The sequence below is a fragment of the Amborella trichopoda genome, chromosome 2, assembly GCF_054954075.1.
Source record: "Amborella trichopoda isolate Santa Cruz 75 chromosome 2, AtrichopodaSantaCruz75HAP2 v2.0, whole genome shotgun sequence".
Taxonomy (NCBI): domain Eukaryota; kingdom Viridiplantae; phylum Streptophyta; class Magnoliopsida; order Amborellales; family Amborellaceae; genus Amborella; species Amborella trichopoda.
This window is the reverse complement of record NC_142337.1, coordinates 55,833,602-55,977,780: the sequence shown is the minus strand read 5'-3', so window position 1 is coordinate 55,977,780 and position 144,179 is coordinate 55,833,602. Positions and strand designations below refer to the sequence as shown.

Sequence of the window (144,179 nt, the reverse complement as noted above, 5' to 3'; positions counted from 1 at the left end):
TGAGAGTATGCTTAACTTGATTTTTTTATGTTTCAATGTTTCCATCTTGATTGTTTGTATTATCTGTAAGAACGGGGTCTTAATTTAATGACTTGATTTTGGGGTCAGGGGTTTATTCCCATTTAGTAGTTGATATTATTTCTTCTGTCATTTATTTGATTCAAAATGATACATAATTTAATTCGTCTAATTATATATTTATATTATAGTCCTATAGTTGTTTTTTTTTGTTAGGTTTTAAATTCTAAGGAGATTCGTTACTATGGTTTTCCAGGTATTAGTTTACCTTTTTTGGTTATGTGTATTGTCTTGGACAACATGTGAATTTGGGGGCAAGGGTGAAACCTATAGATCCCCATCTTGAAATTTCCATAGTTTGCATTATTATTTAGTTAGTATTCCTTTGTAAATTTTAGGGTAAAAAATTCTTTGCGGCCGAGTTTTTTAAAATTCTATTTTATTTGATGTGGTACTTTGTATTATCTGGCACAAATATATTCGTGGTCGTGTTTTAAAGTTTCCGCTTATGCGTCTTGGTTCTTTGCATTATTAGACAATATTTATGTTTTTAACTCTATGATTAGTCTTTGGGGCAAAGGGTGAAATCTGTCGTTCCCTAATGCTCTGTTCATTTTAAAATCCTCGTAATTTGGTGTACTTTAGGGATTGGTGTTTTTTAAAGATTTTTAAACATGACAGTATGCATAACTTGGTTTTTTTATGTATCAATGTTTCCATCTTGAGTGTTAATATTTTATGTTGTAATGGGGTTTTGATTCAATGACTGGATTTTAGGGTCAAGAGTGAAATCCTTATATCCCCATTTAGTAGTTGATATTATTTCTTCTGTCAGTTGTTTGATTCAAAATGATACATAATTTAAATGGTCTAATTGTATATTTATATTATAGTCCGAAAAAATTGATGAAGTTTAGTTGGCCCAATTGGCATTTCTTTTTTTCTATAGTTAATATGTTATGTTAGTTTTTTAATCCAAAGGAGATTCGTTACTATGGTTTCTCCTGGTATTAGTTTATCTTTTTTGGTTATGTGTATTTTCTTGGACAACTTGTGATTAAACTTATTGATTAGAATTTGAGGGCAAGGGTGAAATCTGTCGATCCCCATCTTGAAATTTCCATCGTTTGTTTTGTTTTTTAGTTAGCATTCCTTTTTAAATTTTAAGGTGAAAAAGATCTTCAACGACGAGTTTTTTAACATTCTAATTTATTTGTCGTGGTACGGTGTATTAACTGGCAAAAGTATATTCACGGTCGTGTTTTAAGATTTCCGTTTATGTTTTTTTTTTCTTTGCATTATTTGACAATATTTCGGTTTTAAAATCTATGATTAGACTTTGCGGCAAAGGGCGAAATATGTCGATCCCTAATGATTCGTACATTTTAAAATCCTCATAATTTTGTTGACTTTAAGGATTGGTGTTTCTTTAAGATTTTTAAGTATTAGAGTATGATTAACCTAGTATTTTTATGTATCAATGTTTCCATCTTGATTGTTTGTATTATCTGTTATAACGGGGACTTAATTTAATGACTAGATTTTAGGGTCAGGGGTGAAATCCGTATATCCCCATTTAGTAGTTGGTATTATTTTTTCTGTCAGTTGTTCGATTCAAAATGATACGAAATTTAATTGGTCTAATTGTATATTTATATTATAGTCCTAAAAAACTGGTGCATTTATTTTGGCCCACTTGGTACTTTCTTATTTCTATAATTGATATTTTTTGTCATGTTTTTAATCGTTAAGAGATTCGGTACTAAGGTTCTTCTTGGTATTAGTTTATGTTTTTTGGTTATGTGTATTGTCTTGGACAACTTGTGGTTAAACTTTTTTATTAGAATTTGGGGGCAAAGGTGAAATCTTTAGATCCCCATCTTGAAATTTATATAGTTTCTTTTATTTTTAAGTAAGTATTCATTTTTAAATTTTAAGATGAAAAAGATATTCACGTCCAAGTTTTTTAACATTCTAATTATTTGACGTGGTACTTTGTATTATCTGACACAAGTATATTCGTGCTCGTGTTTTAAGATTTCATTTTAGGCGTTTTGGTTCTCTGCATTATTTGACAGTATTTCGGTTTTTAACTCTATGGGTGAAATCAGTCGATCCCTAATGATCTGTTCATTTTAAAATCCTCTTAATTTTTTTTACTTTAGGGATTGGTATTTCTTAAAGATTTTTATGCTTGAGAGTATGCTTAACTTGGTTTTTTTACGTATCGATGTTTCCATCTTGATTGATTGTATTATTTGTCGTAACCTGGTCTTAATTTAATGACTAGATTTTGGGGTCCGGGGTGAAATCATTATATCCCCAATTAATCGTTGTTATTATTTCTTCTGTTAGTTGATTGATTCAAAATTATACATAATTTAATTGGTCTAATTGTATATTTATATTGAACCCCTAAAAATATGGTGCATTTTTGTTGGCCGAATTGGTACTTTTTTATTTCTATAGTGGATATTTTTTGTTAGGTTTTTAATCCTAAGAAGATTCGTTACTATGGTTTTTCTAGGTATTAATTTATCTTTTTTGGTTATGTGTATTGTCTTTGACAACTTGTGGTTAAACTTATTGATTAGAATTTGGGGGCAAAGGTGAAATCTATAGATCACCGTCTTGAAATTTCCATAGTTTATTTTATTTTTTATTAAGTAACCATTTTTAAATTTTAAGGTGAATAAGATATTCATGGCCGAGTTTTTAACATTCTAATTTATTTGTCCTGGTACATTGTATTATCCGGCACAAGTTTATTCATGGTCGTGGTTTAAGATTTATGTTTATGCGTTTTGGTTCTTTGCATTATTTTACAATATTTCAGTTTTTAACTCTATGATTAGACTTTGGGGCAAAGGGTGAAATCTGTCGATCCCTAATGATCAGCTCATTTTAAAATCCTCATAAATTAATTGACTTTAGGGATTGGTGTTTCTTTAAGATTTTTAGGCATGAGAGTATGCATAACTTGGTTTTTTTATGTATCAATGTATCCATCTGGATTGTTTGTATTATCTTTTATAACAGGGTCTTAATTCAATGATTGGATTTTAGGGTCAGGTATGAAATCCTTATTTCCCCATTTGGTAGTTGATTTTATTTCTTCTGTCAGTTGTTTTATTCAAAATGATACATAATTTAATTGGTCTAATTGTATATTTATATTGTAGTCCTAAAAAGCTGGTGCATTTTTGTTGGCCCAAATTGGTACTTTTTTATTTCTATAGTTTATATTTTTTGTTATGTTTTTAATCCTAAGGAGATTCGTTACTATGTTTTTTCTAGGTATTAGTTTATCGTTTTTGGTTATGTATATTGTCTTAGACAACTTGTGGTTAAACTTATTGATTAGAATTTGGGGACTAAGGTGAAATCTATTGATCCCCATCTTGAAATTTTCATAGTTTGTTTTATTTTTTAGTTAGTATTCCTTTTTAAAATTTAAGGTAAAAAAGATATTCATGACCGAGTTTTATAACATTCTTATTTCTTTCTCGTGGTACTTTGTATTATCTGGCAAAAGTATATTCGAGGTCGTGTTTTAAGATTTTCGTTTATGCGTTTTAGTTCTCTGTATTATTTGACAATATTTCGGTTTTTAACTCTATGATTAGCCTTAGCGACAAATGGCGAAATATGTCGATCTCTAATGATCTATTCATTTTAAAATTTTCATAATTTTTTTGACTTTAGGGATTGGTGTTTCTTTAAGATTTTTAAGTATGAGAGTCAGCTTAACTTTGTCTTCTTATGTATCAATGTTTTCATCTTGCTTGTTTGTATTATCTGTTATAACGGGGTCTAAATTCATTGACCAGATTTTGGAGTTAGTGGTGAAATCCTTATATCCCAATTTAGTAGTTGATATTATTTCTTATGTCAGTTGTTTGATTCAAAATGATACATAATTTAATTGATCTAATTGTATATTTCTATTATAGTCTAATTGTATATTTATATTAGAATTTAAGCGCAAGGGTGAAATCTATAGATTCCCATCTTGAAATTTTCATAGGTTTTTTAGTTAACATTCCTTTTTAAATTGTAAGGTAAAAAATATATTCATGATCAAGTTTTTTAATATTTTAATTTATTTGTCGTGTTACTTTGTATTACCTGGCACAAGTATATTCGTCGTCGTGTTTTAAGATTTCCGTTTATGCGTTTTGGTTCTTTGCACTATTTGACAATATTTCGATTTTTAACTCTCTGATTAGACATTGGGGCAAAGGGTAAATCTGTCGATCCCTAATGATCTGTTCATTTTAAAATCTTCATAATTTTGTTGACCTCAAGGATTGGTGTTCTTCAAGAATTTTAAACATGAGAGTATGCTTAACTTGGCTTATTTATGTATCAATGTTTCCATCTTGATTGTTTGTATTATCTGTTATGACGGGATCTTAACTCAATGACTTGATTTTGGGGTCAAGGGTGAAATCCTTAGATCCCCATTTAGTAGTTGATATTATTTCTTCTGTTAGTTGATTGATTCAAAATGATACACAATTTAATCGGTCTAATTGTATATTTATATTATAGTCTTAAAAATTTGGTGCATTTTTGTTGGCCTAATTGGTCCTTTTTTATTTCTGTAGTTGATATTTTTTGTTAGGTTTTTAATCCTAAGGAGATTCATTACTATGATTTTTCAGGTATTAGTTTATCTTTTTTTGTTATTTGTATTGTCTTGGATAACTTGTGGTAAAATTTATTGATTAGAATTTTGGGGCAAGGGTGAAATCTATAGATCCCCATCTTTTAATTTCCATAGTTTGTTTTATTTTTTAGTTGGTATTCCTTTTTAAGTTTTGAGGTGAAAAAGATATTCGTTGCCGTGTTTTTTAACATTCAAATTTATTTGTCGTGGTATTTTGTATTATCTTGCACAAGTACATTCGTAGTCGTGTTTTAAGATTTTCATTTATGCGTTTTGGGTCTCTTTATTATTTGACAATATTTCGGTTTTTAACTCTATGAATAGGGTTTGGGGCAAAGGCTGAAATCTGTCGATTCCTAAGGATCTATTCATTTTAAAATCAACATAATTTTGTCGACTTTAGGGATTGGTGTTTCTTTATGATTTTTAAGCATGAGAGTATGCTTAACTTGATTTTTTTATGTATCAATGTTTCCATCTTGATTGTTTGTATTATATGTAATAACGGGATCTTAATTCTATGACTTTATTTTGGGGTCAGGGGTTTATCCCCATTTAGTAGTTGATATTATTTCTTCGGTCATTTGTTTGATTCAAAATGATACATAATTTAATTGGTGTAATTATATATTTATATTGTAGTCCTTAAAAACTGATGCAAGGGTGTATTAGTTTTTTCTTTTTTGGTTGTGTATTATCTTGGACAGCTTGTGGTTAAACTTATTGATTAGAATTTGGGGCAAGGTTGAAATCTATAGATGCCCATCTTAAAATTTCCATAGTTTGTTTTATTTTTTAGCTAGTATTCCTTTTTAAATTTTAAGGTAAAAAAGATATTCATGCTCGAGTTTTTAAACGTTTTAATTTTTTTGTCGTGGTACTTTGTATTATCTTGCACAAGTATATTCGTGGTCGTGTTTTAGGATTTTCGTTTATGCATTTTGGTTCTCTACATTATTTGACAATATTTCGTTTTTTAACTCTATGATTAGACTTTGGGGCAAAGGGTGAAATCTGTCGATCACTAATGATCTGTTCATTTTAAAATCCTCATAATTTTGTTGACTTTAGGGATTGGTGTTTCTTTAAGATTTTTAAACATGAGATTATGCTTAACTTGTTTTTTTTATGTATCAATGTTTCCATCTTGATGTTTGTATTATATGTTATAATGGGTCTTAATTCAATGACTAGATTTTGAGATAGGGATTGTTGTTTCTTTAAGTTTTTTAAGCATGAGATTATGCTTAACGTGTTTTTTTTTATGTATCGATGTTTCCGTCTTGATGTTTGTATTATCTGTTATAACGGGGTCTTAATTCAATGACTGGATTTTGGGATCAGGGGTGAAATCTTTATATCTTCAATTAGTAGTTGATATTATTTCTTCTGTCATTTGTTTGATTCAAAATGATACATAATTTAATTAGTCTAATTTTATATTTATATTCTAGTCCCAAAAAACTGGTGCATTTTTGTTGGCCTAATTGGTACTTTTTGATTCTATACTTGATATTTCTTGTAAGAATTTTAATCCAAATAAGATTCATTACTATGGTTTTTCTAGGTATCAGTTTATCTTTTTTGGTTATGTGTATTGTCTTAGACAACTTGTGGTAGAAAAGATAGTCATGGCCGAGTTTTCTAACATTCTAATTTATTTGTCGAGGTACTTTGTATTATCTGGCACAAGTATATTCGTAGACGAGTTTTAAGATTTTCGTTCAGGCTTTCTGGTTCTCTGCATTATTTGACAATATTTCGGTTTTTAAATCTATGATTACACTTTGGGACAAAGGATGAAATCTGTCGATCTCTAATGATCTGTTCATTTTAAAATCCTCATAGTTTTGTAGACTTTAGGAATGGTGTTTCTTTAAGATTTTTAAGCATGAGCGTATGCTTAACTTGGTTTTTTTATGTATCAATATTTCCATCTTGATTGTTTGTATTATCTGTTTCAACGGGGTCTTAATTCAATGAATGAATTTTGGGGTCAGGGGTGAAATCCTTATATCCCCATTTAGTAGTTGATATTATTTCTTCTGTCAGTTGTTTGATTCAAAATGATACATAATTTAATTGGTCTAATTGTATATTTACATTATAGTAAAAAAAAACTGGTGCTGTTTTGTTGGCCCAATTGGTTCTTTTTTATTTCTATAGTTGATATTTTCTGTAAGGCTTTTAATCTAAAGGAGATTCATTAATATTGGTTTTCAAGATATTAGTTTATCTTTTTTGGTTATGTGTATTGTCTTGGACAACTTGTGGTTAAATTTATTGATTAGAATTTGGGGGCAAGGGTGAAATCTGTAGATCCCCATCTTGAAATTTTCATAGTTTGTTTTATTTTTTAGTTTGTATTCCTTTTTAAATTTTAAGGTAAAAAAGCAATTCATGGCCGAGTTTTTAACATTCTAATTTATTTGTCGTGGTACTTTGTACTATGTAGCACAAGTATATTCGTCATTTAAGATTTCCATTTATGCGTTTTGGTTCTCTGCATTATTAGACAATATTTCGGTTTTTAACTCTATGATTAGACTCTAGGGAAAGGGGTGAAATCTGTCGATCCCTAATGATCTGTTCATTTTAAAATCATCATAATTTTGTTGACTTTAGGGATTTGTGTTTCTTTAAGATTTGTAAGCATGAGAGTATGCTTAACTTGGTTTTTTTATGTATTAATGTTTCCATCTTGATTGTTTTGTATTATCTGTTATAACGGAGTCTCAATTCAATGACTGGATTTTGGGGGCAGGGGTGAAATCCTTATATCCTCATTTAGTAGGTGATATTATTTCTCTGTCAGTTGTTTTATTCAAAATGATACACAATTTAATTGGTCTAAAGTGATTCATTACTATGGTTTTTCCAGGTATTAGTTTATCTTTTTTGCTAATGTGTATTGTCTTGAACAACTTGTGGTTGAGTTTGTTGATTAAAATTTGGGGGAAAGGGTGAAATCTATAAATCCCCATCTTGAAATTTCTATATTTTTATTTTTTAATTAGTTTTCCTTTTTAAATTTTAAGGTAAAAAAGATATTCATGGTTATGCGTTTTGGTTCTCTGCATTATTTGACAATATTTCGGTTTTTAACTCTATGATTTGACTTTGGGGCAAAGGGTGAAATCTGTCAATCTCTAACGATATGTTCCTTTTAAAATCCTCATAATTTTGTTGACTTTAGGGATTGGTGTTTCTTTAAGATTTTTAAGCATGAGAGTATATGCTTAACTTGGTTTTTTTATGTTTCAATGTTTCCATCTTGATTGTTTGTATTATCTGTTATAACGAGGTCTTAATTCAATGACTGGATTTTGGGGTCGGGGGTAAAATTCTTATATCCCCATTTAGTAGTTGATATTATTTCTTCTGTCAGTTGTCTGATTCAAAATGTAACATAATTTAATTGGCCTATTTGTAAATTTATAATATAGTCCTAAAAAACTTGTGTATTTTTTTTGGCATATTTGGTACTTTTTTTCTTTGTATAATTCATATTTTTTGTTATGTTTTTAATCCTAAGGAGATTCATTACTATCGTTTTTCCAAGTATTAGTTTATCTTTTTTTGTTATGTATATTGTCTTGGACAACTTGTGGTTAAATTTATTGGTTAGAATTTGGGGGCAAAGGTGAAATCTATAGATCCCCTTCTTGAAATTTCCGTTGTTTGTTTTATTTTTTAGTTATTATTCCTTTTTAAATTTTAAGGTAAAAAAGATATTCATGGCTGAGTTTTTTAACATTCTAATTTATTTCTCTTGGTACTTTGTATTATATAGCACTAGTATATTCGTGGTCGTGTTTTAAGATATCCGTTTATATGCGTTTTGGTTCTTTGCAGTATTTGACAATATTTCGATTTTTAACTTTATGATTAGACTTTGGGACAAAGCGTGAAATCTGTCGATCCCTAAGGATCTGTTCATTTTAAAATCCTCACACTTTTGTTGATTTTAAGGATGGGTGTTTCTTTAAGATTTTTAAGCATGAGAGTATGCTTAATTTTGTTTTTTCATGTATCAATGTTTCCATCTTGATTGTTCGTATTATCTGTTATACTGGGGTCTTAATTCAATGACTGGATTTTGGGGTCAGTGGTGAAATCCTTATATCCCCATTTAGTAGTTGATATTATTTCTCTGTCAGGTATTTGATTCAAAAAGATACACAATTCAATTGGTCTAATTGTATATTTATATTATTGTCCTAAAAAACTGGTGCATTTTTGTTGGCTTAATTGGTTTTTTTTTATTTCTATAGTAGATATTTTTTGTTAGGTTTTTAATCCTAAGGAGATTCATTACTATGGTTTTCCAAGTATTAGTTTGTCTTTTTTGGTTAAGTGTATTGTCTTGGACAACTTGTTAAATTTATTGATTAGTATTTGTGGGCAAGGGTGACATTTATAGATCCCCATCTTGAAATTTCCATAGTTTTTTTTTATTTTTTAGGTCGTATTCCTTTTAAATTTTAAGGTAAAAACGATATTTAAGGCCGAGTTTTTTAGCATTCTAATTTATTTGTCGCGGTGCTTTGTATTATCTGGCGCAAGTATATTCGTGGTTGTGTTTTTAGATTTCCGTTTATGCTTTTTGGTTCTATGCATTATTAGACTGTATTTCAGTTTTTAACTCTGTGATTAGACTTTGTAGGAAAGGGTGAAATTTGTCGATTCCAAATGATCTGTTCATTTTAAAATCCTCATAATTTTATAGACTTTAGGGATTGGTGTTTCTTTAAGATTCTTAAGCATGAGAGTATGCTTAAGTTTGTTTTTTTATGTATTAATGTTTCCATCTTAATTATTTGTATTATCTGTTATAACGGGGTCTTAATTCAAAGGCTTGATTTTGTTGTCAGGAGTGAACTCCTTATATCCCCATTTAGTAGTTTATATTATTTCTTCTGTCAGTTTTTTTATTCAAAATGATGCACAATTTAATTGGTCTAATTGTATATTTATATTATAGTCATATAAAACTGGTGCATTTTCGTTGGCCTAATTGGTACTTTTTTTATTTCTATTGATTTTTTTTTTTAGCTTTTTAATCCCAAGGAGATTCATTACTTTTGTTTTTTTGGGTATTAGTTTATCTTTTTTTGTTATGTGTATTGTCTTGGACAACTTGTGGTTAAATTTTGATTAGAATTTGGGGGCAAGGGTGAAATCTGTAGATCCCCATCTTGAAACTTTCATAGTTTGTTTTATTTTTTAGTTTGTATTCCTTTTTAAATTTTAAGGTAAAAAAGCAATTCATGGCCGAGTTTTTAACATTCTAATTTATTTGTCGTGGTACTTTGTACTATGTAGCACAAGTATATTCGTCATTTAAGATTTCCATTTATGCGTTTTGGTTCTCTGCATTATTAGACAATATTTCGGTTTTTAACTCTATGATTAGACTTTTGGTCAAAGGGTGAAATCTGTCGAGCCCTAATGATCTGTTCATTTTAAAATCCTCATAATTTTGTTGACTTTACAGATTGGTGTTTCTTTAAGATTTTTAAGCATGAGAGTATGCTTAACTTGGTTTTTTTATGTATCACTGTTTCCATCTTGATTGTTTGTATGTGTTTAAAAATTTCTATTTATACATTTTGGTTCTTTTCAATATTTAGCAATATATCGATTTTAATAGTATGACCAGACTTTGGGGCAAGGGGTGAAATATGTCGATCTCCAATGATCTGTTAATTTTTCTTCAGCCTTTTTATGTCTCATTTTAAATTCCTCATAATTTTGCTAACTTAATGGATTTTTGTTTCTTTTCAATTTGTAAGCCTAAAGGTTTGTATAACTTCGTTTTTTAGGTATAATTTTTTATTCTTTGTAATATATGCTATAACGATATCTAAATTCAATATGAGTAAATTTTGGAGTAGGGGTTAAATCCTTATGTCTCCATTTAGTAGTGTATTTTGTTTCTTGTTTTAGCTGTTAGATTCGAAACGATACATAATTTATTGACCTAATTGTGATCTTTTTATTTGTATAGTTCTAAAAATCTTGCACATTTTTGTTGGTCTAATTGATATATTTTTTTGTTCTATTGTTGATATTATTTGGTTAGTTTTATGGCTTAAAGATATTCATTTATCATTCTTGGTTGCGTGTTTTATCCACAATAACTTATATTTTTATTTATTGATTAGTATTTGGGGAGAGGGGTGAAAGCTGTAGAAACTCATTAACTGGTAATTTTTCCTACCAATCTATTTTATAGAAATTGTCTGCAGTTTGTTTAATCTTTTAGTTAGTAATTCTTTTTAAATTATTAATCGAAAAAGATTTTCATCGCCTCGTTTTTTAACATGCTATTTTATTTGTCGTGGTTCTTGCATTATCTGGCCATTCGTGGTTATGTGTTTCAAATTTTCCGTTTATACATCTTGGTTCTTTTCAATATTTAACAATATTTCGATTTTAACACGATGACAAAACTTTGGGGCAAGCGGTGAAATCTGTCGATCCCCAATGATCTGTCAATTTTTTTTCAGGATTTCTTTGTTTCATTTTAAATTCCTCATAATTTTGCTAACTTAATAGATATGCGTTTCTTTTCAATTTTTAAGCCTAAGGGTTTGCATAACTATGGTTTTTAGGTATCATTTTTACCTTCTTGATTCTTTATAATATATGTTATAACGAGATATTAATTCTATATGACTAGATTTTGGAGTATGGGTTAAATCCATATATCTCCATTTAGTAGTGTATTGTGTTTCCTCTTTTAGCTGTTAGATTCGAAACGATACATCATTTTATTAACCTAATTGGGATATTTTCATTTTTATGGGTCTAAAAATCTGGTACATTTTTTGCGGCCTATTAGGTATATATTTTTTTTAGTGTTGATATTCTTTGTTTAGTTTTAAGGCCTAAAGGTATTTATTACTCTGGTTTTTTAAGGTATTCATTAATCATTCTTGATTACGTGTTTTGTCCACAATAACTTATATTTTTATTTTTTGATTAGTATTTGGGGGCAGGGGTAAAATCTGTAAAATTTTTTTCAAACTTTTTTTGTTTCATTTTAAATTCCCTCACAATTTTACTGACCTAATGGATTGGTATTTCTTTTCAATTTTTAAGCGTAAGTGATTGCATAACTAGGTTTTTTATGTATCATTTTTTCCTTCTTGATTCCTTTTATTTTATGCTATAATGAGGTCCTAATTCGATAAATAGATTTTAGGGTCAGAGTTGAGATTCATATATCCTCATTTAGTAGTTGATTTTATTTCTTCTTTTGGTTGTTTGATTTGAAATGATAAATAATTTTATTAGCTTAATTGCTACATTTTTATTTTCAATTTTTTACAAAATTAGTACATTCCTTTTGGCCTAATTGGTACATTTTTATTTTCTTTTTAATACTTTTTGTTAAATTTTTAAGCATGTGAATATTTATCACTGTTGTTTTTTATGGTATTCGTTTATCTTTCATGGTTACATGTTTTGTCTAGAATAACTTATGTTTTAATTTATTGACTAAAATTTGGAGGCTGTGGTGAAATCCGTAGATCCCATTAGCTGGTCATTTTTCCAATCGATTTTCTTTTTTTGATTTGAATTTGACCCTAGTTCGTTAAAACTTTTAGTTCATGATCCTTTTTATTTTTTTAAGCCAAATAAATATTCACGATCGAGTTTTTTAGCATACCATTTTATTTGTCGTGGTTCTTTATATTTTCTGGTCGTGGTTATGTGTTTCAAATTTTCCGTTTATGCATCTTGGTTCTCTGCATTATTTGGCAGCATTTAAATTTTAACTCCATGACTAGATTTTGGGGAAAGGGGTCAAATATGTTGATCCTCTGCGATCTGTCAATTTACTTTCATACTTTTTTGTTTCATTTTAAATTCCTCACAATTTTGCGAACTTAATGGATTGTTGTTTTTTTCCAATTTTTAAACGTAAGCGTTTGCATAATTAGGTTTTTTATATATCATTTTTTTTGTCTCGATTCTTTGTATTTTTTGTTATAACGAGGTCCTAATTCAATGACTAGATATTGGGGTCAATGGTGAGATCCGTATATCCTTATTTAGTACCTCTTTTGGTTATTTGATTCGAAATGGTACATAATTTTATTGGCCTAACTGGTACAATTTTATTTTTATAGTCCTAAAAAATTGGTACATTTATGTTGGTTTACTTGGTACATTTTAATGTTAGTTATTGTTGATATTATTTTTTTTAGTGTTTAAGACTAAGAATATTTATTACTTTGGGTTTTTAAGGTATTCGTTTGTCTTTCTTGGTTACATGTTTTGTCTAGAATAACTTATGTTTTAATTTAATGAATAGAATTTGGAAGCAGGGGTGAAATCTGTACATCCCCATTAACTAGTAATTTTTTCCTATCGATTTTCTTTTTTTGATTTGAATCTATACAAAGTTTGTTAATACTTTTAATTCGTAATCATTTTTAAATTTTTAAGCCAAATAGATATTCACGTACGAGTTTTTTAGCATATCATTTTCTTTGTCGTGATTCTTTGCATTATCTAGCACTAGGATATTTGTGGCTATGTGTTTTAAATTTTTGTGTGTGCATCTTGGTTCTCTGCATTGTTTGGTAATATTTTGATTTTAACTCAATGACTAAGCTTTAGGGCATAGGGTGAAATATGTCGATCATCAAGGATTTGTCAAATTTCCTTCAAACTTTCTTTGTTTTATTTTAAAATCCTCATAATTTTGTTGACTTTAGGGATTGGTGTTTCTTCAAGACTTTAAGCATGAGAGTTTGCTTAATTAGTTTTTTTATATATCAATGTTTCCATCTTGATTGTTTGTATTATCTTTTATAACGAGATCTGAATTCAATGACTAGATTTTAGGGTTAGGGGCGAAATCCGTATATCCCCATTTAGTAGTTGATATTATTTCCTCTGTCAGTGGTTTGATTCAAAACGATACATAATTTTATTGGCCTAATTGTGTATTTATATTTTTATAGTTTAAAAACATTAGTACATTTTCGTTGGCCTAATTGGTACTTTTTTATTTCTACAGTTTATAATTTTTTTTTACGTTTTTAATCATAAGGAGATTTATTACTATGGTTTTTTCCAGGTATTCGTTTATCTTTCTTGGTTATATGTATTGTCTTAGACAACTTGTGGTTAAATTTATTGATTAGAATTTGGGGCAAGGGTGAAATCTATTGATCCCTATCTTGAAATTATCTGTAGTTATTTTTATTTTTTTGTTAGTATTCGTTTTTTAAATTTTAAAGCTAAAAAGATATTCATGGTCGCGTTTTTTTAACATTCCAATTTATTTGTCGTGGTGCTTTGCATTATCTGGCACAAGTATATTCGTGATCGTGTTTTAAGATTTTCGATTATGCATTTTGGTTCTCTGCATTATTTGGCAATATTTCGGTTTTAATTCTATTATTAGAATTTGGGCAAGGGGTGAAATCTGTTGATCTCCAATGATCTGTCAATTTTTCTTCAAACTGTTTTTGTTTCATTTTAAATTCCTCATATTTTTGCTAAATCGATTTTTGTTTCTTTTCAATTTGTATACCTAAAGGTTAGCATAACTTACGTTTTTTAGGTATCAATTTTCCGTCTCGATTCTTTGTAATATATGCTATAACGAGATCTAAAGTCAATATGACTAGATTTTAGGGTAGGGGTGAAATCTGTATATCTCCATTTAGTAGTGTATTGTGTTTCCTCTTTTGGCTATTAGATTCGAAACGATACATAATTTTATTAACCTAATTGGGATATTTTTAGTTGTATAGTTCTAAAATCTGGTAGATATTTGTTGGCCTAGTTGGTACATTTTTTTTTCTTTTGTTGATATTCTTTGTTTAGTTTTAAAGCCTATAGATATTCATTACTCTGGTTTTTTAAGGTATTCATTTATCATTCTTAGTTATGTGTTTTGTCCACAATAACTTATATTTTTATTTATTGATTAGTATTTGGGAGCAGGGGTGAAATATGTAGATCCCCATTAACTGGTCAATTTTCCTACCAATCTTTTTTATTAGAAATTATCTGCAATTTGTTTAATCTTTTAGTTGGTAATTCTTTTTAAATTCTTAATCCAAAAAGAGTTTCATTGCCGAGTTTTTTAACGTGCTATTTTATTTGTCATAGTTCTTTGCATTATCTAGCCATTTGTGGTTATGTGTTTAAAAATTTTCGTTTATACATCTTGGTTCTTTGCAATATTGAGCAATATTTCGATTTTAACTCGATGACAGGCAAATGGTGAAATCTGTTGATCCCCAGAGATCTGTCAATTTTCTTTCAGACTTCCTTTGTTTCATTTTTTAAAATTTCACAATTTTGTTGACCTAATGGATTGGTGTTTCTTTTCAATTTTTAGGTGTAAGTGTTTGCATAACTAGGTTTTAAGTGTTTGCATAACTAGGTTTTTTATGCATTATTTTTTCCATCTTGATTCTTTATATTTTATGCTATAACGAGGTCCTAATTCAATGACTAGATTTTTGGGTCAGGGGTGAGATTCGTATATTCCTCATTTAGTTGTCGATTTTATTTCCTCTTTTGGTTGTTTGATTTGAAACGATAAATAATTTTATTGGCTTAATTAGTACATTTTTATTTTCAATCCTCTAAAAATTTGGTAATTTCCTGTTGGGCTAATTTGTACATTTTTATTTTATTTGTAATACTCTTTGTTTAGTTTTTAAGCCTATGAATAATCAATACTGTTGTTTTTTATGGTATTCGTTCATCTTTCTAGGTTATATGTTTTGTCTAGAGAATTTGGAGGCAGGGGTGAAATCCTTAGATCCCATTAACTGGTCTTTTTTCTAACCGATTTTCTTTTTTTAATTTGAATTTGTTTACTTTAGGGATTGGTGTTTCTTTAAGAATTTTATGTATGAGAGTTTGCTTAACTAGGTTTTTTATGTATCAATGTTTCCATCTTGATTGTTTGTATTATCTGTTATAACGAGGTCTTAATTCAATGACTAGATTTTGGGGTTAGGGGTGAAATTTGTATATCCCCATTTAGTAGCTGATATTATTTCCTCTGTCAGTGGTTTGATTCAAAACGATACATAATTTTATTGGCCTAATTGTGTATTTATATTTTTATAGTTATAAAAAATTAATACATTTTGATTGGCTTAATTGGTACTTTTTTATTTCTATAGTTGATATTTTTTGTTAGGTTTTTAATCATAAGGTGATTCATTACTATGGCTTTTCCAAGTATTTGTTTATCTTTTTTGGTTATGTGTATTGTTTTGGACAACTTGTGGTTAAATTCATTGATTAGAATTTGAGAGCAAGGTTGAAACTATATATCCTCATTTTGAAATTTTCAGTAGTTTATTTTATTTTTTAGTTAGTTTTTCTTTTTAAATTTTAAGGCTAAAAAGATATTCAAGGCCGAGTTTTTTAACATTCCAATTTATTTGTCGCGGTACTTTGCATTATTTGGCACAAGTATATTGGTGGTCGTGTTTTAAGATTTCTGTTTATGCGTTTTGGTTTTCTGCATTATTTTGTAATATTTCCATTTTAACTCTATGATTAAACTTTGGGGCAAGGGGTAAAATCTATCTATCCCAATGATCTGTCAATTTTTCTTCAGACTTTCTTTGGTTCATTTTAAATTCCTCATAATTTTCCTAATATAATGGATTTGTGTTTCTTTTCAATTTTTAAGCATAACCACATTTTTTAGGTGTCATTTTTTCCGTCTTGATTCTTTGTAATATACGTTATAACAAGATCTTAATTGAATATGATTAGATTTTGGGGTAGGTGTGAAATTTGTATATCTCCACTTAATAGTGTATTGTATTTCCTCTTTTGGTTGTTGGATTCGAAATAATACATAATTTTATTGACCTAATTGGGTGAAATTTGTTGATCCCCAAAGATCTATCAATTTCGTTACAGACTTTCTTTATTTCATTTTTAATTCCTTATAAAATTTTGCTGACCTAATAGATTGATATTTCTTTTCGATTTTTAAGCCTAATAGTTTTTCACAACTAGTTTTTTATGTATCATTGTTTCCATCTTCATTCTTCGTATTATCTTTTGCAACAAGGCCTTAATTCAATGACTAGATTTTGGAGTCAATAGTGAGATCCGTATATCCCCATTTAGTAGTTGATTTTAGTTCTTTTTTTGGTTGTTTGATTAGAAACGATACATTATTTAATTGGCCTAATTTGTTTTTTTTTTATTTTTATAGTCCTAAAAATTGGTATTTTTTTGTTGGCATAATTGGGACATTTTTGTTTTTATGGTTGATGCTTTTTGTTTAGTTTTTAAGCCTAAGGATATTCATTGCTGTGGTTTTTTAAGGTATTTGTTTATCTTTTCTGATTACATGTTTTTTCTAAAATAAATTATATTTTAATTTATTGGCTAGAATTCTGGGGCAGTGGTGAATTTTGTAGATCCTCGTTAATTGGTTATTTTTCCTACCTATTTTATTTTATTTATTTGATGTTTTACATAATTTTTTTAATCTTTTAGCTAATAATCATTTTTAAAATTTTACCCCAAACTAGATATTCATGATCGAGTTTTTTAACGTATCATTTTATTTGTCGTGGTTCTTTATATTATTTGACATTATCATATTCTTAGTTATGTGTTTTAAGATTTCCGTTTATGCATATTGGTTCTTTGAAAAAATTTGTCAATTTTCCATCGAACTTTCTTTGTTTCATTCTAAATTCCTCGTAAATTTTCTGACGTAATGGATTGGTGTTTCTTTTCTATTTTTAAACCTAAGAGGTTGTATAACTAGGTTTTTTATATATCGGTGTTTCTTATGTATCATTTTTTCCGTCTTTGTTCTTTGTATTATATGTTATGACGAGGTTTTAATTCAATAAATAGATTTTGGGGTTGGGGGTGAAATCTATATATCCCTATTTAGATGAATAGATTTTGGAGTTGGGGGTGAAATCTATATATCCCCATTTAGTAGTTGATTTTATTTCCACTTTTGGTGGTTTGATTTGAAACGATACTTAGTTTTATTGGCCTAATTGATTCATTTTTATTTTTATAGATCTTAAAAATTGTACATTTTTAGTGGCCTAAGTTATATATTTTTATTTTTATTGTTGATATTCTTTGTTTAGTTTTTTGGCCTAAAGATATTCATTACTGTGGTTTTATATAGTAATCGTCTATGTTTTTTGGTTACTTTGTTTGTCGAGAACAACTTCTGTTTTAATTTAATTGACTAGAATTTGAGGGCAATGGTTAAATCTGTAGATCCCCATTAACTGGTTATTTTTCCTTTAGATTTTATTTTTTCATTTGAAATTTTTGATTGTTTGTTTAATCTTTTAGCTAGTAATCCTTTTAAAATTTTAAAGCATAAAAGATAGTCATTGCCGAGTTTTTTAACATACCATTTCATTTGTGTGGTTCTTTGCATTATTTGGCATAAGGATGATTATGGTTATGTGTTTTAAGATTTTTGTTTATGCGTCATGGTTCTCTACATTATTTGACAATATTTCGGTTTAGACATGGAAGTGAAGGGTAAAATCTGTTGATCCCCAATGATTTGGCAATTTTCTTTCAGACTTTTTTGTTCGCATAATTTTGCTGACTTAATGGATTGGTGTTTTTTTTCTTTTTGGATTTAAAATTATCCATAGTTTGTATAATCTTTTAGTTGGTATTCCTTTTTAAATTTTAAGCCATAAAGATATTCATGACTGAGCTTTTTAATATACCATTTTTTTTGTCATGGTTCTTGTCATTATCTAGTACTAGGATGTTAGTAGTTATGTATTTTAAGATTTCTGTTTATGTATCTTGGTTCTCTACGGGTGAAATCCGTATATCCTTATTTAGTAGTTGATTTTATTTCCTCTTTTGGTTGTTTGATTTGATATGTTACATAATTTTACTGACCTATTTGGCACATTTTTATTTTTGCGGCCTTAAAAAATTAGTACATTTTTGTTGGCCTAATTTTTTCTTTTTATAGTAGTTATTCTTTGTTTAGTTTTTAAGCCTAAGGATATTCATTATTTTGGTTAATTTATATATTCGTTTATCTTTCTTGGTTATGTGTTTTGTTTAGAATAATTATGTTTTAATTTATTAACTAGAATTTGAGGGCATGGGTGAAATCTGTAGATCACCATTAATATTTTAATTGGTAATCGTTTTGAAAATTTTAAGCCAAAAAGATCTTCATGGTCGAGTTTCTTAACATACATTTATTTGTCGTGGTTGCTTCTATTATCTTGCACTATGATATTTGTGATTCTGTGTTTCAAGATTTTCATTTATGCATCGTGGTTTTCTGTATTATTTGGCAATATTTCGGTTTTAACTCTATGACTAGACTCTAGGGCAAGTGGTAAAATCTGTCGATCCCCAAAGATCTCGTAATTTTCCTTCAAACTTTGTTTCATTTTAAATTTCTCATAATTTTGCAGACATAGTTTTTAAGCCTAACAGTTCGTATAACTAGGTATTTTATGTATATTTGTTTTCGTCTTAATTCTTTGTATTATCTGTAATAATGATGTTTTAATTCGATGACTAGATTTTGGGGTCAGGGGTAAAATCCGTATTTCCCCCTTTTGAAATGATACACAATTTTATTAGCGTAACTGGTACATTTTTATAGTTGATATTTTTTGTTTAGATTTTAAGACTAATGATATTCATTACTATTATTTTTTAAGGTATTCGTTTATCTTTCTTGTTTGCGTGTTTTGTCTAGAATAACTTATATTTTATTTTATTGACTAGAAATTAGGGGCTAGGGTGAAATTTGTAAATCCCCATAAACATGTCATTTTTCATACTAATTTTCTTGTTTTGATTTGAAATTATCCATAGTCTGTTTAATATTTTAGTTGGTATTCCTTTTTAAAAGTTTAAGCTAGAAAGATGTCTATGACTGCGTTTTTTTACTTACCATTTATTATTCATGGTTCTTGCATTATCTGGCACGAGGATCTTTGTTGTTTTATGTTTTAATATTCCGTTTATGCATCTTGGTTCTCTGCATTATTTGGTAATATTTCAGTTTTGACTCAATGACTAGATTTTGGGGCAAGTGGTGAAATATGTCTATCCCTAAGGATCTGTCAATTTTCCTTCAGACTTACTTTGTTTCATTTTATATTCCTCATAATTTTACTAACTTAACTGCTTGGTGTTTCTTTTTAATTTTTAAACCTAAGAGTTTGTCTAATTTTATATTCCTCATAATTTTACTAACTTGACTACTTGGTGTTTCTTTTTAATTTTTAAACCTAAGAATTTGTCTAACTAAGTTTTTTATGTATTCATTATTTCCGTCATGATAGTTTGTATTTTCTGTTATAACAAGGTCGTAATTCAATGACTAGATTTTGGGGTCAGGGGTGAAATCCATATATCCTCATTTCGTAATTGATTTTATTTTCTCCTTTTGTTGTTTGATTCGAAACGTTACATAATTTTATTTGTCTAATTGGTACATTTTTAGTGTTATAGTCCTAAAAATCGGTGCATTATCTAGCAAAAAAGATATTTATGGGCGATTTTTTTACTTACGATTTTATTTGTTGCGATTCTTTGCATTATCTGGCAATATTTCGGATTTAACTCATTGACTAGACTTTGGGACAAGGGGTGAAATATATCGATTCCCATAGAGGGATCAATTTTCCTTCGGACTTTATGGTTTGGTTTCTTTTCAATTTTTTAACCTAAGAGTTTTCATAACTAGTTTTTTTATGTATCATTGTTTTCGTCTTGATTATTGGTATTATCTGTTATAATGAAGTCTTAATTCAATGACTAGATTTTGTGGACAGGAACGAAATCCGCACATCCTCATTTATTTGTTGATTTGATTTCGTCTTTTGATTGTTTGATTCGAAACGATACCTAATTTTATTGGTTTAATAGGCACATTTTTGTTTTTATAGTCCTCAACGCTAATAACTAACTGAGTTGTTTCAAGTGTCATTTGTTTCGCCCCGGTTCTTTGCATTGTTTAGCTTAAAATATGTCTTAACTCAGTAACTAGACTTTATGGTCAACTGTGAAATACGTAGATTATTATTAATTTGTCATTTTTCCTTTCAGTTTTTGTTGTTTGATTTGGTTTTATCAATGCTTTCTAAACACTATGGGTTATTATTTCCGTTTATTGTTGTAAGTCAAACGATATTCATAGCTTGGTTTTTAAATATACCATTTCATTTTGCTTGGTTCTTTTTATTGGTTGGCATTACATTTATGTTTCAATTTAATCGAAAACTTTGCGGTTAGGGGTGAAATCCATGGATCCTTAGTTATACTTCATCTACCTTTCGATCTTTGCATTTTAGTTAACTTTATTTACAGCTTTGTGTAACTATTTGTATTTCAATTTAATTAGAATACTTTGTGGTCGGGGGTGAAATCGTGGATCCTTATTTATAAGTCGATTTGCCTTTTGACCTTTGTGTAACCTTTTGTATTTCAATTTAATTATAATACTTTGTGGTCGGGGGTGAAATTGTGGATCTTTATTTATGAGTCGATTTGCCTTTTAAACCTTTTTTGTTTAAGTGGAAGGTACTCATAATTTTGTCTGACTTTTTATGTTCATCTTTCTTGGTTACATGAATTATCTAGAATAACTGGTCATTTTTACTACTGATTTTTTTTTTCGGATGTGAAATTATTCATAATTATTGTAATTTTTTACTGGTAATTTTGTTTCATTTTAAATTCCTCATAATTTTGCTGACTTTATGAATTGGTGTTTCTTTTTAATTTTTAAGCCAAAGAGTTTTCATTCAATGACTAGATTTTTTAATCAAGGGTGAAATTTCTATATCCCCATTTAGAAGTTGATTTTATTTCCTCTTTTGGTTGTTTGATTCGAAACGATATATAATTTTATTGGCCAAATTGATACATTTTAATTTTTATAGTTCTAAACGATAATTAGTTACTGAGTTGATTCATATGTCATTTTATTCGCCTCAGTTCTTTGCATTGTTTAGCCTACTATATGTCTTAGTTAAATAACTAGACTTTGTGGTTGAGGGTGAAATCCGTAGATTCTTATTAATTTGTCAATTTTCCATTCAGTTTTTAGAATTATCAATGCTTTCTTTACATTATGGGTTATTGCTTCTTCTTTTGTTGTTGTAAGTCAAAGGATATTCACAGCGTAGTTTTTTAATGTCCCATTACTCGGTTCTTTTTATTAGTTGGCATTACTTATGTTTCAATTTAACGAAAAAACTTTGGGCTTAGGGGTGAAGTCCATGGATCCTTATTTATAAGTTCATTTGCCTTTTGATCTTTTGCATTTCAATGGACAGTATTCACAACTTTGTCTTACTTTTTGTATTTCAATTTAATTCCAAGAATTTATGGTCGAGGGTGAAATCTGTGGATTCATATTTATAAGTCGATTTTCCTTTTGATCTTTTGTGTTTAAGTTGAAGTTATTCATAATTTTGTCTGACATTTTTTGTTAATATTCTTTGTTTAATTTTTAAGCCTAAGGATATTCATTACTGAGGTTTTCTAAGAAATTCGTTTGTCTTTCTTGGTTACGTGTATTGTCTAGAATAACTTATTTTTTATTTATTGATTAGAATTTTGGGGGTTGGGGTGAAATCTATAGATCTTCATTATCTGGTCAATTTTCCTACCGATTTTTTTTTTGTGGTTTGAAATTTTCCATCGTTTTTTTAATCTTTTAGTTGGTATTCATTTTTAAATTTTTTAAGCAAAAATGATATTCATGGCCGAGTTTTTTTACTTACCATTTTATTTATCGTAGTTCTTTGCATTATCTGGCACTAGATTACTCGTGGCTATGTGTTTTAATATTTATGTTTTTGCATCTTACTTCTCTATATTATTTTAGAATATTTCAGTTTTTACTCTATGATTAGACTTTGGGGCAAGGGGTGAAATCTACCGATCCCCAAAGATCTGTCAATTTTCCTTCAGACTTTCTTTGTTTCATTTTAAATTCTTCATAATTTTGATGACTTTCAGGATTGTTATTTCTTTAAATTTTTAAGCCTAATAGTTTTCAAAATAAGGTTTTTTTTATGTATTATTGTTTCCATCTTGATTCTTTGCATTATCTATTATAACGAGATCCCCCATTATAACGAGATCCCCCATTAAATTATCTTTATGTTTTAGTTAATCATTTTGTAGATATTCCTTTTCAATTTTTAAGCCAAAAAAGATATTCATTGTCGAGATTTTTGAGGCGCCCTTTTATTTTTTTGGTTCTTTGCATTGTCTAGCACTAGGATATTCGTGGCTTAATTATTTTAAGTTTTCTTTTTATTTATCTTGGTTCTTTGCATTATGTGGCACTATTTAGGATTTATTTCAATGACTTGAATTGGTGAACTGGGTGAAATCTCTATAGATTTGTCGATTTTTGTTTCATTTGAAATTCTCTATAATATTGCGGACTTTTGGTATTGACGTTTCTTTGTAATTTTCTAAGCCTAAGGATTTTTATTATTGGGTTTTTGATATATCATTTTATCGGTCTTGGTTCCTTTCATTGTGCGTTAAAACTAGGTCTTAATACAATGACAAGACTTTGGGTTTAGCGGTGAAATCCATATATCCCAATTTGTTAGTGTTTCAAAAAGTGCTAGGCGGCACCCAGGCGGCCAAGGGGGTCCAGGCCGCCTAGCACCTAGGCGAGCGCCTTGAACCTAAGCGGCCCAATTGATTAAAAAAAATTTATGAAAAAATTAATGAGTGATGATTGATAATGATTAATCCATAAGATATTTGATAACGACCATAATCCATAAGACCATAATCCCAGTTAAAAAAATAGATAGAAGTCAAGAAGAGAATTTTGATAATCCATATTTTCATGCAATGTTAAAACATTAAAACCATACAAGCATACACTAATAGTCTGATACACTGTAGGCTGTACACACAAAAGTTAGATAGTAGAACTAGAAACTAGAAAGTAAAACAAGAAACTAAAAATAAGAAAAAAATATACAGTCTAGGATACAGTAGTCAACACTCAACACAACAATCAACACTCAATACCAAGAGTCTTCACTCTTCAGTCATCATCAGACTTTTTTCTTCCTTTATTAGTCATCGTTGTTAGATTTGAAATGATACATAATTTTGTTGATTTAATTGTTTGATGTACCTCTTTATTTTTTTAATCCTAAAGGATAGTTCTTGAGGTTTTTCTGGTGTCCGTGATGTCCATTTATTTTCTCGTGTCTTTGCATTGTTTATTTTCTCGTGTCTTTGCATTGTTTAGCATAAGATTAGTCTTAACTCAAAAACTGAATTTTGGGGTCAGTAGTGAAAATGGAATGTGTAGATCCTTCATTAATTTGTCGTTTTTTCTCCCAATTTTTGTTGTTTGATATTAAATCATATATGCTTTGTTTACATTGCTTGCTATTATTTGTTTTTCTTGTTGTAAGTCAAAGGACATTCATAGATGAGTTTTTTAATATACCCTTTTATTTGTCTTGGTTCTTTTCATTAGTTGACATTCTTATATTTCAGTTTAATTACAAAACATTGGGGTCAGGGGTGAAATCCGTGGATCCTTATTTATAAATTGATTTGCCTTTCGATCTATTGCGTTTCAGTTGAAATTATTCTGAATAATTTTGTCTGACTTTTTTGTATTCTTTTTTAATTTTAAGCCTAAGGATATTCATTACTTAGTTTTTTAGGGCATCTTTTTATCTTTTTTGGTTACGTGCATTGTTTGACATAACCTAACTTTTACTTCAATGATTAGATTATGGGGCAGAGTTGTGATCCGTAGATCCCCATTAATTAGTCAATTTCCTTCCGATTTTCTTTGGTTGATTTGTAATTATCCATAGTTTTGTTTAATCTTTTTGTTGATATTTCTATGTATTTTTTTAGCCAAAAAAGATATTCATGGTGGAGATTTTTAAAGTACCCTTTTATTTGTCTTGGTTCATTACATTGTTTGGCATTGAGATATTCTTGGTTTAAGTGGCTCAAGATTATTTTTTTTCCATCTTGGTTTTAACTCAATGACTAGACTTGGTGACATGGGTGAAATCTGTAGATTCCCTATAGATTTGTAGATTTTTCCTTAGACTTTGTTTCATTTGACCTTGTCCATAATTTTGCTGATTGTTCCGTTTTAGTTTTTTAAGCCTAAGGATATTTATTGTTGGTTTTTTATGTATCATCTTAACTGCCTTGTTTTTTTGAATATTTTGCCTAATGATTAGACTTTGTGGTTAGGGTGCAACTTATATATTCCCATTTAGTAGTCCATTTTCCTTTTTCTTTATGTTGTTTAATTTGAAACGATACATAAAATTTTTGACTTGATTTTTTGATATACTTTTTATTTTTTAATCATAAAGAATAGTTCATGATTGAGGTTTTTCATTTGTCATTTTATTTGTTTAACATAAGATATGTATTAACTCAATAACTGGATTTTGACGTCATAGGTGTAATTTGTAGATCCCTCATTAATTTGTCGTTTTCCCTTCTAAATTTCATTGTTTGATTTAAAATTATCAATAGTTTGTTTACATTATGGGTTATTATTTCTTTTTATTTTTATAACTCAAAGTATTTTCATTGCTAAGCTTTTAAATATATACTTTTATTTTTCTTGGCTCTTTTCATGGCATTACTTATATTTCAATTTAATTACAATACTTTTTTGTTATGGGTGAAATATGTGGATCTTTATTTATAAGTCGATTTGCCTTTTGATATTTTGTGTTTCAATTGAAATTACTCATAATTTTTTCTGACGTTTTTGTTGATATTCTTTGTTTAAGTTTTAAGCCTAAGGATATTCTACACTGAGGGTCTTTAAGTCATCCTTTTATTGTTCTTGGTTACATATACTTTCTAGCGTAACTTATGTATCAGTTTAATGACTAGACTTTGGGGGGCAAGGGTGAAATCTGCAGATCCCCATTAACTGGTCAATTTTGGTACTGATTTTATTTGTTTCATTTGAAACTTGTCCATAGTTTGTTTAATCTTTTATTTAATATTCTTTTTTAAATATTCAAGCCAAAAAGATATTCATAGTCGAGATTTTTAAGGTACCTTTTTATTTGTCTTGGTTCCTTGCATTGTCTGGCACTACGATATTTGTGGCTTAATGTTTTAAGAGTTCTTTTATCCATATTCGTTCTTTGCATCATGTGGCAATATTTTGGTTTAAAGGGCTGGACTTTGGGAGTATGGGGGAAATCTATATATCCTCATAAATTTTTCAATTTTTCTTTTAGATTTTTTTGGTTTTATTTTGAATTCCTTATAGTTTTACTGAATTTATAGATTAGTGCGAATTTATAGATTGGTGCTCTTTTTTAATTTTTTAAGTATAAAAATAGTCATGAGTAGATTTTTTTTATGTATCATTTTATCCTTCTTGATTCTTTGCATTATCAGTTATAACTAAGTCTTATTTCAATAAATAGATTTTAGAGTCAAGAATAAAATCTGTATATCCCCATTTATCAGTCGATTTTATTTCCTCCTTTTGTTGTTTGAGTTGAAGCGATTCATAATTTTGTTGACTTAAATTAGTGCCTTTTAATTTTATAAGGGTGGTGGCGCAGTTGGTTAGCGCATGGGTTTCTCACCCCAACGTCATCAAAAGTTTTTTTTTTTTTGACACCGAAAAAACTTGTCAGTAAATTTTATAGGCGCGCCTTACTTGTGCAGTATAAGGAGGCAACCTTATACAGAACCTCACCCATCTATAAAAGCCATAATGGCCCATGCACTCATGTTGGGCGTGCAACAGTGGCTCTTGTGGGTCCCTTCATAATGAAGTAATTTTAGTATATAAAAATAATTTTTTTTATTTATTTTTAAATAAAGTATTTTTAGTATCTCAAAACAAGTTTTGTTATTCATTTTTAAATATGATGTTGCAAACCGGTCATGTAACGTGCAATTGGATTTGTGACGTCCCAAGTCCGGTTTGAGATATCATCACATCGATTTTACTATATCAATTCTCTCGGGGTTCTTTCGGATCCCTCGGATCTTTAAGAATGGGTTGGGGCTGGGGGTTGTTGTAGTAGTATTACTTGCGCCCCAGCTAATATCTCACTTCCATTCTCACCTATATCAACCTATAACATTAAAAAATCTCTTATGTTTCAACGTCATACCCACTAAATTATTCAAAAAAATAAAAAAATAAAAAAAAAACTCTCTCGTATGTCGTTTTTTATATCAAGGACGGTGGTCAATTCCCGATTTTGGATCGGATGACCTTTTTAAACACTATTTAGCGATGAGGGACGTATGGAGGAAGAAAGAACCAGGAATAGTTTACAAAGTGAGTATCATAAATTAGTCAAAGAGGGAGAGATGACCAAATTAAAAAACATCTAAGCATTAAATACTAATATAACACAGCCTACATAGCAAGCATCTTCTACAAATGGCCATGTTAGATGCCATCTGCAATTTTAAGAAATTTTAGGAAAATTTTCTTAGATACTTTCAGTACTTCATCACATACCTAGCTCAGCTGGTGCTAACACACCTCAACGGGGTTCAACAATGGGTTTTGCAGGAGTTCCGTAAATGGTATAAACTATAAAGTGTTTTATTCATGCCAAGCGAGAAAAAAATAGAATAAATCCCAAAGCGTTCATCTCTTGGTAATTTCCATACTGCCCTCTTAGAGATTTCACTTGGAAGAATAGAGGTGAAATAAAGACCATTTTACTTGTTTGATGGAGCGCTGTGATCAACGACTGTGAATCCACCATCAACGACCAGATTATGCCCACTAACAAAGGATGATTCATCGGAGGCAAGGAACAAAGCAGCCTCTGCAATTTGCTTGGGCTTCAGTGTCACTCCCTTTAGGGTTGAGCGATAATTACAATCAGCCTCTATTTCATCAGGGGTAGAATTATAAGCTTTGCAAACTGATGGGGTGGCCATACCATATGGGGAGATACAATTCACTCTGATCCCATGTCTGCCGAGATCACTTGAGGCCGAGCGCACGAGGCCGACCACCGCGTGCTTCGAGATCGTGTACGAGTGTGCGGCCACACCTCCTATGCAGGCGGACACGCTTGCCGTGCATATGATTGAACCACAAGTTCCCTTCTCGACCATTGCACAGGCGGCATGCTTCACAGCCAAAGTCATTCCCCTTAAGTTGATGCTCAATGTCTCATCAAACTCTTTGGCATCCATGTCTAAGATGCTGGTTTGGTGTCCTAGAACTCCTGCATTGCTGAACATGACATCCACTTTTCCATATTTCTCTAGGGCAAATCTCACAGTTTCTCTAATTTGGTTCTCATCTCTCACATCACAATGTTTGTAGCTACACTGCTCTAAGCCTATGGAAGTGGCAACTTGGATCCCGAGCTCGTCTTGGATATCGGCTATGACTACGCGTGCCCCGTTCTCCACGAACAGCCTTGCGGCGGCCTCACCTATGCCGCTGGCAGCCCCAGTGATTATGGCTACCTTTCCCTCCAACCTGAGGAGAAACCAAGTCTGTAAAAACGTTTCTAATAGCGGAATCAAGAGTTTTATACGACATAGAATAGGTTGTTTTAGGTGTGAGATCCGACTCCAGGAACCAGAATTAGTATATGCAAAATTCAACTTTTGTGAACCTGAAATCTAAGGGTGCAAATTCTTAATGGTTCAGAAAAATCATTAATGGATTTCGAGAAATAAAGCAACCTGGTAAATAACTATCTCCTTGAGAAGAAAAACTATGACCTATAAGAGAAATTTGTAAAATAACTCAAATCATAAAAGTTGGTTTATATTGTTCCAATGAAAACTCTGCCATGGCTGTTCCCATGCCAGTCTCAAGCCCAAGGGTTATGTTGGGTAGGACTGTCCACCTAAAATTTTGCCACATCTTTTCGTGAATCTAGAACGACCCCAAATAAACTCGGATGATGATGATAGTGTTCGAATGCAACCAAGAATTAGGACATGTATGTCATGGCTGAGGATCTATCTCTAGCCCTAAAAAGCTCATGCAATAGGGAAAGAAAATCAAATGTTACCTCATCTTAGACATGGGGTCCTCGTTGATGATCCCTGCTAACTCTTTAGTGGGTCAAGTTGAAGAGCCCTCTATTGATCCTTGAACAAGGCCCTCTCATCCTAGGATTATATATAGATGGTTAGAAAACTTAACTTTTGTACTCAGTGGGCATGGGAAAACCATGTTAGTTTTCCAAAGATCAGTGCTCTACCCAGTTTCAGTTACCTAACCAGAGTAACTACCAAAACTTTTTACAGCCTACTGGCTGAGATGGGTTTTACATTATGCACATAGATATAATCTAGGGTTTGTTCTCTCTCTGGTTTTGGGTTTTACATTAGGAAAATATATATGATTTAGGGTTTGTGTTCCCTCACTTGACATCTCCACCCAAAACAATTGCCACATTTAATAAGTTTGACTGCGTGTCGCTCACGGTTGGTGAGACTCATTAAAGACAACAGACTTTATGGTAATAGATAAGTGGCATAACATGTGGATGCGGATGATCCGGAGACTTACATAATAAAGAAAGAGGAATGGATTAGTCAAATTATTGTTATTTTTAGTACCACTACGGTATGGGACTGTGTACTCTAAAATTATTTATATTTGGTGTAAAAAGATGGCCATCATCTCTATCCCTCATGTAAAATTTGATGACTAAAACCCGAAAGAAAAACCTATAATTTCGGGGAATTATAATTTTTTTTTTTAAAAAAATAGTCACCTTTTATAATTTTGGCAATAAGATCACTCACAGATGGTCTTTTTACAAAGAATAGGAATTCCAAAAAAATAAATAACACATCAGTAAAATAAATCTCAACTACTTGATGTCATTCATACAATCTAATACTGTGCTTGAGAATATAAAATAAATAAAAAAATAATTAAAAGAAAAGATGTCGGAGATTACCTCAACCGGGCTTTTTACACCCCACACCGAGTCAACACATCCAATGGCGCGGGATCAGCGGTCTAGCTTTAATCTCAAATCGGGAAAGCTAATTTCCGCCAAACTAGGTAACCACCCTTAAATCTCAACAAAACTCTACCTCTACTTGATGTCATTCATACAATCTAATACTGTGCTTGAGAATATAAAATAAATAAAAAAACAATTAAAAGAAAAGATGTCGGAGATTACTTCAACCAGGCTTTTTACACCCCACAACGAGTCAACACATCCAATGGCGCGGGATCAACGGTCTAGCTTTAATCTCAAATTGGGAAAGCTAATTTCTGCCAAACTAGGTAACCACCCTTAAATCTCTACAAAACTCTACCTCTACTTGATGTCATTCATACAATCTAATACTGTGCTTGAGAATATAAAATAAAATAACAAACAATTAAAAGAAAAGATGCCGGAGATTACCTCAATCGGGCTTTTTACACCCCACACTGAGTCACCACATCCAATGGTGCGAGATCAGCGGTCTAGCTTTAATCTCAAACCGAAAAAGCTAATTTCTGTCAAACTAGGTAACCACCTTTAAATCTCTACAAACCTTAACTCCAAAATAATTAGGTTCAAACCCTAGTTTTACCATTAGATTAGTTCTTGAGAGAGAGAGAGTCTCCGTATTGAGGCATGTCCCTTAGGGTGTTTTTAAGAGAGAGTAGAGAGAGAAAATAAGAGAGTAGAGAGAGGGGGACGTGGCCCCTAGGGAAGAGAGAGAGTTTATGGGAGAGAGAGGTGCGTAGAGATGAGGGAGCACCCCTATTTATAGTGAATTTTAGGTCTAGGGTTTCTTTAAGGTTTCCCATAGTTTTTTTTTTTCTTGAAATTGAATATGGACCGTTGATCAAAGTGACTTATAGGGTGAGAGATTTGAGCCATCCATTCCATAAATGGGCCATCAATATTATGGAAGGTGCATGAACCATTATCCCCCTTTCCTTAAACCATTTCTCATCAATATATTTAAATAAATTAAATCCATCAAAGATATAGTGCATACCATAAATTGCATATTCCACATCATATATTCCATAAGAATATTTCAATAATATCAAGTCAAGATATTCATTCAATAATCAAGATATGATATGGTCAATATTTCCTAATCAATATTTGACCATATGCTACCAGATATAGGTACCATATTTAATAGACTTGAAGGCAAAGCAACAAGAGAAGGTATCCAAGGGTGGGGCGTGCCACCCATATATGGTATGTGGGGCCCACCTAAGACCCACATGGTGGGTCCATGTGCACTATGGGCTCCCATGTATTTTTTTAATAAATATTTTAAAATTAAATAAAATGAATTTTAAAACATTATAACTTTGTAAATTAATTATTTCATTTTTATAAGTCCAAAAATAAGAAATAAAAATATCAAATGACTTATAAAAATTCAAATAATAAATCTAAAATGATTTAATAATAAAATGAACACAATTAAATTAATATGATGGGAAGTAGATCCATATGGTTCAAGAATTCAATCAACGTTTACGGGGTACTCCACCTTCAATTGTGGACTGCAGACCACACTTGCTTTTTCAAACCGACCCAGTGTTTTTCATGACCCACAGTCCAAGAAGGAGCTCATTAGCGGGTCGCCAAAGTCTGATCGATGAGCTGAGGAGTTACAATCCCAGTCTGTGGATTACAGGTCCTTCCCTAGAGACAAGTCAATGTCACCACGACTTGATGTGACCACAACTATATGGCGCATAAGGGTATCTCTTGCACATGAATATGCTTTACCCAAAGGTGGATATCTAGCTTTCCCGAACGATCTATCTATATGTATGCCGTGTGATGGAATATGGATACCCAAAGGTGGATATCTAGCTTTCACCCGTCTCTATAGGTCTATCATCACACACAATGGTCACACAGTCCCTTGGCTCACTCATCTAGCGATAAGCTCCAACCTCATCAAGGGCTAACCCAAAAACCATCCTCGGTTTATTTTTATGCTCAGGTACCTTGGGTTTTCCAACTGACTGATTTAGATCGTCAAGAACAGTATGGTATCCGCAAATATCATTTGTTTAGTATGGTCTTTAATGGACCACACTCTCACTGAGTTTATGTTCCACTATAATAAATGTTTTTCATTACACACTCATAAGGCCTTTAAAGGTCACATAAACCCAACAAAAACACAACACAAGTTAAAAAAATACTTTATGAATTTGGGTACTACTAATGACACATCTAAGTCTCTTGAGTTCACATCTAACCATTTATGTTATCAAGTTTGGACCAGGAATCAAACCAATAATGTATTTGGTTAAGTCAAAATTAATCCAATTATTAGTCGAATTGATTCGATTGGATTTTGAAAAACGTGAAAGGAAATAGATAGAATCAACTTTGTAAATAGATGTAACTCATGCAAACGTAAATTTATTTGCTTTTTTATTTTTCATTAAAATATGATTACAAATTTATATTTCAAGCCATAATGCAAACTGGTTTGGGCATTTTGAAAAGTCATATTTTAAAATTAGGCTTTTGATGAATATAGTTTATTAATGCATTTGGTGTGTTATTCAATTTTTTTTTTTTTTTTTTTCATTTTTTAAATTTTCTCAAATTTTATTCATTATTTTTATTTTCTTAGTGAAAAATCATTTTTAAATTTTTTTTTTTTACTCTTATGATATAGAAATGTTTTCCAATATCCTTTTGAATTATGTTTGATGTAATATTGTAATATTACAATTGATCATTTTGTTTAATCATTTGATATGGAATATTTCTTTGAATTATGTTTGATGTAATATTATAATTAATAATAATACATTAATAACCAAATCCTATATTTTATTTATTAATATATTTATATTTAAATGACATAATAATTTTTGTTAAAGTTGTAAATAATATTTTTTAATTAGATTTTATTATAAGATAAAAGTTTAAATTTATTTTTATTTATATAGTAAAATAATTATAAATATAAATTAATAATTCTAATTTTAGTATATAATTATAGTTGAATATTTATATAGTAAAGTAATTATAAAGAAAATTATCAGACATACCCCTCCATAGTTGCCTCAATTTCAAACTTATTATTTTTCGTTGAATAGATCTATATCCGTTTCTTAACTGTTTTTTTTATTCCTGTTTTAAACCATCACGACCTAATAGATCCGTGGCGTCGTTTAAACCTGCTCTATGCCATTTTCTTTTTCTCTATCTCGTCTCATTTTCTCCTCTCCCGATCCCCTTCTCTCTCTCTACATCTCTCTTCCCCGTTTCCCGCCCTCACCCCTGTGCGTCCCTCTCCCAACACCCTTGAGGGTAAAGACGAGAGTATTTGGCATCTTTTGTTTTCTTACATGCCATGCTTCACTGTAATCCAGAAGAAGTAGATGCATGAGAAAATTTCCTAGCATCTTAACTATCTGAAGATAGTAGATACCTCAATTACTCAAGGTAAACAATTGTCTTTTAACCAGTAAATATCAAGTATTCGACCACATAAGAGATCTTATTTATGGTCTGAATTAGTCGCAAATGTTCAGTTCAAGGGCGTAAATATTTCACAGTACTAGATGAAATTAATACATCTTGCACAGTTGAGGTGTATATGATAATTCCAAATATAAGGTATTAATTTTAATTATAATATATAATATTATAGTTGTTAGATTGTGACAATTTTGGATGCGTAGAGAGAGTTTACAAAGGTTTGATGTGATACTAATTTCACTTTATAAGGGCTATCTCGATTATCCTTTGTTGCGGTGAAACTCCCTCATTACAACAAATCTAATACTTTGAAACCAACTTACCATTTATCGGCAAATTGATTCCAAGAAGTCCAACCCCTAATAATCAAATATATGGTGATAAATTGATTCCAAGAAATCCAACCCCTAATAATCGAATATATGGTGTAATAAATTTGGCAAAAATATAAATGAAATCAAGAGATAGTAAAATAAGAACTCTAATGGCATAACCACCCACTACAAACTATAATCAAAGCACCATAAGCACACAATATACATGATTAATCCAAAATCGGGCTACATCCATAGGCAACCGATAAGGAAATGATTCACTATCAATGGAAGAAACTTAGAAGTTTGTTGGTTTTGTGGAGAGATTACCTCATGTTTATTTTACAAAAACAATAACATCATCAATCGATTGCTAGTTTTATCTCCTTCGACTAACACCGTTGCCACAAAGAAATTCTGATAAAATCCAACCCAATACAAGAGTATAATCATGCTAAGGTTTATGCAAAAACACCCCAATCTCTACCCCTCCTGAACCTTCTCTACACTTTTTTTATATTTTCTCTCTCTAAAATTCATTTTTTTGGGCTTCCATTAAAAGCCCATTCTTCTGTGATAAAAATACCCTTTATGCAAGAGGGATTGTTATATGGGAGTAATTTTTACATCACTTCCCAGCAGTAAATACATTCCTCATGTAACATTACTGGGATTATACAAACCTGGACCGTTAGCCTTCATAATGAGGAATGCCAATTAGGAGAGCGATTTCATACAAGGAATGTATAGTAATATAATGAAAAAAATTGCAAAAACCATATAGGGTTATTTGTTTGATCCTAAATTTTAAATATACATTTTTTTATTTTAATGTACAATCACAAAGCAAGCAAAATTTTAAAATGCACTTTATAAAGTATTTTAACCCAGGTCGTCCATTTTTTAGTGAGACGGAGTGCTCATTTAACCTGCTCAAAATTTAGTAGATCTTAACCCCTACACAGAGAAGGCCAAACTAACTTAACTAGTGGGGCAAAGGGCTTGGAGCGTATGCTTTTAAGGAAGTTATAACTTGAAGGAACTGTTTAATGCACACAACTAGATTTGCTTAGTTCTCATGGTTTTATTTTCTTAATATTTTCTCTTTTTAATTTCTACATTATTTTTAAGTGAATAGTGAATCAGATCTAAATCAACTTGTTTACCAATCTTGATTGCTACGGCCGGTGACTGATAGCTAGTCTTCCTCCAAAAATATGGTATTTGAGCCTTTAATTATGCACGAGGGTTTCAAAAAACAGTGATCTAGATTAGGACTAGGGGATGGCCCGGTTCCTCCAAAATATCGGTAATCGGCCAATTCCTTCTATGAATCGGCCGGTATTAGCTGGTTTTTTGATAGAACTTGTCAGTTTTGTCAGATAACTGACCATATCTTTTATTTTTTAATTTTGTTATTTTTTTGTTTTTTTTTATTGGTTGGTTTACTCAGCCGGATCCCCGATCTGCTGAACCATACCCATTTTCTAGAGGAGCAATCCAAATCACCGATCTATGTTTTTAAACCTTGCTTTGTACAGTTGTTTCTTAGTTTTGGGCACATAGAATGCATATTTGTTACGGTTGCATGTAACTTGTGAAATTAGATGGAAATTAGTTAACATCACAATTATTCTTTTTCGTCATATTTTAAAATGGGTGGTTGTATGAATACATCTCAAGCCATTTTATTTGAAAGCTAATGTCTAACAGTGACTGTGACCCCTTTTAGGTTGCATGTGGTTGAGAAAGTAGATGGAAATTATTTAATATCATAATGATTCTTTTTCATCAGATTTTAAAATGGGCGGTTGTATAAGTATTATTAACTAGACTCAAAGTTAAAAATCTCAAACTTCATGATACATCTCAGGCCATTTAATTTGACAGTTAATGGCTATGGCTTTTTTGTAGCAAAGATAAATAATATACAATCCCTTTGTAAAATTTAGTACATATTTCCTTTATACTGGTACGGCTTTCTCCCAAATGCACCAAAAAAACAATTTCATGTGACTGTTAGGTATGGTACGCCGGACATCTATAAACAAGACCCAAATTTGGACAAGAACAGAGGAAATATTTAAACGCTATTGTCAAATAAACAAAATCGACCACCTTTATTGCAAGATGATAACACACATACAAAAAAATGTAGGGATCATATCATTGAAAGGGATAAAACCCCTTATAAAATTGCTAAAGGGGTTAAACTATATCTATTAACATTTGAGGGCTCACTTCTTTTTAATTTCAATTAGATACCTAGTCAAAAAACTTTTCAATATCGAAATTGCTTTGTTTGATATTTGGAGTATGGAACAATCATGGGCATTTCTATAATACGACCCTTAAGAGGCTTCAACTGAATGATAAAAATACCCATGTTCTATATTACAAGTAAGGAGCACAATGTTAGGTATTACTAATACAAAACAATTAGGGGTATTTGTATATAAAATTCCATAAATACCCCTAGCTGTTATACATCTATATTTAACAATGTGTTCCTCATTTATTTTGTGGAAGAACTTGGGGTATTTTGATCATTCGGATGAAACCTCGTAGAGGGTCAAATTATTGAAATGCCCCTCATTGTTTTTCATTTCAAATACTGTAGAAGGGTAATTTAGGCTTTTTTTAAAACATTGAGAAGATATCTAAGTGAAATGAAAAATATATATATATATATATATATGTGTGTGTGTGTACGCGCACGGACGCACGCATATGTGTATGTGTATCCTCAAAGTTTAATGGGATAATTTGCCCCCTTCATTGATTTTTTGAGGGCTTTCATCCCCTTTACTGGTACTTTTCCCAAAATTTTAATATTTGCCATGTCAATGTTGTTTTTCAACTTCGTTTTTCTATCCTTCAAGGAAATGTTTGGTTCGGGTACATGCATGAAACCAAACTTCGTAGTACAGTTATAAAAACTCTCTATAGCCATGATCCATTAAATGTACTTTTTTTCTATATGCACATTGAGTTCAATACTTTTCTATAGCTCACTTGAAAAGAGCTTGATATTGCAACTTGATGTTGAGGGTATAACCCTGATGGGCTGTAAAGCAAAATACAAATCACCCGAAGTGGAAAGAGGGAAAAAGCATTACTTTTGGCTGGATTTAAATTTTGGTTTATATATGAGGAATCCATACCATGACCCTCGAATTTGATGATAATAATGTCTTTCCAAACGAGTTGGTGCTTTCTAGGGGCTCGATATCCCCATTTTCTGCCACCAACCAGAGAAAATGGGAATTAGATCAGAAAATTAGCTTTATAGTGTGGGATCCGGACCGATCAAAAAATTAAAATATTTATGTATTGAACTATATTTAAAGAGATTTTATTTATTGGGATCCGAAAAATATTGTTGGGCCCAAATTCGAACTTAACCGTACCCAATCAGATTCAGACCAAAACAGTGTTTAGTTCCAAGATTTGAACCTTGACCCAACCTGTCGGGTCCAATATTTGGACCCATACCCGGACCCAGATCCAGTCTACCCCCTGGGTCCCGGGTTGGGTCTGGGTCCATTGCCTCCTATTAATACAATTTAGTTTAGATAAACTTAAACCTTACTTGATATGATTTTCACGTGCCTCTACAAGGCCCATTAATCTCTGCACTAAATTTCTCGGAATATTCGTTTGTTTGTGATCTTCATGCAATTATGGCATGTTGTTTAAATTGATTCAATCATAACCATTGAAAATAGAAGAGTATAACTAACATACTACATGGAGAGTTCGGATATAAATAGCTTAAATGCTATCTGAGAAACCAAATCACGATTGACATATGGAGATTATGGCTTGTAATCTCTTTATAGAGTCTTGAGAAATAAGGTTTCATACATGTATGGGGCAAAGATAAAATTGGACTTCTTAATTTCTGTTTTTCACTTCGCAAAAACCATGATATTTTTAATTCTTTTTTTTTTGGAAAGTATCACTAATATCCTTCTAATGTTTGCAAATTATAGAAGTAATTATTATTATTATTATTAATATTATTTTTATTTTTATTTTTATTTATTTTTTATTTATTTTTATTTTTTTGTAATTTATGCCATTTGTCTTTTTTGCCCTTTTTGTTTTGGGAGGGTGACCCGACCGACAAATATGATAAATGTGACCTTTGATCCTAACCATAAGACCTGAGTAGATAAATGAGATGGCTTGAGTCACAATATCACAAGCTTACTCTTAACAATCGATTGATCTTTATTAGACAATTCATAGTTTTTTATTTTTATTTTTTTATTTTACAAATAATTTTGAAGCGAAAATTGGGGCATGCATGGCTCTGACGAGGGCACACATGATAAAAATACTAAAAAATGTTTCCAGTGATGATAAATTACTACAATACCCCTAAAATTTTTGGAAGAATTTTGGTCATTTATTTTCACATAAAATGTTTTTTTTTTTTTTTTTTCAAGGCTTGCCCTAATTTTATGATGGGACACCCAAAATTTTATCAAAAAATTTTTTGTAGAAAAAATAAAAAATAAAATAGTGTTTGGCATGACATTGTAGTATGAGCGATCGTGACCATTCGATTGCTAAGAAGTAGGATCACATATAGCTTATATATTGTTGGAGTCACATAGAAACATTTCTGTTTTGTTTTACACCGATACATGTGGCTGGATATGTAGCGATTCAAACTTGACACCGCTACGGTCCGTAGCGGTGCAAGGAGCATATCGGTGCTCCTTGAATTCCAGGAAGCTCTAAAATGGCGTATGTGTCGTTGCACAAACAATACAGATTTGTTAGGTCCATAGCACTGTCCGCAGCTACTGACGTTACGCCCGTAGATCAGATCTGTAAAGGATTAGGAAAAATAATTGATCATTAGAAGTGGAGTCCTAATACATAAGGTTTGGTACTAATATTATCTCCAGTCTCTTAATTTTTCTATTTTTATGAAATTAAATAATATTTATGTGATAGTTAAATGAACTTTTATTATTTTGAAGAAATTTTTCATTAATTTAAAATTTATTTGTAACTCAATTAGTTGTGCAAGTAGACTAGTATATAAAGTATATTTCTTTATGAGAAATGCTATTTTATTCGACCATTAATCTTCCCAGAAACTGTCAAAAAAGTCATTGTATTATGGTTGTTTCAGAATTTTCATTTGTGGTATATGCTCCTCCTTTCGGAAGAGCATTGGTTTTGGTAATTGTTAATTTCCAATTTACTGTATCGCTCAATTTATATAATTTTTTTTTTTTGCCAGTTTATTAGAGATAGGTTTTTTATTAATAATAAAAATGAAACTTAAGATGTCATATTGTGGTTCCCAACACTCTAATCACCTAACCCCTGAGCCCATTCCTACGTATATTGGACATGCTAGACTTGTTGATCATAGGTTTCAATTATGATAAACTTGAGCCCATTCCTACATATGTTATGTTAGACTTGCTAGACTTGTTGATCATAAGTTTCAATTATAATAAACTTTTAACATGGAAAACAAAAGAACAACCCCCATCTTACCAATGCACCACCCACGATAATGACAAGAAATGCTTTATCATCAAGAGAGGTAAAAGAAGTATTATTTTGAAAATAAAAATATAAAAAAGTTATTTTCAAAATTTTTCATGACATAAAACCATATTTTTGCGTGTTTTTCTTCTTTTTACTCCCCTTTTATTCTTTTACTAGTTTTGGTTGCGTGTTGTAAGAGGCCTACAACTGGTTTTAGGGGCAATACCCTATTTAGAGCTCCTCAAACCCAAAAAAAAATTTAAAAAAAATTAATGGGATATTTTCTCGCTTTATTTTTTTTTGGTAGGAGTATTTTCTCGCTTTATTTACAAAGGTCTACAAGTAAGGCAACAAGAAAAATTTGGAAAAAGTGGAGGCGCACACAAAACAATTTTTCTATAGGGAAATTTATATCAAAATACACCTATTTCAATAGTTCAATTTATATTTTTTTCAACCATTCCAACTCATGGTCACGAGTATTTTGATACTTATCTTGAAATAAAAACAAAAGATACTATTAAATTATTAAATAATTGATCTTTAATGTATTTTTTTGATAAATTTTTGTTGAAAATTGTCTCATTTTCTTCTTCTTTTCGTTTTTTATGTACCTTTTCTTTATGGTCTCATTTTCCTTTCCTTTATTGTGCACTCCATACGCTTTTCTACACGTGCCACTGGCTACAAATGTGATGCATAGTATACTTTCCCTTTCAAAACGATTTCTGGCATTTCTTAAAGACATTGAACTTTTGAAATTTGAAATAAAATAAGCCTAAGATATTGAAAAAAAACATGGGAAAAAAAAAAAAAATGGTCATAGTTGTTACCTACTAGACCGTCACGAAGAGAAAATAAAGTTGTACAATTCATTAATTGAAATTATAAAGTGGTTCTCAATCCCTATAATACCATCCAACATTTGGTTGGGTAGTGTTCTAAAAAATGCAACCGCATCAGAATTGACCAATTTTTAAAGGGACTGGAAAATTTCATGGAATGCGTTGATTCCAATCGCCTGGTTCCCACAATTTTTATTTTTTATGATCTTTCTATTTTTTATTTTTAATTTATACTAATTATTGAACTACTCTCATCCTAGAGAATAGTGGTTGTTGATCCAAATAGGAAATTCACTAATCCAAACTGCTTTTCTAGATGTTGGGTTCACCCGACCAATTTGGGTTTTAAAACACTCGTAGGGGTAATAGTAACTTTTAGGCCATGGAATTATTATGATCATACGCCCATAAAATTTGGTCCAAGAGATTTGTAATTATTAAATCTAACGAGGTGGACTAGCGTAATCCCTCAGGAAAAAAACTAGGGCCCGAGTCACAAAACGTAGCCCGAGGCCATAACAGAGCATATGCCCTACCCAACTTTTTATTTCCTTATATCCTTTTTGTTTTTTTTTTCTTTTTCTTTTGTCTTTAGTACTCTTATGCTTGGCTGGCCCAACCTAACCTTGACAAGGCCAAGGCCTATTCCGCACGGTGCGGGCCGGCCAGGCAGGGCCTGCCTAGCCCATTGCCTGGCCCAAGAAATGTTAACATGGTTTGGCAGTCAGTCAACCGGGTGTGACCGTAAATGTTAACATGGTTTGGCAGTCAAACTGGGTGTGACCGTACAACCACCTTGGAGCGCAACAACTAATGGATGACGACTTAGAGTGTGAGGTTTAAGTGTTGCCCTCACCTGCCTTTGTGTTTAAATTTGAGGACCCCATGAAAAATAAACCATTTTTAGGTTTTCTCTTTTCAAACCCTAAGCTTGGATATCAATTTGGTATCAGCATCATCTTATTATCGATGGTTTTGACCAGCTGTTTTTTTTTCCCTAGATGGTTTTTTTCGTGGTGTTTTTTAAGTACGATTTATCATTAATTCAAATGTAAAATACACGAAGTTTAAGCAAAGACACAAAATTACAAAAATGAAGTAACCAACAAAGAGCGAGTATGGACTCTTCCTTTGGCAAGAACATCAACATCTTCATTTGCTTCTCTATAACAATGTTGGACCATTGCATAGAGGCTGACAAAATATTTTAAATTTGATGAAAAATAGTCTTTAATCTCCAATGAATATGGGCATTTCTCTTACTCCAGGCAATGACATTTGCCAAGTCTCCTTCAATAATTCTGCCTCATTCCAAAGTACAAAGCGATTTCAAACCTTCTAATAAACCTCGTGCTTCCGTCTCACTTGCTGTTGTGATACCAGAAACACCCGAGTAAAAAGCTATAATGTGCCTCAAATTATATTTTATGAGACCACCATGCCCAATTGGCCCTAGATTGCCAAGTGAACTATCATCAAAATTAAGTTTAAAAGAATTCACTAGTGGTGGTATCCAAACAACCTCACTACGAGTGTTGGTGGTAACACCCATAGTAATAACTGCAAAGCGATTGCTAATGATAAGACTTTTAGGAATAAAGCCATTATCATTATGTGCAAGGAACCAATCAGCTGCAACAACCAAAATATTCGATTTTAATGTAGACAGATATGTACTTATACTATCAAAGACTCTTCTATTTCCTTCCTTCCACACACTCCAAATAATGCTAACCCAAATAGATCTCCAAAGCATAATTTCTGTCATTGAAATATCGGGTGTAATCTATTGGTCAATAAATATTATGACATTTTGGGGCAAAGGTAATGACATATTGAGACGCTATCAAGCTCAAACCCAAAGATATGTAACTACAGGGCATGAGAGGAAAAGATACTGTGAAGTTTCATCACCGTCTTTGCATAGGATACATACATTAGTGATAATACACATCCTATTTCTTAAGTCGTCAATAATTGCTAATTTATCTTGGCACATGATCCATAAGAATAGCTGCACTTTAAGAGACACATGCAAATTTCTTAATCTTGAACAAACCAGCATCCAACTCTCTTCAACGATCAAAAAATAATAGATTGTAGGTTAACTTAACCAAAAAATCTTCTAAAGGGGTAAGATCCCAAATAAATATATCATCCATATTTAGAGTTAAATATACGCCATTCAATAATTCCAACAATGTTTGATACTCCTCAATGAATATGTCTGTACCTCTCCTATACTTGCAAGGAATGGACCAAACAATATTAGTATAAATACCCCCACTAGCCTTTTTGAGAGATGTTTGTGGGTTTAAAGCTTTTGAGAAAAGCTCAAGGGAAAATGTATCTCAACGGGTCATCTCCAATCCATTTGTCAAACCAAAAGAGAGTGAATTCTCCATTCTCCACTATTTTTTGGAATTGTATAGATACACAGATCTCTCATAGTCAATATATCTCCAAACATAGAACAAACTTGTCTTGTTTCTTGGATTTTTAATGAGGTCAAAGTTCAAATCCATTCCATATTTCTTTATCAGAACAAGCACCTAGAAGACTCAGGTTGTATATGGATCATCCACCACCATTTTACTAAAAGTGCTGAGTTCATATGTTTCAATACCCTAACACCCGATCCTCCCTCTTTTATTGGACTACAAACTTTTTCCCAACTCACCAAATGAAATCTTTTCATTCTTACGTCATCTCCTCATAAGAAACTTTTCATAATTCTCTCTAGTTGTGTTTCAACTTCTTTTGAAATCTTAAATAATGACATAAAATATACGAGGAGGTTGGACAAAGTGGATTTAATCAACATATATCTTCCCCTTATATATAGAGTTTTAGCTTTTCAAGTTCCAGTTTCTTGTCAAATCTTTCCACCACCGGATCCCAAATTGATCTTGAAGGCCTCGAATCCACTAAAGGAATTCTCAAATAAGTACAAGGTAAGGACTCGACCCCACATCTTAATAAATGTGTCATTCTTAATACTACCATTTGGGGGCAGCCAATACCAATGAGCTAGGTTTTACTCAAATTAACTTAAAGTCTAGTTGAGAGTTCCACACATTTCAAAAAAATCCATAGGCAAGTGATTTCCTTAACCGTGAGATCACAAAATATAATAGTATTATCGACATACTGTAAATATGATACTATATGACTATCATTACTAATATTAACTCCTGATAGGGTCCTTTGTACTGTCAGTCCATTAAGTATAACACTAAATCTCTCAGGTACCAAAGTATATAAAAAGGGTGAAAGAGGGTCTCCTTAGCTCCATCATATTGATTTTTTGAAAAAACCGATTGCTTTGCCATTAACAAGAACTGAAAAATGGGTAACCATCAATCCACAATCTCCACTTTGAACAAAAACCCATTTTAGTCATGATACTTTGCAGTATAGTATCACATGCATTCTTAAAGTCTAGCTTTAATCAACCTTATGTATTATTGTCATCCTTGAAGTCTAGCTTACAACCAAAAGCCCGGTTTTTCATCCTTAATCAACCTTATCATATGCATTCTTAAAGTCTAGCTTACAAATAAAGCCTGGTTTGTCATCCTTGATTATTGAGTAGATACATTCTTGTACAACCAAAATACTATCCATAATTTGCCTATCCTTCAAAAATGATGATTATGGTCCTTTAATAACTATGTGAATCACTTAGCGCGATCTATTAGCTAAAATCTTTGCTGTGATTTTTTATAGACTACCAATAAGGCTAATAGGCTAAATATCTTTGATCTCCGCAATGATATTTTTTTTTTGGAATTAAAGCAATAAAGGTAAATTTCATAGCAATATTAATTTTATCTCTCCAATAAAATTCTTCCAATAATTGAACAATATCATATTTCAAAATATCTCAAAAAGATTGAAAAAAAACCATTGGGTATCCATCTGGGCCAGGAGACTTATTTCAACCAGATCAATAATTGATCTGCTTGGCAAGAGCAAAGTGTTTTTGTTATTGTAATAAAAGAGAGAAACAAGAGCCTTAGCAATGACAAGGAACTATAAGAGCCAAACGAAATCATTAAAAAAATAGGACAATAAGAACCAAAGGAAATATGGGCCTCTATGGACAAAAACCAAAAAGTCGATTATATATATATATATATATATATATATATATATATATATATATAGTTGGACAACTATAATGAATAGTAATATAAGTGGAATCTCAGCTGTCAGATCTTCAGCATATGGTTCAAAATATATATTACTATATGAATTTTATTTTATTTTTTATAAACCTGATTAAGATGAATCTTTGAGTATATATACCTAACATTATTGTACACCATATAAAAATATAAAAAATTTATTTTCTATAATTTAAAATGACCAAACTACCTTCTTCATCTTTCAGAGGTATTTTGCTCATTTTATATTTTAAGAAATATTTTTTATATATATTTTAATTATGCGCCCTATTTTTTTGGTACACAAGTCTAAAATTTCATTATGATCTGATTTCTAAAAAAAATATTAAAATTCATAAAATGATATACATTCTGAACCACATGATGAAGATCAGACGGCTTTCATTCCACCTATATTATCATTCATTCTAATATGCATAGTCCAAGTTAGTTGGAAGATATGGTTTTGTGATTGTTTAAAAAAAATTAACACTATATGAGAGAGAGAGAAAGAGAGAGAGAGAGAGATACCATTAAAGAGCAGCCGGACTCCACTTGCTTTTCCATTTTCTGCGAAATGTTGTCTAAATATGCTTTGAAAAAGCTAGGATTCTCTTTGGACAGCTCTTTCCAAACTGCAAATGCCATATCATTTCCATTTGTCATCCACTCCTACTACATTGCATGCTTCTCTTTCATATTTTTGTTTGAGTGAGTCTGGCAGACAGAAGTTCGAAACGAATTTGTTTTTAACCATTTCAAAACAATTTCAACAATGGTTGAAAACCATTTCGTTCCCGATAATTCATATATTATGAACAATAAGATTATTGCTTGAAAATTGTTTATTTTGCTTTTCTTTCCCAAACCTAAATAATAGAAGAAAAAATGTGATGCACAGTTGCACACAATATTCCTTTTCTTTTCTTTTTCCTGAACCTCAACTTAGTAGTCTGTCACTCACCAATTGTTGAAGCAAGCCTAGTTTCTACTGAACTCAAACTCACCATCGTTGATCATGCATGATGAATGGTCAAGATATGTGCATACAAAAAAGGTCATGTGCACGGTTACATGAAATAATGTGTAGATATTATAGGGGAAAAGCAAAGAATAACCTGTAACGGTAATGGATGGTTGGATTCTAGCATGCTTTGCTAGTGCCTTCACACAATCATCGCGGTTCATTCGAAAAAGCAAGCATTTCTCTATCAAATGCTGTACCTGAAATGTGTAATCTGGAGTTATTTTCAAGAAATTCGGGAATAATTTCATAACATTTGGAGAAATAATAGCTTAAATTCAGAACTTCAATTGCTAGGTAAATCTTGTGCTCAAATCTAATGATGTGGAATTTGGAGCTGCCCGGCCCTCTATCCTTGAATCAATACTTCTCGATTGAAAAACAAGATAAATGAAAGCAAAAAAAAAAAATGAAAAACTCGGCAAGGTTTTCAATTGCATTACAGTTATTTGTTTAGGGTTCAACCACGAAGGAAAAAAGGATCTTGATGAAAAAACCAACCGGCTATTTTTTAAAAAATTTGGGATGTTATTTTGATTGGTTTCACTGACCAAATCGAAACTAAAAAGAAAAGACATTACTGAGAGAAATGAAGCAAGCATGCGTATACCAGGCGAACATAAGATCGAGGGTGGCACTTAGGGCAACGGTGGGGGCGGACCGTCGTCGTACCCAAAATTGTGCACAGTGCCATAGAGAGATAGAAGAGAAAAAGAGGGGGAGGGGGGTTGGTGAAAGAAAAAAAAAAGTTGGGAAGAGTGGAAGATATTTGACAAATTGAGGAGGTAAGGTTTGTGATCCAAAGGTAATCTAATCGAAAGAGAGTGAGGGGTCAAAACTAAAAGTGTTATAGATAAGGAAGGGAGAGGCCAACCATATGGCTTCTTCCTCAAAATATTCCTTAAAATGGTTGGTGAATGGCCATATCCATGAATTGTTGTCACTCTGGGATGTGTCGCTTTTCCGCATGCACGCTTCTCACCCGAAGGATGGGGGTGGGACCCACTTCATGTGACCTATAAATGCCCCGTATAATTAACCTTTCATTCCGAGGTTAATTATAAAAGGAAAAAAGTTTATATATGGATGCAATCTTGTAGAATTACGGATTAATGTTGAAAAAACCATTGATTGATCATTTCCCCATCGAGATGTATGACCATGAAAAATAAAAAGATTTTATAACATATTATTTATACAGTCTATTTTCAAGATTTTCATATAAAAAGATTTTATAACATATTATTTACACCGTCCATTTTCAAGATTTTCATATGTTTATAGATCTACTTGATTTTAACCATTTTTTAAATTTAAAATTTTATAATTAGATATAAAAATAGATTTTGAGATAATCGTAAGAATATTTTCCATCGAAATTATATACCATGATAAAATTTGAAGGTACACCTTACCTCTATAGCTACGGTTTGCCAACTGCACCCATTATAAAAATAATGATTTATTTTGAAATAATAATTTAAGAGGACATTCCATAATAGAGAGAAAGAGAGCTTCCATCTTAATGTAATTGTAGAGAGAGAAGACGGATCTACTTTGCACATCTCATTTGATAGAAATAATATAGTGAATAGGGAAATATGAATATCCTTCTCTTATTGTAATTTAAGATATTATGTCTGGAACTAAATCGCAAATACTTCCTTATTTGTTACTAAGTTTTTTTTTTTTTTTCTCTTTTCATTTATATCTTTCATTAAATTAGTTTAACTTATATTAGTACATACACTATTTACTTATAAGTGAGTATTATTTTGAAAAAAAACATTTAAAAAAATAAAGATGCATAAAAGAAAAATAATGAAGGAATTATCTTATTGTTTTTTGGATTTAGCAACATAACTATTAACTTTTTACCTTTTAATCATCAGTACATATATTATTTACTAAGTAAATATTATTCTAAAAATTTGAGAATATAAAAATACGAAAACACATTCCATCCTACATATAAGAAAATTATAATAATTAGATATCTATTGTAATCAAAGCTAATTATAATGTTGGTATTTTTTTTTCTTTCGTGGTAATGCATTCTTTTTTATTTTTTTCAATTTAGTTTTGGATTTTGAAAAATATGAAAAATTCAAACAAAAAATGAAAGGAGCAAAAAAAGAAAACATAATCAATAAAGAAAATTGGAGAATGAGGTTTTTTTTTTTTTAATATACTAATACTACACTTTTAATTATTTTATTATACTAATGTAACTTGCATTTTGAAGTAGTTATTTATTGAAAAATAATTTCAATTGTGTTATTACTTATATAATTTTCATTTACGGTTAATTATTATTATATATTTTTTATATTTACAATTACATCATCCACTAATTAAATAATTTTTAATTATACAGAAAATATATGTAATTAGCAAAAGAGAAATAGTGAAGGAATTCTCTTTTCGTTTTTTGCATTTACCATACTAACTTTTCCCTTTTCTTTTTTAGGGCAATAGTATATGATTAATCTATATAATTAGTATTTTTGGTAGATTATTTTCTTTTTTAATTTACATTTTTAACTGTATATGTTGTAACCAACTCCAAAATTCTTTTTAAATATATTAGCGAATATATTATGTACTTCCAAATATATATTATTCTAGAAAATTATAAAAATAAAAAATACAAAAATATGCCATATAAACTTCAAAATACAATAAGAATTCTATTTATAAAATATATTTATGGGTAATTATTAATTCTCTCTCTCTCTCTCTCGATCAAGAGAGAGATTGGGAACGATAACATAATTAAGAGAAATATCCAAAATGTAAAAAATACTTACATTTAATGCTACTAAAATAGGGTAGGAATGCAAACCGGGAAAAAGAATATGTAGGGAAGCAGTTAAGATAGTGAGAAAAAGTACATCGAAATTCTGATAACTTGAAAATTCAATGACTGAAATGCCCATACAAATTTTAGCGGAATTATGGTAATTTTATCATGAAAAGTATTTTTTATTATTTTTATCTTGTGCGCCCTTAGTAGATGTATTCATGCCCCAACTTTTGCTACAAATTATTTATACAATAAAACTTTAAAATAAAACACTTTGAACCATCGGATCAAGATCTAACACTCAAGAGCTTACTCTCTTAAATAGGACGGCTGAGAAGGCCATGTATATTTTATATGTGGGTGGGGTCATATGTAAAGTTTTCCCTTTAATAACATTAAAAAATAGTAAGAGTGCATGAAAATAGAGAGAAACATAATATAATTAGAGAGCTAGCATATTAAGATCTCGTGGAAATTGGGAGAAACATCTCGAGGGGAGAGAGAGAGAGTATTGAGAAAGAAATCCAAAATTAATCTAAAATAAAATGTTTAGGAATAAATCTAATTTTTTCTTAAAATAAATATATTTCAATAATTAATTTTTTTTTTTTTATAGTCATATAATATTTGTACGGTTCATACTTCATATTTTTGTAAAAAAGTAAACTTAATATTTTAATAATATAATAATTTATTAAAATCTAAAAAAATTCTCATAAACCAAGTTCGAGAATCAAAATGAATGAAATGACAATATTAATTTCATTCAAACATTTAAAGTCTTTTAAAAATATAAAAAGTCAAAAGACATTAATATACAATTCTACCTGGAGTCTTACACGTAATGTCAATACAAAGAAATACATATATTGTTAAACAATTATCATGATTTATCAATTTAATAATGGAAACACACAAAATAATAAGAAATACATATATTGTTAAACAATTATCATGATTTATCAATTTAATAATGGAAACACACAAAATAATAAGGAAACCATAAACATATCCAAATGAATAAATTTTCCTCATAATATAAATAATTTTAGGGAATATATAAAATATCCTATAAAGAATAAAAACCTATAAAACATATGTAATGTAAGTATCTATGTTAGTGCCCCAAATGACATTAGAAAAAGAATACAAAAAAAGATAACTTATTTTTTCATCTAAAATCTAATTATCCAACAAAAATATAATTAAGAAAAATTAAATAACCTACAATAAAATATAAAAAAGTTCTTTAAAAATAAAAAAACAAAGAACATTAACAATTTCAAATATATGAAAGAAATTTATATAAGATAGAAAATTACACTTTTGTTATACATTCAACTGCTCACTAAATCGAAAAAGATTTTAACTGAAATATGGAAAGAAGAATATCATATAATATGTGTAAGTGAAAATAGCAAAAAACTCATTTGGACCTCAGGAAAAAAATCTGTGCAATAAAATCTAAAAAATGGAAAAATTACAAAGAATTGAACGTCAAAATTATTCTAGATAGTAAATTGAGTGCAAGGCAAAATTTTAATTTTAAATTCAACAAAAATTAAAATGAAATGGTAACATATGCTACCATTGAAACTATAAGTACAGTTGTTAACCAATAACTTCATATTTTATTTAATTATGTAATTAACAACCAAAAAATGGTCTACACAACTAAAATCAACGACTTCAACACTACAAAATAATCAAAAAGAAAAAAATAAATTCATTCTAATACCAATAAATACACCATGAATAATGAAAGTTTAGGGTTGAGAGGAAAATGCTAACCTCTTGGTGGATATGAACATGCCTTGAATGAGTATGCTTATCATCAAAAAAGATATGAACTTGACTTGTATAAGTGTTGCATATCATCGAAAAAAACATGGACATGCCAATAATCACATGACGGCATAGGAAATTATCCGCTAAAAGTAATTACATATTAGAATTCGAAAGCCATGGGAATAGATGATTCGGTATTTGTTTCTTGCTAGTTTGCATAAACAACCATGAGAGGGAGAAGAGAATTATAGGATGTAAGAGAAGACAACGTTGAGAGACAGGAAATAGGAGAGAAGAATGACATTATGGAAGGAGAGGGTGAGAGAATATGGGGGGAGATATTTAAGGAAGGAAAGAATGGAGTGCGTCATAGAAAGAGAGAGACGAGGGAGGGTGAGATAATGGAAAGGGAAAATATTTTTGTATCTTCTATTTTTGGTTTTCATATCTCAATAGATTTAAAGATTCAAAATATGTATCCTAATCCACTGACTAATTTTATCCACTTTTAACTATTTTTTTAGCCCTTGCAAATATCTTTAAGATGGATGCTTTACACTTTTTGGACCGCATATATAGGAATGCGGTCCATCCCGCATGAAACAATTTTCCATGACTAAAGGACATGGTTTTGGTGAGTAAGCCGATTCACTTATTGTTGTGTGGTCCCTTATCTATCTATCATCTATCATTAGGATGGATGCCACAAAATATTACATCCACTAAAAGTTAAAATAGACGGTGAAGAAAAGAATTTAAAAATAATATTTATATTTTTTGAAAAAGAAAAATTCTAAATTTAGATTATTGAACTCTAAAATTTTGGATTGAAAATACATCTTTGAGATATATTTTGTAGGGAGACTGCACAATAATAGTGTGAGTTGGCCAACTCATTCTGTGACGTACTATTATTGTTTTTAACAGTGAGTGGGTGAGTCTGAGTATCCATAGTTGGGTGGTTTGATGCGGGGATCTTAAAAAAAAATTAAAAAATATAAAAATAAGACATTTATGTGTAATGTATTTTTTTATATATTTTCTATCATTTTGACAAAGATAGGAATTTTTTTTGGCCATGAGTACTTATTTTTACAATTTCTCATTTTTTTGGATTATTTCTAAAATATCACCATCACCATTTAAAATTTTCAAAATCCATTGTTTCACTACTTTTTTAACATTATTGAGATGATTTCTTTTTTTTGGGAATTTCTTTGTATTTTTTTAATACTTTTTGTCTTGGCCGGACTCTATCGGACCCGGGCCAAGTAACTTAGACCAAGTCCAAGTTACTCAGCTGGGTATGAGGCCGAGCCCCATGGCTGATTCGTAGTTTTTCATTGGGTTCAAAACACAATCAGACCAGTAGGCCAAATTGGTTATCTACCAGTTTCGAGCTGGCTATCCGGTTCTACAAGGATTTTAATAGAAAATGAAAACATGGTGGTCTATTAGTTCTAAGCCGATTGAAGTGATTGCAAGCCGGCTTGGGTGGTTCCGAGCTGGCTCGGATAGTTTCAGGGGAGCTTAACCATTTTTGAAACACTCAAGCAAATTGTCTTTGGGCTAGAAGAATAATATGGTTTCGAACTAAAATGTATCTAAACAAAGGTTGACATTTTGAGGTACCAAGCGAATATTTAAAAGAGAAAATGTTGGAAGAATTGAAGTAGGCAAATTAGTAATCAAAGAAGAATTGAACACTAAGTTTTTGGTTTTGAAATTGGCCCATTTCAATATAATTTGCATGGTCGAGTTCACATCGAGTGAATTGCATGAACGATGCCATTTGTGGCTCGCCGAACTTTGGGAGAGTTATCCTTTATGAGAAGTATACACAATAGTACCAGTCAATGTTTGCATCAGTGCTTTAAATTCACTAATCCATATGGGCACTGTTATATTTTAGCTTTAGAAAATACGTTGTGTTATTTCAAAATAATAACTTTTTTTGTTTCGCACTCTTTTGATCAGCGTAAGACCTTGGAAATTATATTTGTCTTATATGTAGAAAAAAAAGTGATATATTATTTATCTCACATTGAAGATATGGAAGAGTGAAGACTCATTTAAATATGTGAACATCATCTTCGCTTGTGTGTTAAGAATTAAAGATAAAAAAAGTATATATGGAGCACGTGTAGCATGAAGACACACTTGTAATGTGTCCTGTTGTGGAATTGGTGCGCTCGGGTGTTTGTGGGCACACCCGTGATTATTGTGGCAATTACTTTCACGGAACCTAAAGAGTTACTGCATGACTTATTTTCGTCTTAACATACAAAATCAGTAAGGGGCAAATAGTGATACATTACCCCTAGAATAAGAGAGAATGGAACATCATTTGTTTTTCTACCTCTTTATTTTGCCTCGTTTCGCCCTCCTATTTCCAATAGGGCCCTCCTATTTCCAATATTGAATTATGAGAAGATATCAGTACCGGCCCATTCCTCAACCCCCACTAAAACCCCCACATTTTCAAAAAAAAAATATTTATATCTAACGTTTTATTTATCTATACCCATTATGAGAAGATATCAGTACCGGCCCAATCCTCAACCGCCACTAAAACCCCCGCTTTTCAATTTTATTTTTTTTATATATGTAATGTTTTATTTATCTATATTGAATAAGGAATTCTATCAAAAAACTAATAATAGAATATTAACTATTTAACATTTCATCCATTTATCAAAACACACCTATTATCAACTATTCTAACTCATGATTAGCGATTCAATGCACTTTGATGGACTTTTAAAATTAAATATAAAGATGATGTTAAATCATTTATCTCTTGGGTGTTTTTTTTTATATATATATAAATTTCCCTTTTGAATATTCTTAGAATAAAATTCCTTTTTTTTTTTTTTTTTTTTTAATTTTCCCTTTGAATATTCTTAGAATAAAATCCCAGTCTGGCTGATTTGTCTGTTCCGCCAGGTCTAATTCGACAAGATTGGGGAAAAATAGTTGAATAAAATGGACAACCAAAATAAATGCATTTGATAAAAAGGGGATGAATTAGACACAATTACAACTGACCAAAATAAATCATTTTGCAATTTTCCATTCAAAATCAACATGTGCTAGCACATGTTGATTTTGAATGGAAAATTGCAAAATGATTTTGCCAGCAATATAATGTAAACCGTGAAGAACAATTGTTTCATGCGGGCTGGGCCGCATTTGTACAACATGCTGTCCAGAGGTATAAAGTATCCATCTTAAAAATGGATGCAAATAGGTGGTCCATCTAAAAACAATTATAGTAAAATTATATTTAAAAAATATTGCCAATCCTAACCATGTATCCATAGCTAACCTCGAAAAGAAAGAAAAAACACAAACAAAAAATAATTGTAGCTCTAAAATATTATACTTTACGAGAGTATACTTTATTTACTCCCTAGGGTAAAATTTCATCTAAGATTAATTTTGGGACCCTAAATTTTTGGGATGTAACCTCTTTGGTGCTAAATTAATTTTAATAAAAAAAATAAAAATAAATCTTAATTGCATCTTCTATGCACTTAAAAAAATAATGCCTCGATAAAGACCCCATATTATGAGATATAAGTGTTCGAAAACACAAATTTCAAATTGTCTTTTGAGAATAATCATGTAATGATTCCTAGGTGGTTACCAAAATTTCAAATAAAAAAAATCCTTCCAAGTAGGTTTTCTAACTAAGGGAGTAGATGTAAAATGTGCTCTCACAAACACATAGTATATTTGTTGAAGGGAGTAGATGTAAACTATGCTCCCACAAAAACATAGTATAAGTGTTCATGATTGTCCACCGTGATAGAATTCAAAATATTACAAAGAACTCTATGTATATTGATTGATCATAAAGAATATACAAGACCCGTATAAATTTAGAACTAGAAACAATTAAAGATAAAATATAAATACCAACATATTCTAACTAATCTTATATATATATATATATATATATATATATATATATATATATATATACTAACACGTATACTTATCCATATGCTAACACCCCCCTCAAACTCAAGATGCTTTGACACAAAGCAGCTGGAGTTTGAACAATACTAAGTTGCAATGAATACTTATCCATAAGCTGACACCCCTTCAAACTCAAAATGCTTTGACATATATATAAGATATATCAATACTAATTCAAACTCAAGATGCTCTGACATATATATAAGATATATCAATAATAACATGAATACTTATCCATATGCTAACATCCCCCTCAAACTTAAGATGCTTTGACATATATATAAGATATATCAATTCTAACATGAATACTTATCCATATGCTAATACCCCCCTCACCCTCAAACTCAAGATATTATCCATATGCTAATACCCCCCTCACCCTCAAACTCAAGATACTTTGACACAAAGCAGTCGGAGTTAGTTGTAATGTATACTTATCCATAATGAATACTTATCCATAAACAATACTAAGTTACAATGAATACTTATCCATAAGCTGATACCTCCCCCTCAAACTCAAGATGCTTTGACACAACATAGTTTGCCCTGTTCGACTCTGAAACACGCGTCCCCGTGCCGATTCAAACCGGAAACCGCCCTGTTCTAGAATGGAACCGCCGGTTCCCATCCGGTTCAGTTCGGTTCTAGAGTGGAACCGCCGGTTTCCATTCGATTCAGCCCAGTTCTAGAGTGGAACCGCCGGTTCCCATCCGGTTTAGCCCGGTTCACACACGTAACACATGACACGCATGTGCGAGCGTGCCCCACGCACACTCACACGCCCACACATATGTCTGAGCGCACGTGCGAGAGTGCCCCACACACGCGCACACATGTGTCCGAGCTCACGTGCGAGCGTGCCCCACGCACACTCACACGTACACACATGTGTCCGAGCGCAAGTGTGAGCGTGCCCCACGTACACTCACACACGCACAAGCGTGTCCAAGCGCACGTGCAAGCGTGCCCCACGCACACTCACACGCGCACACGTGTGTCCGAGCGCACGTGCAAGGTTGCCCTAATATTTTTATACACATTTTATAATTCATATTGCATAAGTATTTATATAACAAATTTGAATACCCATCTTTCGATGTGGGATAATTCCCAAACATCATTAAATGAAAACGAAATGTAAATATAGTTTATTAATCAGCAATTTATAGTCACATGTAGTTAGATGGCTTGATGGTTATGACTTTGAATTTTTTACTGGAGGTTCCAAGGTCAAATCCCCTTGGGCACCCCCTTGGGCATGTGTTGCATTTCAATCCCCTTGGGCACCCCCTTGGGCATGTGTTGCATTTCAATCCCCTTGGGCACCCCCTTGGGCATGTGTTGCATTTCAATCCCTTTGGGCATGTGTTGCATTTTTATTTTGTATATAGTGGTTGGTATAAATATTTTTGTTGTTTTCGAATCCCCTTGGGCATTTGTTGTATTTTTGTTGTATATATAGTGGTTAGTATAAATATAAATATTTTTGTTGTGTATATAGTGGTTGGTATAAATATAAATATTTTTATAAATAATATAAAAGACAAAAAAAAATGAAAAATAAAAAATTAATTTTTTATATAACCGTTAATTTTTGTTGTATATAGTGGTATAATTATTTTTGTAAATATGAAAGGTATAAAAAATATAAAAATAAAAAGTTTATTCTATTCGAAATCTCCATCTTTCTACTAACAATCTCTTTTACTAAATTATAGAAACCTAAAAAAATAAATTTTTAAAAAATTGAAGTGTTATTTCCAAAATTTGTACGCATTTTATTAATTTTTACATTGATAACCGAATCTTTTATTTTATTTATGAATTTTTACATTATAAATCATGTAATGTACTATTTTTCTTACAGTTGTCAATAATACATTTTAAATTAGATAATATTATAAAATATTTTTAATTTGTTATTATTTGTCCAATAAAATAATTATAAAATATAAACTAATAATTATAATTTAAGTATATAATATTATAATTAGTGAGGTTGTAATAATTTTGGATTATAGTTAGTTAGGCTGTAATAGTTTGGGTTTTTTTAGCGGGTTAGGGTTTTTCGCCAAAACGAGATTTTAATGGCCATTCTTTCATTGATTAGTCTACTCTTTATAATAGTCCATATATAATTATATATTTTATCCATGACAATTCTATGATTTTTCTTTTATGTGATGCAAATTTAATAGTTAAAATAAATTTATACAGGGAAAGAACATCTCAATATTCACAAATTGATAAAAAAAAATGAAAGTTAATAATGTGGTGCCCTCATTTTTTATTGGATTCCTAAAAAACAACATTTATAATGAATTTTAATAATTTTTTCGGATTTTTTTGAAGCTTTAATCCGACCGATTCAGCCGATTCTCGATCCGGATCGCCGATTTACCAATCCGGATCGATTTTTGAGGTGCCCGATCTGGGTCACCGATCCGTTTTTTAAACCATTGGTCTGAACAATACTAAGTTGCATTGAGTAGTGATATTCAGGTGCATAGCGTGACCACAGAAAGCGGCCAGTCTCAGGTGGCAAGCCTCAAGAATAAACGGCCACACCTTGCCATGTGAACAAATGGACACACCAAAGCAGGTTCGAGCAATCGGACAAAAATTTCAAATCTTCACCAGAGATATAAAAGAAGTTGAGAAAACAGAATGGCTCTTGGAAGAGCCAAAAAACTCGGTGTGGATCCAAGACAAATTCAGCATTCGTAGACCAGAACAGACATGATCGAGTAACATGATAACAAACTTGATCATATAGAGCACAGATGAGTCGAAACATGACTCAGTAGATGAGTTGAAACTTGATCATACAAAGAACAGATGTGTGGAAACATGACTCGGCAGATGAGTCGGAACCCAACTCGACAAAGAGGCTCAGATGAGAGAGTCATTTGTGGTTGTTTTGTAAAGAGTCGAAACACGCAGCTGTTTTGCAGATGAGGTACGACACTCGGTGACTGTTTTGTATAAGCCATTTTCAGAGGTCAATTTGGAGGCAGGTTTAGATCCTGCGGATGAGGACACTCGGTGACTGTTTTGTATAAGCCATATTCAAAGGTCAATTTGGAGGCAGGTTTAGATCCGGCTATATGGGTCACAGAGGTATGCAGATGTGGATGGCTAACAGCTGAGCTATGCAGATGGTGAGCTCACAAAGGTATGCACAAAGCCACCAATCAGCAGGAGAATCAGATCCCTATGAGGTGCTTCTTGGTCGAAACATTCAGATGTAGAGCGTGTTTCGAGATAGTATTGATCGAAACTTCATACGTAGATCATTCATCATATCCTATTACAAGAGTCTGATATGACTTTCTCTGTGCGAGCAATAACGACGACAGAAACGCCACCTCACCAACACTTACAACTTGTGTAACAACAATCACACCATAAAGCCACCCATCTTTATGATGCAAAGTTTGATACAAACTGCAATGCAAACTTCTGTGATGCAAACCGTTTTACAAACAGCAATGCAAAGTAGCAAGAGAGGATAATAGAGGGCAAGTTGAGGTCTCACTTACAAGGCTTACAAGAATTGCATTTCAGAGGATGTGAGACAAAATAGAAAAGATGGTGCTTGCAAGTTCAGATTACTGGTTTGGAACAGTTGGAGAGGGAATTTCATCCCAAAAGAATTTTAGAGAGAGTGGTAGGTGAGGTCAAGGAGGGTAAAAAATGGCTGAAAAATAGATGATCCGTGGCTAGGGCAAAGAGGTTGCTACGAGAGAAAGTACAGGGGATTCATGAATCCGAGCTTGAAATTTCTCGACCTCAGATTTGGGTCTAAGGAGCTAATACCATGTTAGAAATTGTATTTATGTATATTTGGGCCTTAAGCCCCCATGAAAGATATATTTCAATGCTTATCGAAGATGTGAACAAGAGCCCCCATTTATAGCAATTTATAGGGTTACAAAGTTATGTACTAGTAAAAAAAAAAAAAAAAATGTATACAATGAACCACCTTCCTAATAGAGGTAGGCACAAAAAGAATGAAACAACTGAAGACATGCCTTAGAAAGGAAAAAAAAAGCTTGAGCAGCTGAGCAAACAAAATGCAAGAGATATATATCCATATAGCATACATATACATATCAATACTAACTGGTATGTATCCATACTAATATATATCCATTCTAATGAAGGTAGAGATGAATAAGCATGGAGAGAGAAAAGTTGGGTTAGAAGCTCTTTGGTTTTACCTTCTTTTTTTTTTCTTTTCTTTTTGTAATAGAGAGAAGTACGGGTACAGAAAGTAGGATGGGACAGAGAAGGAAGCAGTGATGTGCTAAACCAGTTAGTACGAGAGGTCTGTTCACCCCAAGAGGAAGGCAGATCTTCTCGTGCTTTAGCACGAGAGGTCTATTCACCCCAAGAGGAAGGCAGATCTTCTCGTGCTTTTTCCTGGGGCTTGTAGAGAATAGACGGCTGGGATTCGGCTTTCGTGATAGACCTCTCGTGATTTCCACTAGAGATCGTAATTTTATCTCTATAGCGAACGTTTAAGGCTACCAATAAAAAAGTAATTTGCATTTGGGGCCTTCCACCAATTCGAAAGAGCTTGATGAGATCGTGAAACTGGCCATGGATATCTCCGCACACAGTTACAGGTCACTTAACGGGCTGAACATTCCACTTCTCCATTAAAATCGTCCTAGCCTGCTCACAAGGCGCTTTCACCTTTGGTTTGGCAAGAATTTGCACTCCATAAGAAATATTTTTCTTATTTAACTTATTTGATGGGAATAGCTTTAGGAATGGGAGGATAAGAATCTAGAACATTTCTTAACATCTTGATGGCGGACATAGGAAATAGATGACTAACATCTCTCACCCCACAAGTCTCTTTAGATCGACGGTTAAGATTTGCTCTTACGATTTTATGGTATACCCTAATGCATGAAAAATATATAAAAATTACCATTATCCTCTCTTGTCACAACACCTCTTACTTACTCTCTTTTCCCTCTTAAATAGAATATTCTCTCTAGCCTCTCTAAAGGGCACGTCCTACATATGTTACTCTCTCTCTCTCACCCCACCATGGCCTACATCTCTCTTTCTCTCACAAACTATCCTAAGGGGAGTATGCCCAAGCTAGGCTAGGTTAAGCTTGAATCTCTCTCATGGGTTCTAAATCAATCTAGGTTTTGGTTATGTGATTTTGTGGGCAACGAAGGGATCATCCCTAGCTAGTAATTTTCTTCCTCATGTATTGATTTTTATCTCTCATAAGGATCAAGCCAAGGGACTTGAATTAGGCTTAAGCATTGAGGCTTTAGGTAGGTAGTTCTATATCGAGATCTATATGCATTGATTGGGTTTTGCCATAAGAAAGAGAAATCTAGAGACCGATCAACGTGCCACTTGTTAGCAATCCCACATTTATGACTCTTCTCTACAATTCTCTACACTTCTAGAGAGTTCCCCATGTGTTTCACATGTTAGACTACTAGAGGAAGGGCTTCTAGACCATCTGCGGCCTCCAGAGCTCCTTATATACTCTTATTGTGTATAAAAGGCCTGGCCTTATCAAAGGCACACCCTCTTTTATTTTTTCTATATTGATTTATTATGTCTTTTATTCCCAAGCATATGTTGTGTATTTTTTTGTTATTGAAAAAAAGGTTTTGAATAGCTTCAAGTTCTTGAGATCCTCGTATACTATTTTCTTTTATTTTATTTGAAATTATTATATTGTAAAAAGACTACTTGTAAGTGATTTAGACCGTGAAGAAATAAAAAGAATGAAAAAAAAAAAAAAAAAAATACTATATACTCCTGCTACATCACATGAGTTCTTCTTTCATTAGTATTAGAGTTATTTATACGTATTGCTACTAGTGGTCTTTTCTCTTTATTTAAGCCTAGATCTTGCTTGAGAATGAAATATGGCTGCTTGCATTTTTTGTGGTCAAGTGATACACTTCCGGAAGAATTATAGGAACATTTGAACACCAAAAAGGCACTTTGCATAATCGACATTTTATGCTATTTTGGAGCAGTGATATGAAGAAGATAATGAGGTATTTTTCCATTATATACTTCAGTGATATTATGTGGTTTTTAGAGTGGGATCTATCTGCAAAATTTCAGTGGGTTGTCCTTAGGGAATTGAAAGTTATGCACTCATCATTGAAGGGTCTCAGTTCTGACCCTGCAAATTCTAATAACTGTCCATTGAGTTCTGTGAATCTTTCCTCCAAATATATGATTTTATTTTCGTTTAAATTTGATTGAAACTCATCAAATTGAGTCTAATTTCAAAACACAATAGTTTTATGAAGAAATACCTTGTGGTTTGAAAGATATGGTCAATTTTTAAAGATGCGCAAGTGCTATTTTTTACAACGAAAGTTATCTCAATGACTTGGAAGTCATGATTTTATTTTCATTTTTAACAAAAAATTTTAAGGCCTGCTCTAAGTTTTTAAACTTCCATTTTGAGTATAGTTTCTAATAAAATTTATTTGAGAGATAAATATCTACAGAAAAAGAGGAATATAATTTTTTATTAAAGAGAGGTCATTTTGAATGTTCAGCAGTTTGGTGTGTTCTTCATTAAGGCATGAATATCTATATTTATCAAACCTACTTAACATAGTGACATGAGGCTTATAGAAACATATGTGTTACCATTTTGTATTTACTTTCAAACAAAATTGGTTTGAAATAGAAACTGGGTAGACAGAGAAGACAATTTTACTATATATTGTTTATCCTAAAATTCTGAAGTATAATTTACTTTGTGATGTGAATGTCACTTCTTTATTTCTCAAAATAAAAGTATTATTTGGGATTCACACCATATTTATATGCTTTGGTTTTGAGTCTAATTTTCAACAGAAAATATTTCAGGAAGAAATCCTTTGTGAAATGAGAGAAACAAATATTTTATTGAGAGGTGCGCAACCTGATTTTCTATTGAGAAAATTGTATTGTAACGAGAATGTCACTAAATCATAAATCCACTAAATGGTGTGATTTAAGAATGAAACTAAACACTATTTTATATTTTTTAGTCTATTTCAATACAAAAAAGGATTCAGAGATAAACTATTTATGAGTTGAGAGATTTCATATTTTTATCATGAATTGCTCAAGTTCTATTCTACAGTAATTAAAAGATGTGGTATGTTAAGGCACATATTTGGATTCCTCATAATTGAGACCTCTTTAGAGTTTATTTAAAAGTTTTATAGCGTGCCATGAGTATGGTTTATAATAATTAAACTTCAAAGAGACGTTATACATGTTATACGAGTGGTGTCGCCCTTGCAGGGTGAACGACACGGCTGGTGTCACCCAACCTTGCAGGGTGAGCGACACGGCTAGTGTCGCCCAAAAAATTAATTTTTTTTTTATGTTTTTTATATTTTTATCTTGTTAATCTTGATGAAATAAGACTACTTTAAACTTGGAAGAAGCTTAGATTGAACTAAAAAAATATTTTTTTTTATTTTTTAAAAAAAATTATTTTGATCTGAATTTTTTTGCAGAGTCACAAAAGAGTCTCTAGAATAGATCCACAAAGTTCCAGAGGTTTTTGAGACCAGGGTTTTAGAGCACCGAAACCCTGGATTCTGGTCACAGTCGACTTTTGGGACCTTTTGTAACTGAAAACAGTGAAAAACAATAAATAAAAATCGTATTTTGAAGCTTGGATCAAGCTTGAAATAGCCCCACGGTGGGCGCCAAACTGTTTACGATGAAAATCTGACAGATCTTCCGATGAAGATCTTTCGAATTTTAGCACCTTAAACTAATTAAAAAGATGTAAATAAAGTGGTAGAGAAAGTAGGATATATCGAATTCAGATCTGAAGCCATTTTTGCCCGAAAACGAGCAGATCTACTCTCAGATCTGTAGCAAGGCCAACATGATCCAGAGCATTAAAATATGATTTTTAAGATAAGTTAACAGATTAAAAATAAATAAAAGAAGCAAAACGGTTAAAGAAGAAGAAAGAAAGATGGGGTTACAACATGCACTATAGTTTCGTCCCTGAATCACCCGTAATGTGGTATATGAGATACTTTGAAATGCCTATTTCTTGGCAAGAGGACAAGTTTCTCTTGGTAACATTGAGTAGGATCTTTTATGTGTAGTTGTGTTGGGTTGAACCAAAATTACAAACTCAAATATCTGTCAGGAACTTATGCAATACCATAAAATGCTGAGAAGTGGTTGAATCCGTCTTTGTTGTTTTTGATATTCTTGATACCATGCATGATTACAGGTTCAAATTTGGTAACCTTTGGGTTGGACATATTGTTTAGCGAAATTAAATGTCGGAATGTGTGGCTACATAAGAAGAAAAAGTTTATGAAGTGCCATAAACTAAGATATTGTGGGGATCTAGAAATAACACAAAAAAAAAAGAAGTGTGGCTCCAAAATGTTGTAGATATCATGTACATTGATTCAGCGTTAAATCTGCTAAGTAATTGAAACTTTAGATTGTTTAGACAAAATTCTACCTTGAGAGTATGCATCGACTACGCAGAATCCTCATAAAGTCAGGGCCACTTTCTTTTGAAATTAAAAAATTTGGAAGGCTAAAGTGATGCAATATATGGTTGCTAGGAGGGGAAATGGGTATAAATTCAACAAGCCACTTGTGAGTCCCAAGATATGGATACTCCATTTTAAAATACCAAGTCTTGGTATCCATAAGCTATTCACTAAATGATGGACAATATAATTAGTTTAAGTTTTACTCTCTTGAACCCTGTTGCTATGTTCAATTCTTCTATAAATAATCACCAATGACAATGTTTAAAAACTTCGCTCAGCGAGGTGAACCGGCCATCGGGGAAACCAGTCCGGATCGGAGATCCAGAGGAGAAAATCGCCCAATAAAAAGTAAAAATTTGAGAACAAAACAAAAAATTGAAAAAATAATAAAAAATAAAATGTGGGGCTCGATCCATCGGTTCCTTGGCAAAACCGGACCAGCCAGTTCCTAATAGGAACCTCTGGTTCCCTATTCATTTTGGGAACCAGGACAGCCCCACTAATTCTCGGGTCAGATTAGGTGATTCTGATCCGACCTGGCGATTTTTTAAAACATTGCTAAATAATGATACAGTATAATTGTGGACACTTTCAGATAGTTTGCATGAGTTGTGGGTTGCAGGATCGTTCAATGCGTTCTTTAAGGGGGCATGATGGCTCTGTTACCATTCTTTCAGATAAATTGATGGCCCTGTTACCGTTCTTTCCTCTAAGTGCAGGCATGGCCGAAATGCTTTAACAGCCACTCTTCATGGGCATGAGCCTTGGGTGAGATTGCTCTCAGTTACTGGGTATGTAAGTAATGGCCAAACTTTGGATGACTTATGAGCTCACATTCACATACTTACTTTTTCTTTTTTTTAGCAGATCTGAATGCAATGGCTAATTTTGGAGAATGCAAAACGGAACTCAAGAACGCTGCTAAGGCTAACGCATTAAAAAAAATAAAATAAAATAAAAGAACTCAAGAAGGCTGCTAAAAGGATTAATGAGTATGTATAGAATGCTCCCCAGGAGCATACTGTATATTAGATCCCTTGGGTAAAATTTATATTTTCGGATAAGTTTTTTTATTTGAGGTTTTGGGATTCAACTAAGAATTACTAGATGACTATTTTCAAATTTTTTTATTTAAAAAATGTAGATTTTGGGTTTATCAACGCCTTGATCTTGCCCTGAACTTATACCTTTGCACCTAGTATCTAACATTTTTTACTCATTCTGGAAAAAAAATGTACAACTACGTCAAGGAGTCTATTAACATCAATGTGGCCATCTACCTAATCAAAAGCCTCAATTATAGGAAAATATGTACTACAAAACAAACAGTAATCTTAAGCATGTGGTAGCTTTGTATTTGTGAATTTTCTTGATGAAGAGACTCAAAATTTGGCTGACTAATTAGTTTTCCAACAGTTGAGAGTTTGGGACTCGAGTGTTGCAACTGCATCTGGTTCGACAGCCTGTGTTGGCACTGCCCGTGTGTCTGGAGCATCTATCGGCATGAAATGCAATGAAGCTTTATGTTAATGCTGGAGCTGGGTCTTCTTTGAATGTGATTGATTTGAGAACCATGAAGGCAGTCGCTTCTGTTGCCAGTGATGCTCACAAACTGCAGGTGCTCGAGGTGCTTCCAACTAAACATCTCATTTGCACTGGAGGAAGTGACAAGTAAGCATAGTGATGCCATTGATTTTGTCAGTCTCTGTGAAGCTTTCTTTCAGGCAGTCTTCATGCAGAAAATATGGGAACTTCTAGTGAATTTTAGTGTTAGTGTGGTTTTGTTGCTATTTGTCGTGTTTCTTTTTTTAAGGGAAAATGTAGCGAACACATCCATTCAGAATTTAATTCCATATGTTTTGTGTTTTCTTTGGCTTCAGTACTAATGTTGGTGCTATAGCTGTAGTAGTCATTGTCCTAAGAGTGATCTTTCACTTTTTGTTAATTTGTAGAGGACCTATTTTTTTTTTGTTATTGTGCTTGTCTCGAAAACAGTTTCAAAATCAGAAGATTATTCCTATTCAATTTTAAGAATTAGAATTAGATAGTTACATTAATAAGCATCCCATTCAAATGAATGAAAATCTGGATCACACTATTAGCTTGAACTGCACATGCTAGCAGGCTTGATCTTGTTGCTTGAATCATGCAATGGGACATGGCTTGTATTTTGGATGGGTCGTTTTCCTCTTTTTTTTTTTATTCTTGGTTGGGGGGGGGGGGGGCCTCTTGTTGATGGGTATATGTAGTGGTCAAGTGGCTTCGCCACCCTGACCAACCAGGCCTCAGGCTCTCATTCCTTTTTGAGTCAATCTTTTTATCACAAAGTATACAAACAATTGGCACATGATGATTATTGATGCTGCAATCATTATTATTATTATTTCAACTGCAGCCATTAGTGCTACTATAAAATTGGAAAGCATATCTTTTCTTTTTTGCAGGGCTGCAAAACTGTGGGATTTTAGGAAGTTACACGATGAGGCAGAAGCCATGGCCGTGTTGGATGGGCATTTGGGACCTGTCACATGTGTGCACATTGACTCCTACAAGGTGGTCACCGGCGGGTCTGAAGACAGCTTCGTTAAGACATGGGAAACCGACACTCTCCCTTGTGGTATCGAGAAAGACGAGACTAAAACTAGGCCAGGTTTGGCTACAATGGCGGTGGACTGGCTGAGAGATTTTTCTGATTGTAAAGATTTGTCTTGAAAAGGTTTTTGAGAGTGTTGAGATTTCCAAGTATTGGGATTCTAGTTTCCAGTCGATGAGCTATTGTTTGGTTTTTGTGCTGATATACAGAAAATTTTGAGGTTGTTGAAGAGGGCATTTCCAAGTTTTGGGATTCTAGTTTCCAGTCGATGAGTGATTGTTTGGTTTTTGTGCTGATATACAGAAAATTTTGAGGTTGTTGAAGAGGGCATTTCCAAGTTTTGGGATTCTAGTTTCCAGTCGATAAGTGATTGTTTGGTTTTTGTGCTGATATACAGAAAATTTTGAGGTTGTTGAAGAAGGCATTTCCAAGTTTTGGGATTCTAGTTTCCAGTCGATGAGTGATTGTTTGGTTTTTGTGCGGATATACAGAAAATTTTGAGGTTGTTGAAGATGGCATTTCCAAGTTTTGGGATTCTAGTTTCCAGTCGATGAGTGATTGTTTGGTTTTTGTGCTGATATACAGAACATTTTGAGGTTGTTGAAGATGGCATTTCCAAGTTTTGGGATTCTAGTTTCCAGTCGATGAGTGATTGTTTGGCTTTGCCTCTTTTTTGTGCTGATATACAGAAAAATATTATGGAGAATATGGGGCAGAGTGCTTTTTCTTCCCCCCCCTCTGTTTTAAATTATCCTTCTTTTGGTTCGGATAATAACATGGTCCAAGTTTAAAATTAGGAAACCAATACAAGTTTTTCAATTGTTCGGCACCAGGTTGATAATTGATATCGCAAACCTGGGGGTGGTCCCGGCCCTTAAAAAATAGGGATAGGACAAAAAAGGAAGGTGGCCTGAGGGTGGGGTTAGGGCTGCGTAACTATGGCTCAAGGGTAGGGCCACAGCCTCGGCTAGCCCGGTTCGACCCAGCCTGACCCTTTTTTTCTTTATGTTTTTTGTTTTATTTTATTTGGTCCGGTCCAGTCCAGCCCAGCCCAGCCCAGCCCAGCCCCTATCAATCCAGGGCTTTGTTAGGGTCAGGCCGGGCCTCGGCCAGCCATATGGGGTCTAGGGCCATGGGTGGCCGTGTGCAAGTCCGGCCCGTTTGCAGCCCTACTCAACCCATACAACTAAATTGGGGAATAATATTACAGAACCAAAATTGATATTTTTATCCTAAAATACCACAAAACACTTATATGGTGGACAATGTTCTAAACCTTGTTGTCTATGACACATTAGGTATATAAAGATTGGAGTTTGCATTACAAGTCTCAAAGAGGGAGCTGTGAATTTGCCCAAGGTCTTGAAAATAAATAATTTTGGACAACAGTATGTCTCATTCTTCGAACACAACATTTTGAAAGATTAATCAAGTAGAAGGTAGAACTAAAGCGTTTTTATATCTCAGTGGAGGTGTTGATACTTTGGGTAGGGATGTCAACGAGCCGAACTAACCAGAGCGTAGCCATGTTCAAGTTGGGCTTGCATGGTTGAAGGACCGGCTTTAATGCCAAAAGATTTCTTTTTTCCATGGGAGTATGCAATCCAATCCATCTAACCCCTCATACAAAACCTACATTAGGCATATCTTTTAGATCTTTTTGAGATGTGATCTATTAAACCCAACAATTAACCTCAAAACAAAAAGAATTTAAATCTCACTCTCTATATACTTGGAAAAAAAACATCCTAAGATTGCACCAGAAACACCCAATGGAGTGAATGATCTAGATGTTCAAATAACTCAAAATATTTTTTAAAAAAATAAATATCTAATTATAATTGGATGGGTATCAAAATTTCAAATAAAAAATAATGTCCTTAAAAGTGTTTTTCCCAAAAGAGTAAATGTATAGTATGCTTCCGAGGGAGTATACTATACGCCCTCGTATGTAATACATCATCTGTCTTATATACCATATACCATATGCAAATTTCCTTCCCGAGAAGATCTCAGTATTGTGTGTTCTTTTTATATTATATAGCGAGATTGGGGTTGGGGTCGTATGTAATATATCATCTGGTTCCATTTTCTTCTTCTCTCTCACAAAAAATAAGTTCTCTAAGGGCCCGTATGGTTCACTGTAAATGTGACTCATGCGGAAATGTGTGTCTTGAAATTGGTATTTTTTCAAATTGACAATTCTTGGAAGATGGCTGTATGCTTTTGGATGGCATTTGGAAGAGCCATGGAGGTCGCAAATTCATTGTTTAGATTGCTTGGAAGATGGTTTAGGTTGTTTTTCTTTTGGGCGGGTCCCAAGCAACTTCATTCAATACAACTTACCATAAAATTTTGAATTCTACTATTTCCATGAAATATCAATTCCACCTATTTCAATGGAATTAATATTTCCAGGCTTAAAAGGCCGAAATGTGAATTCCCATGAAAATGTCTTATCTTTCTGTCAAAGAGCATCCAAACATGGTTTTTATATAGATATGGGACTCCCTGAAATCAAAATCCAAGGAATCAAACGGGTTCAAAAGGGCTTTATTAAGTGCTTGATATTCTTTCCTTTTTTTTTCTGTATCTCAAAACCACGTTCTCTATAACACACATAAAAAAAAAAAAAAAGGGCAAGCTTTCTATGCTTCTCCTACAGCATAGAAGTTCTATCATACCCCTTATCCAACCGTCTAATCTAAATGGAGGGCTAAGATTGCTCCAATCACAATGTCACATTTCTACACTATTTTATTTTTAATTTTTTGCTATAAACTATTTTGACATCAAATTTGGACGTCCAATCCTCTAATAAACTTGCACTAGCGAAAAATATCAAAAAAATATTTTCAATAAAATAAAATAACCAAAATACCCTTGAAAATTTCAAGGGATATTTTGATCATTATATTTTATCGAAAAAGTATTTTTAATATTTTTTATAGGTGTGCCCCAATGAGAAGATGACACGTACCAAATTTCATATTTATACAATTTGTATAAAAATAAAAAAATTAAAACTAAAATATTTTAAGACGTTGCTCTCTTGATCAAAATTGGACGGATGGATGGGAAGAGGAGAATAGAACTTTCTGCCATATAATAATATTATGTGGGACCTTGAGATCACAAATCATTGTACTGCACTAGATATGATAAGGAATCAATTCTCGTTATATGATTGTTTTTCTTCTTTTTCTCAAAATAATCAATTATTTCTTTTAACGTTGCTCAAAACTTTACATATTTACAAACCCATTCAACTCAAGCATATGACAAAGAAGATTCCTACAAAATTTGATGAAGCAAAAACTTTCTTAAACTTTCTTCCTGAAAACATCTTCATTATTTGCAGTTAGTAGTGGAAATGAACCAATGTGCAACCCTTACGTGGTTTAACACATTTAAGAGAAGACAGCAAAGACTATTTTTTTTAAGAGCATTTTCTCGAGGTTACCTACCAAAAAAGCAAAATCTATAGTATATGAATTTTTAAAAAATATAGAGTAACTCGGAGAACCATGATTTATGTAGCCGATCCCAAATAATTAAAAAAATACCTTGATGATGATCATGAGAATAACCCGGAGCTTATCTACTCCTAATTGGGGTAACATCAATCATTCTCGAAATACACATTATAGAAAGTGCTCTTTCTTATATGGATAATCTATCATTATGTCATAATTTTGATTCGGCTAATAATTTTCTTTCCCCTTATTTTCTTGTAAATAGGATATTAAGTGCAAGGTACTCTTTTAATATGGAATTATGGATAATATGATGCATACTTCATAATTAAAGCACTCACTTTGCAATACATACAAAAAATAACATTTTATATTTTTATTTCTTTGGGTCAACTATACGAGCCATTTTGATTCTTGCAGATAATTGCACATGAGATTAAGGATAGAGAAGGCCTTCTGACCTTCATCATTTTGATTGAGAGGAATGCCAAAGGGAATTAATTTTGTGTTTTTGCACTTTATTCCAAGGCCCTTAGGTGATCAAGGGATCAACCTATTTTTCACGTGGAAGCCATGATATCATCCAAGTGACAACCTAATCTCACTTGAAGATACCATGAAATCTAATTTTTCTCTCCTTTTTTATTTAAGAAGTCGTCTTGATTGCAAATTGTTCCCTACAACATGATCCAACTTTACAGATTTCAAACTTAATGTAGGATGCTTAATTAGTGTCAACCTCTTAGCATTCTTTGGATTGGCTTCTTTTAAAATTTTATATGTTCACATCTAATGAATATTTAATCAGGATGATTAAAGTCCTTGCTAATCAGGCCAACCAAGAACGAAAATCATGCTAATCCATCATACTAAACGCCATGGTATGTCCCTTACAATTGAAGATTTGGGTACAAATTTCATTTCTAATCATATATTACTTAAAGAAATATATATAAAGAGACCACTTACTTTTAGTAAAAAGATATTACAATTACTCTTGTCCGTCATATTTCAAATCAGATGGCTGTGAAGGATGTCTTTAGATTCGAAGTTATCGAAATTGTATGATCAAGAGTAACCATGTTTAGGCTTGTCGGAAATTTTGTCGATTACTAAGAAGATGAAAAAAATAAATAAAAAAAAATTATTGGATAAGAAACAATAATGATCTCCTTATCATCTCTAGTCTACTAAATGCTTGTGATTACATGGTCCCACATAATAATGTGCCATTGATGGCACGATAAGTAGTTGAGGTGTCCTCACCTCTTCTATCTATATAGATGGAAACAAAGGAAAGAGGGATTTCCATGGCACCTCACCTTCACTCTCATACAAGGGTTTCCAGTCCCTACCTTCATAGGAGGATTAGAAGGCCTTGGTGAGAGTGGATGCAAGTTGCTTTGCCTTAGCTCACTATAATGTGCCATTGATTGCACTATTAAGTTTTTTTTTTGTGTGATAAATTATTGATGCCACTGTAAGTAATTGAGGTGTCATCACCTTTTCTATCTATCCGGATAGGAACAAAGGAAAGAGAGATCTTCATGGCAACTCACCTTCACTCTCCCTCTAAGGGCTTCCAGTCCTTGCCTCCAAAGAAGGATTAGAAGCCCCTGGTGAAAGTGGATGCTAGTTGCTTTGCCTGAGCTCACTTTACCAGAGAAATTTACCCACCAATGGGAAGAAAGATGGTAGGAAAGGTCTTACATTTTTTTAGTTCATTGTTTCCCTTTTAACCATGTTTCAAAAGTCTGAACTATTTAAATAAGAGTTAAATATTTTGGTAGTTTAATAGTTCAACTTTTGAACTGAGAGTATGCATAAAATTGTTTGAAACTTCTGTGCTTAAGTCTAGCGGTGTGAACCACTGGACTTGCTTTGTATCAAGATTGAAAACAACAATGCCACCAGCAACATATTTCCCTATATTCATACCACCCAATTCTGCCAGATGATCCGGATTGTCGTAGTATTGGTCAACTTATCAGCCAGCGAGTAACCATGGCATGAGTTATGCCACAATCATGCCACTTAATAAAGTTAAAAAAAAAACAAAACACAACACAACGTAATGTCATTTTTTTGATAATCACAATCGACAAGTATATCAACATCATAATAAGCCTAAACCTACTTTATCAAGGAAAAAAGTGCACTGCAATAGCCAAAGACATCATAATCAACAAGGAAGCCAACAAATCTGATGGAATTGTATGCCGTGCAGAACAACAAGGTAGGTCACTACAGTTCTTTTGGGGACAAATAACACCAAGGCTTGAACCCTTTACACTGCTTATGCAACCAGTGACATAACACTGGACCAAGACCAGGGGACATATATCATACGCATATTTTCTTTAAACCAGGATGATGCAGGAAATCTATTTTTTTTGACATGATTGTTGGTTACAGTCACAGATGGACTTTGAAATGGAATGATGCATATTAAGGAAAGACTTGAACTGGTTTTAAAGAGGGGAGGGGAGGAGAGAGAGAGAGAGAGAGAGAGAGATGTATATTGATTAAAAATGGTAATTGAATTTATATTTGTGTTAAAAGAGAGAGAGAATCCTTACAATGACTTTATTTGCAATCCCTTATATAATTCTTAATTAGGGATGATTGAGACATGAAATCATACGATCCGTGTTTTGGGAGTTGATTTGGATCTTGTTGCACTATGAATCTTGTTGTACTAAAGAATTAAAGCAACTTGCACCTATGCAGAAGAAGCAATTTGTTAAATGGATGAATGGCCTCTAAGTCTATCGCCATTGAATTTATTTATTAGTCATTGTTAGTCATCTATCGCTTAAATTGTATTAGGTATTTCATAATTGTTTACCTAAAAATATTGAGCAGGTTTTTTACATATATTGACATTGAATTTACAGGTTTTTCATAATTTTTTTATTTTTTCTATGGCTTGAAATCATCAAACTGGCTTTCGGGTTGGGTCAAAGGAACCCGAACAGTAACGCAACAGGTACAGGTCGGATCCTGGGTCCTACTGCATGTTCTAGGTACGGGTACGGGTACAAGGCACTCTAGATCCGTTACGTCCGGGTCCAAGTATGGGTCCATCTAGTGTAATTTCGAGTTCGGCTCTACATACAACCGAACCCGACCTATTGCCACCCCTATCTTCATTAGATTAAAGACCGCAACTCCTCCCCCAACATAAACGAAACCACTTTGTTCTAGAAATTCATGTTGTGAGAAATAATAGTTCTTTACCTATATTCCAACTTCCTCCATCAATAAAACTCGCCTCTACCCCTCATTTTCATTTTTATCAACTTCTAATCTTACCATGCTTCCATAATAATCTTCTCTTAAACAAATCCCTCAACGTGCACAATAATGCCCTTCCTACTCCCACTTGTCACCGCAAACTTACCTACAAACCTACTTTTAATCATCTTGACATGTGAACTATTCTAGGTTAACCCCAACCACTTCCATTACTCGAGCCCCTTCTTAACATCTCTGCCAGCTCATCCTCTAGATCCACTTGCTTTGTTTCTTGCAAGTCCATTCACCTCCATATTGCTTTGTTCCTTGCAAGTCCATTCACCTCCATACAGCCACTGTTAGAAATCAATGACAAACAGCTTTTGTTGGCAACTTATTGAATATGTTCCTTGATAATGCCAAAAGAACAAACGAAGTGGACTGCCATATTTTTAGTAAAATTGCACAACGTAGAGCTGTAAAGATCATAGATATGCCTACCACATGATTAGTGGTATTTATAAATATGTCTTAAGCAGGGAGAGATGCATGTGTCAAAAATATCACAAAAAAATCAAAACAAGAAGACAGTTGAGAAAAGCTAGGCAATACAATGTGAAAATCAAAAATTTCAGTCGGGAATATAAGGCATCAACTTCAATGCGATTAGAAGCGTTGCCAATGCAGCAAGAACCTCTAGACTTAGTCATAATGCATCACTATTAAATCTGTCATGACAAGACCTGGTTCAAGTATTATCATCATATCATCAAGAATATTTTACACCATTATCATTTGCTTGACCTGCTGCTTCAGCAAGAAGCTTTCCCAACAAAGTAGAACAGAAATCAGGTTAACCAATGGGAATAGCATTTTATTTTTATTTTTTTAACATAATCCACTACCATACCATTGACAACCCATTATTTTCATTCCCACCTGTAGTAAACATTGCACGACCATATCCACTCCATTAATCTAAAGAACAAGCTCAACTACCATTCCTTTCGCAAATGGTAATCCACAAGCCATGAATTCTCCACAAGCAATATCATTCCCCCAATTCGTAGTATCAATAAATCACCAGCTTCAAGCCTAACAACTCAATGAAAAACAAAAATACTTCTTCCAATGAGTACAATTACAAAAAACCTCATCAAATGATAGATTGCTAAGGACATTAGTTTTCAACTCAAATCTCTTTATGCATAGAAATAAGTACAGAGGGTGCAAATTATCAAATCTGATGCAGAAACCAATGGCCATAAAATATTCATCTTCATTCAAATGTATCAACAACAAATGTGGTGGAGTTAATCAGCAATGAAACATTTCATATTCATAATTATAGTCATCTAAACAAGTAGTAAGGAAACATATTAGAGTGCCAATACTATGTCCAATCTCTTTTCCCCATTATCAACTTGGCATAAGGGAAAGGGAGAGAGACAACACAAAGAAACTCTAGGTTATTGCAAATAACAATAAACCAAGTCATCAGTCAACTAGAAATCCCAAATACAAAAAGTAAAATACTCAAAAAAGTACATTTAAGCACCATCTCATCTACAAGAGTGAGAGACTATAAAAAGAGCACTAGAATACCATCTCATCCAAGAAAAAGATAGAGCAGACTGAAGAGAAAAGTTGAGAAGGAGAAAACATCATACCATCTCAATTCTTGCAATCCTCAACTACAACAATCCAAAAACCAAAAGGAAAATTGCCACTTACAAACACAAATACCAGAAAGAAACCAACGTTTTCTACTAGTTCATCTCTCTCTTTATATATCTTGCTCACTATTACATAGTTGCAGCTACAATCATACCGGTCTTGCGAGCATATGCAAAGATCCCCCCAGCCTCAATCACCGGCCCCGCATCCCCGATCGGCTTCAGCTTATGCTCCTTCCCAGTGGTGTGGTTGGTAAGTCGTCCCCTCTCCTTCTCCATCTCCACAGTCACCAAATCCCCCGTTCTGCATTCTTTGCAAAGCCTCCCCTCTGCAGATTCAAGGGGGTAAATTTCCCCAGTCGCCACCGAATTCCTGAAGAAGATGCGTGCATAGGACTCAGCCACCACGGCCTTGACGCCTGACGCACCTAAGGCAACAGGGGCATGTTCCCTCGACGAACCGCACCCAAAATTGGCGCCCGCAATGATGATGGCATACCGGGACAAGGGCTGCCCGGGTGCCACGAAGCTAGGGTACCGAGAAGGAAGCCCTACGAGCGCCAAGCTCCCCAGCTTCGCATACTCCTCTGGGTTCGAAGGAACGAGGGTCAGGTACTCTGCCGGGATGATCTGGTCCGTATCGATGTTGTCATCCAAGACAAAGCACTCGCCATGAAATACTTTTTCTACTGCCTCGCCGCCTTCTAAGGTTGAGGAAGAAGAAGAAGAGGTAGCATGGAGAGTTAGAGTGGGGGAGTGGTTGCAGCGACGTGAGAGAGAGGAGGAAGGCCAAGAGTAGCGGAGGAGAGGAAGGCGAGCAGAAGGTGGAGCGAGGCGGTGGGTAGGGGCGAAGGAGAAGCTAAAAGCGCATGGTGGCGGCTGCAGGGCCTTTGATGCCATAGTTGTTGTCATGTGTCTGTTTGACTGCCGCTTTACTGGTGAGAAAAACCTATAAATGGACGGGCTGTTACTGTGTCAGTGGGGGGGAAAAATTTGTGAGTGTGAGGCTATAAACAATCAAATTAAGGCGCACTTCAAAAATTTTACTAGAAGAGGATGTTTTGATGCCCAAAAATTTCACAAACTAGTCATTTCAACAAGCTTTGGAAATTGTGCATTGTAATGCATTTTTGGAATGTTAATTTTCAATATTTTCAAGTTTTCATAGATTGCCTTGATCTACACTATTTTTAAACTTTAAATTTTATAATTAGAGATAAAAATAATATTTAAAGCTATCACAAAGATTTTCAGTATTAAAACCACATTTCTCGACACTATTTGAAAGTGTGTTTTATTTTGATTATTTAAAGCCTCCGCCTTGTGCAAACAATTAAGAGAGGTCACAGGTTCTAGCATCTCAGACATTAGTGGCGTCCACTAGCTTCACTAGAGAGAGAGGATCAGAAGGGGAACTTTTGAGAAACGTCAAAAGGGAGGGAAAAAAAAAGATATTATCCGTGATTGTCTAGAACCCACAAAAAGGGGACACAAAATGGTTATAATTGTCACCTGTGTAGTACAAGAAACCAGATGAAAAGAAGAATTGGAAAACTGTGAAATTTACCCGGAGTGCAGAGACGAAAGTTTGAAGGGAGGGATGAGGGGCAAGGTTTCTATAGAAAACTGTTTATCAAAAAAAACAACGAAATTACTTTTTCCTACTGTGAAAAGTTTACCACAAAACAAAAGTATAATCATTGATTAGCCAGTTTATAAGAATGAATAAGACAAAAAAGAAGACAAAAGAAACAATCAAAGTTGAGAAGTTTCAAGGACATTGTGGATAAAAATGCAAGCATAACACTTGTCACATCCTTAATATATTTCACTTAGGTCCCCTTTCATCTGATTCTGTAGGTCATTTGAACTTGACAGTGTTGATGAAAACCCCTACCTTTTAACAAGCAATTCCAATCATTGTTGTGGTGGCATCTCCTACTGCAGCAAAGGTTTTACTCATTACTTTGGTTATTGGGTTCATATTGAAAGAAGAGAAGAAAAACACAAGGTGAGCTTCTGTTTACTCATCAATCTTATCTAATAAAGGGCCTTATGACCAATTTTTCATGAGAAGTTGCATTCGTTTCCTGCTTTTTCAGTATTTTTATATCTTTATGTTGTTAACACTTTGCTGAAGTCATCGTTAGAATGACTCAAATAAGCAAATCCCAGAAGTTGAAAAGCAAAGAACCAATACGATAAACTCCAGCCACAAAGGATCAAATCAAATAACCATAGGTCAGTAACAGAATTATTAAATACGAAGGAATTGAAATAACCAAAACAGATCAAATAACCAAAAACCAAAATACACAAACATCTTATACAAGTAGAAACCAACTCAAAATATATCAGGCTGCCATCTTCCTGAAACCAATCTTATATTCAATGTATTTATTCAAAACAGGCGAACTAAAGTCACCGTAAGTAGAATCCTTATTTGGCCACTTCACAAAAATGAATAAGAAAAAAAAAAGGACGAAAATGAACAACAAGAACCTCTAATCACCCAGTACAATCCCCTTTCCCCTTTAACACATGACCCAACAAAGGAACCACCTATGCATAAATCCAACTGTAGGAAACCACCAACATTTCAGCCAAGCCCCAAGAAAACAAATTTTCCCTCTCCTAACTCCCCACATGTACCAAACAGAAACAGAAAACACAAAAGCATGCACCAAAAATACTAAATCCCTACTCATGTCAAAAAAACAAAAAAGGGAATTCCAAACCCTGCTAAACACAACACTAAAAACAAGTAGTCCAACTCAAGAGGCCAAAAACCACAATAAGCCCATTAATGGAGATGTAAATGCAAGGCATACGTCTCAATTCCTATAGCACATACATAAAACAAACCTCAAATGTCACTGGCCTTAAAAATCTCTTCACTCTAGAGAGGAACCTTAATTCACCATATCATGTCAGCAAGAAATCCACATCTACCACACTAATAAAAAGACAACAGGAAGGTAGGAAAAGGAAGGCCAAATCAGTCTGAATGGTCATGGCCAAAAATTCCTCCCTCTTCACAAGAAGCACGTGCTAAGTCCCCAAGAAAGCCTAGCAGGAATTGCCTCCTCAAACCCATTGGCAGCTAAAGGTGTCATGAAATAAAGGCAACTAGAATGCACAACCCTACCACTCTGAATGCCTAACATTCCCCACTCTGAATGCCTAACATTTTCCCCCTCACTGAGACCTCAATGACACAGTAAGAGCTTGTCCATATATAAGTTTTTCTCACCTGTAAAGCAGCAGTCAAACAGACACACGGCAGCAACCATGGCATCTAAGGCCACGTAGCCAACGCCATGCGCTTTTAGCTTCTCCTCCGCCCCAACCCGCCGCCTCGCTCCGCCTTCTACTTGACCTCCTCTCCTCCGCTACTCTTGGCCTTCCTCCTCTCTCACGTTGCTGCAACCACTCCCCCACTCTAACTCTCCGCACTGCCTCTTCTTCTTCTTCCTCGGCCTTAGAAGGCATCAAAAAAAGTATTTCACAGCGAGCACTTTGTCTTGGACGACAACATCGACATGGACCAGATCATCCCGGTGAAGTACCTAACCCTCGTTCCTTCGAACCCGAAGAAGTATACGAAGCTGGGGAGCCTGGCACTCGTAGGGGCTCCCTTCTTGGTACCCTAGCTTCGTGGCACCCAGGCAGCCCTTGTCTCGCTATGCCATCATCATTGCGGGGGCCAATTTTAGGTGCGGCTCTTCGAGGGAGCATGCCCCTGCTGCCCTAGGTGCGTTAGGCGTCAAGGCCGTGGTGGCCGAGTCCTATGCGCGCATCTTCTTCAGGAATTCAGTGGCGACTGGGGAAATTTACCCCCTTGAATCCGCAGAGGGGAGGCTTTGCAACGAGTGCAAGACGAGGGATTTGTTGACTGTGGAGATGGAGAAGGAGAGGGACCAACCACACCACTGGGAAGGAGTATAAGCTCAAGCCGATCAGGGATGCGGGGCAGGTGATTGAGGCTGGCGGGATCTTTGCATACGCTCGCAAGACCGGTATGATCGTAGCCACAGTAGTGTAATAGGGAACAAGACATATAAAGAGAATTGCAAGAATTGCAAGTGGCATCTTTCCTTTTGGTTTTTGGATTGTTGTAGTAGAGGATCGCAAGAATTGAGATGGTATGATGCTTTCCCCTTCTCAACCTTTCTCTTCAGCCTGCTCACTCTCTCTCTTCCTTGGATGAGATAGTATTCAAGTGCTCTTTGTTTAGTCTCTCTCTTGTAGATGAGATGGTACTCAAATGTACTTTTTTGAGTATTTTACTTTTTGTATATGGGATTTATGATTGACTGGTGACCTGGTTTCTTGTTATCTGCAATCCCTTAGAGTTTCTCTGTGTTGTCTCTCTCCCTCACCCTTATGCCAGGTTGATAATAGGGAAAAGAGATTGGATATAGTATTCACACTCTAATATGTTTCCCTAATGCTTGTTTAGACGACCATGATTATGAATATGAACTGTTTCATTGCTGATTCACTCCACCACATTTGTTGTTGATACATTTGAATGAAGATGAATATTTTATGGCCATTGGTTCCCACAGCAAATCTGACAATTTGCTCTATACTTATTTCTATGTATAAAGATAATGAGTTGAAAACCGATGACCATAGCAATCAACAATTTAGTGAGTTTTTTGTAAATATACTCATTGGAAGAAGTATTTTTGTTCTTCCATTGAAGTGTCAGGCTTGAAGCCGGTGATTTATTGATACTCTGGATTGGGAGAATGACATTGCTTGTGGAGAATTCATTGCTTGTGAATTACCATTTGCGGAAGGACCGGTAGTTGAGCTTGTTCTTTAGATTAATGGAGTGGATATGGTCGTACAATGTTTACTACGGGTGGGAATGAAGATAATGGGTTGTCAATGGTATTGTAGTAGTGGATTATGTTAAAAAAATAAAATAAAAATAAAATGTTATTCCAATTGGTTAAGCTGAGTTCTGTTCTACTTTGTTGGGAAAGCTTCTTGCAGAAGCAGCAGGTCAAGCAAATGATCATGGAGTCAAATATTCCTGATGATATGATGATAATACTTGAACCAGGTCTTACCGTGAAGGATTTAATAGTGATCCATTATGACTAGGTCGAGAGGTTCCTACTGCATTGGCAATGCTTCCAATGGCAATGAGGTTGATGCCCTACATTCCCAACTGAAACTTTTGATTTTCACATTGTATCGCCTAGCTTGTGTTAATTGTCTTCTTGTTTTGACTTTTTTATGATATTTTTGACACATGCATCCCTCCATGCTTCGGACATATTTATAAATATTACTAATCATGTGGTAGACATATCCATGATCTTCACAGCTCAACATTGTGCAACTTTACTAAAAATATAGCAGTCCACCTCGGTTGTTCTTTGGACACTATAAAGGAAACTCAACAAATAGCCAACAAAAGCAGTTTGTCCTTGATTTCCAAGAGTGGCTGTATGGAGGTGAAGGGACTTGCAAGAAACAAAGCAAGTGGATCTAGATGATGAACTAGTAGGATGTTAAGAAGGGGATCGAGTAATGGAGGTGGTTAACCTAGAATAGTTCACATTTCAAGATGATTAAAAGTAGGTTTTTAGGTAGGTTTGGGGTGACAAGTGGGAGCAGGAAGGGCATTATTCAGCACGTTGGGAGAAGAGTTGCAGTCTATTATCTAATGAAGATAGGGGTGGATACGGGTCAGGTCCGGCTGTTCCCATAGCCGAACCCGAAATAACACTAGATGGACCCATACTCGGACCCGGACATACCCGTACCCGTACCAAGAACATGCATTAGGACCCAAGACCCGATCTGTACCTGTTGCGTTACTATTCGGGTTGCCCTGACCCAACCCGAAACCCAGTTTGATGATTTCAAGCCACTGAAAAAGTGAAAAATTTATGAAAAACATGTAAATTCAATGCCAATATATGTAAAAAACCTGCCCAATATTTTTTAGGTAAAAAGTTATGAAATACCTAATACAATTTAAAAGATGGATGACTAGCTATGACTATTAAATAAATTCAATGGCAATAGACTTAGAGGCTATTCATCCATTTAACAAATTGCTTCTTCCACATAGGTGCAAGTTGCTTTAATTCTTTAGTGCAACAAGATCCAAATCAACTCCCAAAACACATAGCACATGATTTCATGTCTCAATCAACCCCAATTAACAATTACATATGGGATTGCAAATAAAAAGACATACTAAGGATTCTATCTCTCTCTCTCTTAACACAAACACAAATTCAATAACCATTTTTCATCAATATACATCTCTCTCTCTCTCACTCTCTCACTCTCTCTCTCTCTCTCCTCCCCTCTTAAAAACCAGTTCAAGTCTTTCCTCAATATACATCATTCCATTTCAAAGAAGTCCATCTGTGACTATAACAAACAATCATCTCAAAAATCAATTGCTAGATTTCCTTGCTTTTCCGAGGAGAGAAAATTACTCCAATTGCTACAGCCCCATAGAGAACTTCCAAAAAAAAAACATAATCTCAAAAAAAATTTACTAGATTTCTGGAACTATCCCTTCCCTGCCAGCAGCAAGTGCTTTTTCGGTGGGGAAAACTACTCCAATTGATACAGTCCCATTCTTCCTCTTCCAATCCAACAATAACAAAGAGAAAAAATAAACCACCATTAACATAAGTAAATAAATAACAAACCACCATAATACAGAAATGTAGGACATAATGCATTATCAAACACCCTACATGATATTTAATCCCAATAAGATCAGATTCACTAACATATTGCCAAATGAACATATAGATTGAACATGCTTGTCAAAGATGGCTCAATAAATTTCACGTTCCTCTGAGGGTTCTAAGGGTGAAAAGAGAACCTGGAGTATTACACTAAATTTATGGTGAGACTATTGTTGGCTGTCCTCATTTACCTCCATGTTAGTTACATAATCATAAATGAAGATGTTCAAACAAAATGCATCAAAACCTTTCCACTTGAAACAAAGGCAATTCTTAAATGTATGTTGCTGAGGAAGAACAGTTGTCTAAAGATGTTGATGCATACTAGGATTGCCCAACCTAATTTCATCTACTCCTCATTCATCTAATTCCACCAAACTACCTACGGAGTGCAGCTAATGCTAATAAGTTGAAGTGGACGAAGCCGGCCACGCATGCGTGCTCTCTTATCGAAGGAGGCTTTCGTGCTCTTTCTACTTTGTCCAATTGCTGCAGATATCCCAATGACAATACACATTTCAAAAATTTATCCAAAGCAGCAACTGCTAAGTCAATTAATAATGTGTTAACACAAACATAACATAGAAATCACACAGTTAATTGTGACATCAGTAAAACCAACAACTGTAAACTCAATTAATCGTTTGTTAATGCACACAGTTAATTGTGAAATCAGTAAAATCAGCAGTTGTTAACACAATCAACAGTGTGCTTACGCACACATAATGTGACAATGACATTTAACAGTAAACACAGTAACTTGGTAACATTGTTAACAAAGTAAACAGTGAACTCAGAAATGTCGTGAAATACATAAAAAGATATTACATAATTAAAACCTGAGACATAGGAAAAGATTCACTTGTCCAATATTCATTCACATTCCTCAACTCCATCATCAACAATAGACGCGGGAGTGTTAGAAGATGATGCCCATGCACCCCCTAAGACTGAAACACAAATAGAATGATAAAATTTAAGTTCTAGAAATCAACAAATATGGAAAACAATCAATCGACAACATTATGAAATTAAAATTGTTTTAGCTTCTAAAACATTCTGCAGCCAATTTTGGGTACACATAAATGCTTACATGGTTGATGGAAGCAAGGAACTGCGATACTGGCCTAAATCCCGTCCCCCAGTACTAAACACTGATTCGGATGCTGCTGTGGAAATAGGAATCACCAAAGTATCATTTTTGAGAGATTGGGGAGCCTTGGTGCATTGGCTCGCTACCAAATTAAGATATGGAACTCTTCATTCAACAGTGGTTTTGGAAAGATAGGTTCCTCCATATGTATGTCCAATTCTGATCTTATTAGCATACTAATAGAATGCTCATGAATGAATCTTTGATATTCCATCTCTCTCATATGACAAGTAGCAGAGCCACAGTGAGTAGAAGACTGGTTGCCAACTGAAGTACTTCCAATATTGGTTCTAGATGATTCATTTGACCCTCTATATAAGTTACAAATCCCTTGTCCAATCATCATAATTTCTTGTGTTGCTTCATCAACATATATTTTTTGATAATAGAAATCAACCAATGCAATTTTATACCGACTATCAACAACACATGCAATCATCAAACTGCATATCCTCCAATATTTGTCAAACTTCTTTTCCATAGAAGTTGGATACTTGGATCCTCAAAAAACATTTGTAGCATCATAAACAATTTCAAACTATTACAAGTATGTCATGCTTTCTCCCAATCAGCCTCAGATGGAACCAAATTAAACATTGATTCCCATTGAGAAAAGCAATAAATGCCACTTTTAACTCAAAGGTAGTCTCTAACATTTATTTTGAGTTCCATCGAGTTGGAATATGAAGACATTTTTTGTTTTGCTTTCAATCCTAAGGAACTTGATTCCCTTATTAAATATTTCTTGCATTCCTTAGGATCCTTTAGTGAACTTGATAATATATTGGATCTTGTTAATTATCTCATGTATTACCCCTATTCCATCTGCACAATAAGATTTAAAATATGGGCACAACAACACACATGGAACATCTTACCATCAAATACTAGTACGGTTTTTCAAGACAATCGAGTAACTAGAGATAATGCAGTTACATCATTGTATGATGCATTGTCCAAAGTTACACTAAACAACTTGTTTTCAATATTCCATTGCATAAATAAATCCATTAGAACAGTAACAACAACTTCTCCAGTATAAGGAGATGGCATATACAGTAGCAAAAAACTGCTATTTGAAACATTGGACAGAGGCAAACTTGACAAAAAATTTAAAAAAATAGTGGAGGCATCCTTCCTGGTAGAACGGACAATTTTTGGGTCATACAGTTATAACTGTAAAATAACCTGGTCCATATATAAATTTCCCTACTTATTTCCAGCATCTTTATAAAATTACAATCACTTGTATTTCTTGGAGAGGGAGAGCAATCCTTTTAGATTGAGAAAGTCACCCATGTAGATCCTTTAAGATAAAGAATGCCCCCATTATTTAGAAAATAAAAAGATTATTGCTTTGTTTAGGTGAGGAAGAAAAATTATACTCCTCTATTGTGTATGGTATGTCTTTTGTTGGTTAAGTGATAGAGAAATAATCTCCTTTGTATGAGTGTGGTTATCTCTTTCTTCTCATTCTTCAGAGCTACCATATTAATCAATATGCGATTTTCTTGCTATTCTCTATCTTAAGACTTTTCCACTTGATAACTCAGTAAACATTCCTTCCTTGACTTATTTTTTGTGTTTGTGATTGTGATTCTTAATATCATAATAGTGATTTATTATGTGTGTTACCTGATTGTTATTTATTGGTTTCGTTTAGTTCATGGAGTTGCTTTTCAATTGAATCTTTGTCATTTTATTCATGGATTTTGGATATTCCTATTTGAGTTGAACCTTTAATGTGCACTCTCTCTTTTCTCCCTCATTGTCATGTTTTTTTATTCTCAAATTGATGTTGCCTTGGTTTACTGCATTGAATGAGTTGTGATTCCTTATTCCTTATTCACTACAATTTCAGTGTTATTTCACATCGTCGAATAAAATTGTGGAGTCTTTTGTTCATACTTTTTCCAAGCTATGATTTTTTAGTTTTTGTTGGCTGTTTTTTTATGGATAATGTGCTTCTTCTACTCTGGATAAAGCTGTAAATGATACACAACCACCTTTAGACATAGCCCATATATATTCTTGAGAAAATGGAAAAGGGGGAAATTTGAGTGTTGAACTTAAGAAAGTTGCAAAATACAGTTATATGGAGACACCAGAAATGGTTGCAAAAGAAGAGATATCAATGGATGGAAATTCCCATCAGAGCTTTGACTTGAATGGAACACAACACTGGATGTTGAAGTCATTTCATACTTTTATTCACCAAGTTCTTTGATTTATTTTTCTCTATAAATTTGCTCGCTTTTGGAAGACAACTGTGAATTTTGTTGTAGCGATCATCTTGTTAAGCAATTTAAATTAAGAGGCAAATGCGAACTGAAGAACTGAATTATGTGATCATTTGGGTTTGAAATCGGTCAATGTATAATTGCAAGAACTTAGAGTTTTCCGGTTTTGTCTTAGTGCAAGTTTTGAAGAACTTGCCAAGCTCTTGTAAAATGCGAGTTCTTGGCTTGGCTTTAGTTTTCGTCTCTGTGACTTCTTCTTGGGTTAGGAGTTCATCTCTATTGATTGTTTTACGTATTATAAATTTTCTCTTTTTGATTTCAAGTATTGGTATTGTTAGTTTTGGGCTATAGGTTTCATATTTTCATCGATTGAGGTCTATATTCTATGAATATCTGGGTTTTTTTGGTGCATTTTGTAGCTCTAACAAGATCATGGGTAGGAGCATCCAAACATCATGTTGTATTAAGTCATTGGAAATCCAATTGGTTTTGACCACACTTCAATTAGTTTTGAGGACAATAGCATTTAGTCACAGTTAGATTGGTCATTTATCTCAAGGTTCGAAACCGTCTGAAACTTACCTACAAATACCCGCATTTTATCTCCAGGTTTGAAACTGTTGCCTCTAAAAAACCACTTTTTGTCGCTAAAAGTCTCTCGTGTCCCAAAAACCACTTCACTGTTTCAAACACCCAACCTAATTAAGGTTCAAAACCGTGACTAAATGCTATCATGCTCAAAACTAATTGAAGTGTGGTCAAAACCAATTGGATTTGCTAAATACAACATGATGATTGGATGCTCCTACCCATGATCTTGTAAGAACTACAAAATGCACCGAAAAAGATATTCATAGAATATTGACCTCAATCAAATGAAAATATAAAACCTGTAGCCTAAAACTTACAATCAACAAAACCTGAAACCAAAAAAAGAAAACTTAAAATACATAAAGCAATCAACAGAGACGAACTCCTAACCCAAGAAGAAGTCACAGAGAAAAAACTAAAGCCAAGCCAAAAACTTGCATTTTACAAGAGCTTGGCAAGTTCTTCAAAACCTGCACTAAGACTAAACCAGAAAACTCTAAGTTCTTGCAATTATACACTGACCAAGTTCTAACCCAAATGATCACAGAACTTAGTTCTTCAGTCCGCATTTGCCTCTAATTTAAATTGCTGAACAAGACGATCACTAACAAAATTCATAATTGTCTTCCAAAAGCGAGCAAATTTATAGAGAAAAATAAATCAAATAACTTGATGAATAAAAGTATGAAATAACTTCAACATCCAGTGTTGTGTTCCATTCAAGTCAAAAGCTCCGATGGGATTTCTATTTATTGATATCTCTTCATCTGCAACCATTTTCTGGTGTCTCCATATAACTGTATTTTGCAACTTTCTCAAGTTCAAAACTCAAATTTCCCTTTTTCCATTTTCTCAAGAATATATATGAGCTTCATCCAGAGTTGAAGAAGCACATTATCCATAAAAAAAAATGGTCAATAAAAACTAAAAAATCATAGCTTGGAAAAAGTATGAACAAAAGACTCCACAATTTTATCCAACGACGTGAAATAACTTTGAAATTGTAGTGAATAAGGAATCACAACTCATTCAATGCAGTAAACCAATGCAACATCAATTTGAGAATAAAAATGCATGACAATGAGGGAGAAAAGAGAGAGAGAGAGAGAGAGAGAGAGAGAGAGAGAGCACATTAAAGGTTCAACCCAAATAAGAATATCCAAAATCCAAGAATAAAATAACAAAGATTCAACTGAAAAGCAACTCCATGAACTAAACGAAACCAATAAATAACAATCCGGTAACACACATAATGAATCACCATTATGAAAGCAAGAATCACAATCACAAACACAAGAAAAAGTCGAGAAATGAATGCTTACTGAGTTATCAAATGGAAAAGTCTTAAGACAGAGAATAGCAAGAAAATTGCAAATAAATTAATATGGTAGCTCTAAAGAATGAGAAGAAAGATATCAATCACACTTATACAAAGGAGATTAATCTTCCCCCATCACTTAGCCAACAAAAGACATACCATACACAATAAAGGAGTACAATCTTTCTTCCCCACCTAAACAAAGCTATAATCTTTCATTCTTTATCTTAAAGATCTACATGGGTGGCTTTCTCAATCTAAAAGGATTGCTCTCCCAATCCAAGAAATACAAGTGATTGTAATTCTATAAAGATGCTAGAAATAAGTAGGGAAATTTACATATGGACCGGGTTATTTAACAGTTATAATGCTATGGCCCAAAAATAGCCCATTCTTACCAAGAAGGATGCCTCCACTATTTTTAAATTTTTTACCAAGTTTGCCCCTGTCCAATGTTTCAAATAGCAGTCTTTTGCTACTGTATATGCCATCTCCTTATACAGGAGATGTTATTGCTACTGTTATCATGGAATTATTTATGCAATGGAATATTGAAAACAAGTTGTTTAGTGTAACTTTGGACAATGCATCATACAATGACGTAACAGCATCATCTCTAGTCACTCAATTGTCTTGAAAAACAGTACTAGTATTTGATGGTAAGATGTTCCATGCGTGTTGTTGTGCCCATATTTTAAATCTTATTGTGTAAGATGTAATAGGATTAATACATGAGATAAATGACAAGATCCATGATATAATCAAGTTCGCTAAAGGATCGTAAGGAACGCAAGAAATATTTAATAAGGGAAACAAGTTCCTTAGAATTGTAAGCAAAAAAAAAAAAATGTCTTGATATTCCAACTCGATGGACTCGACATACAAAATGTTATATAATGTCTTTGAGCTAAAAGAGGCATTTATTGCTTTTCTCAATGGGACTCAATGTTTAATTTGGTTCCATCTGAGGCTGATTGGGAGAAAGCAAGACATACTTATAATTGTTTGAAAAATTTTATGATGCTACAAATGTTTTTTCGGGATCGAGTATCCAACTTCTATGAAAAAGAAGTTTGACAAATATTGGAGGATATGCAGTTTAACATTGAAGATTGCAGGTGTTGTTGATCCTCGGTATAAACTTGCATTGGTTGATTTTTATTATCCAAAAATATATGTTGACGAAGCAACACAAGAAATTATGATGATTGGACAAGGGATATATAACTTATATACAAGGTATAAATCAAATGAATCATCTAGTACCAATATTGGAAGTACTTCAATTGTCGACCAATCTTCTTCCCACAATGGCTTTGCTACTCGTCATATGAGAAAGATGGAATATCAAAGATTCATTCAAGAGCGTTCTATTAGTATACTAATAAGATCAGAATTGGACATACATATGGAGTAACCTATCTTTCCAAAACCACTGTTGAATGAAGAGTTCAATATCTTAATTTGGTAGCGAGCCAATGCACCAAGGTTCCCCAATCTCTCAAAAATGTTACTTTGGTGATTCCTATTTCCACAGCAGCATCTGAATCAGTATTTAGTACTGGGGGACAGGTTTTAGGCCCGTATCACAATTCCTTGCGTCCATCAACCATGCAAGCATTGATGTGTACCCAAAATTGGCTGCAAAATGATTTTGAAGGTAAAACAAGTTTAATTTCAAAATTGTTGTCGGTTGATTACTTTCCATATTGGTTGATTTCTATAACTTAAATTTTATCACTCTATTTGTGTTTCAAGCTTATAGGGTGCATGAGCATCATCTTCTAACACTCCCGCTTCTATTGTAGATGATGAAGTTAAGGGCTATGAATGAATATTGTACAAGTGAATCTTTTCCTATGTCTCAGGTTTTAATTATGTAATATTTTTTTATGTAATTCACAACACTTCTGAGTTCACTGTTTACTTTGTTAACAATGATACCATGTTACTGTGTTTACTGTCAATGTCAATGTCACATTATGTGTGCATTAGCACACTATTGATTGTGTTAACAACTACTAATTTACTGATTTCACAATTAACTGTGTGATTTCTATGCCGTGTGTGCATTAACAAACGATTAATTGAGTTAACAGTTGTTGGTTTACTGGTCTCACAGTTAACTGTGTGATTTTTATGTATGTATGTGTTAACACACTATAAATTGACTTACGACCTGCTGATTTGGACAAATATTTGAAATATGTGTATTGTCATCAGGATCTCTGCAGCAATCGGACAAAGGACAGAGTAGAAAGAGCACAAGAGCCTCCTTGGATAAGAGAGCACGCATGCATGGCCGGCTTCTTCCACTTCAACTTATTAGCATTAGCAATGCTCCGCAGGGTAGTATGATGGAATTACATGAATGAGGAGCTGATTAAAAAAGCTCAGGCAATCCAAGTATGCATCGACATATGTAGACAATTATTCTTTCTCAGCAACGTACATTCAAGAATTGTCTTTGCTGCAGGTGGAAAGGTTTTGATGCATTTTATTTGAATAGTTTCATTTATGATTATGTAACTAACATGTAGGTAAAAGAGGACAGTTAACAATAGTCTCACCATAAATTCAGTGTAATACACCAGGTTCTCTTTTCACCCATAGAACTTTTAGAGCAATGTGAAATTTATTGAGCCATCTTTGACAAGCATGTTCAATATATATGTTCATTTCACAATAAGTTAGTGAATATGATCTAATTGGGCCTAAATATCAGATAGGGTATAATGCATTATGTCCTACATTTCTGTATTACAGTGGTTTGTTATTTATTTACTTATGTTAATGGTGGTTTATTTTTTCTCTTTGATATTGATGGAGTGGAGGTGCAAGAATGGAGGAATCAAGAATGGGACTGTAGCAATTGGAGTAATTTTCCCTCACCGAAAAAGCACTTGCTGCAGGCAGGGAAGGGATGATGCCAGAAATCTAGCAAAAAAATTTTGAGATGATCATGTTTTTTATCGGGAAGTTCACCGTGGGGCTGAAGCAATTAGAGTAATTTTCTCTCACCGGGAAACCACTTGCTGCTGGCAGGGAAAGGATGATGCAGGAAATCTAGCAATTTTCTTTTGAGATGATTGTTTGTTATACTCACAGATGGACTTCTTTGAAATGGAATGATGTATATTGAGGAAAGACTTGGACAGGTTTAAAATAGGGGACAAGAGAGAGAGAGATGTATATTGATGAAAAAAGGTAATTGAATTTGTGTGTGTTAAGAGAGAGAGAGAGATAGAATCCTTAGTATGTCTTTTTATTTGCAATCCCTTATGTAATTGTTAATTGGGGAGGATTGAGACATGAAATCGCGTGCTATGTGTTTTGGGAGTTGATTTGGATCTTGTTGCACTAAAGAATTAAAGCAACTTGCACCTATGTGGAAGAAGCAATTTGTTAAATGCATGAATGGCCTCCAAGTCTATTGCCATTGAATTTATTTGTTAGACATCTCTCTTAACTGTATTTGGTATTTCATAACTTTTTACCTAAAAAATATTGGCGTTGAATTTACAGGTCTTTCATATTTTTTTTATTTTTTCTGTGGCTTGAAATCATCAAACTGGCTTTCGGGTTGGGTCAAGGGAACTCGAACAGTAACACAACAGGTACAGGTCCGGTCCTGGGTCCTAATGCATGTTCTGGGTACAGGTATAGGTACGAGGCACTCTAGATCCATTACGTCCGGATCCGAGTATGGGTCCATCTAGTGTAATTTCGAGTTCGGCTCCGCGTAAAGCCGGACCCGACCCATTGCCACCCCTATCTTCATTAGATAAAAGACCGCAACTCCTCCCCCAACATAAACGAAACCACTTTGTTCTAGAAATTCATGTTGTGAGAAATAATAGGTCTTTACTTATATTCCAGCTTCCTCCATCAATAAAACTCACCTCTACCCCTCATTTTCATTTTTATCAACTTCTAATCTTACCTATGCTTCCATAATAATCTTCTCCTAAACAAATCCCTCAACGTGCAGAATAATGCCCTTCCTGCTCCCACTTGTCACCCCAAACCTACCTAAAAACCTACGTTTAATCATCTTGAAATGTGAACTATTCTAGGTTAACCCCAACCACCTCCATTACTCGATCCCCTTCTTAACATCTACCAGTTCATCTTCTAGAACCACTTGCTTTGTTTCTTGCAAGTCCCTTCACCTCCATACAACCACTGTTAGAAATCAAGGGAAAACAGCTTTTGTTGGCAATTCATTGGGCATGTTCCTTGATAGTGTCAAAAGAACAAACGAGGTGGACTGCCATATTTTTAGTAAAATTGCACAGCGTAGAGCTGTAAAGATCATAGATATGCCTACCACATGATTGGTGGTATTAATAAATATGTCTAAAGCATGGAGGGATGCATTTGTCAAAAATATCATAAAAAAATCAAAAGAAGAAGACAGTTGAGACAAGTTAGGCGATACAATGTGAAAATCAAAAATTTCAGTTGGAAATGTAAGGCACCAACTTCATTGCCATTGGAAGCGTTGCCAGTGCAGCAGGAACCTCTCGACCTAACCATAATGCATCACTATTAAATCCTTCACGACAAGACCTGGTTCAAGTATTATAATCATATCATCAGGAATATTTTACACCATGATCATTTGCTGGACCTGCTGCTTCTGCAAGAAGCTTTCCCAACAAAGTAGAACAGAAATCAGCTTAACCAATTGGAATACCAATTTATTTTTATTTTTTTAACATAATCCACTACAATACCATTGACAACCCATTATCTTCATTCCCACCTGTAGTAAACATTGCACAACCATATCCACTCCTTTAATCTAAAGAACAAGCTAAACTACCGTTCCTTTCGCAAATGGTAATTCACAAGCCATGAATTCTCCAAAAGCCATATCATTCTCCATAATCCACAAGCCATGAATTCTCCACAAGCAATAGTATCGATAAATCACCTGCTTCAAACCTACCACCTCAATGGAAATACAAAAATACTTCTTCCAATGAGTACAATGACAAAAAACCTCACCAAATGATAGATTGCTATGGACATCAGTTTTCAACTCAATCTCTTTATGAATAGAAATAAGTATAGAGGGAGCACATTATCAGATCTGCTGCGGAAACCAATGGCCATAAAATATTCATCTTCATTCAAATGTATCAACAACAAATGTGGTGGAGTGAATCAGCAATGAAACATTTCATATTCATAATTATGGTCATCTAAACAAGCAGTAAGGAAACATATTAGAGTGTCAATACTATGTCCAATCTCTTTTCCATATTATCAACTTGGCATAAGGGAGAGGGAGAGAGACAACACAAAGAAACTCTAGAGGATTGCAGATAACAATAAACCAAGTCAACAGTCAACCAGAAATCCCAGATACAGAAAGTAAAATACTCAAATAAATAAATTTGAGTACCATCTCATCAACAAGAGAGAGAGACTATAAAAAGAGCACTAGAATACCATCTCATCCAAGAGATAGATAGAGCAGGCTGAAGAGAAAGGTTGAGAAGGGGAAAACATCATACCATCTCAATTCTTGCAATCCTCAACTACAACAATCCAAAAACCAAAAAAGGAAAATTGCCACTTACAAACACAAATACCAGAAAGAAACCAACATTTTCTACTAGTTCATCTCTCTCTATATATATCTTGCTCACTATTACACAGCTGCGGCTAGGATCATACCGGTCTTGCGAGCGTATGCAAAGATCCCCCAGCCTCAATCACCGGCCCCGCATCCCCGATCTGCTTGAGCTTATACTCCTTCCCAGTGGTGTGGTCCGTAAGTAGTCCCCTCTCCTTCTCCATCTCCACAGTCACCAAATCCTTCGTCTTGCACTCTTTGCAAAGCCACCCCTCTGCGGATTCAAGGGGGTAAATTTCTCCAGTCGCCACCAAATTCTTGAAGAAGATGCGCGCATAGGACTCAACCACCACGGCCTTGACGCCTGACGCACCTAGGGCAACAAAGGCATGCTCGCTCGACGAGCCACACCCAAAATTGGCGCCCGCAATGATGATGGCATAGCGGGACAAGGGCTGCCCGGGTGCCACGAAGCGAGGGTACCGGGAAGGGAGCCCTAAGAGCGCCGGGCTCCCCAGCTTCGCATACTCCTCCGGGTTCGAATGAACGAGGGTCAGGTACTCCGCGGGGATGATCTGGTCCGTGTCGATGTTGTCGTCCAAAACAAAGCACTCTCCGTGAAATACTTTTTCTGATGCCTTGCCGCCTTCTAAGGCTGAGGAAGAAGAAGAAGAGGCAGCACAGAGAGTTAGACTGAGGGTGTGGTTGCAGCGACGTGAGAGAGAAGAGGAAGGCCAAGAGTAACAGAGGAGAGGAGGTCGAGCAGAAGGCGGAGAGAGGCGATGGATTGGGGAGGAGGAGAAGCTGAAAGCGCATGGCGGCGGCTGCACGGCCTTTGATGCCATGGTTGCTACCGTGTGTCTGTTTGACTGTCGCTTTACTGGTGACAAAAACCTATAAACGGACGGGCTCCTACTGTGTTATTGAGGTCTCAGTGAGGGGGAAAATGTTAGGCATTCATAGTGGGGAATGTTAGGCATTCAGAGTGGTAGGGTTGTGCAGTCAGGCCGCCTTTATTTCATGAGACCTTTAGCTGCCAATGGCTTTCAGGAGGCAATTATAGCTAGGCTTTCTTGGGGACTTAGCACGTGCTTCTTGAGAAGAGGGAGGAATTTTTTGCCATAGCCATTCAAGTTGATTTGGCCTTCCATTTCCTACCTTCCTATTGTCTTTTTATTGGTGTGGTACATGTGGATTTCTTGCTGACAGAATATGGTGAATGTAGGTTCCTCTCTAGAGTGAAGAGATTTTTACGGCAGCGATATTCGGGGTTTGGTTTTATGTATGTGTTGTAGGAATTGAGATTTGTTTATCTTTGTATGCCATACATTTACATCTCCATTAATGGGCTTATTGTGGTTTTTGGCGTCTTGAGTTGGACTACTTGTTTTTAGTGTTGTGTTTAGCAAGGGTTTGGAATTCCCCTTTTTTTTTTTTTTGGAACATGAGTAGGGATTTGGTATTCTTGGTGAATGCTTTTGTGTTCTCTTAATGGGGAAAGGGGATTGTACTGGGTGATTAGAGGCTTACGCGTCGGGTACGGGTCCAAGTCTAGGACCCGAACACTATTTGGGTCTAGAATATAGCATATGCTATTTTTGGGTGGGATCCGAGTCCCACATTCTATTTTCGGTCCGGGTCCAGGTCTGGGGAATTCCATTCCCATAACAATTTTTTGGGTCTGGGTCCAGCCAGATCCAAGCCTAACCCAATCCCTTGCCACCCCTACTTGAAACTTATTGGCTGAAAATTTTTACATAAGGGTGAGGTTTTGAATTGTAGAACTAAGGTGCACCTAAAAAATACATTGGAAAAAAGGCCGTTTTGATGTTGGAAATCATTTAATTAATCATCTTTACATCGAGATGTATAGATAAGGCAAAAATAAAAAATTTTAAGTCCTAAAAATATTATATCCCACAGCACATTATATGGACCGTCCATTTTCGATATTTTATAAATTTGCTTGATTTGAATCATTTTTTGAGTTTAAAATATTATAATTAGATATGAAAATAGGTTCTTAAGCCATCCTAATAATTTTTTACACTAACACTACATCTTGTGACAAAGTTTGGAGGTGTGTCTTACTTTAATTGTTTAAGATTGCAACCTTATGCAAACCACACCCTTATTGGTTTACAATCTATGATTTATGAGAAATTTATCAAATTGTAACCAAGAGGTGAATTATTTAGCATTCCATCCATATATTTTGATCTACTTTCAAAAAGGCAATAAATTTATGTGGGAAGAAGTTTGTATAAGGTGTCAACCTTCTAATATCGAAGTAAGTTACTCCTCAAAAATCTCTAGAAGAAAGTGCTCCAATGATGGAAAACCCTGGAGTTTATCATCTCAACCTTGAGATGTATGGAAGTATTTCAAGTCTTAAAAATAGTTCATCTTGTAACAAGTTACCTTCAGTCCTGACAATAGAACATCTTGTAAAAAGTTACCTTGATCATCTATATTCAAGATTTTTTAAGTGTTTACAAATCCACTTGATCTATCCCATTTTCAAAATTTTAAATTTCATAATAAGAGGTTGTAAATATGTTTTCAAGCCCCCGTAAGGTTTCTCAAACCAAAACTACATCCCCAGGCGACATTCAACGGTTGCAAGTTATTTCATTATGAATGCAGTTTCTATAAGGCTGGGCCTTATGGCAAAAAGAAGAAAGTAAAGGTTCACCTGAAATCTCGTCTAAAAAACAATTCGGGTACAAGAAATCCATATAATGGCTCTAAAATCTATTTCTACCACTAATTATAACATTTGTAGCTAAAAAAATAATATAAATATTATGGATCAATAATCTCTTGAAAATGAACGATCTGAATAGCGTGTTGCTGTACACACTATTTTTAGGGTTTGAAATCCGTTCTTTTTGTTTTTTCTTCTCAATGATAATGGTCAAAGTTGAGATGATCGATTTGAAGGTTTCCCGACGAATAAACTATAACTTTAAGCGAGTTTGAAGGTGAGGCTTTAGTGTTTTTTCACAAGGTTGACACTTTAAATCATAGAATTAAGGTGCACCTAAAACATACATAAAAAAACTGTTTTGACTTTGAAAACCATTTAATTGGTCATCTTTACATCGGGACGTATGAAAATAAAAAAGAAAAAATTTTAAGTCCCAAAAATAATACATCTTGTAATACCATTATCTAGACTCCATGTTTTACAATTGAACAATTGTTTCATGTGAGCTAGACCACGTTTTCTACGAGGACCCAGTTTCTATGCGGACAACACGCAAATGTAGAAATGCGGGCCTATTAATAAATATATGTTTGAGATGGATTTTTGGACTAAACTTTTAAGGACATATAATCTCTAACATAGAAATCATGAATATGAAAAAATAAGTAAATTTAAAAAACTATAAATAATATTTCTAATAAAAAACATTTGAACCGTTAGTTTCGATTGTTTTTAGATGGAACACCTACTTGCATCTATCTTTAAGATGGATGCTTATACTTTTTGGACCGCATATGAAGTTATGCGGTCTAGAGGTATAAAGCATCCATCTTAAAGATGATGCAAATTGGTGGTTCATCTAAAAACTAGTGTAACTAAAATCCATTTTCTCATTAATACTCACCTTTAAAATCCATTTTTTCATTAATTTTCAATTTCATTTAGTGTTCATAAAATTGAACCGAAACAGTTAACCAGACATAGGCCTGAAAGCGGTTTAACTGGCCTAATAGGTAAACTGGCCGATTCTCTAACCGGACAAGTCACATACGGTCAAAAAAGTGTCGAAAAAAATAAAAAAGATACAAAAAAAATACTAAAATACGAAAAGCATATAAAGAATGATTAAAACAAAACACATTCAAATGAAGTTGAAAATTAATGAAAAAAAATGATTTTAACCCATTTTATGCTATCCAAAAGCTATTTTAAAAATTTTCTAAAAAATATGGGAAAATATAAAAGTGAGTATTAATGACCAAAACAATTTTTAATATTTACCATAATGTGAATAATATTTTAAAATACATTGCAAATCAAATTCCTTATTTTTGAGAATTTATATACATTTTTTTTAACTTTTTCTTTTTTAATAACAGTTAATCACCCTAACCACCCAAAGCCGGTTCTGATCTAATCAGGAGGTTAGTGGTTAGATCGGGCAATTTTGCGAACAATAATTTCATTTGAATGTGTTTTGTTTTAATCATTCTTTATATGCTTTTCATATTTTAGTAGGTTTTTTTTGTATTTTTTTATTTTTTTCGACAATTTTTTTGGCCGCCGGGGACTTGGTCGGTTAGAACAATTGAATCAGCCAGTTTACCAGTTAGGCCGGTTAAACTGCTTCTAGCCCTATGTCCGGTTTACCATTCCGGTTCGATTTTGTGAACACTGATCGAGAAACATAACAAGATAGAACCCTCCCGTCCACAAGTTACGAGAAAAGATCACGAAAAGGCAACACAAAGTAAGAATTTTATAAAAATAGGCATAAAATAGAAGCGACAGTATGCTCAGCTGTCCACCGCTCACAAAGACTTGCAAATCCTTCCTAAACATAATTCACCAGAAATTCTATGAATCAAAAGACAATTGAAAACCTAAAGACTCAAAACACCTTCAGCAACACTACCTTCCAAAGAAACAGATTCCAGACCCTGAATTTCAGAAACAAACTGGAAAGCCAGATTTCAACGAGCAATACAATAACTTGTTCATGATGCACAATGAACCAAAGCGAAAACAAAAAAAAAAAACAATCTTTAACAAACAGATTATCAAAGATGAAAATCACAATCCACATTTCAAAAGCACTGAGGATATTGAAATGGCGCCCTAGCTTCATGCAAATAAGTAGATCAAACAGAAAATTGCAGACTCAAAATATGTTCTGCAGTATCCACCTTCGGAAAAACAAAATAAAAATGTAAGTTTTCTATGAACTACACATGAATTATTTGAATAGAAAACCAAATTTGCTCAGACTAAAAAGATTTAAACATGTTCCTACACCAACAAGCTTTTGCCGCCATCAAAAACAAATTACCAATTTCCAACCAAACATATTCAAATATAAATTCAAATTCCCGCAACAAACACAAAATCCATTCCCTAATTTTCAAGGAAACTGCAGATAACACAACACAGGCATCTTTGCAATGATCAAATGATAAAAAAGGAAATCAAGCAAATTGCAATATTATCTCCCAGAAAAGAGACAAGATCAATTGCCTTGATTTCCATAAGCTAGGCATATGATGATAAAATCCTAACATACAATAACCAATCCATAAATAAAGAACGAAAGATTCAAAATTGCATAGCAATAATCATCTCCTCCCAAAACTCAATATATAGATATATATATATTTCACAGAACTAAAAACCTTAACTTGCACGAATACAATGATAGCAGCAATATAAATCCCCTGCAACAAGAAAAAACTCCAATTCGAAGGAATAGAACAAGATTTATCACTGAAATGTAAACCTTTAAATCTGATTGAAGAAAACATAATATAAATTTTTTGCAAACAACATTCAATCCCCTGCAGCAAAAAAATTCAATTCGAAAGAATAATACAAGGTCTATCAATAAATAGATAGCTCACCATAACAAGTGAAACCCCAATTTGCTTGATACACCCCTCAGCTATTCTGATTCAGAGCGACAGAGAGACACAAGGACGCGAGAGAAAGAGTTGCAGATAGCATTTATACATGAGAGATCACCGTGATGTGAAGCATTACAATTCGTTGAATTCTCCAACAGAATACGAAACAGTTTATGAGGTTGATTTAATAGTGAAGTTTCGAGGCCGCTTGCGTCTCTAGGACTCTTGTGGAGCCGTCGATCTCATCCTGATGTCAATCGACGGTTGATGGTACGAAGGAAGATCAACCAGAGAAGAACCCAACTAAAATGACCAAAGGATCCAAGTAAAATGACCAAAACAACCCTGGTACCAACAAAGGGTGCCCACTATAGGTAGCGAGTCTCCTTTTAAAACACGAATTTTTTTAAACAGAACTTTGATTATTTGAAATCCGTTAACAACTCTGACTTTTCAAAAAGATCTTAAAAAAAATAAATAATTTTAACCAAAAGCAATATCCGTACTTTATCTTTTAAAAAAATTAAAAAAGAAAACCTTTTTTCCTATAACTCTATTACTTCGATGATTTAATATCTTTGATTTTTAGTTTAGAGATAATCACATTAAAAGTGAGTGTAAATTAAGAATTTTGATTTAACAAACATTTACATCGAAATTTTCCATCTTAGAAAAAGTTCAATCCATCAAAATAACTATGTATCTACAAGATAATGGTGAGAGTTAGAGGAAAAGTAACCAAATGAAATTCCTTTTTTTTTTTCTCTGAATATAGGTTGTCATTATAAAAAGCAAGGGACAGAGATTAAGTAAAGGTTCAGGCAGCTCGGAATCCAAGGTGTACTTTAAATATTTGGATTTGCTTAGACGTCTTGCTGCTTTCGTTCGACGTACACAAAAATTTTACCTTCTCAACTTTTTTATTTAATTAAGATATACAACATGGCGATCCACTATTTTACATTTTTGAGTTTTTTTTATTTTAGTTAATTACAATCTAATATTGAGGGCCTTTTTTCCTTTTTTTTCTTCAAACAATAATCCCATATCTCGAGCATGTTGTTTGCTAATGTAGTTCATGTATTTGGTATTGTTGTTGTTTTCTTGTATGCTCCTAATAAATCTATCATATATTTTATATCGTTATAATAGACTAAGCATTGTTGTTTTTATCGATAATTTAGATAAAAACTTGTTAGCATGACTCTAATGATACAAGGTGAGGGCATAAAATTGGAATTGTACACTATGAGACTATATATCTTATATCCAAGAATGTCACGATTACTCCTAGCTATTTAGATGTCAAATTGGATGGCTTGAGGAATGTCATGAAATTTGATAAATTTATTTTTGAGTTCTAAATATTGTCAATGACACTCTTATAACTATCAAATTTGAAATCTGACGGACGAGATGATTTTGGCTTCCTTGTTTCAAAAAGTATAGTCTCTTTGTATAATTTTCTTTTAAAAATTATAGTCCAATGGTTTTAAGGTATTCATACAATAACCAACACTCATAATATCGTATTATGTTATATTTACATTTCCATTTTTTTTGACCTTTTTTTTTGGGCCAGATCCATAATATTCACGATTTTGTAACTTTCCTGGTTTTTGGTGATGTGTATTTTTTACTCGATTTTATACCTCCGACTTTTTGGAGCAAAACCGATTTATTGCCCCTTTTGGTATATGCCTATTTATTGTTATTCCCTAACTTGCTAAGGTGCACATCTTATACAAGACAAGTAAGGCACATCTCAAAAAATTTCCAGTAGATGTAGTTCTTGTATTGAAAATCTTATGATGACTTCAAAATCCGTGTTCAACACTAATTATGAAATTTAAAATTCCACAAATGGTGCAAATCCAACAAATACATAAACACTTGAAATCTTGAAAATAAACAATTTAAATAACTTGTTACAAAATGCACTATTTTTTTTCTTGAAATTATTTTTTCTATATACCCACTCTTGATTTCCCATGTAATGGTCAACAATGATTGTTACTTTTTTGTATTAAAAAAAAATAGTCTCATTGCATACAATTCCTCAAAAAAATATAACTTAATATTCAATCCAAACTATCCAAGATATTGTGTTATTAGATCATCATCAGAGTTTTTTTCCAACTATTTGGGATTGACTACAGTAGTCATGGTCCACCATTCTACTATATCAAGGGTCATACCTTCAGTGAAGTTATAAGTCCTCATATTTTTTCTTCATGCTTCCAACTATATCATTTTGGGACTGTACCTTCTTTTTTTTTAGCCTTTCACTTGAACCAACTCATACCTCTTAACAGATGTTGTATTAGGTCTCATCATTGCACATAACCAGTCTACTTAAATGTAGTTTCTCTCGTCTTATCACCGATTGGTGATATTGATTTGAAGTGATTCCCAAATGTGAACATGGACTACTGCATTATAAGAATAGTACTTGCATTGAAGTATAATATTGGCCACACAAAATAAGTCGAGAGTTGTAGTCTGTCACCATAACCATTCAAATCCATTTTCGTGGTTTTAGATTTTGCAAATAGGATGGAATGCAATGAGATAATTACCTTCCATACACAAAGCTGACAAACACTCCCGACTATTCAATGTAAAATCGGATGGCTGCAATGTGCCATTTTTCTAAACAAGATAAAAAAAATATTTGTTACATTTCAATACTGTAAATTGTTATATTTCAATGCTGTCAAAGGTACACTATAGCTGTTAAATTCACATCTAACAGATAAGGTAACTGTGATCTTTACTAGGTGCATGGCCTCATTGTATCTTTATTTATTTCCAATAAAAACACCCCTAGGTAATCCATACATAAGCACATATGGACTATGTTTATGTTCTCTTTATTCTTTTACATCCCCAACTCTCCCTTCCATTTGTAGCACTCGAAGCACTTTAATTTTATTTTGTTATTATTATTTTCATGATCCAAATACAAAAGGTTTGACCATGAAAGAGGAACAAAAAAAAAAATTATTACTGCGAATGTCCTGTCAACCTCTAATGCCCTTTTCATCTCTCTCTCAAAAAGTGTACGAGCACGTACGTTAGGATTGGTGTTTGAAAATTGGACTTAGGATCTGGCTTACAAAAGGTCTTAGCCAAGTGCCCTGAACTTGAAACGGTTATTTCAAATAAAAAACTAAATTACAATAAATGCATCATAAAGTTCGGATAACACTACAAAATACCCAAAGATGTAAATGAACAATATTTTTGCTTATGATCTCGCCACTGTCCATTTTTTTAGATGACGAGGAAAAATGAACTACTACAGAAATGCTATGTCTGTTGCAGTACCATTACAGACATAATAGGTCTATTGCAGTCGATTTTTCACCCATCGTGGAAAAAAACACTTTACACATTCGGCCATAGGCATTGTTAAGAGTTTTGGGTTTCTTGGGATTTCGGCCCAAAATCACTTCTTGATCTTAGACTCATTAGGGCAATTTCAACTCTGCTTGACAATTTTTAAATCAGTGAACCATAAAAAAAATAATTAAATCACTAGGCCTTACATCCGGCAAGGTAGCAAAAAAAGCAAATTCAAATTAGTGAGGACACCACATGCTCCTAAGTTACATATTTGTCTTTTTTGACGTTTCCCCTCTTTACTTGTTATTATTGGGTTCATGTGGCCTTTAAAGGCTTTATGAGTGCTTGTAAGAAGATATTTGATATAGTGGATCATGAACTCAATGGGAGTACCATGTAAACGATGTTTGCAGATACCGAACTGTACTTGACAGTCTAAGCCAGTGGGTTGGGAAAAACCCATGCTGCCTTGGCATAGAGAATAAACCGAAAAGAGTTCTAATACGTCATCCCTTGACAAGGTCGGAGTATATGCCAAGATGAGTGAGCCGAGGGACTATGTGACCCTTGTGTGTGATAGTGATCTATGGAGATGGGGGCCAAAACCTTATCTATGCACCATCACACGACATGCATATTGATAGACCGTTCGGGAAAGCAAGCAAGCCACCTTTTAGGGTGAAGCGTATAGATGTACGAGAGATACCCCTATGTGTCATAGAGCTGTGGTCGCATCAAGTCTAGGTGACATTGACTCATCTCTAGAGGAGAACCTGAAACCCACATACTAGGATTGTTGTAACAATCCTAAACTTTCAAAAATAGATATATATATAATAATAATAATAATATTAATGTTGTTAACAGAAATAAATACAAAAAATAATAATAATAAATAAATAAAAATAAAATAAAATAAAATAAAATAAAATAAATAAAATAATAAGTATATATTAGTAATGATAATAATAATAATAATAATACTAATATACCGTTAGGATATTGTTGCTTTTATATTAACAATAAATAAAAGATATTATTGTTAATATATTTGAAGGTCCAATTTTACTTGAGTGGACCTTCGGTCCACCACCTTAAAGATTTATAAAAACACTCATTTAAACGACACCTTGCGTTGAGGTGTTCCTTTTTTATACGTCTTTTTCTCTCTCTCTCCTATGCACATCTCTTTTCAAAAAAGCCCAACCTTTTCGCAAGTTTCAGAAGAGGAGAGCAGAGAATTAGGATTGGGGTTAGGGTTTAGGATTGGGGTTAGGGTTTTAACAGAGGCCACGATTGTGGAGTTAACGAAGTGAGGGGATTAAGGTTAGGGCTACCAGAATTTTTTCTTTTGTGGAGTGAGCTCGTGGATTTGCAGAGAGAATTACAAAGAGTTTTGGATCTAGGGTTTGCTAAATTTGTAGAGGGAGGGAGAGAGAGATGAATGAGAAGGTATCGTACAGTTATCCAACTACGTTCTCTACCTCTGCTAACTGTATAAAAGGAAATCCAAAAGCTTCTCAATTACGGACTCCTCGCTCTTGTTTCTCTCTCTAGACTTCTCCTTGAAGCTTGACTCCTCCTCATCTTCTTCTTTGTAAGTGACATCGTCTTCTTGAAAAATAGTCTGTTTTTAATAAATAGTGATATTTCCGTCCAGGATCTTTATTTTATAAGTTTTGTGTGTACGTGATATCGTCTTCCTAAAAAATAGTCTATTTTTAATAAATAGTGATATTTCCGTCTAGGATCTTTATTTTATCAGTTTTATGTGAAAGTGACCTCATTGTCTCGAAAAATAATCCATTCTTTTTAAAAATAAAATGAAATAATTATTTCTGCTTATTATCATAAATTTTAGGTGCGATAAATTTTATGCGCACACGACCTCATTATCTTGAAAAATAATCTTTTTAATAAAAATTGTGATATTTTATCTATGTTAGAAATTTTAAATGCTTTAATTTCTTAGAAAAATAAATTTATTTATTTTTCTTGGCTATTGTTAGAAAATTTTAGATACTATCAAATTATTAGAAATAAATGAGATATTTCTGCTTTTAGTAAAATTGTGATATTTCTTTCTACTGTTTTGAATATTTAGACATTGTAAAATTCATGTGCAAATGACTGCCTTATTATTTAAAAATTGATATTTTTGCAATTGATTATAATATTGTTGTGAAATGTTTATTTGTGGATTGATATCCCATAAATTGTGATAATTCCGTATTCTTGAATTTCTATAAGAGTTTTTCTATACATATTAAATTGGCAATTATGCTAGAATGCCTTTACAAACTGCTACCTTTCTAAATTTGAGCCCAAAATATTTGATTGGTTATTTTTGAAATGTTATAGAGAGTGACTGTTATTAATGGTTTAAGTGAAATTCATATTAATGATTTCAGTGATATGTTGAGTACATGATATTGCTACTTTCGAATGTTTAAAGAGATTTAAAAATAATTTAAGTATGCAAGTGGACTCATCCGGTTCCCCGGTGAGGTATAAGTAGACTTATCTGGGACGTCGGTAGGGATTAAGTGGACTCATCCGGTACGCCGGTGAGGTATAAGTAGACCTGTAGGGATTAAGTGGACCTATCTGGGACGCCGATAGGGATTAAGTGGACCTATCTGCGACGCCGATAGGGATTAAGTGGACCCATCAGGACGTTGATGGGGTATGTAGGTGACCTACTTGAGACGCCAGTAGGGTATTTTGTGAACTCCTTTGAATTATGCACTGCCGTTAAAAGTGTTAGAAGCATTTCAATTACTCGGATTATACTTAATTATGCATTTATTGAAAGTGAAACTGTTGATGCATTTTTGTTAATAGATCTCATTTTGGAAAATATTGATATCTTTCAATCATGATTATTTTTAAGATTATGATGATCACTTACTGAGTAACCAAACTCATCAAACTATGGTAAACATTTTTTCAGGATAACTGCGGATTCATTTTGAGTGCTACTCAAGATCAACCTTGGAAGATATTATTGCTGTGCTAGCTTTCTTTTGTTACTTTGTAAGAGCTCGCCACTGTAAATTTGTCCTATCAATTGATGTATATATGTTTTGTCTGTCACATCTCAGGAATAACAGTATTGTAAATTCTTGGGGTGTGACAATTGTGTTGTCTCATCGACTAGATTTTGGTGACCCGCTAATGAGCCCCTGCTTGGACTGCGAATCATGGGCAACGCTTGGTCAGCATGATAAAACAAACGTTGTCTATAGTCCATAGTTGAAAGTAGAGTACCAATATTTATTGATTTAATTCATTGACCATATGGATCATTTTCCCATCAAATTAATTTTATTAGATTTCTTTTATGGTATATATTATTTTAAAATTATTATTTGAATATTTATAGATCCCCTCGATATTTTATTTATAAAATTCGAGTTTATAAAAATAAATATATTGATTTTTAATGATCTAAAATGTTCAAATAATATTCTAAAATTTATTACATTCATGTAGGAGCCCAAGGGGTGACTAGGGATCATGCTAAATATCGGAAACCAAATCCCATCTATTTCTAGATCAGCCTCTCAAATTTGAAACACACGACACACTTTTTAGATCATTTGCAAATCTGTATCCCCTCATAAACAAATCATGAAACTCAGGTCCCGTTTGGGTGTCCTAATATTCATGCCTTCTTGCACAATCATGATAATTGGCACTCATCAAATGTCATAATCAAGTGGAATAATATGCACGCTTTTAATTATAAGAGCAAAAGAGATTTATAAAGCTAAAATGGGGGTTATTTGAAGCATTCTCAAGAAAAGTGGTGGGTTTTATTCTTTAAGTTGCACCATTATCCATATCATGCCAAGCAGACAAGCCACCTGCTCAAGCACAACAATAAGGGAATTTTAGTATGGACAAGATTTCTCTTAGTCGGCTGACTCACCTATTTAAATGAATCATCTCTCCAAAATCTATTTTATAGATGAATTTTGGATTCAAAATTTTAGGGATGAAAATCTCAACTATGATAGTAGGAACCTGAAAAGAAAATAAATTTCAAAAAAAAAAAAGAAAATATTTTTGACATAATTTAACACCGTCAATTTTAAACTTTCGTAAGGCTACCATTTTCTAACATCCATATCAGAGATGGATGTTACATGGATGCTCTTGTAGATGTGCATCCCTTGATGCACAAAGTACTTCACTCAAAAGTGTTTAAAGAGAAACACGAAATTAAGAACAGGAATAGAGTTCATTAATAAGAGGCATGTACAAAAAGGATACATTTAACCTTTACACTAGGAAATTCAGAACAGGAATAGAGTTCATTAATAAGAGGCATGTACAAAAAGGATACAACTTAACCTTCGCACAATTAATCGCATCCAATTGTAAGAGAATTTGAACCTTAGGTCCCAAAGCAAGGAAAAGCTTTCAGGTCTTAGGTTGGCCTGAATAGTAGCTTTTTGCTATGGTTGCAAATTTCTTCAAACCATCATCTAGAAGGCCTTCAACAAGTGGCACCAATGCCTGAAAAATGAGACGGATAAAAGAAGTCAAATAATTTAAATAAGGCAAAGGGGGATGACTTATTCGTGCAACTTAGCATTCCAATCAAAGCTGCATTGCATATAAAAGGAATAATATAATTTAAACATCACCAAAACCCTTTGTGCTGACCCTTATATTTTAAGATGTTCCATTGGTAGGCATAATTTTGGTGAGAACCAATGCTTAAACTCAATGGTTAACTCAGGTGCTACTAAACCAAATCCATTTGCTGAGATAAACAGTAATGTCGGAAAATCAGCTGAGTTTTGAGATCTTGTAAAAAGCTAGGAAAAAAAAATTGAACTCCAGTGGATTCAAATCTGTTATGTCAGCAAAGCAATGTACTCTCCTATAATGCATTTATGGAATACATTAACATAGAAATAGGATGTTAGAGTGAGGGTTTAACGTAAATGTGTGGGTTGATTTAACTTGATGAATTTTCCAAATTTCAAATCATCTTTTTAATCACTGATTTGAACAATAGAAATGCATCAAAGAGACATGCTTTGATTGTTCGGCAATGTCGATGAGGCCATACTCGTGTAGAGGAACCATGGAAATTAAATCGCATATTAGTCTATGTACTGATGTGAGTTGAGACAATGCCACTCCAATGTCCTAGAGTGTAACCTCCTATTATCATTAACAAATGATATTCAATGTTCCTAGTAAAAAAAATCTCTCTGTTACTTGTTTTGGTCTTTCTGAGTATGTGTGTGTGGTTATTCTAAGATATATTATACTAATAGTAAACTTAGAATTTCCTAGTCCGAAATTTTTGACAAGAAAATGCCCTTATAAATATAAGAATTACACTAACAATATAAATTTTAATTTTAAATTACTTTTAAAGTCCAATCATTATTCAAAAAGTCAAAGCAATCTTTTTAAATTTGAATTGAGTTTTGGATGGAGTTTGAAATAACAAAAATACCATTCCTAAAATACATAAACTCTTTATGATTAAATGCTATTTTCTAATATATATATATATATATATGGGCATTATATGGTCAAAGAGTAGCAACTAAATTCTAAGTTCACCATTAGTGTGGTGTGTTCTAAAATATATATATATATATATATATATATATATATATATATATATATATATATATATATATATATATATATATATATATATATATATATATATATATATATATATATAGGGAAAAGTTTATATAGAGCCGAGGCTCAAATTAGAGCCCACCTCAAAAATTTCACTAGAAGAGATTGTTTTGATGCCCAAATATCCTCAAATTGATCATCTCGACATCAAGATGCATGGATATGAGAAAAAAATGGATTTCAAGTGTGGAAATAGTGTATTTTGTAATGCATTTTTGGACCGTCAATTTTCAAGTTTTCATAGAATTGTCGATCTACACTATTTTTGAAACTTTAAACTTCATAAATAAAGATGAAAATATATTTTAAGACTATCAAAGATTTCTAGTGTTGAAACCACATTTCTCGACACTATTTGAAGGTAGGCTCTAATTTGATTGTTTAGAACCTAGGCTCCATACAAACCGCACCCATACACATACACACACACATACACAATCTTATTAAGGAGTTCCATCTAACGTTTCAAGTTTCGAAAAAAAAAAAAAAAATTAGAAGTGCTAAAATTAGATTATCTAACATGTGTACATGGGGTGTGTTTCTTTACTCATATATAGAGCTACTAACCTGAAATCTTGGTTCAGTTTTCCTGACACCCAAAGGTCCTATTTCTTTATATGGTCAATGATGTTTTCTGTAACAAAAGGAAGAAAAGACTATGATACTTACAGAGGTCACCCCTGCTAAGATTGCAGGAACTTCATAAGAAAGGGTAAGCTGAAACCACAAAATTTTCATTGGTAAATGCCCTTTTCACATGTTATGTAAGAAAAATACATGTAAATGATAATGGCATATTGGTTAGACTCAGATAGCTTAGCAAACCATGCTCACTTCAACTACGCAAGAAGATGGACCCTTTGGGTAAAATCTCACTGCTCCTCTGCACAGAAATAACCGGCAGCCATCCTTATTTGACGAACAAACCGTTAGTTTAACAACTTCAGCTATTATAATTATCTTCTGTATTTACCTGTTAGGGACACCATCTAGTGAACGCCAATGAATTTTTTGATTAGGAATGGGCTGCAAATTAAGCATGTGAGACTTTGGAGTAACAATTTCAATAATCTTTGTAAACATAAAAATACTAAATTAAATGATAAAAAACACATAGAAGTGTTGATTCTCAAAACCTACAACATATGAAGGAAAAGATTATAATTCCTCACCTGTAAGTTACGAGAAAGCCATTTGAACTCAAAATCACGACCAAAGGCACTATACTTCATTGTCCATCGCGATAAATCAGGTTTATCTTCCAACACCTGTTGATTGATTGATTATTTTTTTGGAATACCTGGCGGGGATCAATATTTATGATCATTTGTAGATAAACTACATCTTTGTTATGGTTATTAGGAAAAGAGAGCCTACAATTGTCAAAGGACAATCATAAGGTTGTCAATAGTGTGACGTTCGTAAAAAAAAAAAAAAAGTTAGAAATAAAGATCTACTCTACAAAATTATAGTGGCAGCAAAGATTTTATTTGGCAGGAGAATAGTGAAAAACACACATTTGGTAGTTTTGTAAGACTTTATGTGAAAAGCACACATGTTCTAAAATGGGTTTTGTGGTTCATAATGATGTCAATAGTGTGAAGTCTCTAAAACAGGTAATCATTTAAGAAAATAGGTTAAACATAAAAGATCATCATCATCATCATAGCCTTTTCGCAATTAATTGGGATTGGCTATACGAATCCCGCTTCGCCATTCTGCTCTATTTAAGGCCATACCCTCAGTTAGACCGTAAGTCCTTATATCTTTTCGGACTACTTCCAACCACATCCTTTTGGGCTGACCCCTTGCCCTTTTCAATGCTTCCACTTGAACTAACTCACGCCTCCTAACAAGTGTTGTACTGGGTCAACGCCACACATGGCCAGCCTACCTAAATACACCCTCTTTAATTTTATCCCCCATTGGTGCCGCACCTAAATTTTTTCGAGTAGATTCATTTCGAACTCTATCCCTTCTTGTGTAGCTACTCATCTATCTCAACATCCTCATCTCCACTACACTCATTCTATTGGCATATTGTTTTTTGTCCGCCCAATATTCCGCCCGATAGAGCAAAGTTGGTCTCACAGCTGTCATATAAACTTGTCCTTCAGCTTCATTGGTATGTGGCGATCACATAAAATTCTAGTTGCATATCTCCACTTTGCCCACACAGCTCGAATTCTGTATGCGAGATCTGCCTCAATTTCTCCATTTTCTGGATTATCGACTCAAGATATCAAAAATGTGGCCTTTTTAGTATTTCCTAACTGTCAATCTTAACTACTTCCTTGTCTCTACTTCTATTTTTACTAAACATAAAAGATCCATTTTATAAAACAATTGCGGCAAAAGATTGTGTTGAGAAGAACAGTTAAAGAACATACATTTTGTAGTTCTATAATAAACGTCTGTGCAGTTCTTCAAAGTTATGAACTAAAGCCTACGAACTAACAATTTGAAATCACAACTTTTCATATTTTTCAAGCTAGCTTGAATAATGAAGATTAACTAGTGGGCATAAGGAAGTAGGATCCAAAAACATATAAACTACAATGAGTGGCTCCGGTCTAGAAGGATAACAAACATTCATATGGGTAAGTAATTCAATGAAATTTGAGAAATTTCAAGATCCTGTTCTGTTCTTTTGCATCAATTCCATTCAATCAAGGAGTTTAGTGACAGGTTTTGAATACATACCATGACAATCAGTGAAATAGTTTTGTGAAATGCAAGATTTGGGGCCATACCATGACAATCAATGAAATAGTTTTGTGAAATGCAAGAAGATTATTATTTTTTGGATAAACACGCAAAAAATTATTCAAAATCCATCAGTATACCAGGAGGCTTTCTTTTTGGCTTTCATGAAGTTTGAAGGAAATTTAAAATGATGAAATATTTTTAGTGTTTGTTTCATAAAATATATATAATGAAAGCTGAAAGAAAATATCTTTATAAAACACAAAATTCTAGTCCAAGTGCAGATTCTTTTCATTAAAGTATATCCAAGTGCAAATCAACTTACTTTAAAAGAACAAATTAAAGTTACTTTTTATTGTTAAAAGAACATATTCTTTTAGTTTAACAACAAAGTGGAAATAAATGATCTACAAACATCATGATGAATAATCCAAAACGTCCACTGGTTTTTCCGAATTGAATGAAGAAAAGATCAAACTGCCCTTTCTTAAAACTCATATCTAGAAAGAATCATTGTCGGTTGGTTTCTAAATTTGCATAAGGTTTCAATTTTTATCAATTCAGAAGTGGTGATTTACTTGTCTAAGTCTCTTATTGAGTAATGGCCAAGATAATGAAGAAAGAAACATGAAAGGTAGTAACAATTAACATATGAATAGAATGATTATTCTCTTGTATGAGAAATAACACTCATGAAACAAAAAGAACTACAACACATCAGAAAGAGAAGCAAGCAAAAGGCTATAAGACATTAAAAAAGGGAAGGCCCAAAGGCATAAAGAACTCTGTAAGGTGAATGGACAGAGTGTACCTCACATTAGGACCATAAAAATAAGAGCAGAGTTGTGAGAGTGCTTTTAGAGCAAAAACATTTCCCCCCACCTAAATGAAACCTCGCCGGAACAACCTCCAAAAACTTCTCCCTCACTTCCCATATCTCCATTGACAATTCACAATAAGCATTACCAGTTCCTGATATTCTAACTTTCTAAATTGTGAGGCTCAAAGCCGAAAAGGAAAGTCCGAAAATTTTGAACTTAATACTTGTAAATCCAAACTTCGAAAGTATTAATGACTGAAAGTTAAAGCGGTACTTGAAAAGTTGACACGGACAAGAGAAAAAGAAGGCATTAGATGGAGATTATTAATAATAAGCACCTTTACTGACGAAATCCATGACATCCATTTAGGAATGGCCTCACGATCAAGATAGAGATTATAAGCAACGGAAGCAGGGGCATCAACTTCAATCTTAGCTCTGCATCCAAATTCATCAAGGCTTGATGTCATACACAACACCAGTGGTTTATCCAGCATGGCGCAGTAAACTACATAAGGCATAGAGAGAGAGAGAGAGTGGGTGTTGGGTCATTTAATGGGAGATGGATGAGGCTTACTTGCAATCTTGCCAAATCATGAAAACAGGGGAATGCCTGAAATTGGTGAGATTTGCTCTTCTCTTATAAACAGGAGCTGGGATTCTGAGGAATGTTTGGTTTGATATCGGGGATTTTAGAGAGAGAAAGGAAGTGCAGAGCATCCAATTCCTACTTCCCCTGCTACGAGAGAGGAGAGTTGGCCATGCCATCCAGACGCATGCTGTAGACATGATCGCCAAGGAAGGGGGAAATAAATTTAGAGAGAGAAAGGGAGGGGGAAATAAATTTAGAGGGATGTTAAAAGAGAATTTCGGGCGGGTGATATCCTTTTGCATTCAACGAATTTTCAGAGCCGCATATTTTGAAAGTAGTGCGCCCGTTGTTGAATATTTATAGGGAAACCTCACGTTTGTTAAATGGAAAAAGTTTATATAAGGATGCAACCTTATAATGTAGAACTGCGGATTCACCTTAAAAATCATTACAAAAGGTGGTTTTAATGTTGAAAAACCCTCGTCTCGAGATTTATGACTATGAAAAATAAAAAAAAATTTAAGTTTGAAAAATAGTGCATTTTACAATATATTATCTACACCGTTTATTTTCAAGATTTTCATATCTTAAAAATCTACTTTATTTTAACTATTTTTTAAATTTAAAATTTTATAATTAAATATAAAAACATATTTTGAGATAATCCTAAGAATATTTTACATCAAAATTATATACCATGATAAAATTTGAGGGTGTACCTTACCTCTACAGCTATGAATGCATCCGTATGACAACTGCAACTTTGTTAAATTACACCAAAAAAAGAAAGACTCACTATGGTTTTATGTGAAAATAAGTGCTCTCCCATGAAAGAACTCCTCCATGTTTCACATGGATTAGTTCGGGGTATTTTTTTGGAAAATGTTTATATAAGGTTGTAATTTTAAAATGTAGAACTACCTAAAAAATTCATCCGAAAAGGTTGTTTTAATGATGAAATACCCTTTAATTGATTATCTCGACATCGAGATATATGAGTATGAAAAAAAGAATTTGAGTCTCAAAAATAGTGTATCTTACAACATAGTATCTAGACCGTCTATTTTCAAGATTTTCATATAATTATATATCTACTTGATTTTAACTATTTTTAAAATTTAAAATTTTATAATTAGATATGGAAATAGATTTTGAGACAATCCGAAGAATGTTTTGGACCTAAATTACATCTTATGAAAAAATTTGGAGGTGCACCTTAATTGGATTGTTTAAGGTTGCAACCTTATAGAAACCACACCCTAGTTTTTTTAGACTAATTGGCAGCTAGTTGGTGTAAAAAATTCCCACAAATTTTTTTATATAAATATATTTTCACGTGTACAAACGTATCCTATCATAATCCATATCCAATAATCCATCATGGAGACAACATGTTTGGTAGGACTCTTCGTCATCACCATCCAACATATTCATTGGAGACATCTTAACCTGTAACTTGAGAAATTATCAAAGGGAAAACTTACTATTTACCTACGCTCCTCATCTCTCAGCCACCGATCTGCATGAATCGTTGAGATGCCTCAATTGCAATGTGACATCTACATGCTATTTTATTTTTAATTTTTTCGAGAAATGATATTGGCACCAAATTTGGGCCGTCCAATTCTCTGTTAAGTACGCACCTACAAAAGTTATATAAAAAATCCTGATATATTAAAATGACCAAAATATTTCTAAAATTTCAAAGGTATTTTGATTATTTTATTTTTTGAAAATATGTTTTTAGGTGCGGCCAATTAGATGATGACACACTAAATTTCACGTCCACACGATTCATACAAAAAAATTAAAATAAAATACTATGAGTAAATCAAATGGTCACTAACTCACTTGTGACATTATAGCTGAAGCTATTCTAGCCATCCATTCAGATCGGGTGACTAAGAGATGAGAGACTTAGGTAAAATAAAAAAGGTGGGGATAAGTTTACCCTTTATCAAAATGCTTGCATGAGATGCACCATTCGATGGACTCCAGTTGAATATCTTACATGTTTGGAACTATTACAACTCATGATAATGTATTTTTTTATATTTTAAAATTAAATTAAACGACATTTATAAATTTCATATAATCATGACTTGTGAGAATTTTGATAAATTTCCCCTATAAACATAATGTTGGGAAGGTTTGAGGAGGGGGCAAAATAGCCGTTAGATTGCGCGACATGCACTATTGCATATCACTATGAATATGGAAATATTGGTGTGATGTGCATCGTTACACATGGTTGTTGGACTGAATTTGTTAAATAATCCAAATAAATCACAAAGATGCCATGGTAATCTTAATAATAAGAAGTTGGCAACTTATGACAATGAATTAAAACCCAATTTAATATCCGCACTGTAAGTCCTAAAAGCAACCCCTAACAAAGTAAATAAATTAGTCCAAACCGACACATGAATTTTTCCAAAATAAATATTAACCTAACTCTTGTGGCCTTGAATGCGATCAGCATCATCATATACTATTCTTTTTGGGGAAGTACGTACCATTATTATTTTGATATTAGCCTGTATTTCAATGATTAAGAAAAGGGAAATTTAGAGAAAAAAAATCTCATTTTATTTTGAAATTTAAAAGTAGTCAGCATATATTTCATAGGATGCGATAAGACGTAAACCTTGAACAATCAAAGTAAATGTACTTTTAATCATGCTAGAAGATGTAATATGTTATTAGAAACCTTTATGGTAGTTTAAAAATCTATATCTACCATAATTATGACGTTTATTATTTAAAAATGGTATAGATTAAGTAGATCTATGAATATTTTGAAATTTTTAAAAATAGATAATCTAGATAATAAGTTACAAGATACACTATTTTTACGATTTGAAATCTTTCTTTTTTTTCTCAACCACGTCTAGGGGTCTGTATGATTAATTGGAGGGGCTTTTCAGCATTAAAACAATCTTTTTAGGTGTATTTTTTAAAGTGTGCATTACTTTAATATTGTGAGGCTAACACCTTATATAATCCTATTGTATATTTTATGCTCAAGTTCCACATTTTAAAAGAGTATAACGTCTTTTAATTTTATTTATTTCTATATATTGGATTAAGCTCAAATTTGGAGCGTCATCATTACACACATGTAAAGATTACCAAAAAAGTAATTTAAATGAATAAAATTGCCAAAATACCCCTAATTTTTGTTGGGGCATTTTGGTTGTTTTTATTATTAAATTATTTTTTGTTTCTTTACGGGTATATGACAATGAGAAATATGGATGCCCCATATTTGAGCAATAATTTCAATGTATTAAAAAAATCCTATAGTTAAAATATACTATACTCTGAAAAACTGGGACTCGGAGTCAATATATATGAAACATAGAGGACTATTTTTATGTTCTAAAGACAAAATATAAGTTTCCTATAAAGTTCCTTGAGTAAATGTCATGGCCTTCTAATATAATATTCTAATATAGAAAAATCCCAAAAATGTTTTAGCCTTCTAATATAACATTCTAATACAGAGAACTTCCCTATATAAATAAAGAAACCTCCTCGTAAAGTCCTAGTGAATAGAATTTCCATTTATACAAAATTGAGAAATTTTTAATCTTTTGATTCTTTTATTTTTAATTTCAAATAACAACAAGAATTATAATTTTTTATTTTTCAATCATGTATTTTTTAGTTTTTTTTTTTATAAATTTTCTTTTTCTTTATTAATCCATGTAACAAAACGGATGCTTCCACTCTTTTTGTTTCATGGTTGGGAGACGCCAATAGAAATTGTGCCTTTTTTCTTCTGATCCTGTTCCTACATCTCTCGGAATATCATAAGGAGGAAAGGAATTAATATAATTAATTAAAATTTCAAAGTTAGAAGACAAGAGAGCATGCTTCCTTTGTTTCATGCTGGGGAATGGCCATAAAAAACTCGTTCCCCCATTCACTTAACATTGATATATTAATTCCAAAATTCCACCCAAAAACGCCCAATTCGACCATTCCCTCCCAAAGTACTCGCCCATTCTTAACCACAGACCACAAAATATCCTCAAAAAAAGGCCACCAACCCAACACTGGGTAGCCCATCATCGGCACCAATCGAAGGGCAACAAGACCCATTTTCCTAAGGCTCCTCTCGCATGTCAGCCCGTCTCTTCGCTTGGTGGGCGAGGCGTGCATCCCTCTCCCTCTCGAATTCCCTATAATCAGCTCTCTGGAGAAAGGAAACCTTGTCAAGGTACTGGTTGGAGCTCTTCTTATAGACTTCTAGCTCTTCTTCTAAGCCCTTGTTCTCCTTGAACTCTCCCCAATCTTTCTTGGTCTTGTCGAGTACGCTTAGCTTGGGCTTCTTCTTTATTTGCTCAAGTATAGCATCAAGGCCTGAGGCTGGGGTTGAAGATGACTTCGCCTTCTCAGCTGCCTCCTTGGAGTCAGAGTCCACGAGCTTCTTCACTTCTATCTCCTCACCCGCAAACTCCCGGACCTCAGAGATCTGAAGGATAAACACTAAGTTGGAAATCATATCAATGCGTATTGGGGATTATTTGTTGACAAGTATATGAAGAGGAAAATAGCTGTTGAGGGCGTATCCATATGAGAGAGAGAGAGAGAGGGGGGGGAGATATTAGTGAGGGTTATCTATGAGAGCAAGAGAGAGATTGACATACAAATTGATTTATGAAAGTAATATAAGAAATATTAACTTAATGGCTGTGTGAAAAAAGATGTAAGAATTGCTTCCAAGAATGATGCCTATAGGTTGTTTGCATGTGCATGCACTCGTGTGTGTGTGCAAGAGAGAGAGAGAGAGAGTCTCCACCCTCCAAGTGAGTATGAGCCCTGATAATCACATATGCAGGAGGATGTCGTAGAGCAATATCCATGTCTTAGTGGTTAGGGTCAGAGACATTTTTCTTGGTGTTCGTTTAAGTACCAGGATCCTGTACATAAGGAGGCATCAAAGCAGAAACCTTGGGGGCTGTGCTCAAGTAGATGCCCAGTTTGAAAAGGATCTCTCTCTCTCTCTCTCTCTCTCTCACTCATGAGATTAGTACCAACCACTACTTATCTCTCTCCCTCTCATGAGATTAGTACCAACTACTACTTACAGTCCTAAGGAAGACAAACATCCGTTGTGCCAAGCTTTACAGAGATATGTATCTACTCTGTAGGATGTATCCAAATAAATATAAAACCTGTTCCCTAACTCAACTGATGTACTAACCGGCTCTTTAGGTCATAAGGACATCAGATGTCAGTGGCTTACAGAGATATAAACACCCTTTATCATAAATCCTAAGATAGATAAGACCCCTTCCCATCACTCAATTGATATAATTCAAGGGTTACTCTCCATATCAAATGGTTTTCCATCACCAAGTTCAGTGTTTCTTTCATATTTAATGCTTAAAATTTCATTTTCATATTCCATTGTCATTCATAAAATGCATGTGACAACTACAAAACACGAACTGTGAACTGGTGAACTTTCCATTCTATTACCACGCAAAACAATTAAAAGACCAACGCTCCATGAAGACAAAATGAGAGCAATCCTACCTCAATTTTACCCCTACTCGAGGCAGCGGCAGCAGCAGCAGCAGCAGCAACTTCTTTGACAGCAGTCAGAGCAGCTGCAGCAATCTTCTTTCCCTCCTCCCTCGTGCCATTTTGTGTGCTGCTTTTATGAAGTGTGTCATTGCCAGAGACGGTAGGTGATGGCTTCCTAGATGCTAGACCAAGAGCGACCATCCAGTTCTATGCAATACAAGTTCAAAGTATTGTGTCAATTTCATATTGAAAAATTAAAAGAAACTGGCAAAAACTGGCAATATTACCCTTCCCAGTCCCCACCCACCCAAAAGATAAAAGTAGATAGATAGAAGATCTAAGTTTAGAGAGTAATTTTTGTATAGGTCAGCTTGATTTGCATGATGGAGGGACTTGACCTCTCTCACAAAAGTGGGAGTCTGCCCCAATTGACCATCAGGACCCAGATACCAAAGGAAGAAAATCATCTTCCCCTTCTTTCTTTAAGACCCATCAAAGGGTAAAACAAAAATATTATGTGATAAATGAAAAAGGTTTCGCTTGGTGATCGGGGTGCCAGGTGCATGGGTTACAATACAAATTCCAGGTTTGAAAATGTAGCTTTCCCACACCAAAAAGGAATAGTAAAGATACTCACTGGAGAGGCTTCATTTGATGTTTGACTTGGGGAATTGGGCTTGTTAAACAAAGAATTAGGAACTTTAGCTAATTTGTTGTTATTCATCTGCTCCCACAAAGCATTTACACGAGCCTCTCTTTCTGAAAAGAATAGTAAATGAATAAGCACGGTCATTCACATAATATGTTAGATCAATGATCACATGGTAAACTTCATTTATTTCCATAATTAAAGATATTTAACATTGATACAATCATCCAATTAAATTACCAAACGATTCCCATATTGAACCGAGTAATTAACCACATTCAGAATTGAAACTAACCATGGTCCAAATTCCAAAGGTACAATTGGAGTTCAGAAAGAAAGAGCTGTAGATGAAATAGACATAAGGGTCACTTAGTTCAAGTGAGTGTAGGAAGTTTAAGATAGCAGGGAAATAAGTAATCCGTACCAAAGGAGACAATACTCCCCTCATCATAAGAAGAAAAATATATATTTTGATTTTTATTAATTAAAAAAAATTACACTGAAAAAATATGTAGGACTAGTACAACAATGACAGCAGGAAAATAAGTAAATCCGTAGCAAAGGAGACAATACTCCCCTCATCATAAGAAGAAAAAATATATATTGACTTTTATTAATTAATAAAAAATTACACTGAAAAATATGTATTACTAGTACAACAACAGCCTTCTAACCAGAACATTCAGAATTCCAAAATGCAAATATGTTAATCATAAATGTTGGGTCCAAGGCTTTCAATAATATATCAATGGTTAAAAAATGCTCGGGCACCTACCAGGAACAGGGTACCCTCACAATCATTTTTCACAAAATCGTCCGATCTAACCACTAACCGCCCGGTTAGATCGGAACCCGCCAATGGCCGGTTCGGGTTTTGGGTGGTTAGGGTGATCAACTAGCATTTTAAAAAAAAAATGCATGCCAATTCTCAAATATAAGGAATTTGATTTGAAATGCATTTTTAAATATTCTTTACATTATGGTAAAGATTAAAAATTGTTTTGGTCATTAATACTCACTTTTATATTTTCCCATCGTTTTTAGAAAATTTTAAAAATAGCCCTTGGAAAATGTAAGGGTTAAAATCCATTTTTTTCATTAATTTTCAACTTCATTTGAATGTGTTTTGTTTTAATCATTCTTTATATACTTTTCATATTTTAGTAGATTTTTTTTACATTTTTTTTTTTTTTAACATTTTTTTGACCGCCTAGGACTTGCCTGGTTAGAGTGGTTGAATCGGCCGGTTTACCGGTTAAACCGCTTCCAGGCCCATGTCCAGTTAACCGTTCCGGTTCGATTTTGCGAACACTGCTCACAATCCTCAAAAAAATTGCCCCCCACACCCCCCCCCCCCTTCCCCTTCCCCCTTCCCCCTTCCCCCTTCCCCCTTGATATGAGTTTTCATTGAATTTATTTAGATGTTACTATGTTAGTTTTACGAGAAGACTTTACTCATTAAGACAACATATAATTAAGAATTTAAGAATTAAGATATATGATATGATATTAATTAAGAATTTAACAATTAAGATATATGATATGATATCATTAAGATATTAGTTTTAAAACAGTATGACTTAATAATACTTTACAATAAGACTTAATGAATATATAAAATCATAGTTTCACCTTGTGAATTAAGACGTAATTCATTAAGATATCACATAAATACATAATCAATTATTTATTAAATAAACAAATAATAGAATTACCAAACATGACACATTGTACAAAAAAAATCAACTATTCATAAAAGAATACAATATATGCTCAATTGCATTGTCCAAATGAGAAAAAAAATCAATTAATCACAAAAAAGCAATCTTTTACCTACAAACATCAAATATATCGTAAGAGAAAAAAAATTAAAAGAAAATACACATGATTCACAACATAATATAGTATAGCAAAATAAAATCAAAACCCTCTTTCAAATATGATAATACTTTAAAAAATATCAAAATAAAATCAATGTCGATGAAGACCTTGTCTATTGGGTCAACAAAAGTTCTCAAAATCAAGTACTAGAAGCTCCAAATCCACCCACGAACTATTGCCTTTGTTTTGGGAAGAAATCGAAAAAATAAAAATTTATCGATTTTTCATTAAATCATAAAAGAGTGGTTTTTGAGGGAGGTTTTCTCACCCTAAAAGGCCACGGTTTTGGTTTTGGGAGTATAAAATATCCCTCAAAACCCTTTTCTCCCCTAAAAAATTAAATTTTTTTACCTTCACCCAGGTTTTCTTTCCACCCGTCCGCAAAGTGTCACAAGGCGGCGCCTAAGCGGGCGCCTAGACAGTAGCGCCTAGGCGGCGCCTTGACCACCTAGGCGGTCGCCCAGAGATAGGGCGCATAATGACCTGCCCAGGCAGCGCCTAGGCATTTTTTGAATTCTTTTGCCTAGGCGGCCACCTAGACGGTCGGGCGGCCAAATTTTCAAACAGTGATTAATAGAAAATAGAAATCCTTCAAAATGCATTCTACCTTGGAAGTATAGTTTCCACATCATGAAATGGTGCAAGAGCACCCCGCCGAACAATCAAGAGTAAAAATGAAGAAATGAATGGTCATGATTTCATTTTGTTTTTCAATTTTTTTTTTTTTTAAATTGTATTAAACTGATACTTGAGGCATTTACTCTTGTCAATCCGGCGCAAATGAACAAAATATACAAAAATAATTTGCAAAAAAAAAAGTTAATCAAAATAGACCTAGAACATTTGGGTGTATTTTTTATTTTAAAAAAAACATTTAGGTGTTGGTCAATGTTTCAAAAAACACCAAGCGGTGCATGGGCGCCCGGGGGGTCCAGGCCACCCAACGCCTAGGCAGACGCTCAGAACTTAGGAGGCCCAGTAGAAAGAAAAATGTCTATAATCTAACAGTATAACGATATAACACATAAGAGTTAGGGACTTAGGACACATCAAATGTCTATAGTACACAAGTCCACATAGCACATACACTCCTCCATACTCCATATCCAATTATCCATAGTCCACAGTCCACACATGGCGAAAACTTAAAATTTACAAACCAAAGTTACCAAACCAGGGGCATTTCCACCCCTGGGCGGGGCGCAGGCCCGAGGCTGCCTCCTCGGGCGGCTGCTTATTTGGGCCGCCTGGGACTGGGTGAGGCTGTCAGGCTCTCTAGACCGCCTAGGTGTTGGGCCATCTGCTTTTTTTAATATTGATTTTGATTAATTTATTTTTCACAATTTGTTTTACATATTTTTCAGGTGTGCCTGATTGACAAGTGTAGACCCCTCAAAGTTTCAATTGAATAAAACTCGTAGAAAAATATTTTGAAAACGAAATAAAATCATGGCCACTAATCTCATTTCCTTCTAATTTGGAGCTTTGGAGGTGCTTGTGCACCAATATGATTGACTGCATCACGTGGATGCTATGCTATTCATTCTACAATTACATACACATATTGATTGAACTTCCTGGTGAAAGCATGTGCAACTTACCAGTGAATCATACACACCACAGAAGATAGTTGACCCAGATGATGTCCCAAATCACAAATCAAATCTAGAAAAGAAAAGGATGGAAACAAGAGCCCCTAAGATGGCTCATAAGATATTTTTAATTGACCTCATAGAATCATGGCATGATGAGGGGCACATGACTCCATGGTATAGTAGCTGGGAGCAGAAGCGGGTGTGGTGTGGGAATGGGAGCCTGGGATCAACCCCTGGCTAGAGCATTGTATATCGGAAGCACTGGGAGTGTTGTTCAAGAAGCGACCCGACATATGTCCTGTATGTACATGGAAGCACTTGGGGAGTGCCTTATATTTTATAAATCTATAATCCACTTTTTCAGCACTATCTAAATTAATGGACAATAAGAACTCTATAACCTGAATGCCTAATAAAAATTTGAGAAAAATTAGTAGTAGAGCGGGGCGAGATCTGGCGATTCACTATAAACAACCTGTGCAGTTCCCTGGTTTGGGATCCTCCAGGACCAGGGCCACCCCCCTCCCCCCAGTCCAACACCACCTATGAGTTGGCATATTAGTTAATCACTGATGCAAACCATAACCATGACAACAAAAAGAAAAAATCACCAACAATTGGTCATTAGCTAGGAAATTGTCAACAAGCAATATATCACCACATAATCAAAGATGCCATACTAAAATTCAAAAACTTCTGAAACACACCTGGGGATCGAGATCCCTTCCATAAGGACTGCGATCCCTTTTAGTCAGGGATAGAGATCCCTTATCCTTACAAGGTAAAGATCAAGAACCCTTGATGGGTGAGGCAATTCTGCTTAGACTAAGCCTTCAGGATTGCCAAAACGAGATTCCAAAAGGCGATCACCACTCCTCTACTAAGCTTCTCACATCTATGCGCCAGACAAATAATATATGCACCTCTGCGGTGGAACATAGAGTCAGTTTTGGAGGAGGAACATATGTCTAAAACTTGATCCAACCAAAATAAGGAGCTTAATTCTAAAATATGTCTTGTTTGGCCAATTAAAGTCGGTTCATCCTAGCGGAGTTTGACAGATTGAAAATGGGGAGTCTTTTCCTTTTTAGGCTAAATTAGCAAGGTTTAGGGCCCATCCCATTTCTACTACTATAAAACAAGATATTACAATGGGATGCTTGACCAACATCCTAATCTTGGGGAACTATAAAACCTACTGCTGATTACAATGTTGGAAAGAACTTGAGATGAAAACCACTCAAAGGAGAGTACGATCAATAGAAATGCACCAACTCACTACAATTATCCCCCCTATTCAAGCACCTATGAAGTCTATAGTTCAGACATAACAACCTTCCCATATCAGTCTTCCTAAGTGATTATTAAGCCATAGGTTAAGTACTCCCCCAAAATTGGATCTGAGAAGAGACTAGTTGACAACCATGGGAGACAAGACAATTTTCCCTTCCCTGAGTACATAGATAAATGGAAGTTCTAAAAAATGCAGCTGGTCTAGATTGATTTGCACCAGAAGAAAGGTGAACTTCACCTGATCTATTTTTCCCAGTGCACCAAGTGATAACTAGTTGATCAAAATCAATGTGTTGGTAGAGCCCCTAGTCCTCACTATTCCTATTCCAGTATTTATGGCTGCGAGCTTGGCCATATTGTTGGAGCCCTTTGACATGCCTCACAAACCCGAGAATCATGGTCATTAAGAAGTCTCTAAATAAATCTTCAAACCTGCTACTGGATAGACTGGAAGCAACATTAATGTGAACTCCAATTGGGTTTAATTAGGTGGTCACCAACATTACTCAAAGATCTTTGGTATTGGATGGGGTTTTGCACCTACAACCTATCGGCGAAAAATCTTCAGGTAAGCTATATAACTAGGATCACAGGTGGACGGTATGGGAATCTCGTTAGTAATTTGCCAATGGACTGGCCTGAGTATAGTAGACTGTTGATTGTTCTTCCCTTCAAGAACCTGTTTGTTTAGCTCTTGTCGAATTTTCCAAATGATAAATGAAGAAAGAAAAGTATTTGATTGATTATAGTTGCGTAATTAATGAAGATAGCTCTTGTGGTCTACTGATCTTCATATCATACTTTTGCAACATCATAACAGTAGGATGTCTTCTTAATGTAATCAAGAGGGCTAGTAAGGCATCCATTGGTCGTGGAGTATCCAAGACAAGTTACAGGATATTCTTGATATGAGCACCTCTTTCCGAGATCTCCTTTAATCATCCAAATAAAGAATCAGATGAGCTCCTGGTTGTCATAGCTCGAAATGGACAGGTATTTACTTGTATGAGCATATGGGAGTATCTCCCACAATTGCAAATTGAATGGTTTGCTGCCAGTTTGGCTGCAGCTCGTGGTCCAAGAAATATGTGGTTTGAGATTAACCAAAATGCGGTGTTTTTGTGGTTTGTATAAGAAGGGGATTCTTCTATAGTTATTCCACTCAAAGCAGCAGCATTTCACAAGTGCTTGCATACCCAAAAGGAGGTAAATGAGGCATCCAAAGAGGCCACCAACACACAAATTTGGCTGCTTATTCCGCCCAAAAATGCATGAACCATGGTTTGGTCAGTATCTAGACGAGGCCTTAAGCAGGTCTTCGGCTTGATGTATGGTTCTTCAACTACAAATATTAATTATTACAAAAATAAATATAAATATGTGTGCAGAAACTTGCACACTTGCATGTGTCTATGACTTTTATTGATTGAATTTTGGGCTCCCATTTAGTCCTAATGCTTCCCATGTTGATTAATACTACAATTTCAATGTCCAGAACAATTCCAGTAAGTTGAATTTGTAATTATTTCGATTTCCATGCATAGTTTTCATTAAAATCATTTCACCACAAGCAGTTGTGTACATTTGCCTGTTGTAAAGTCTTGCTACATATGCTAATATCCAGATCTCTTAGTAACTGGTCTACAAAACAAGGATTTCATTCCTTACATGGCCTTAACTCATCACACATTTGACCAAGTGATTTAATCAGCTGTGGGTTGCAACGAGGGGAAACTCTGTTCTGCAACAATAAACAGTCTTCCAGTCCATTTCAGTAATGGACGGTGCACCCCATCACCTAGTTAGTGATGCTTTTGACGGCTGCCAAGGGCCCACCTTCCACCCTACTTTCTTCACATCCCCAAAGAACTGCCCTTATATTCCCTCCACCTTGTCTTCCACCCCACGCGTGCCATCTCTGGAACATGGGCATGAAAGCACTGAAACCCATTAACCCCCCCGCCCCCAATCCCAAAACCATTTTTCCTCACCCCACACTCCAATATGCGAATCACAGGACACATGTCTATCATTGCACCCCACATGCCCAGTGGAACTCTCTATCGCCCTTCCATACCCTAAACCACTTCCCCAAATTCAGCCAACACATGATACCACCATCGCGCTCTCTCAAGACAACCTCCTAAGATCCCAGCCCCCATACCCCCTTTCAAAACCGTTTCCACTTGTGGCCTCCTCAAAAGCTGATTGATCCTCACATCCTCCCTACGGCCATCTTTTCTGTGCTCTCCCATTCCCGCACTCCTTCACCCTAAACCACCCTTCCCAGTTCCATAGACCCTCACTAACACAGAGCCACCAACCCCCTCCTTTCCCCAGCCAATCCCCCCAAGTCCCCCCCTAACCCTCCTCTCGGCCAGCCAAGATCTCAGGCGTTCTTCTGGGCATCTGGCTTCCTCATCCATCATGAAAATTCATTCTTGGAACATCTGGGGTCTCGGGGGTTCTAAGGAAACATAGTGCCATCAGCTTTTTCTACGACAAGAACAACCCCAAAGTTTTAGCTATTTTAGAATCCAAACAACCCTCTCCTACTCTTGCTTTGGTCCATAAATTTGGGGTCGAAGACCCTGCCAATGGGTCGCCCTTGATGCCCAAGGTGCATCAGGGCACATTTACGTCATTTCGGACCCTTCTCTCTGCTCTCCATAACTCCCGCATAGATTTTTTCTCTATAACAGTGTGCCTCAAGAGGATCTCAGACAGCCTACTTTAGAAATTCTCAACAATATATGGATCGCACTCCCCTAGCCTCAGGAGCCAGCTTTGGGAGAAACTGGATAGAGTAGCCTCCCTCCCTCCGTCCTCGTGGTATGAGGAGATTTCAACATTACCAAGTGGTCCTTAGAAAGAAATAGGAATCAAAACATCCAAGTAGTATGTCCCTTTTCTCTGAATCCGTAGCCAAGAATAGCCTCATAGATATACCCTTGAATGGTTCTCTCTACACCTGGTCCAACCATTCCAAAACCCCGCGTTCTCAAAGTTGGATGGATTTCTCATTTCTTGTGGGGCACCTTTCCCCAAGTACCCACTCCGTACCCTTCCAAAACCCAATTCAGACCACTGAGCCATTGTAACAATCCTAAAATTTCAAAAAAAAAAAAAAAAAAAAGGAGAAAAGATGCTTTTAATAAGTGATGGTCTGATTGAGTATGATGGTCCTTGGGAACCATCACTATTTTCAAAACTTTTACTTGGTTTAAACTTTTGCTGCTGCTTTTGTTTGCAGCCTTTGCAGTTGCTGCTTGCTGCTGGCCACGTCCTTTAGCGGACGTGGTTTTCGTATGTTAAAAGCAGACGCTTAACGCGACACCTCAGGTATGAGGTAGAGCGTAATAAAATATTATAATAATACGTTATAAGAATTTAAATAGGGGAGGTGAGCACTCCCACCCTAGAAAATTTTGAGATTTCTCTCTCTCTCTGGTCGAAACACAGTGAACTCCTCTCTCGAACCGAATTTTTTATCGGAAGCTCCCTCTCAAACATTTGTGGGTAAGTGACATCGTCTTCCTGAAAAATAGTCTGTTTTTAATAAATAGTGATATTTCCGTCCAGGATCTTTATTTTATAAGTTTTGTGTGTAATTGACCTCATTGTCTCGAAAAATAATCCATTCTTTTTAAAAATGAAATGAAATAATTATTTATGCTTATTATCATGAATTTTAGGCGCGATAAATTTTATGCGCACGTGACCTCATTATCTTGAAAAATAATCTTTCTAATAAAAATTGTGATATTTTATCTATGTTAGAAATTTTGAATGCCGTAAATTAGAAAAATAAATTTATTTATTTTCTTGTCTATTGTTAGAAATAAATGTGATATTTCTGCTTTTGGTAAAATTGTGATATTTCTTTCTACTGTTTTGAATATTTAGACATTGTAAAATTCATGTGCAAAAGACTGCCTTATTATTTAAAAAAATTGACATTTTTGCAATTGATTATAGTATTGTTGTGAAATGTTTATTTGTGGATTGATATCCCATAAATTGTGATAATTCCGTATTCTTGAATTTTTATAAGAGTTTTTCTATACATATTAAATTGGCAATTATGCTAGAAGGCCTTTACAAACTGCTACCTTTCTAAATTTGAGCCCAAAATATTTGATTGGTTATTTTTTAAATGTTATAGAGAGTGACTGTTATTAATGGTTTAAGTGAAATTCATATTAATGATTTCAGTGATATGTTGAGTACATGATGTTGCTGCTTTCGAATGTTTAAAGAGATTTTGAAATAATTTAAGTATGCAAGTGGACTCATCCGGTTCGCCGGTGAGGTATAAGTGGACCTATCTGGGACGCCGGTAGGGATTAAGTGGACTCATCCGGTACGCCGGTGAAGTATAAGTGGACCTGCAGGGATTAAGTGGACCTATCTGGGACGTCGATAAGGATTAAGTGGACCCATCAGGACGCTGATGGGGTATATAGGTGACCTACTGGGGACGCCAGTAGGGTATTTTGTGAAATCCTTTGAATTATGTACTGCCGTTAAAAGTGTTATAAGCATTTCAATTACTCGGATTATACTTAATTATGCATTTATTAAAAGTGAAACTGTTGATGCATTTCTGTTAATAAATCTCATTTTGAAAAATATTGATATCTTTCAATCATTATTATTTTTAGGATTATGATGATCACTTACTGAGTAGCCAAACTCATCAAACTATAGTAAACATTTTTCAGGATAACTGCGGATTCATTTTGAGTGCTAGTCAAGATCAACCTTGGAAGATACTGTTGTTGTGCTAGCTTTCTTTATTTACTTTGTAAGACCTCGCCACTGTAAATTTGTCCTATCAATAGATGTATATATGTTTTGTCCGTCACATCTCAGGAATAATAGTATTGTAAATTCTTGGGGTGTGACAGCCATCCTTTTAGATACCACTCCAATCACAATAACCAATAAACCCTTGAGATTTGAGCTATCCTTGTTAGAAGAAACCAACCTTTTCACTTGGTCCTAAACCGTGCGATCTCTCTGAACCAGGGAGCGTTTGTTTAAGATCGTTCAATCCTCGACCAGCCCTCATAGCCCATGAGTACAATCACTCAAGGCACCTTTTTAAAATCCCTAGTGTGGTCATCAAGCTGGACTGGGAGAAAGCCTATGACCATGTGAACTGGGACCACCACCATGGAATCCTCCTTAGAATGGGCTTCCGGATAAAATGGTGCAACTGTACTAGGGGATGCATTTCAGCCCCTTATCTCTCTATTCTCGTTAACAGCTATCCTAAAGATTTCTTCCCATCCTCTAGGGTCCTTCAACAAGGAGACCCTCTCTCCCCGTCTCTATAGTGGCTGAGGTCTTTAGTCGATCGACAGATAGGCTATATGGTATCTCGGTATGATGGAAGGTTCAGTTAGAGCAATCAAGGCCATTGATCTCCCACCTACAACATGCAAATGAAACCCTTGTCTTTGGCAATGCCTCCCACCAACAAATCGATACTTTCACGCTATACCTCGGGTGTCTACAATTTGCCACTAGCCTCAAATTAAACAGAATGGATGCGGCCATAGACCATTACCAAGTATGAACACTAGCTGATATTTTAAGCTACAGTGTAGACTCTTTCCTACCAAGTATCTGCACTGTCCTCTTTGTATAGGCAAACCTAGAAAACTCTCTTGGAATTCCATCATAGAAAATTTTGATCAAAGGCTGGCAGCATGGAAAGTTCAATTTCTCTCGATGGCTGGTCGTCTCACTTTAATTAGGGCCACACTCTCAAAATATCGGTATATCAAATGTCCCTCTCACAAATCCCTCTTCCCATCATTGCCATCTCAAGATGATTGTGAGAAACTCCCTGTAGTCAAGAGAGGTTGACAGGTATAAGTGGAACTTACTAGCATGGGATAAGATTTGTCATCCACAAAACAGGGCGGTCTGGGTATTTGTAGCCTTAAGTTATGCAACAAAGTCCAAATGGTGGTGGAGGTTTGCTACTCAAGAGAATCACTTAAGGCACCAAGTCATCCGCCAAAAATATAATATCCACCCTCTTTCGTGGCTACCAAGTGGTCCCCCCATGCGGAAGTCCTAGGGGGTGTGGCAATGTTTGTTCTCCTCCCTTGACTATTTCCGCAGCAATATTTGGTTAAAAGTAAGATTGGGTGTCAAAGTGTAGTTCTGGTCTAATCTATGGGTCGGGAACTCTACCCTTAGAGAAATTTTTTTCTTTTTAATTTATTCTAGTTCGCTAGAGATAAGAAGGCTATGGTTGCCGACCTATTCGATAACCTGGGTGAGGTAAGGGTTTGGATCCTAAATTTCAGAGGGCCGCCACTAGACTACAATTTTCCAGAGTTCCAATCATTGCTAGGTCTTCTCCAATCTTCCAACTTACCCGCTGACGGTGTAGACCACATCATTTGGATGCCCTCCCAATCCGGGATGTTCTTCGTGTTCACTTTCTACACCTAGCTAAATCAGCCCCCAACCCCCCCTATCGCCTCCATCCTTGGCAAGCTGCACTTGAATCTCCTCCATCCCACCCAAAATTCAAGTGTTCTCCTGGATAGCCATTTCCCAGAGGGTGCTCACGCTTGACCAACTACAATCTAGGGGGTCCTTATTCAGAATGTGTAAATCAGCTGAGAAAGACCAATGCACAATTGTTTTCACTATGTGATTGGGTATCCCATCCCATCTGTGCAGTGACCTTCTACAATTCTTTGATTGGTATTGGGTCACCCCATCTTCCATACCACATCTATTTCAAGGCTTTATGTTCCCTTTTTGGCCACCTGCGGGCCTTTTCCTTTGGCATGCAGCTGTCACCAGTACCATGTGGGTCATTTGGAATGAAAGACACCTAATAATTTTCAAGGGCAAAGAGAATTCAGCAAACTCCCTTATGGAAATCATCAAAGCTAAGGTCATCTTTTGGGCAAGAACTCAAAATCATTCAAGCACCAAGTTACCACAGACTTTGCCAAATTTGGAAGGCCTTGTTAGACGGTAGACCACATAGATCACACGATCCTCACTCTAGTGCCCCTGAAGCACAAACACATCAAGCTGAACTTTGATGGTTGTTCCTTTGGTATGCAGCTGTCACAAATGAAAGGAACCTAATGATTTTTTAGGGCAAAGAGAAATCAGCAAGCTCCTTTATGGACAGTGTCAAAGCTAAGGTCGTCTTTTGGGCAAAGTACTCAAAACCATTCAAGCACCAAGCTACCACAGACCTCGTCCAAAATTGGAAGGCCTTGTTAAGCAGTAGACCACCCAGATCACACAGTCCTCACCGTGGCACCCCCTGGAGAAGAGACGCATCGAGCTGAACTTTGATGGTTGCTCCCTCCGCAACCCTGGTCCTATGGTTTTCGGTGATCTCTTTAGCGACCATGAAGACCTTACCCAGCTCTCCTACTCTGGTTTCATCCGTCATTCAGACTCCACTACAGCTGAAGCCATTTCTCTTTTGGAGGGGATTAAAAGAGCCTGCATGGACTGATCTAGGTGTTTAATTGTCAAGGGTGATTCAGAAAAAAGATATTTCTTGGGTTACTAAGGCCTTGGAATTTCCAATTTGACCAAATTTCCAACCTATGTAGGCACATGCAGATCTCCTATCGTCATGCTTAACGCGAGGCGAACCAAGTTGGCAATAGTTTGACAAAAGCAAGAGCCCCACACCATAGCTGACTCATCGTTTTGAGCAGTCCCCACTATCAGACACATTTTTTATCTCTTTTGTTAGCCTGGAATCCAATGACAGGGATACTCTTTTGTTCCTTCACAGTGTACAGGTTCTTTCACCAAATTTTTGTATAGCAATACTTTTTTTTGTTTTTGGAGAATTTTTGTATAGCAATACTTCGAGTTGCATTTTTTGAGAATTCTAAAGAGGGCCCAGCCTATGGGACTCGCCATCCTTTTGTACACTTTCACACAAGCAACGGCTAACCTTTCATAGAGAGATAGAGAGAGAGAGAGAGAGAGAGAGAGAATCTATCTATGTATACTTTAGTTAATTAATATTTAATAAGGGATGAAAAACACAAGACACCAACGATAGATGCAGTACAAATCAGGCAATACATGCTCCAAAATACAACATCAATATCAAATCCATCATGAAAGAAGTTGATTTCACATGCATGCCAATGTTAGCATCAAAACTAGGAAAGCAGAGACTGTTACCATTTTTTTCGAGCTGTGTATTTGAGTTGGAAACTGCATCCATTTCTTGCACACACCCAGCAGAATTACCACCTTTACGCTCTCGATTTCCTGCAAGCAGGACATAAAGTGAACGTCAATAGTAGAAGAAGATAAAGGAAAGGAATATAAAGGTCAAAACACCATAGAATAATTGCTCATATTACTTTTTTGTTCATTTTTTACTTTACATAAAACTGGAGTTCTTTCGATTTTGCATAAAATATAACACGAGTCATGAATCATCTGCATGCAATTTCTAGAGGAAACTAGGAATAAAGTGACAGAGAAAGGCAGGAAAATTTTATGATACCAGACATTCTCCAAGAAGCCTCTTGCCTCATTAGCATAGCCAACAGCAATTACTATTGTTTAAACTTTCATTATTGTTCATCACACAGATCTAAAAGTTCTTCCCACAAAAGATAAATATCAAGTAAACTAGTCTTTCCAATATAGCCAGTAATTCAGTAAATGATGGGACACAGAGTTGCAGAACAAAAGATATATCAGCCTGACATTATCCTCCCACAAAAAAAGCACACAGTTAGCCAAAAGCCACAAGGTCAACAAGAAAAAGTGCTGCTCAGTGCTTGTGACTTGCTATCAAATGATTCCAAACATAAACTACAGTTCTAAGAGAAAATCATACAACCAATATATAGAGAAAATCATACAACCAATATATTACAGTTTTAGCAGAAAATCATATAATAAAAATGGAAAAAAATGATAATAAACAGTAAGAAATATAAGATCAAACATCACAAGAATAGAAAGAATATCATACATGTCAAACCAAAACCCAAGCTGAGGAAATGCAATGTTTAATTAAACTCATTAACCAAAACGCCATGAGAATTGAAATCGTAAGGATGCCAATGCAATAACTAACTCAACCCCATCATCAAGAAAACAACCTCTTCTTAGTAGCAAGGTAACAGCTATATCAAAATAAAATTGGGCTGAAGCTAATCTATTTAATTTGTTAGAGCTTAATGACATTTCCAAACTCTCTCCAAGCCATGTCCACAGAGAAGGACAAGACATCCATTCAATCTTTTCCAAGATGAGTTGATGCGCAAGCAACACATGGATCATACGAACAGATTCTTATCCACAAATTACCTTTAGCCAATGCCCTTGATTATAAGATCAAGACTCTCATGAGTCATGACCATCACAAATTGGAAGCAATTGTCATACTGAGCTAAGAAATGCATGCTCAGAAAGGTTGTTTTTGTGACGCAATACTGATACTGTGAGGTTCACAACAATTGAAAAAAAGAAGAAGGGAGAAATAGAAAGTTGTACAAGATAACTAATTTGAGGAATGGCATCATGGATGAAAAAGGTTAACCTTTCATATGATGTGGTTTATCTTTATTCCCACATTGTAGGATGTAACTTTCTCCCACTTTCCCACACCAGATGAAGCATGAATTCCCATTTGAACTCTCTCATTTAAGCAAGACATGGACATCATGGTCAATGTCCTCCTTACCCCAATAATAGCCCGTACTACTACTGCAGGATCCTTATGTAAATAATAACAAAAAAGTTTATTATACATCTACATGTCCCAAAAATCACCACCTTGAATCAATAGCATGTTTCTTGAAATAATGTCTGCCGAAAACACAGTATAGCATTAATCTCACTGTGCCTAGCAAGTTTGCAATGTGGGCAGTAAAATAAGGGACAGAATGTTAAGGATATGAAAAACTCAATCTTATGTTTCATTCATGTGTTTGCTCCCAAATTGACCAAATGTGTGCATTCCTTGAATCTTTCTCCCCCTACTCCTGAATCTATACAGAATGGTAGGATCACCATGGTCAGCTAAGAGAAAAGGTCATGCTACAAAAAAGTAAAATAAATCCTACCCAGCAATGAGGTAGCTAAATGAATACCAACAATCATAAAGAAAGACAACTACGTGTCTAAAACGATCCATAATGAGCAACAATCAGAGCACATAAATAAGTCTTTGCACATTAAGAAGTATGCACATGCGTACACATGCACAGAGAAAGAATAAAATAAAGAATACCAGAGTTACTAAAAAGAGAACAATTGCCTTCGCACTTCATGGTTTATACTAATCTAACTGTTCTTAAACCAAAGCACCCTTTGTTCAAGCGAGCTTATGATTCAGTGTCAAATATGGCCATAATTCTCTAGTTGATTTTTCTTTTTCCAGGGGGGGGGGGGCAAAGTAAAATGTAGCCGTCACTCCAAGAATCTAGGATTCATAGTGATGTCTCTAATAATTATTTTAAGTTACTGGATCCATGAAGCCTAAGCATCGCAAATGATAGATAAAAACTTGAATAAAAAGAAAAAAATTTACAATTTCCCCGTTAATAACATCACCAAAACCTCAAGAAGCCAAAATTTGTTAACAAGAATCTATTCTGAGACCTTATAAGTAACAACATCTATAGTTACTAGAAGATGAAAAATACAAAAAAAGATATATTAAGAGTGAAGAATGATCATCACTCCCCTTACTTTTAATTAAAAAAATCAAAGGTAAAAAATTAATCTATCCCTGAATCATAAGACAACACTAAACTTCTCTGATCTTTAACTAAAATCTTTGATTTCAAATAAACTCTATCTTATCAATTTGGAAAGCGAGGGAGTACTCGTTTCAATTTTAAAAAGGCAGAAAACCCAAAAAAAGCGCGGAAAAAGTGAAACGTGTCGCGAAAATGACAGGTGAAATAGCAGGAAGCCATTTCAGAGCTTTATACGAAGCAGCAAAGAATATTTAGATAGAGTCGAAATGGAGTAAAGAAGGTAAAAGGCATACATACCAGGATCGCTTGAGCCATTGGCCGCCATGAAAAGCTGCTGGTTCGCTCGATCGAAACAAACGCAGCGAGCGAGCGACCGAAATACGGAGAGAGAGAGAGAGAGAGAGAGAACGATTTTCAATGAAGGGCGCTAGACGGAGGAAGGGTGGTAGAGAGAGAGAGAGGGAGCATGGCGATTTTCAATTCAATGGAGCGACAGAGAGAGAGAGAGAGAGAGCGAGAGGCGTGATGCGCAGGGAGAAGGGGTAGGAAACGATAAAAATGCCCTAATTCTTGAAATAAATACTTGTAATACCCCTATCATTTGTTTTGGTCAAAGACAATGCAAAAATGCCCATCACTTCACTCAAATTTTTGGAACTCTCTTTTTTGTCTCTAAAGTTAGGAAGTTCCTAAAAATGGCCAATTATTTTGTTATTTTTCCGGATTTTGAATTGTTAGGTACATGATGTTAGTTTTGTTAAGAAGAGGGAAATTTAATAGGAAAAGTTTATATAAGTGTGAGGCTCAAAATAATTAAGGGAGCACCTCAAAAATTTCATTAGTAGAGGTTGTTTTGATGCTCAAATTCATCATCTCGACCTCAATATGCATGAGAAAAAAATAGATTTCAAGTTTTGAAAATAATGCATCTTGTAATGCATTTTTAGACCATCAATTTTGAAGATTTTGAAGTTTTCATAGATTTGCTTGATCTATACTATTTTTTAAGCTTTAAATTTTATAATTATAGATGAAAATAGTTTTTAAGGCTGTTTTTTTATACTATTTGAAGGTGCGCTTTACTTTGATTGTTTAGAGCCTTGGCATTATACAAACCACATGTATTTTAATGTGATGCGCGTGACAAAGTTTGAGGTTATGCTTGTTATCGCCAACCGTTTGGTAATTGGCTGGAGAGGGGGGAAAAAACTAGTAAACCACTCCGTTATGTCATAAGTCACGGATCACCTTCCATCGGTGGATGGCATGGACAGAGATACATAAGATCACATACTACCTATGGCCATCTATGTATTATAGCATTCCCAAAGAACGAAAGACAATTATTAGCATAGTATTAATTTTTGCAAAAAGTTTAATAAAGTTGCAATCTTAAACTATAGAATTAAGGTGTATCTAAAAATCCATCGAAAAAAGTTATTTTAACATTAAAAAACCCTCAAATTGATCATCTCAACATCATGGATATAAATAATAATAATAATATTTCAAGTCCCAAAAATAATGCATCTTATAATTCATTATTTGGACCGTCTATTTCAAGATTTTCATGTGTTTATAGATCTACTAAATCTGAACTATTTTTAAATTTTAAAATTAGAGATGAAAATAGATTATCATGTCATCCTTAGAATTTTTGACCAAACGTACTTCTTACGGTAAAATTTGAAGTGCACCTTTCTTTGGTTGTAAAGTGTTTAAAGTTGTAGGATTCGAACTTTTGCCGTTAGCTAGCATTGGCAAGAACGGCCCATATGTAAAGATGCTCGTGTGTATTGTGTAGTATTTATGGTGCACATCATCGGTATATGTATGATGTATATGTCGGAAACATGATACGCATATCTCATATTCAGAGATCAACCGTCTTTCTTGAGATCTCACGGGTATTTTAAAGGGGCAAGAGGTGACCCAAATCACTTTTTGGTGCTTCAGTGGATATAACGTTCATATGCTCTTCCCCTTTCAAAATCCATATTAGAGAAAGATCATGGGCCAAGAATTTTACAGGTCAATAATATCAATAATCACAAGCATGTATCTAACGAAAAAAGTAAAATTTAAATTTTAAAAATAAGTTATTTTGCACCTTTTTTTACATGTTCGGTTTACTCCTACTCATTGTTTCAAAAATCGCCGATCCGATCTGGAATCGAGCTATCTGGATCCGGTATCGGTGATAATCGATCCAAATGCAGTATTGATAAAACCGGGCGGTTCCTACTTTTTTATTTTTCAATCCGGTTTTCTTTTTATGCACCCACCCTGGTTTTTTGAAATGTGATTGACAAATTTTTATGTCAATTGGTACTCTACCTTACTCCTACTCCACCTTACTCCGCACGCTTCACATTGCCAAGACAACATTCAACATAACCAGATCGTTGGGTTTTTTTTATAGTATTCATTCTTCTCACATCGCTTCGATGTGGGATATATCTATGAGTTGAAAAAAAGCTGGCAAATATTATTAGCTTGGGATAAATTGCAGTGAAATGGTATACGTGCGATGGTGCACGCACGACGGTGTACGCCCGTCATGAATAAGAAAGTTGTATGTCCGATTGTGACAATGAAATTTGATGATAAAAAAAGGAAAAAATTATTAACAATAATAATTAGGTGCCCATCACCCCTATCTTTCACAAAAAAAAATTAAAATACATACCAAAAAAATATAAAAGTCTATTAAGCTATTATATCATGGTATTATTTCATTATATGAGTAATAATTAATTAATTAGTTAATTAGGATTAAAAAATTAGTACTAGCTCATAAGATAAAAAAAATAAAAAGTAATACAACAAGCAAAGAAAAATGTAGTACATCTTCTTCTTTTGTCAAAAAAAAAAAAAAAGATAATCAACAAGTATCATAATTTTTTTGTTAAAAATAAATAAAAGATAACACAATAAGTATTTCTTGTCAAAAAAATAAAAGGTATTTCTTAATACAACCTAGGAATAAATGGTCTGATTATATTTTTTATTTTTATAACATGATGGTCTTTAACATAAATTTAGTAATATTAATTTAAAGATAGGATTCATACAATGAGGCCATTTGAAATATCTCTTTTTCTACTAACAATCTCTTCCACTAATTTATTCTAGAAACCTAAAAAATTAAATAAAATTGGTACACATTCTAATAATTTCTACATTGATAACCAAATCTTTTATTTTATTTATTAATTTTTGTATTATAAATCGTGTAGTGTATTATTTTTCTTACAGTAGTCAATAATACATTTTAAATTAGATGATATTATAAAATATTTTAGATTTGTTATTATTTATATAATAAAATAATTATAAAATATTGTTGATATATAATATTATAGTTAGTTAGGTTGTAATAATTTGGGTTTTTTTAGCGGATTAGGGTTTTCCACCAATTCGAGATTTTAGTGGCCAATTTTCATCGATTTAGTCAACTCTTTATTGTAGTTCATATATGATTATATACTTAATCCATGATAATTCTATGATTTATTTTGTGTGATGTAAATTTAATGATCAACATAAGTTCATACAGGGAAAGAACATCTCAATATTCATAAATTGATGAAAACAATGAAAGTTAATAATGTAGTACCCACATTTCTTATTGGATTCCTAAAAAAACAACATTTATAATAAATTTTTTTATGGCTTAATCCTAGCGATTCTGACTAATTCCCGATCCAGAAAGCCGATTCACCGATCCCGATCGGTTTTTGGGATGCCTGATCCGAATCATCGATCCGTTTTTTAAACCACTGCTCTTACCCTATGAGTTGCAATACATTGCGATTTAAGATATATTTTATGAGTAAGAAGGGCATATTAATTATTTCTAAACATAAGAAAAATTGATTCATACGGGGTGGATAACATTTATACATATACGGTCCAAAAGTATAAAGTGTCCCTCTTAAAGATGGATGCAAGTATGTGGCTCATCTAAAAACAATTGAAACTATCATGGGTTTGTCGTTTCTTAGTGAAAACCCTATTTAGATATATATATATATATATATATATATATATATATATATATATATATATATATATATATATATATATATATATATATATATATATATATATATATATATATATATATTGTTGGGGTTCAAATTTAAACACGTGACCTCTTCAGCTAACTTGAGAAAAAAACTTTTGTCTTTGTATTAAGTGTTTTCTTTTGTTTTGTCTTTATGTGACAAGAGTGCTAACTTTTATTGACTAATCGGAACATTACATCTAAACAATCAAAAAAGAAAATTAGATAAAATCAAGGAATCGCGAATAACACCCTTCTTTACCAAACCGTCCACAATGTCATTAGCTTCCCTATTTACAAAATAAATCATATTGTAGAATTTCAAGATGAAAACTGTTAAAATTGTATTTTCTCTCTACTCTTGTGAAGTTTTCATTTCAAACTAATTTTGTTTTTGGGATAAAAGATATCAACAAATCAAATAAAAAATAAGGGAGTGCCAACCATGGGATAAGCCTCCCCTCAAAAAGTGGCGTCTCACCCATGGGGATAGGCCTCCCTCTAAAGTGGCGGACCACCTTCTAAAATATGGTGGCCCATGTGCACAATGGGCCCCATAAAATATCATATATTAAAAATAACATAATGTAGCTATCCAAATTTTGTCTCTTTGTCTCTTTGATGACTGTTGGGGCTCTCTGTCTCTTTGATGAGGGCATGATGGCTTTCTATTGTAATGGTTTTTTGTTATTTTTTTTGTTTTTGTTTTAGAGTGAAAACTAAAGTTATTTAAATTTCTAATTATATTATGGTTTTTATATATTTTAGGTGTTGTAGAGATTTTAATGGCAGTTTGGTTATTTTATTTTAATTAGGGGTCTTTTATGTCATTTTAAGCAATATAGGTATAAAAGGAAAGAGAGGGATGTACATACGCTTAGAATGTTTACCTTGGATAATTTTGTGGAGAAAAAAAAAAAACCCTAGAAAGGGTTTCTTGAAATCTTGATTGAAAGTCATAGAGAAAGCTTAGTAGCAACTTGCAAGGTCCTTCCGTAATATGGGGGCTTTCAATTTCTTTCTTTTCTTTCCCCTATCTACTTCTTCTTTCCTTTATTTCCCCTTTCTACTTCTTTTCTTTCATTTATTTTCCCTTCCTACTTCTTTTCTCTCTATTATTTCCCCTTTTTACTTATTTTCTTTTATTTCTTTCCCCTTCTTACTTATTTCATTCCTTTGCTTTCCCTTCATATTTCTTTTCTTTCTTTTAATCCCGTAATAGTCATTCTTTTTATATATTCTGTCTCCCTTACAATTAATTGTTAGGTTTTCCCTAGAATTAATTCTAAATATATCCCTTGAAACCTTAACCCTAATTTCAATTCTAAAATCAAAACCTTAATTTTCTTTACATCCCATTAATCTCTAAACCCTACAACTTGTGCAGATCTACTTCTTTTCGGGTTGTGGATTGCTTTTTAATTTTTTTTGGAATCAACTTTTATTTTTTGCTGATTTTGTTTAAGGACATATTTCATTCCATTACAGATTGGAAATCTCATCTCCAAAGCATCAAAATAAAATTTTAAAACGGCATGATGATTTTTGCAAGTTTGTGTATCAATTTTGTGGATAAATAGTAGTTGAATGTTTATATATAATTACCTTGAGTTTAATTTAAAATGTTCTTCAAACGTGTGTTATTGTCTTGTAATAAAAAGATTAGTGAGTGGCTAAATCTTAAGTTATATCAGTTGGTATCAAAGCAGGTTGTCCTAATGCTAGATGTCAAGTTGGTTAGGGTCTATCCTAGGATTTTAAGGACTCCATTAGGTTGTTAGGGTGTTGTCCCTTCTTTGTTGTGTCTCTTAGTTTTTGTTCTACTTTTTTATATAGTCTTCCTTAATGTTTTAGCTATTGTCCTAATGTTAATGGATAATTTGTGATGTTTTTTATCCTAGAGGTCCTAAATTAGGAACTTTGTTCTATCTAGAGCATAGTAAGTGTCCTTAGGTATGAGAATGGTTTATATTAGGGTTAGGTTCACATTCCATGTCTAATCAAGGTAACGTTAAGCAAGGTGTGGTTGAGGCCATGGTCGTGGGCATATTCAAGTCAAGGATGCTTGGCAACAAACCATCTAAGGAAGGACTGATCAACATAATGACTCTCTATAAGATATTAGGGAGTAGTTGGCCCATATGGCACTGGTTGTGGGCATTAAGGTAGCATTTTTCCTTAACCCTTAACAGGAGCCCCCATGAAGATCCTAATGTACATGGGTTCGAGAGGAGAAAAATGCTAGATGAAGAAGAAGATGAACAGTATGGGGATGACTCTTAAGAGAAACCTACACAATACTGTAGAGGACAGTGAGTCGAAGATAGACTGGCTATAAGGTGTTAGAGGATCCCATTAAAATGGGATTAAGGTCAATGCGGAGGACTATTGTGGACACTTGTATCCTGAGGATTTCCTTGAGTGGTCAGAGAGTGTTGACCACTTCTTTAAAAAGGAACTTCATGAAGATAAGAAGGTGAACTTAGTTGGTGGACGTCAAGAACTTGGGCCCCAATGAAAGAGAAGCTTGATGAAAATACTTACCGCTAGATTATTGACAACCCTTTATCAGAAGCTACTCGCTTTGAAGCAGGGCACAAAATCTTGGAGAGAGTACATAGAAGATTTCCACTTGCTGGCCAAACGTAATGGTCTACATGAGGATGAGGAGCAAATCATGGCTCAATATGTAGTAAGGCTACACTATCAGATCCAAGAGTAGGTTTCCCTTCATACCTTATCGAGCACTAATGATCGATATTGATTTGCTTTGAAAGTTGAGAAGCATCTCCAGCATCCTATGAGTAGAAAGGATAATCATGATTGAGGGTCATTGAGTTCCTCTAGAAAGGCTCAAGCAGATAGCTAAAGCTACACAACCCTTGTAGCACCCTCATCTAGGGTTCCAACATCAGGTGTAGAGCCAGGACAAGGTATTCTTAGCTTTAGGCCACAAAATAACAATTTTTAATGTTTCAGTGTTGAGAAGCAGCCCATTGGTCAGCTAAATGGCCTTGTAGATCATACAAGCAGCAAAATAACTTAGTGGACCAAGTAGAAGATGAAGGACATGTATATAGAGGGTGAAGATGGCTTTGATGATAGAATCGATTGGGGTGAGGATGTAGGAGATGTGGGACGTGAGGATGATCCTGATTTGATCATAACTGGAGATACCCCAGGGGAGACACTTGTCATATATAGGGTTCCGATGTCTTCGAATGTCCCCGAAGTTGATAAGTGGTTGCGGCACATTATTTTCCATAATTACTACATAGTTATAAGGAAGTTGTGCGCGGTTATTTTTCTGAAGAAATGATCGACAAGCTTTGCTTGAAACTGAGAAGTTAGAAATGCCATATAGCATCACATAGTCTAAGAAGGGAATAGGATCCCTATTACATCGTGGGGTCTTGTGGGTTCCTTGAATGGAACACCTATAAAGAAGTGTAGTGTGATACAAACCCTTTTGAGGTGTGCCACATTTTGCTTGCTGCCTATGACAAATACCATGGCTGTGAGAAGAACACCTACTCCTTCACTAACGATAACAAAAAGATAACACTCATTCCGCAAAAGGATACGTTACAACCCAGGAAAAGAGTAATGAAAACTTCGCTTCTTCATAAGGAGGGGACGGAAGGCTCCTATCCTTTTGCATAGGGAGCAATTTGAGGTGGAAGGTAAGGAGGGGCATATATGTTTCGTCTTGCTAAAAAAGAGGCGAAGAGTCCACCAAATATAAAAGAGATTCAGCTCCTTCCAAAGGACTTTAGGAGGCACAAACCAAAATATCTTTTTAACAACCTTCTTCCTGTGAGAGATTTACAATAGTAAATGGATTTTGCTCCTTGACCCAAACTTCCCACTTGGCTAATTATTCGATGAGTCTAGCTGAGCACAAAAAGTTGCACAGGGAGGTTAAGGATTGGCCAAGAAGAGAAATTATTGAAGAAAGCTTGAGTTTATCAGTGGTCCTTAGACTCTTAACTCCTAAAAAGATGGTAATGGGAGAATGTGCATTGATAGTTATGTAATCAATAAGATTACCATCGAGTGTATGTTTCCCATACCTAAAACATACTGGATGTGTTGAGTGGCACTTTGATTTTCTCCAAGATTGACCGTAGGAGTAGATACCATCAAATTCGTATTTGACTACAAAGTATATCATTCTTGGGTTCCATGGCAGGGGTCTTGCTAGGCATGTTGGTCAGGCAAAGAATATTGTGTTGGTAGAAGAGAGATATTTTTATCTTAGGTTGAGGTGCAATGTGAATCAATATGTAGAATGTTGTTGTATTGGTCAGGTTTCTAGAAGTCTGTCTTAGGATATTGGCCTCTACATTCCATTTCACATCCTCATATCCTCTTTTCAAAGACGTGAGCATGAACTTTGTGTGATGTTCACACATAACTGCTACGAGCTATGACTTCATGTTAGTAGTGGTATTTTCAAGAACGAATGTTGCGCTCAACTACTAAAAAATGATGACATTATCTCGTTTCGAATAAAAGTCCAAAACTTGAAGTCTGAAAGATTGCTTGAACCAAACAATTACTTCATTAAGAGTAAGTTAGGAAGAAGACCACACGAAGTAAAACCCCTTATTTTCAATCATAGTAAAACCTCCTTTCGAGACAGAGTCTACGTTTCAAACCCAAAGGGCTAAAAAAACCTTACGACGTAATAAAAATTCAATTAGCCAATAATTTTTGCCAAAAACTCTTTTATGTCTCTAGTAAAAGGTCAAGATAAACCGGCAAGGCTAGAGGGAGACTTCTCAACAATGGAGATGAAGTTTTATAGATCCTGATAGTGGCACCCTCACACCACATCTTTCTAGTAGGGCCACGGTGAACCGGCATGACTGGCAGGGGACCTCTCAATGTTAAGCACCACGAACCATGGGCCAAGTCTAACTTTTATGGGTCTTGATAATGGCACCATGGGTAATCCTTGGTACTATGCATTGCAGTAAATTTTCTCCATTTCTAACTTATGGTATCTCGGGTAGCAAGTTCTTTGCCATTCATCTTACTCATGTTATACAAACCGAGTGCTAAAGAGGGATAATTGTATATATCCGCCTCTAATTTGGCAAAAGGAATTCTCAAGAACTCATAACCTAAACGACTAGGAACTACACTAGCCTAGGAAACCTAGTGCACTGTAGCCATAGTCCATAAGCCATGGAAAATCCTTAGAAAATATCAAAACAATCCCCAATAACCCAATTTTAGCAAGTTAGCACCTGAAAATTGTAGGCCTTGAGCTCAGGAGGAAGGAACATCTAAAATTGCGGAGGCAAAAATTTGATTAAATATCCACAAGAATAGGCAATTATGAAAATTTACACGGAAATTGAGGTCGAATGGTGCTAACAACGTGGTGCTTATCGCTAGTGACACATACCTGGAAGGTCCAGATTTGTTTTGAAGTGTCCCCTTCTTGATTTGGGAAATTGTTGTATACAAATAGGCCACTTTTGGACCATAAAGAGGAAAACCCCTAGAATCATGAGCCTCTTACACTTCATCCATTGGCCTCCTAAACCTAGAAACCCTAACTTTAAGACCCTTGCTCCAATCAATTCTAGCAACCATTAAAACTCTATAAATCGGAAAAACTAAAACTCTCAACTATGAAGTTTAGGTTCAAGAAAACCCTCGGTAACCATAGGTCTAAACCCATTCAATTCAAATCTCAAGAAATCTATGGTTCAAGCAAATCTAAAAGGCTGAGGAGGAGGACATTACGCAGCAGTATATCAGGGCCTCAACTTTGGGTTCTGTGGCCCGGCTCACAGTCAAGTAGTTTGTTTTCTCTTATTTTCCTTTTATTTGCAATGTTATTTATCTAAAAACTTTTCGAGAATCATTTTTCGCAATTCTTTTTCTTATTAAGGTTTTCTTAAGATGGAGGCCATAAGGATGTACTATTGTGATTTATAATTCACGGAACCTACATCTCTCTATCAAGTTTAGAGTTTAGTTGATTAAGTTTAAAAACAAATCAAAGCAGACGTATTCCTTATGCCTTAGATTTCATGTGTAAATAAATGGTAGATTGTTTTTAAAAAATAACACATTTCATTTCCTTTTAAAAGACCCCTGATGTATCTCACATCATGGGCCTTTTCTTTAAAGAAGTTGTTCCTCTTCATGGTCTGTCCCAATTATTTGGGAACAATTACGTGAATCATCTTCTATCATTCTACTCTATCAATAGACATATCATCAATTATACAGTAAATCATTATATCTCTTCTCACTACTTCTATCCATATCTCTTGGGCCATTTCCCTTTTAGAGCCTTCCACTTGAGCCAAATGTCCCTTCTTAACTAGTATTGTATTAGGTCTACGCTGCACATAGACAGCCCACTTACATCTATTTTCCCTCATTTTATCGCCTGTTGGAGCCACCCGTAAGTTCCCTCATGTATATGTATTCTGAATTCTATCATTTATGCAATTCACCAGTCCATATCATCTTGAGGTAGTCAACCGTGGTTTGGGAGACTTGTTGAGATGTCTAGCGGGTGATAGGTTGAACTAGTGGGATCTAAGTCTTCCTCAAGTAGAATTTGCTTACAATTGCTTGGTTAAACAATTGATCGACAAGTCTGCTTTTGAGATAGTGTATCGGTGCTCCATTCCACACATATTAGACAATGTTCCTTTACCTTATGTGGGGAAGAGAATTGTCGAATCCGGTTACTATGCCTAACAGATCAAAGAAGTATAGAAGGAAGTCATGGACAGGTTGAATGTGAATTATGGTATGTAGAGCGAGGTTGCAAATAAAAAGAGCCCGGGCTTAATTGGTTAACACTTGACGATTTGCAACACTACATTCTAAGCTAAATTTGTACCAAGGGTCCCACTGACTCATCCCAAAAAAAAAAAGGAGATTGCAAATGAGTATCAACATGAATGATTATTTCTTGTAGGGGAACTCTGTCATGGTACATTTGGCACTGGAAAGGCTTCCAATTGGTACCTACAATAACTTATGTTAGCGGAGGTTTGGATCATACCAGCTTACTACTTGGGTGATAACTTATCTCCTCGTCTCTCTTGAGTACCTTTACATTTCAACGATCTCTATGAGTTTTGAGGTGACCTACTGGTACACTAGGATGTTGGTTTAGTGGAAATTGAGGAGCTACCGAGAGCGACTCAGAACAAGATACATGATGTGGTAGATATTATGGCCATTGATACATGTTGTGGTTCATATTGGAGATATTCAGAAAGATTAACCGTTGATTGATTGTTTAGGATTGATGAGCGTGAGTTACGAAGGAGGCCGATGGATCTTTATCAGTATTGCATGGAGGCATACTCAACAGGGTCGAGTTCTTTCTGATCTATGGAGAATTGATGAGGACATTATGGCCATCTATACGACCAATTTAATTGAATTTTTATAAAGAGTTTTAATTTCTTTTATTTATTTTTGGAGAGTGAAAACAAGGGTTGTTTGACCTTTTAATTATTTTAGTTATGTTACGAAATTTATGTCTTTTGGATGTTGTAGAGAATTTAAGGGAAATTTTATCATTTTATTTTAGCTAGGGGTGTTTTAAATCATTTATTTTTAAGCAAAATATGTATAAAAAGAGAAAGAAGGATGTCCAACCCTTAGGAAGGTTTATTTTGGAGAATCTTTGTGAGGAAAGAAAACCCTAGAAATGACTCCTTGAAATATTGATCAAGGCCATATAGAAGGCTTATAGCACCTCTTAGGGTCCCTCCCTTCTAAAGTACTTTACAATTTATTTCTTTTCTTTCCTCTTCCTTCTTTTCTTTCATTTCTTTCCTCTTCTTAGTTCTTTTATTTCCTTTCTTTTCCCATGGTACTTCTTTCTTTTCAGTTCTATCAGGTTCTTCTTTCTTTTCTTTCCTCGAATATGTAGTTGGATTATGCTACCGAGCAGGGTATGATTCCTAGAGCTTTTTCTTCGGGTTGTGATTATAGAGTTTCAAATTTGTTTTATGTTGATGATGCTTTGATTTTATGTGATGCTTCTATTTGTATTGTTGGTGCTGTTAAATCGATTCTCTCTACTTTTGAGGCAACTGCATGTTAGGAATTTAGTATTGCAAAAAGCAAAGCCTTCTTTTTTGGGGTTGCGTAGGAAAATAAATCATTGACTTTGAGGGAGCTTGACTTTGGTGCAGGATCCCTCCCAGTGCGTTATCTAGGGTCGCCTTTATTTCATGGCCATTCGAAGTATAGCCATCGTCATAGCTTGGTTGACAAAGTCGTTGTAAAGATAAGTTCTTGGCAGGCTTTAATTTTATCCTATGCATGGTGTCTTCAATTGCTAAAATCAATTCTATGTGCCTCGTCTATTTTTTGGATTTTCTCATTTATTTTACCGAAACGAACTTGTAATATAATTGAACAGATGTGTAGGCACTTCCTGTGGGCATGTGTGGATTTCAATATTGCAAGGATGATGAAATTGGCTTGGAGAACTTTGGTTAATCCTTCATCTCTATTTATTCGGTTCTTTAAGTATCACCACTTCAAGAATTTTTTCATATGAGAGACCAAATACAAAAAATATTCATCTTATATTTGGAAGGGTATTCGGCTTGGATGATAATGTTCGAAGTGTTATTGGAGAGGGTCGGCTTGTGGATTTATGGGTAGACCCATGGATATTAGAGAGGTCAATATGGGATTCTTATAGGACGATTGTTCATCAAGGCCTTGAAGTTTCTATTCCAAAGTTCTCTGATTATATTAGTGGTGCTCCTCAGTCCTGGGTTTTACCCTTGCCTATATTATGTTATTTGTTTCAGATAGCAGGAGGTTGAGAGATTTACCATCTTATTACAGCCACATAGGGATTTTTTTAGTTTGGAGTCATTTTGGAAGTG

At 34.0% G+C, this 144,179-nt stretch overlaps 6 protein-coding genes, 1 long non-coding RNA gene and 4 pseudogenes across 25 annotated transcripts; 4 read left to right on the top strand and 7 right to left on the bottom strand.

The window, feature by feature from the left end:
• Positions 1 to 27,065: 27,065 nt before the first annotated feature.
• Positions 27,066 to 29,161, bottom strand: LOC18431382 (short-chain dehydrogenase reductase 3b). The gene is made up of 2 exons (XM_006841507.4): positions 28,747 to 29,161; positions 27,066 to 28,202 (listed from the first exon to the last, which is right to left on the bottom strand). The coding sequence occupies exons 1-2, from the start codon at positions 28,758 to 28,760 to the stop codon at positions 27,425 to 27,427; spliced, it is 792 nt and encodes a 263-aa protein (XP_006841570.2). The 5' UTR covers positions 28,761 to 29,161; the 3' UTR covers positions 27,066 to 27,424.
• Positions 29,162 to 38,059: 8,898 nt separating this feature from the next.
• On the bottom strand, positions 38,060 to 45,864 carry LOC105420425 (uncharacterized). Its single transcript, XM_011623961.3, has 4 exons — positions 45,654 to 45,864; positions 45,138 to 45,243; positions 44,551 to 44,654; positions 38,060 to 38,327 (listed from the first exon to the last, which is right to left on the bottom strand). The coding sequence occupies exons 1-4, from the start codon at positions 45,735 to 45,737 to the stop codon at positions 38,322 to 38,324; spliced, it is 300 nt and encodes a 99-aa protein (XP_011622263.1). The 5' UTR covers positions 45,738 to 45,864; the 3' UTR covers positions 38,060 to 38,321.
• A 17,632-nt stretch (positions 45,865 to 63,496) lies between these two features.
• On the top strand, positions 63,497 to 65,459 carry LOC148783368 (uncharacterized). The gene is made up of 2 exons (XM_088858727.1): positions 63,497 to 63,829; positions 64,603 to 65,459. Exons 1-2 carry the CDS (start codon positions 63,672 to 63,674, stop codon positions 64,868 to 64,870), a joined length of 426 nt encoding a protein of 141 aa, XP_088714853.1. The 5' UTR covers positions 63,497 to 63,671; the 3' UTR covers positions 64,871 to 65,459.
• Positions 65,460 to 73,111: 7,652 nt separating this feature from the next.
• LOC18431384 (3-isopropylmalate dehydratase small subunit 1) lies at positions 73,112 to 96,741 on the bottom strand. Of its 10 annotated transcripts, none has more exons than XM_088858719.1 (3): positions 96,368 to 96,738; positions 75,038 to 75,081; positions 73,112 to 74,089 (listed from the first exon to the last, which is right to left on the bottom strand). In XM_088858719.1, the coding sequence occupies exon 3, from the start codon at positions 74,050 to 74,052 to the stop codon at positions 73,270 to 73,272; it is 783 nt and encodes a 260-aa protein (XP_088714845.1). In that variant the 5' UTR covers positions 74,053 to 74,089; positions 75,038 to 75,081; positions 96,368 to 96,738; the 3' UTR covers positions 73,112 to 73,269. The 10 variants fall into 10 exon arrangements, with proteins under 10 accessions (XP_088714845.1, XP_088714847.1, XP_088714846.1 ...); XM_088858721.1 differs by having other exon boundaries at positions 73,112 to 74,110; positions 96,368 to 96,528; XM_088858720.1 differs by having other exon boundaries at positions 75,038 to 75,078; positions 96,368 to 96,528.
• LOC148783367 (3-isopropylmalate dehydratase small subunit 1-like) lies at positions 75,947 to 78,258 on the top strand (annotated as a pseudogene).
• Positions 80,761 to 82,210, bottom strand: LOC148783366 (zinc finger BED domain-containing protein RICESLEEPER 2-like; annotated as a pseudogene).
• LOC148783365 (zinc finger BED domain-containing protein RICESLEEPER 2-like) lies at positions 85,661 to 87,551 on the top strand (annotated as a pseudogene).
• LOC105420441 (3-isopropylmalate dehydratase small subunit 1 pseudogene) lies at positions 90,667 to 91,608 on the bottom strand (annotated as a pseudogene).
• Positions 96,742 to 100,895: 4,154 nt separating the features above from the next.
• Positions 100,896 to 103,006, top strand: LOC148783364 (uncharacterized). Of its 2 annotated transcripts, none has more exons than XR_016049702.1 (2): positions 100,896 to 101,315; positions 102,672 to 103,006. It is a non-coding gene; the product is annotated as an uncharacterized LOC148783364 (long non-coding RNA). The 2 variants fall into 2 exon arrangements; XR_016049701.1 differs by lacking the exon at positions 100,896 to 101,315 and adding an exon at positions 101,576 to 102,404.
• Positions 103,007 to 103,945: 939 nt separating this feature from the next.
• LOC18431387 (uncharacterized) lies at positions 103,946 to 109,858 on the bottom strand. Of its 6 annotated transcripts, none has more exons than XR_016049700.1 (7): positions 109,501 to 109,843; positions 109,262 to 109,361; positions 106,570 to 106,665; positions 106,371 to 106,423; positions 106,175 to 106,280; positions 105,965 to 106,031; positions 103,946 to 104,242 (listed from the first exon to the last, which is right to left on the bottom strand). XR_016049700.1 is itself a non-coding variant. In XM_011623966.3 (7 exons), exons 1-7 carry the CDS (start codon positions 109,815 to 109,817, stop codon positions 104,147 to 104,149), a joined length of 759 nt encoding a protein of 252 aa, XP_011622268.2. In that variant the 5' UTR covers positions 109,818 to 109,858; the 3' UTR covers positions 103,946 to 104,146. The 6 variants fall into 6 exon arrangements, 4 of the variants coding, with proteins under 4 accessions (XP_011622268.2, XP_020521031.1, XP_088714843.1 ...); XM_011623966.3 differs by lacking the exon at positions 105,965 to 106,031 and adding an exon at positions 106,067 to 106,114 and having other exon boundaries at positions 106,232 to 106,280; positions 109,501 to 109,858; XM_020665372.2 differs by having other exon boundaries at positions 106,232 to 106,280; positions 109,501 to 109,858.
• A 3,475-nt stretch (positions 109,859 to 113,333) lies between these two features.
• LOC18431388 (craniofacial development-like protein) lies at positions 113,334 to 131,812 on the bottom strand. 4 transcript variants are annotated; one of them, XM_088858715.1, is made up of 6 exons: positions 131,511 to 131,710; positions 130,049 to 130,499; positions 128,671 to 128,760; positions 115,691 to 115,812; positions 115,063 to 115,260; positions 113,334 to 114,009 (listed from the first exon to the last, which is right to left on the bottom strand). In XM_088858715.1, exons 2-6 carry the CDS (start codon positions 130,053 to 130,055, stop codon positions 113,959 to 113,961), a joined length of 468 nt encoding a protein of 155 aa, XP_088714841.1. In that variant the 5' UTR covers positions 130,056 to 130,499; positions 131,511 to 131,710; the 3' UTR covers positions 113,334 to 113,958. The 4 variants fall into 4 exon arrangements, with proteins under 4 accessions (XP_088714841.1, XP_088714838.1, XP_006841576.1 ...); XM_088858712.1 differs by having other exon boundaries at positions 113,334 to 113,995; XM_006841513.4 differs by lacking the exon at positions 130,049 to 130,499 and having other exon boundaries at positions 113,334 to 113,995; positions 131,511 to 131,812.
• Positions 131,813 to 144,179: the final 12,367 nt, after the last annotated feature.

Coding starts and splice junctions, on each gene's coding strand:
- LOC18431387 (XM_011623966.3), bottom strand. CDS start 109,817: ATGCAAAAGGATATCACCCGCCCGAAATTCTCTTTTAACATCCCTCTA. Junction 106,424..106,569: donor GGCTTTCTCGTAACTTACAG/GTGAGGAATTAT, acceptor CTTAATTTGCAG/CCCATTCCTAATCAAAAAAT. Junction 104,243..106,066: donor TCTTAGCAGGGGTGACCTCT/GTAAGTATCATA, acceptor CTCATTTTTCAG/GCATTGGTGCCACTTGTTGA.
- LOC148783368 (XM_088858727.1), top strand. CDS start 63,672: ATGAAGCTTTATGTTAATGCTGGAGCTGGGTCTTCTTTGAATGTGATT. Junction 63,830..64,602: donor TGCACTGGAGGAAGTGACAA/GTAAGCATAGTG, acceptor TCTTTTTTGCAG/GGCTGCAAAACTGTGGGATT.
- LOC105420425 (XM_011623961.3), bottom strand. CDS start 45,737: ATGGCACTGTGCACAATTTTGGGTACGACGACGGTCCGCCCCCACCGT. Junction 45,244..45,653: donor CTCGATCTTATGTTCGCCTG/GTATACGCATGC, acceptor TACACATTTCAG/GTACAGCATTTGATAGAGAA. Junction 44,655..45,137: donor ACCATCCATTACCGTTACAG/GTTATTCTTTGC, acceptor TGGCATTTGCAG/TTTGGAAAGAGCTGTCCAAA.
- LOC18431388 (XM_006841513.4), bottom strand. CDS start 131,538: ATGGCGGCCAATGGCTCAAGCGATCCTG. Junction 128,761..131,510: donor CAATGGCTCAAGCGATCCTG/GTATGTATGCCT, acceptor TCCTGCTTGCAG/GAAATCGAGAGCGTAAAGGT. Junction 115,261..115,690: donor CATCAAATGAAGCCTCTCCA/GTGAGTATCTTT, acceptor TGTATTGCATAG/AACTGGATGGTCGCTCTTGG.
- LOC18431384 (XM_088858718.1), bottom strand. Junction 74,105..74,707: donor CTTTCGTCTCTGCACTCCGG/GTAAATTTCACA, acceptor ACACAGTAACAG/CCCGTCCATTTATAGGTTTT.